The sequence below is a fragment of the Panulirus ornatus genome, chromosome 34 (genome assembly GCF_036320965.1).
Source record: "Panulirus ornatus isolate Po-2019 chromosome 34, ASM3632096v1, whole genome shotgun sequence".
Classification (NCBI taxonomy): domain Eukaryota; kingdom Metazoa; phylum Arthropoda; class Malacostraca; order Decapoda; family Palinuridae; genus Panulirus; species Panulirus ornatus.
The window spans coordinates 7686092-7812454 of NC_092257.1; the positions used below are offsets into that span (position 1 = coordinate 7686092).

General features: G+C 43.8%; 4 protein-coding genes and 1 long non-coding RNA gene across 8 annotated transcripts; 2 read left to right on the forward strand and 3 right to left on the reverse strand.

Moving 5' to 3' along the window:
- Positions 1 to 24693: 24693 nt before the first annotated feature.
- LOC139760021 (glutamate receptor-like) lies at positions 24694 to 43478 on the forward strand. Its single transcript, XM_071682759.1, has 6 exons — positions 24694 to 24799; positions 29013 to 29133; positions 37729 to 37825; positions 39403 to 39514; positions 40911 to 41076; positions 42298 to 43478. The coding sequence occupies exons 2-6, from the start codon at positions 29054 to 29056 to the stop codon at positions 42524 to 42526; spliced, it is 684 nt and encodes a 227-aa protein (XP_071538860.1). The 5' UTR covers positions 24694 to 24799; positions 29013 to 29053; the 3' UTR covers positions 42527 to 43478.
- A 10608-nt stretch (positions 43479 to 54086) lies between these two features.
- On the reverse strand, positions 54087 to 75634 carry LOC139760022 (glutamate receptor-like). The gene is made up of 8 exons (XM_071682760.1): positions 75421 to 75634; positions 74203 to 74361; positions 73525 to 73669; positions 68788 to 68908; positions 65384 to 65480; positions 58389 to 58500; positions 56759 to 56924; positions 54087 to 54989 (listed from the first exon to the last, which is right to left on the reverse strand). The coding sequence occupies exons 1-8, from the start codon at positions 75529 to 75531 to the stop codon at positions 54761 to 54763; spliced, it is 1140 nt and encodes a 379-aa protein (XP_071538861.1). The 5' UTR covers positions 75532 to 75634; the 3' UTR covers positions 54087 to 54760.
- Positions 75635 to 79389: 3755 nt separating this feature from the next.
- LOC139760023 (uncharacterized) lies at positions 79390 to 88923 on the reverse strand. The gene is made up of 3 exons (XR_011715211.1): positions 88876 to 88923; positions 87982 to 88096; positions 79390 to 79549 (listed from the first exon to the last, which is right to left on the reverse strand). It is a non-coding gene; the product is annotated as an uncharacterized lncRNA (long non-coding RNA).
- A 14540-nt stretch (positions 88924 to 103463) lies between these two features.
- On the forward strand, positions 103464 to 118434 carry LOC139759809 (uncharacterized). 4 transcript variants are annotated; one of them, XM_071682289.1, is made up of 10 exons: positions 103464 to 103482; positions 105482 to 105593; positions 106608 to 106821; positions 110977 to 111176; positions 113507 to 113651; positions 113796 to 113950; positions 114152 to 114326; positions 114624 to 114793; positions 117285 to 117437; positions 117655 to 118434. In XM_071682289.1, the coding sequence occupies exons 2-10, from the start codon at positions 105519 to 105521 to the stop codon at positions 117934 to 117936; spliced, it is 1569 nt and encodes a 522-aa protein (XP_071538390.1). In that variant the 5' UTR covers positions 103464 to 103482; positions 105482 to 105518; the 3' UTR covers positions 117937 to 118434. The 4 variants fall into 4 exon arrangements, with proteins under 4 accessions (XP_071538390.1, XP_071538388.1, XP_071538389.1 ...); XM_071682287.1 differs by lacking the exon at positions 103464 to 103482 and adding an exon at positions 104010 to 104051; XM_071682288.1 differs by lacking the exon at positions 103464 to 103482 and adding an exon at positions 105022 to 105041.
- Positions 118435 to 121463: 3029 nt separating this feature from the next.
- LOC139759810 (uncharacterized) lies at positions 121464 to 126338 on the reverse strand. The gene is made up of 2 exons (XM_071682290.1): positions 125435 to 126338; positions 121464 to 125217 (listed from the first exon to the last, which is right to left on the reverse strand). Exons 1-2 carry the CDS (start codon positions 125612 to 125614, stop codon positions 124936 to 124938), a joined length of 462 nt encoding a protein of 153 aa, XP_071538391.1. The 5' UTR covers positions 125615 to 126338; the 3' UTR covers positions 121464 to 124935.
- Positions 126339 to 126363: the final 25 nt, after the last annotated feature.

Genomic DNA, 126363 nt, shown 5'->3' on the forward strand with positions numbered 1-126363 from the left:
AAAAATGTGTATATATCTTAATACATCTTTGGTTTCCTTGCGAAATTATCTTGAAATGAATCCATGACTCTTCTATTGACTTGAGTATGTATTATGAGTGTCTTCTCCTCATCATCTCTTTTCATAACCGAACCTCAACTTCAGAGATGAACATCAGTAGTTACCCATTAAACTCCTAAAAGAGAAAACGGGATTAATGCCGACGGATCATTACAAGCCGACCCATTACACCCAAACTCTATTTGCAATCAGAGTAATTTGTGGAATGACTCTGGATTAGCGTTATGATTCAACCCCAAAAAAATAAAGACGAAAGAAAATAAGAATAAGATTTAAAGTATCGATTCGCGCTACAGTTATTTTTGTTCGCTGTAGCACAGCAGGTGAGCAAGTACAATTTGACAGTTCGGTCGCTGAGACAGGTATCACCAGTAAGTAGTATGATATACAAACACATACATTCTTATTACGATTATTATACTTGATCGCCATTTTCGGCCCATCCATTCATCTTGCTTTTGTTCTCATTTACTCTCGACTTTCTCCATTTACACACTTTTCCAAACTGTCACCAACTTGTGCAGTTTCTCACTGGAATCCGTCGTCAGTGCTGTATCATCGGTGAACAACTGACTCACTTCCCAGGCCCTCTCATTCACAACATACTGCATACTTGCCCCTCTCTCCAAAACTCTTGCATTTACCTCCCTCACCACCCCATCCATAAAAAAATTAAACACTCATGGAGACATTACACACCCCTGCCGCTGACCTACCTTCACTGGGAACCAATCACTCGCCTCTCTTCCTACTCGTACACATGCCTTACATCCTTGATGAAAATATCTCACTGCTACTAGCGGCTTACCTCCCACACCATATATTCTTAACACCTTCCACAGAGCATCTCTGTCAATCCTATCATATGCCTTCTCCAGATCCATAAATGCTACATACAAATCAATTTTAGTTTTCCCCTAAATCTTTCTCACTCACCTTCTTTAAAGCAAATATCTGATCTACTTGTGCATATGGAGTTTGAACACTCACCTTTATCCCCCTTGTCTTTATACAGTGGCATTACACATGCATTCTGCTAATCCTCAGTCAGAAATATATATATATATATATATATATATATATATATATATATATATATATATATATATATATATAAGTGCATATAAACGCGCACTTTCATAGAACATACAAACCTTCAACAGCCAGGATCGAACCCGGGACCCTTGTGCAACAGGCGGGAGCGCTACCGCTAGGCTACGATCGCCCCTAATAGGGAAATAACAATTCGAATATTATGTACTCGAATACCCTTCGTCTCACGTTGGTGAGCAACGGGGTCTACCCGGTCATTACCCATCTGGCCCACACAGCCAACAGATAGCATTTTTCCGAACATAGCGGTAGCCTAGCGGTAGCGCTCCCGCCTGTTGCACAGGTTTCCCGGATTCGATCCTGGCTGTTGGAGGTTTGTATGTTCTATGAAGGTGCGCGTTCATATGCACTTTGTTCGTATTCATATACCTTCTCGTTGTAGTTTTCAGAAAAGAAGAGAAAATGTTAGGGTGAAGAGAGTGGTGAGAGTAAGTGAGCTTGGGGAGGAGACTTGTGTGAGGAAGTACAAGGAGAGACTGAGTACAGAATGGAAAAATGTGAGTACAAAGGACGTAAGGGGAGTGGGGGAGGAATGGGATGAATCTAAGGAAGCAGTGATGGCGTGCGCAAAAGATGCATGTGGCATGAGAGGCGTGGGAGGTGGCCAGATTAGAAAGGGTAGTGAGTGGTGGGATGAAGAAGCAAGATTATTAGTGAAAGAGAAGAGAGAGGCACTTGGACGATTTTTGCAGGGAAATAATGCAAATGAGTGGGAGATGTATAAAAGAAAGAGGCAGGAGGTCAAGAGAAAAGTGAAAGAGGTGAAAAAGAGGGCAAATGAGAGTTGGGGTGAGAGAGTATCATTAGATTTTGGGGAGAATAAAAAGATGTTTTGGAAGGAGGTAAATAAAGTGCGTAAGACAATGGAACAAATGGGAACATCAGCGAAGGGGGCTAATGGGGAGGTGATAACAAGTAGTGGTGATGTGAGAAGATGGAGTGAGTATTTTGAAGGTTTGTTGAATGTGTTTGATGATAGAGTGGCAGATATAGGGTGTTTTGGTCGAGATGGTGTGCAAAGTGAGAGGGTTAGGGAGAATGATTTGGTACACAGAGAAGAGGTAGTAAAAGCTTTAAGGAAGATGAAAGCCGGCAAGGCAACGAGTTTGGATGGTATTGCTGCGGATTTTATCAAAAAAGGGGGTGACTGTGTTGTTGACTGGTTGGTAGGGTTATTTAATGTATGTATGACTTATGGTGAAGTGCCTGAGGATTGGCGGAATGCTTGCATAGTGCCATTGTACAAAGGCAAAGGGGATAAAGGTGAGTGCTCAAATTACAAAGGTATAAGTTTGTTGAGTGTTCCTGGGAAATTATATGGGAGGGTATTGATTGAGAGGGTGAAGGCATGGACAGAGCATCAGATTGGGGAAGAGCAGTGTGGTTTCAGAAGTAGTAGAGGATGTGTGGATCAGGTGTTTGCTTTGAAGAATGTATGTGAGAAATACTTAGAAAAGCAAATGGATTTGTAAGTAGCATATGAAGGCATATGATAGAGTTGATAGAGATGCTCTTTGGAAGGTATTAAGAATATTTGGTTTGGGAGGCAAGTTGTTAGAAGCAGTGAAAAGTTATTATCGAGGATGTAAGGCTTTTGTATGAGTAGGAAGAGAGGAAAGTGATTGGTTCTCAGTGAATGTCGGTTTACGGCAGGTGTGCGTGATGTCTCCATGGTGGTTTAATTTATTCATGGTTGGGGTTTTAGGGAAGTGAATGCAAGAGTTTTGGAAAGAGGGGCAAGTATGCAGTCTGTAGTGGATGAGAGAACTTGGGAAGTGAGTCAATTGTTGTTTGCTGATGATACAGCGCAGGTGGCTGATTCGGGTGAGAAACTGCAGAAGCTGGTGACTGAGTTTAGTAAAGTGTTTGAAAGAAGAAAGCTGAGAGTAAATGTGAATAACAGCAAGGTTATTAGGTACAGTAGGGTTGAGGGACACGTCAATTGGGAGGTAAGTTTGAACGGAGAAAAACTGGAGGAAGTGACGTGTTTTAGATATCTGGCAGCGGATGGAACCATGGAAGCGGAAGTGAGTCATTGGGTGGGGGAGGTGGCGAAAGTTCTGGGAGCGTTGAAAAATGTGTGGAAGGCGAAAACGTTATCTCGGAAAGCAAAAATGGGTATGTTTGAAGGAAAAGTGGTTCCGACAATGTTATATGGTTACGAGGCGTGGGCTATAGATAGAGTTGTGCGGAGGAGGGTGGATGTGCTAGAAATGAGATGTTTGAGGACAATATGTGGTGTGAGTTGGTTTGATAGGGTAAGTAATGAAAGGGTAAGAGAGATGTGTGGTAGTAAGAAGAGTGTGGTTGAGAGAGCAGAAGAGGGTGTTTTAAAATGGTTTGGTCACAAGGAGGGAATGAGTGAGGAAAGATTGACAAAGAGGATATATATATAAAAGGTGGAGGGAACGAGAAGTGGGAGACCAAATTGGAGGTGGAAAGATGGAGGGAAAAAGATTTTGAGCGATCGGGGCCTGAACATGCAGGATTGTGAAAGGCATGCAAGGAACAGAATGAATTGGAACGATGTGGTATACCGGGGTCGACGTGCTTACAATGGATTGAAGCAGGGCATGTGAAGCGTCTGGGGTAAACCATGGGAAGTTTTGTGAGGCCTAGATGTGGAAAGGGAGCTGTGGTTTCGGTGCATTATACATGACAGCTAGAGACTGAGTGTGAACGAATGTGGCCATTCTTGTCTTTTCCTAGCGCTACCTCGCGCACTTGCGGGGGGAGGGGGTTGTCATTTTCATGTGTGGCGGGGTGGCGACAGGAATGAATAAGGGCAGACAGTGTGAATTATGTACATGTGTATATATGTATATGTCTGTGTGTGTATATATATGTATGCGTCGAGATGAATAGGTATGTATATGTGCGTGTGTGGACGTGTATGTATATGCATGTGTATGTAGATGGGTTGGGCCATTCTTTCGTCTGTTTCCTTGCGCTACCTCGCTAACGCGGGAGACAGCGACAAAGTATAATGATAATAATGTTAATGATGATAATAATGATAATAATAGTAATAATAATAATGATAATAATGATAATAATAATAATAATAATAATAATAATAATAATAATAATAATAATAATAGTAATAATAATAATAATAATGATAATAACAATAATAATAATAATAATAATAATAATAATAATGATAATAATAATAATAATAATACTAATAATAATGATAATAATAATAGTATTCGAATAGTCATTTTCCTATTAGGGGCGATCATAGCCTAGTGGTAGCGCTCCCGCCTGTTGCACAGGTTTCCCGGGTTCGATCCTGGCTGTTGGAGGTTTTTATGATATATGTATATATTCGTAATTTATTCATTTTTATCATACTTAGTCGCTGTCTCCCGCGTTAGCGAGGTTGCGGAAGGAAACAGACGAAAGAAGTGACCCAACCCACCCACATACACATGCATATACATAAACGCCGTCACACGCACATATACATACCTATACATTTCAACGTATACATACACAGAAATGTACATATATACACATGTACATACTCATACTTGCTGCCTTCATCCATTCCCATCGCCATCCCGCCACACATGAAACAGCACTCCCTCCCTCCGCGCGCGCACGTGGTAGCGCTAGGAAACGACAGATAAAGGCCACATTCGTTCACACTCAGTCTCTAGCTGTCACGTGTAATGCACGGAAACCACAGCTCCCTTTCCCCATCCAGGCTCCACAAAACCTTCCATGATTTACCCCGGACGCTTCACATGCCCTGGTTTAATCCATTGATAGCACGTCGACCCCGGTATACCACATCGTTCCAATTCACTCTATTTCTTGCGCGCCTTTCACCCTCCTGTATGCTTAGGCCCCGAACGCTCAAGATCTTTTTCACTCCATCTTTCCACCTCCAATTTGGTCTCCCACTTCTCGTTCCCTCCACCTCTGACACATATATCCTCTTTGTCAATCTTTCCTCACTCACTTTCTCCATGTGACCAAACCATTTCAATGCATCCTTTTCTGCTCTCTCAGCCACACTCTTTATATTACCACACATCTCTCTCATCCTTTCATTACTTGATCAAATCACCTTACACCACATATTGTCCTTAAACATTTATTTTCCAACACATCCACCTTCCTCCGCACAACCCTTTCTATAGCCCATGCCTCGCAACCACATAACATTGTTGGAACCACTATTCCTTTAAACATACCCATTTTTGCACTCCGAGATAATGTTCTCGCCTTCCGCACATTCTTCAACGTTCCTAGAACCTTCGCCCCCTGTAATTCACTTCTGCTTCCATGGTTCCATCTGCAGCTAAATCCACTCCCAGATATCTAAAACACTTCACTTCCTCCAGTTTCTCTCCATTCAAACTTACCTCCCCATTAACTTGTCTCTCCACCCTACTGAACCTAATAACCTTGCTCTTACTCACATTTACTCTCAACTTCCTTATTTCACACACTTTACCAAACTCAGTCACCAACTTCTGCAGTTTCTCACCCGAATCAGACACCAGCGATGTATCATCAGCAAACAACAACTGATTCACTTCCCGGGGCCTCTCATCCAGAACAGACTGCATACTAGCCCCTCTCTCCAAAACACTTGCATTCACCTCCCTAATAACCCATCCATAAACAAATTAAACAACCATCAAGACATCACACACCCCTACCGCAAACCGACATTCACTAGGAACCAATCACTTTCCTCATCTTACTCGTACACATGCCTTAAATCCTTGATAAAAAAGACTTTTCACTGCCTCTAGGAACTTACCTCCCACACCATATACTCTTAATACCTTCCACAAAGCATGTCTATCATATATATATGTATATACATATATACATATATATATATATATATATATATATATATATATATATATATATATATATATATATATATATATATATACGGTTTGGTCACATGGGGAGAATGAGTGAGGAAAGATTGATAAAGAGGATATATATGTGTCAGAGGTGGAGGGAATGAGAAGTGGGAGACCAGATGGAGTTGGAAAGATGGAATGAAAAAGATTTTGAGCGATCGGGGCCTGAACATGCAGGAGGGTGAAAGGCGTGCAAGGAATAGAGTGAATTGGAACGATGTGATATACAGGAGTCGACGTGCTGTCAATGAATTGAAACAGGGCATGTGAAGCGTCTGCGAGAAACAATGGAAAGTTTTGTCGAGCCTGGATGTGGAAAAGGAGCTGTGGTTTCGGTGCATTATAGATTACAGCTAGAGAGTGAGTGTGAACGAATGTGGACTTTGTTATCGGGGGGAGGGGGTTGTCATTTCATGTGTGGCGGGATGGCGACGGAAATGAGTGAATGCAGCAAGTATGAATTATGTACATGTGTATGTATGTATGTCTATGTATGTATATATATGTATACGTTGAAATGTATTGGTATGTATATGTGCGTGTGTGGACGTGTATGTATATACATGTGTATGTGGGTGGGTTGTGCCATTACTTCGTCTGTTTCCTTGCGCTACCTCACTAACGCGGGAGACAGCGACAAAGTGTAATGAATACTAATAAAAAAAATATATATATATATATATATATATATATATATATATATATATATATATATATATATATTTATTATTATTATTATTATACTTTGTCGCTGTCTCCCGCGTTTGCGAGGTAGCGCAAGGAAACAGACGAAAGAAATGGCTCAACCCCCCCCCCCCCCCCATACACATGTATATACATACGTCCACACACGCAAATATACATACCTACACAGCTTTCCATGGTATACCCCAGACGCTTCACATGCCTTGATTCAATCCACTGACAGCACGTCAACCCCGGTATACCACATCGCTCCAATTCACTCTATTCCTTGCCCTCCTTTCACCCTCCTGCATGTTCAGGCCCCGATCACACAAAATCTTTTTCACTCCATCTTTCCACCTCCAATTTGGTCTCCCTCTTCTCCTCGTTCCCTCCACCTCCGACACATATATCCTCTTGGTCAATCTTTCCTCACTCATTCTCTCCATGTGCCCAAACCACTTCAAAACACCCTCTTCTGCTCTCTCAACCACGCTCTTTTTATTTCCACACATCTCTCTTACCCTTACGTTACTCACTCGATCAAACCACCTCACACCACACATTGTCCTCAAACATCTCATTTCCAGCACATCCATCCTCCTGCGCACAACTCTATCCATAGCCCACGCCTCGCAACCATACAACATTGTTGGAACCACTATTCCTTCAAACATACCCATTTTTGCTTTCCGAGATAATGTTCTCGACTTCCACACATTCTTCAAGGCCCCCAGAATTTTCGCCCCCTCCCCCACCCTATGATCCACTTCCGCTTCCATGGTTCCATCCGCTGCCAGATCCACTCCCAGATATCTAAAACACTTCACTTCCTCCAGTTTTTCTCCATTCAAACTCACCTCCCAATTGACTTGACCCTCAACCCTACTGTACCTAATAACCTTGCTCTTATTCACATTTACTCTTAACTTTCTTCTTCCACACACTTTACCAAACTGGGATATATATATATATATATATATATATATATATATATATATATATATATATATATATATATATATATATATATATATATATATATATATATACATATATATATATATATATATATATATATATATATATATATATATATATATATATATATATATATATATATATATACATATATATATCCCAGCACCCTGTCATCTTAGCTGGGTTGTCCCAGTGCCCTGTGACTGCATATTGACTTCGCCGTATCTGACGGAGCTCCGGATGACTGGATGATCTTAATGGCGTAATGACACACACAATCAAGTGTGATTGTGGGTGTTCTTGGCTGAGTGCCGCTCTCTCTCTCTCTCTCTCTCTCTCTCTCTCTCTCTCTCTCTCTCTCTCTCTCTCTCTCTCTCTCTCTCTCTCTCACTTCTTAGCAGCTTCGGCTAAGACAGCTATTCCTTTGAGCAACAAAGGGCATCATTATCTGTTAGAAAAAAAGAAAAGAAAAGAAAAGAGAAAGACATAAGATATTGAGTTTCTTATTCTTCGTGTGATTCAGACGATCTCCAGGTGGTGCATTGTGATTGGGGGGGTCGAGTTAATGGGATATTGGAGTTCGTGGGGTGAGGTAGCTGCTGGCCTGATATATTGGAGGTCGTGGGGTGAGGTAGCTGGTGGCCTGATATATTGGAGGTCGTGGGGTGAGGTAGCTGCTGGCCTGATATATTGGAGTTCGTGGGGTGAGGTAGCTGCTGGCCTGATATATTGGAGGTCGTGGGGTGAGGTAGCTGGTGGCCTGATATATTGGAGGTCGTGGGGTGAGGTAGCTGGTGGCCTGATATATTGGAGGTCGTGGGGTGAGGTAGCTGGTGGCCTGATATATTGGAGGTCGTGGGGTGAGGTAGCTGCTGGCCTGATATATTGGAGGTCGTGGGGTGAGGTAGCTGCTGGCCTGATATATTGGAGGTCGTGGGGTGAGGTAGCTGCTGGCCTGATATATTGGAGGTCGTGGGGTGAGGTAGCTGCTGGCCTGATATATTGGAGGTCGTGGGGTGAGGTAGCTGCTGGCCTGATATATTGGAGGTCGTGGGGTGAGGTAGCTGGTGGCCTGATATATTGGAGGTCGTGGGGTGAGGTAGCTGGTGGCCTGATATATTGGAGGTCGTGGGGTGAGGTAGCTGGTGGCCTGATATATTGGAGGTCGTGGGGTGAGGTAGCTGCTGACCTGATATATTGGAGGTCGTGGGGTGAGGTAGCTGGTGGCCTGATATATTGGAGGTCGTGGGGTGAGGTAGCTGCTGACCTGATATATTGGAGGTCGTGGGGTGAGGTAGCTGGTGGCCTGATATATTGGAGGTCGTGGGGTGAGGTAGCTGCTGGCCTGATATATTCATCTCACTGCCCCACCATCCCAGCCTGGTTTTCTCCGGCAGTCCACACACCAAAATATCTTTCCAAGTCTTTGTTAGTTGAGCCTTTCCGCACGACGCTACGACCCTTGACCACAACGGAACGACCCTTGACCACACCGGAACGACCCTTGACCACAACGGAACGACCCTTGACCACACCGGAACGACCCTTGACCACACCGGAACGACTCTTGACCACACTGGAACGACCCTTGAACACACTGGAACGACCCTTGACCACAACGGAACGACCCTTGACTACACCAGAACGAGAGAGAGAGAGAGAGAGAGAGAGAGAGAGAGAGAGAGAGAGAGAGAGAGAGAGAGAGAGAGAGAGAGAGAGAGAGAGAGAGAGAGAGAGAGAGAGAGAGAGAGAAATATGAAATATGGTTACCAGGGTCGTCGTGCGTGACGAGAGAAGGTCATGTTGGAGAATCGGGGATCTCTCAGCCAGCCACCGTCCCTCTGGTCCAGTCTGTGCCGGGAGGCCGCCCTGGGAGGTCAGGAAGCTCGGAGCTCCTCTGGAGAGGTGAGGGGGGAGGAGCTGGTTGAGGCCGAGGTCCTCCTGGGGGAAGTAAAGGAAAATAAAGATTGGCGAGGAGTTGCAGAGCGGGAAGGGGGGTCACCCATTGAGGTAACAGAAGCGGGGAAGTCGTTCGTGTGGGTTAGGGGAGGCGGGGAGCCGAGGAGTCGGCAGTGGTGTGAGGGGAGGCGTGGAGTCGGCCAGAGGTGTGAGGGGAGGCGTGGAGTCGGCCAGAGATGTGAGGGGAGGCGTGGAGTCGGCCAGAGGTGTGAGGGGAGGCGTGGAATCGGCCAGAGGTGTGAGTGGAGGCGTGGAGTCGGCCAGAGGTGTGAGGGGAGGCGTGGAGTCGGCCAGAGGTGTGAGGGGAGGCGTGGAGTCGGCCAGAGGTGTGAGGGGAGCTGAGAAGTCGGCAGTGGTGTGAGGGGAGGCGTGGAGTCGGCAGTGGTGTGAGGGGAGGCGTGGAGTCGGCCATGAGGTCCTAGAAACTGGGAGTCGTACAGGCAGGGAAAGGCAGAGCTGAAGACCATTCAGGGAGACATTTGGAACCTGGTCGATTTGCAGAGACCAAATGGTTCGTCCAGGGTGTGAGAGGGTGGGATGAAGTCCCTCCTGGAAGAGCAGAACAGAACCCAGTGGCTCGTCCAGGGTGAGTGAGGCCACTCCTATAGGTACAGGACATAAGTGTTGCTGGCAAGTTTGAACATTTTAGTTATAAGGGAAAGCCAGCGACCCAGTCCACTGGTGGTAAGGATTTACTCGGGTAATTGGGGATCACACAGTCTACTGGTGAGGATGTATTGCAGTCAGTGACTGTACACACACACACACACACACACACACACACACACACACACACCTCCTGACGCGGATTGAAAGGAAGTTCTCCCACAGGTATCAGGCCACAGGAGGTGTCTCCTGTAGGAGTCAAGATAGAAGTAGGAGAGTTCCAGGACCTGACCCAGCACCAGGATGTTACCGTCTACAGCCTTGATCTTCACCCTGCTAGGTACCGCCACTTATTGTATGGTACTAGCATTATATGATGATGTATCACACCCTTATTGTATGGTACTAGCATTATATAATGATGTACCGCACCCTATTGTATGGTACTAGCATTATATAATGAGGTACCGCCCCTTATTGTATGGTACTAGCATTATATAATGAGGTACCGCCCCTTATTGTATGGTACTAGCATTATATAATGAGGTACCACACCTTATTGTATGGTACTAGCATTATATAATGATGTACCGCACCCTATTGTATGGTACTAGCATTATATAATGATGTACCACACCCTTATTGTATGGTACTAGCATTATATAATGATGTACCACACCCTTATTTTATCGTACTAGCATTATATAATGATGTACCACACCTTATTGTATGGTACTAGCATTATATAATGAGGTACCACACCTTATTGTATGGTACTAGCATTATATAATGAGGTACCACACCTTATTGTATGGTACTAGCATTATATAATGATGTACCGCACCCTATTGTATGGTACTAGCATTATATAATCAGGTACCGCACCCTTATTGTATGGTACTAGCATTATATAATGATGTACCGCACCCTTATTGTATGGTACTAGCATTATATAATGATGTACCGCACCCTTATTGTATGGTACTAGCATTATATAATGATGTACCACACCCTTATTGTATGGTACTAGCATTATATAATGATGTACCACACCCTTATTTTATCGTACTAGCATTATATAATGATGTACCGCACCCTATTGTATGGTACTAGCACTGTATAATAGTCAGGTAGCACCCCCCTATTGTATGTCACTAGCATTGTATAGTCAGGTAATGCCACCTATTGTATGTTACAATCATTGTATAGTCAGGTACTGCCACCTATTGTATGTTACTAGCATTGTATAGTCAGGTAACACCCCCTGTTGTATGTTACTAGCATTGTATACTCAGGTTTCGCCCCCTACTGCATGTTACTAGCACTCTATAGTCAGATACCGTCCATATTGTATGTTACTAGCACAGTATTGTCAGGTGTCACCCCCTACTGTAGCTGTTACTAGTACTGTATAGTCATGTATCACCCCTACTGTAGCTGTTACTAGTACTGTATAGTCAGGTGTCACCCTTACTGTATCTGTTACTAGTACTGTATAGTCAGGTACCACCCCTTATTGTAGCTGTCACTCATACTGTATAGTCAGGTGTCACCCTCTACTGTAGCTGTTACTAGTACTGTATAGTCAGATACCACCCCTTATTGTAGCTGTTACTAGTACTGTATAGTCAGGTACCACCCCTTATTGTAGCTGTCACTAATACTGTATAGTCAGGTGTCACCCTCTACTGTAGCTGTTACTAGTATCATATAGTCAGATACCACCCCTTATGTAGCTGTCACTCATACTGTATAGTCATGTGTCACCCTCTATTGTAGTTGTTACTGGTACTGTATGTGCCTCCCTCACCCTACTGTAACGATTACGAAGAACATGACGTAGACAGGTTACATCAGCACCTTTGCAGCATCGGTGCTGTCCGTTGCTGCAGGTGTCTGTGCAGCAGAGAGTGCTGTCCGTTGCTGCAGGTGTCTGTGCAACAGAGAGTGCTGTCCGTTGCTGCAGGTGTCTGTGCAACAGAGAGTGCTGTCCGTTGCTGCAGGTGTCTGGGCACAGCAGCGCAGACAGTTCTTTGTGCCATTATTCACAGTGCTATCCAGGCTTGTACGATCCTGAACACAACGGTACGATCCTTGAGCACGACGTTACGATCCTTGAGCACGACGGTACGATCCTTGAGCACGACGTTACGATCCTTGAGCACGACGGTACGATCCTGAACACAACGGTACGATCCTTGAGCACGACGGTACGATCCTTGAGCACGACGGTACGATCCTTGAGCACGACGGCACGATCCTTGAGCACGACGGCACGATCCTTGAGCACGACGGTACAACCCTTGAGCACGACGGTACGATCCTTGAGCACGATGGTGCGATCCTTGAGCACGACGGTACGACCCTTGAGCACGGCGGTACGATCCTTGAGCACGACGGCACGATCCTTGAGCACGACGGCACGATCCTTGAGCACGACGGCACGATCCTTGAGCACGACGGTACGATCCTTGAGCACGACGGTACGATCCTTGAGCACGATGGTACGATCCTTGAGCACGACGGTACGACCCTTGAGCACGACGGTACGATCCTTGAGCACGACGGTACGATCCTTGAGCACGATTGTACGATCCTGAACACGGCGGTGCGATCCTTGAGCACGATGGTACGATCCTTGAGCACAACGGTACGATCCTTGAGCACGACGGCACGATCCTTGAGCACGACGGCACGATCCTTGAGCACGACGGTACGATCCTTGAGCACGACGGTACGACCCTTGAGCACGGCGGTACGATCCTTGAGCACGACGGTACGATCCTGAACACGGCGGTGCGATCCTTGAGCACGACGGTACGATCCTTGAGCACGACGGTACGATCCTTGAGCACGACGGCACGATCCTTGAGCACGACGGCACGATCCTTGAGCACGACGGTACGATCCTTGAGCACGACGGTACGATCCTTGAGCACGATGGTACGATCCTTGAGCACGACGGTACGACCCTTGAGCACGACGGTACGATCCTTGAGCACGACGGTACGATCCTTGAGCACGATTGTACGATCCTGAACACGGCGGCGCGATCCTTGAGCACGATGGTACGATCCTTGAGCACAACGGTACGATCCTTGAGCACGACGGCACGATCCTTGAGCACGACGGCACGATCCTTGAGCACGACGGCACGATCCTTGAGCACGACGGTACGATCCTTGAGCACGACGGTACGACCCTTGAGCACGGCGGTACGATCCTTGAGCACGACGGTACGATCCTGAACACGGCGGCGCGATCCTTGAGCACGATGGTGCGATCCTTGAGCACGATGGTACGATCCTTGAGCACAACGGTACGATCCTTGAGCACGACGGCACGATCCTTGAGCACGACGGCACGATCCTTGAGCACGACGGCACGATCCTTGAGCACGACGGCACGATCCTTGAGCACGACGGGACGATCCTTGAGCACGATAGTACGATCCTTGAGCACGACGGTACGATCCTTGAGCACGACGGTACGATTCTTGAGCACAACGGTACGATCCTTGAGCACGACGGTACGATCCTTGAGCACGACGGTACGATCCTTGAGCACGACGGTACGATCCTTGAGCACGACGGTACGTTCCCCACAGCAAGATAGCACGATGCTTTACCACCATTATACGACCAATGAGCACCAGGGTATGATCTTTGAGCACCAGGGTATGATCTTTGAGCACCAGGGTATGATCTTTGAGCACCAGGGTATGATCTTTGAGCACCAGGGTATGACCCTTGAGCACCAGGGTATGACCCTTGAGCACCAGGGTATGATCTTTGAGCACCAGGGTATGATCTTTGAGCACCAGGGTATGATCTTTGAGCACCAAGGTATGATCTTTGAGCACCAGGGTATGAACCTTGAGCACCAGGGTATGACCCTTGAGCACCAGGGTATGACCATTGAGCACCAGGGTATGACCCTTGAGCACCAGGATATGATCTTTGAGCACCAGGGTATGACCCTTGAGCACCAGGATATGACCCTTGAGCACCAGGGTATGACCCTTGAGCACCAGAGTATAACCCTTTAGCACCAGGGTATGACCATTGAGAACCAGTGTATGAACCAATGAGCACCAGGGTATGACCTTTGAGCACCAGGGTATGACCCTTGAGCACCAGTGTATGACCCTTGAGCACCAGGGTATGATCTTTGAGCACCAGTTTATGACCCTTGAGCACCAGGGTATGATCTTTAAGCACCAGTGTATGACCTTTGAGCACCAGGGTATGACCCTTGAGCACCAGGATATGATCTTTGAGCACCAGGGTATGACCCTTGAGCACCAGGATATGACCCTTGAGCACCAGGGTATGACCCTTGAGCACCAGAGTATAACCCTTTAGCACCAGGGTATGACCATTGAGAACCAGTGTATGAACCAATGAGCACCAGGGTATGATCTTTGAGCACCAGTGTATGACCCTTGAGCACCAGGGTATGACCATTGAGCACCAGGGTATAACCCTTTATCACCAGGGTATGACCCTTGAGCACCAGGGTATGACCCTTCAGCACCACGGTATGACCCTTGCGCACCAGGGTATGACCCTTCAGCACCAGGGTATGACCCTTGGGCACAACAAGGCGAGCCTTAAGCACGACGGTAGGACCCTAGGTTACGATGACCTGGCCTTTAATTCTAGCCCTTAAGGGTCATGTCAAGGGCATGACCATCATACCCAGGTATAGTACTAACGTGTTTAAGGAACTCATATACCTTGAGATGCCAATACTAGGCATGGTCACCGATTCATATATATATATATATATATATATATATATATATATATATACATATATATATATATATATATATATATATATATATATATATATATATATATATATATATATATATATATATATATATATATATATATATATTGGAAGGAAGTAAATAAAGTGCGTAAGACAAGGGAGCAAATGGGAGCTTCAGTGAAGGGGCTAATGGGGAGATGATAACAAGTAGTGGTGATGTGAGAAGGAGATGGAGTGAGTATTTTGAAGGTTTGTTGAATGTGTTTGATGATACAGTGGCAGATATAGGGTGTTTTGGTCGAGGTGGTGTGCAAAGTGAGAGGGTTAGGGAAAATGATTTGGTAAATAGAGAAGAGGTAGTAAAAGCTTTACGGAAGATGAAAGCCGGCAAGTCAGCAGGTTTGGATGGTATTGCAGTGGAATTTATTAAAAAAGGGGGTGACTGTATTGTTGACTGGTTGGTAAGGTTATCTAATGTATGCATGATTCATGGTGAGGAGCCTGAGGATTGGCGGAATGCTTGCATAGTGTCATTGTACAAAGGCAAAGGGGATAAGAGTGAGTGCTCAAATTACAGAGGTATAAGTTTGTTGTGAGTATTCCTGGTAAATTATATGGAAGGGTATTGATTGAGAGGGTGAAGGCATGTACAGAGCATCAGACTGGGAAAGAGCAATGTGGTTTCAGAAGTGGTAGAGGATGTGTGGATCAGGTGTTTGCTTTGAAGAATGTATGTGAGAAATACTTAGAAAAACAAATGGATTTGTATGTAGCACTTATGGATCTGGAGAAGGCATATGATAGAGTTGATAGAGATGCTCTGTGGAAGGTTTTAAGAATATATGGTGTGGGAGGCAAGTTGTTAGAAGCAGTGAAAAGTTTTTATCGAGGATGTAAGGCATGTGTACGTGTAGGAAGAGAGGAAAGTGATTGGTTCTCACTTAATGTAGGTTTGCGGCAGGGGTGTGTGATGTCTCCATGGTTGTTTAATTTGTTTATGGATGGGGTTGTTAGGGAGGTAAATGCAAGAGTTTTGGAAAGAGGGGCAAGTATGCAGTCTGTTGTGGATGAGAGAGCTTGGGAAGTGAGTCAGTTGTTGTTCGCTGATGATACAGCGCTGGTGGCTGATTCATGTAAGAAACTGCAGAAGCTGGTGACTGAGTTTGGTAAAGTGTGTGAAAGAGGAAAGTTAAGAGTAAATGTGAATAAGAGCAAGGTTATTAGGTACAGTAGGGTTGAGGGTCAAGTCTATTGGGAGGTAAGTTTGAATGGAGAAAAACTGGAGGAAGTAAAGTGTTTTAGATATCTGGGAGTGGATCTGGCAGCGGATGGAACCATGGAAGCGGAAGTGAATCATAGGGTGGGGGAGGGGGCGAAAATTCTGGGAGCCTTGAAGAATGTGTGGAAGTCGAGAACATTATCTCGGAAAGCAAAAATGGGTATGTTTGAAGGAATAGTGGTTCCAACAATGTTATATGGTTGCGAGGCGTGGGCTATGGATAGAGTTGTGCGCAGGAGGGTGGATGTGCTGGAAATGAGATGTTTGAGGACTATATGTGGTGTGAGGTGGTTTGATCGAGTAAGTAATGTAAGGGTAAGAGAGATGTGTGGAAATAAAAAGAGTGTGGTTGAGAGAGCAGAAGAGGGTGTTTTGAAATGGTTTGGTCACATGGAGAGAATGAGTGAGGAAAGATTGACCAAGAGGATATATGTGTCGGAGGTGGAGGGAACGAGGAGAAGTGGGAGACCAAATTGGAGGTGGAAAGATGGAGTGAAAATGATTTTGAGTGATCTGGGCCTGAACATGCAGGAGGGTGACAGGCGTGCAAGGAATAGAGTGAATTGGAACGATGAGGTATACCGGGGTCGACGTGCTGTCAATGGATTGAACCAGGGCATGTGAAGCGTCTGGGGTAAACCATGGAAAGTTGTGTGGGGCCTGGATGTGAAAAGGGAGCTGTGGTTTCGGTGCATTATTACATGACAGCTAAGCTAGAGACTGAGTGTGAACGAATGGGGCCTTTGGTGTCTTTTCCTAGCGCTACCTCGCACACTTGAGGGGGGAGGGGGTTGTTATTCCATGTGTGGCGAGGTGGCGATGGGAACAAATAAAGGCAGACAGTATGAATTATGTACATGTGTATATATGTATATGTCTGTGTGTGTATATATATATGTGTACATTGAGATGTATAGGTATGTATATTTGCGTGTGTGGACGTGTATGTATATACATGTGTATGTGGGCGGGTTGGGCCATTTCTTTCGTCTGTTTCCTTGCGCTACCTCGCAAACGCGGGAGACAGCGACAAAGCAAAATGGTAAAAAATAAATATATGTACATAATATAACCAGGAACTTCGTCATGATATTTCAGACAAGTAAACATCAGTTTCATGCCATTACCTTCTTCAGGGTTCCTGCCATGCCAGGTTCATACCAGTCAGCTACCGACGGAGGGCAGGTATTATCCGCAGGACCACACCACTGGTGGGCTACGTGGGGTATTGGCGTCGCCCACTGGAGATAACATAGAAAATGGAAGGCCAGGCATCTCTGGAGACACTCCAGGTGCCACCAGTCTTACGGGGTCTTGGTTAAGTGATAAGATCACATCCTTGACCAACGACGAAGTTATCATCAACCGAACTTACAACGCAGAGCTGGAGGATTGTCCCGTCTCCCTGGAGATGTTGGAGACGATCCCAGAGGAGCTGGGTGCTCGCGCTGGCCAGCTCCTAGCTCACCTGGGAGTCCCTTCCTTTGCCCTACTCACCCACTGTGATGCAGGTGAACTTCCAGGTCATCTTATGGTGCTCTTCATCTCGTCCCAGTAATATAAAGTTGGTCATCACTGGTGATCAGTCAGTCTCACCTTCAGATATGGTGTAAACAAAATAACAATAGTCACGTCTAACTGTTTACAGTACATTGTACGTTGTCTCTTGAGCGAGTATCATGATAATTATTACCATCTTGGCTTAACAAATGTCTATCATATTTCTCAGTGTAGGCGACCAGTGTTAAGTTGGAGGTGACCCTTGTTGCAGGGTTTGTGTCCCGGGCTACGGCTGCCGCCACGCAGGCCCCTGCTGGTGCGTGGAGCCTCACCGTGTGTCTGTTCACCTCGCTCTCCGCCCTCAGCCAGGCCGTCATGCGACACCCAAACCACGCCCACTGCTTCCTCCGCCGCAGGTGGACGGTGGCTCTGCTGGGCACCCAGACCTGGGCCGCCGGCGTCATCCACTCTGCCAAGAGAAGTGGATTGTACGACGAGGTCAGTTGTCCTGTACGATGAGGTCAGTTGTCCTGTAGGACGAGGTACCTCACACTGGTGCTGTAGGGTGGAGGTACCTCACACTGGTACTGAAAGGTGGAAGTACCTCACACTGGTACTTTAGGGAGGAGGTACCTCACACTGGTACTGTAGGGTGGAGGTATCTCACACTGGTACTGTAGGGTGGAGGTACCTCACATTGGTACTGTAGGATGAAGGTACCTCACACTGGTACTCTAGGGTTGAGGTACCTCACTCTAGTACCGTAGGGTGGAGGTACCTCACACTGGTACTGTAGGGAGGAGATACCTCACACTGGTACTGTAGGGAGGAGGTACCTCACATTGGTACTGTAGGATGGAGGTACCTCACACTGGTACTTTAGGGTTGAGGTACCTCACATTGGTACTGTAGGGAGAAGGTACCTCACATTGGTACTGTAGGGAGTAGGTACCTCACACTGGTACTGTAGGGAGAAGGTACCTCACACTGGTACTGTAGGGTGGAGGTACCTCACACTGGTACTGTAGGGTGGAGGTACCTCACACTGGTACTGTAGGGAGAAGGTACCTCACACTGGTACTGTAGGGAGGAGGTGCCTCACACTGGTACTGTAGGGTGGAGGTACCTCACACTGGTACTGTAGGGAGAAGGTACCTCACACTGGTACTGTAGGGTGGAGGTACCTCACACTGGTACTGTATGGTGGAGATACCTCACACTGGTACTGTAGGGAGAAGGTACCTCACACTGGTATTGTAGGGTCGAGGTACCTCACACTGGTACTGTAGGGAGAAGGTACCTCACACTGGTACTGTAGGGAGTAGGTAACTCACATTGGTACTGTAGGATGGAGGTACCTCACACTGGTACTTTAGGGTTGAGGTACCTCACTCTAGTACCGTAGGGTGGAGGTACCTCACACTGGTACTGTAGGGAGGAGATACCTCACACTGGTACTGTAGGGAGGAGGTACCTCACACTGGTACTGTAGGGTGGAGGTACCTCGCACTGGTACTTTAGGGTTGAGGTACCTCACTCTAGTACAGTAGGGTGGAGGTACCTCACACTGGTACTGTAGGGAGGAGATACCTCACACTGGTACTGTAGGGTGGAGGTACCTCACACTGGTACTGTAGGGAGAAGGTACCTCACACTGGTACTTTAGGGTTGAGGTACCTCACTCTAGTACCGTAGGGTGGAGGTACCTCACACTGGTACTGTAGGGAGAAGGTACCTCACACTGGTACTGTAGGGTGGAGGTACCTCACACTGGTACTGTAGGGAGAAGGTACCTCACACTGGTACTTTAGGGTTGAGGTACCTCACTCTAGTACCGTAGGGTGGAGGTACCTCACACTGGTACTGTAGGGTGGAGGTACCTCACACTGGTACTGTAGGGTGGAGGTACCTCACACTGGTACTGTAGGGTGGAGGTACCTCACACTGGTACTGTAGGGTGGAGGTACCTCACATTGGTACTGTAGGGAGAAGGTACCTCACACTGGTACTGTAGGGTGGAGGTACCTCACACTGGTACGGTAAGGTTGGATGGGGATTTCTAACACTGGCACTACTAGTACTACCAATACGAGGTCGTCACTCCTCTCCTGCTCCTCCCCTGCGTTACTAGTGCCTGATGATGTCCTTGTTATCGTTATCATATCCACTTAGAAATGGTTATCGTCCGTCCAGTTCCCATGACATCCCGTCCTTCCCCGTCGTTCGTCCAGTACCCTTGACATCCTCGTCGTCCGTTCAGTACCCCTGACATCCCCGTCCTTCCCCGTCATCCGTCCAGTTCCCCTGACATCCCCGTCATCCGTCCAGCACTTCTGACATCCCCGTCATCCGTCCATTACCTCTGACATCCGCGTCATCCGTACAGCACCCCTGACATCCCTGTCATCCTTCCAACACCTCTGACATCCATGTCATTCGTCCAGTAAGCCTGACATCCCCGTCATCCGTCCCGTACCCCTGACATCCCTGTCATCCGTCCAACACCTCTGACATCCATGTCATCCATCCAGCACTCCTGACATCCCCATCAACCGTCCAGTAACCCTGACATCCCCGTCCTTTCCGTCGTTCTTCCAGCACCCCTGACATCCCCGTCATCCGTCCAGTAACCCTGACATCCCCGTCATCCGTCTAGTAACCCTGACATCCCCGTCATCCGTCCAGTAATCCTGACATCCCTAAGTAGACGTCTGAGCCTCCTGCTGTGGTCATGACGTGTGACGTCCCTCCTGTCCACAGCGTATACACTGGCTGGTTCTGGTGACGGGGTCGGCCTGGCCCGTCACACCCACCCTCCCGTTGTACCGACTCACACACCGCGTCACCTGGCTCCGCTGGACCTCAAGGATACAAGGTGAGTTGCTGGCGGCCTTCCTCTGCATTATAGATCATAACTTTCATATCAATAACTAAAGTTACTTTAATACGTCTTAACTTGTTCATCTGAACGGTGTAACTTGAGTATGATGGCCTGGTCAGGTCAGAGGTCAGGCTCTCACATCCTGGGAGGTCTTCACCTAGGCTGGAGGTTTTCACCTGGGGTGGAAATCCTCACCTGGAGTGGAGATCTTCACCTGGGCTGGAGGTCCTCACCTGGAGTGGAGATCCTCACCTGGGGTGGAGATCCTCACCTGGGCTGGAGGTCCCCACCTGGGGTGGAAATCCTCACCTGGGGTAGAGGTCTTCACCTGGGCTGGAGGTCCTCACCTGGGGTGGGGGTCCTCACCTGGGGTGATCTTCACCTGGGGTGGAGGTCCCCACCTGTGGTGGAGGTCCTCACCTGGGGTGGAGGTCCTCATCTGGGCTGGAGGTCACCTGGGGTGGAGGTCCTTACCTGGGGTGGAGATCCTCTCCCGAGGTGGAGGTCCTCACCTGGGTTGGAGGTCCTCACCTGGGGTGTAGATCCTCACCTGGGCTAGAGGTCCTCATCTGGGCTGGAGGTCCTCACCTGGGGTGGAGGTCCTCACCTGGGCTGGAGGTCCTCACCTGGGGTGGAGGTCCTCTTCTGGGGTGGAAGACCTCCCCAGGGTAGATCATGTTCCTATCCTGGTCGGGTCAGACGGTGTGGCTCTCCACCGTTGGAAGATGACCAGTTCCTCCGCCTTCCTGCATGATTCTGCACGATAACAACGCACTTCACTTGTTTCTAATGGAGTAATCTCTTAAAATGTTGACGCCTACTGTAAGATATGCTGGGTTGGTGTGTTCTCTTGCAGGCTGGGTGGTGCTGGTGTCTGAGGCCACCCCTGTGGGCGTGATAACCAGGGAGGCGGGTCGCTGGGCGGGTCCAGGAAGATCCCGCCACGCCCACCTGCGAGTCTCCAGGCCCCTCACACCTTCCCTCCTCACCAACTTCTTCCAGGTTCCTCTGAGGGTCATCAGCCGCTACCCGACCTCCCCAGGTAAGTCCTGCCACCCTCCACGTGACCCTCGCCTCACCTGATATGGAGCCCTACCCCTCCACCCGCTGTGGGACCTTCTAGAAGTGAAAGCATTTGGGAGTCAAAATCATGACAGCCAGTAAAGCACTTGTGTTAGTCGAGACCTTCGTCCCCCCTCTCCTGAAATTTCTTAAGACACCTAACACTTTCTCTGACTTCCAGAGACACAGGGAACACTTGCCATATCTTACTGAGCCATTCAACACTTTCTCTAACGTTCGGTGTCACTAGAAAGAGATACAGTGGCTTACTGAGACACTAACACTTTGCTCTGTCTGTCTACTGACGGTGGCGGCGCGCGCGTGCAGAGTTAGTGCCCAACAAAGTCGGTCGGTGCTACTACTACCACAAGGGCGGCAGCGACAGTGGTCGTGACGGAGGAGGAGGTGTGGACGGAGGAAGGCGCAGCACCCGTTGCACGGGTTACGTGGGTGTTATGCTCACCATGGTGGCCAGCAACCTCAACCTCACCATCGTCAACAAGAGTGTCAGATCCTGCGGCATTGCCAATGCCAACGGCACCAGAGTGACTGTCATCGCTAATGACGTAAGCCTCTCTCTCTCTCTCTCTCTCTCTCTCTCTCTCTCTCTCATAGGACACATAATACCCTCCAACAGCAAGGACACGAACCCCGTACCATTAGTGAGGTCGTCGGGTACGCTAGCCGCTCGGCTATGCTGCCCATAATTGGGATATGAAGGGATTTGAACTATCGAGACCCCATTGCTCCTCGATGAGACACAAAAGGGTATTCGATTACTAGCAACTGCTAGTAACCGAAGTCATAGCCCTATTGTGTGCAGCATAGCCGAATGGTTAGCGTACCGAGCTACCACATAAAGGTACGGGGTTTATATCATTGCTGTTAAACGAGGTAGGAATAAAGAAAGTCCATCACTAAATATACTAACTAGGTCCAAGCAAGACGGTTATTTCCCGGGTTGTGGAGCTGAGGTCAGGTTGGGCTCGTCTGAATCTCTCTGACTTTCGTAATTCAGGACAGCGGTTGTATAAACCACTAAAATCTGGCATTTAGAAAACCGATTCCACCACAAAACCAACTTTTTTGGATGGAGCATTACTTTCAAAATAAAGAAAAATTCAGCTATCTCACCCTAAAATCGGATTTCTGAATGTATACAGTTTTCGGCACGACCAAATTTGATTGCTAGGGGCTCCTGTCCTCAACAACGCTTTCAGTCTACTTTTTACCTCTGGTTTATTTCGGGTATTCTCAGTTATGTTTAGCATTATTTTCCACTTAGGGGTTCTTTATAATTCATGCACAGTGGGTTTGGCCCATCACAGGGGGGCCATCTCAAAGATAAAATATGGTTTGGTAGATGGGGCTTAACTTTGCATGGCCGGCGCTGGTTCCAAAACTATATACATAACATGTAGACAGTAGATGTTTACAGCTGAAGCCACAGTTCTTTTTTTCCCGACGCCACCTCATCAATATTGTAAACACAGTTTGGTATAAAGACAATGTAGTATAATGTGAGGCGTGGAGGATCCAGGTTATATAATGGTGCTGGTGTTGGGTCAGGAGGCAGACATCGCCCTGGGCACCTGCAGCATCACCTCCAACAGACTCCAGGTTGTGGACTTCACTGAGTTCTTCGCCGTCTCCCGCTCATCCATCGTCACCAGGGAACCCAGCCTGATGCTCTCACCCTTACTGATATTTGATGTTCTCTCCTGGCAGGTGAGTTCTCTCTCTCTCTCTCTCTCTCTCTCTCTCTCTCTCTCTCTCTCTCTCTCTCTCTCTCTCTCTCTCTCTCTCTCTTGGGTTAAAATTGCAAATTTCACAAAAGACGAGAAATCGACAGTTGTCAACACAGCAGCAAATCCGTCCTCACCAACTGACTGGAAATTATCCATTGTATACATGACAACTGGGATACTGAATATATGACAACTGGGATACTGAATATATGACAACTGGGATACTGAGTATATGACAACTGGGATACTGAATATATGACAACTGGGATACTGAATATATGACAACTGGGATACTGAATATATGACAACTGGGATACTGAATATATGACAACTGGGATACTGCATATATGACGACTGGGATACTGAATATATGACAACTGGGATACTGCATATATGACGACTGGGATACTGAATATATGACAACTGGGATACTGAATGTATGACAACTGGGATACTGAATATATGACAACTGGGATACTGAATATATGACAACTGGGATACTGAATATATGACAACTGGGATACTGAATATATGACAACTGGGATACTGAATATATGACAACTGGGATACTGAATTATGACAACTGGGATACTGAATATATGACAACTGGGATACTGAATATATGACAACTGGGATACTGAATATATGACAACTGGGATACTGCATATATGACGACTGGGATACTGAATATATGACAACTGGGATACTGAATGTATGACAACTGGGATACTGAATATATGACAACTGGGATACTGAATATATGACAACTGGGATACTGAATATATAACAACTGAGTAACTGAATAACAACCATTGTTATAATCACAACATCCAAGAGGCCTTAAGTAGTGTTACACAGTTGTGTAGTTCGGGTTGACTTTGTAGAAAACGAAGATCAGGATTCCTTCAGTTTAGAGATGAATAATGTTTGTGTAAACTTGGGAAGGATAATACTGTACGTAGAGGGAGGACTGCTATGATGATTGGTGGCGTCAGAGAAAGATGAGATAATGTATAGCTTAAGATAGAGATACGAAAAATGATAATAATAGATAAGAAATAAGACTCATGTAACTCTGGCGCCTCCCTGTTGGTGTTGGTGTGGCAGACGTGGTTGGTGGTGGGCTTGTATGTTGTTGTGGTGACTGTGGTGGTGGGTGGCGTGGCGCGGGTCCTGGGCCGGGTATACCATCCCTATAGCGACTCCCTCACCAACGCCTTCGCCATCGTCACCAAGGCCTTCCTCTTCCAAGGTAAGACCGGTGGCTCGTCCTGCTCCAGGTGCTGCTCTCTTGCCTGGCCACACACAACAGAGCCAAGACCCGCCCACGTCTCCCCCTTCAGGTCTTACACAGGGTCACGTGAGAGATGAATCTCAGCCATCACAAAGATTCATTAGATGAATCTTAGGTCTGACAAAGATTCATTAGATGAATCTCAGTCTTCACAAAGTTTCATTAGATGAATCTCAGTCTTCACAAAGTTTCATTAGATGAATCTCAGTCTTCACAAATATTCATTAGATGAATCTGTCTTCACAAAGATTCATTAGATGAATCTTAGGTCTTAAAATGATTCATTAATTGAATCTTAGGTCTCGCAAAGATTCATTAGACGAATCTTATTTCTTACAACGATTCATTAATTGAATCTTAGGTCTTACAAAGATTCGTTAGATGAAGCTTAGGTCATGCAAAAATTCATTACACGAATCTCATTTCTTACAATGATTCATTAGATGAATCTTAGGTCTTACAAAGATTCATTAGATTGATCTTGTCTTACAAAGATTCACTACATGAATCTTAGGTCTTACAAAGATTCATTAGATGAATCCTATGTCTTACAGTGATTCATTAGATGAATCTTAGGTCTTACAAAGATTCATTAGATGAATGTTGGGTTTTACAAAGATTCATTAGATGAACCTTAGGTCTTACAAAGATATATTAGATAAATCTCATTAGGTGAATCTTGTCTTACAAAGATTCATTACATGAATCTTAGTTCTTACAAAGATTGATTAGACAAATCTTATGTCTTTTTTTTTATTTTATTTTGCTTTGTCGCTGTCTCCCGCATTTGCGAGGTAGCGCAAGGAAACAGACGAAAGAAATGGCCCAACCCACTCCCATACACATGTATATACATACACGTCCACACACGCAAATATACATACCTATACATCTCAATGTACACATATACACACACACAGACACATACATATATACCCATGCACACAATTCACACTGTCTGCCTTTATTCATTCCCATCGCCACCACGCCACACATGGAATACCATCCCCCTCCCCCCTCATGTGTGCGAGGTAGCACTAGGAAAGGACAACAAAGGCCCCATTCGTTCACACTCAGTCTCTAGCTGTCATGCAATAATGCCCGAAACCACAGCTCCCTTTCCACATCCAGGCCCCACACAACTTTCCATGGTTTACCCCAGACGCTTCACATGCCCTGTTTCAATCCACTACAGCACGTCAACCCCGGTATACCACATCGATCCAATTCACTCTATTCCTTGCCCGCCTTTCACCCTCCTGCATGTTCAGGCCCCGATCACTCAAAATCTTTTTCGCTCCATCTTTCCACCTCCAATTTGGTCTCCCACTTCTCCTCGTTCCCTCCACCTCCGACACATATATCCTCTTGGTCAATATTTCCTCACTCATTCTCTCCATGTGCCCAAACCATTTCAAAACACCCGCTTCTGCTCTCTCAACCACGCTCTTTTTATTTCCACACATCTCTCTTACCCTTACATTACTTACTCGATCAAACCACCTCACACCACACATTGTCCTCAAACATCTCATTTCCAGCACACCCACCCTCCTGCGCATAACTCTATCCATAGCCCACGCCTCGCAACCATACAACATTGTTGGAACCACTATTCCTTCAAACTTACCCATTTTTGCTTTCCGAGATAATATTCTCGACTTCCACACATTCTTCAAGGCTCCCAGGATTTTCGCCCCCTCCCCCACCCTATGATTCACCTCCGCTTCCATGGTTCCATCCGCTGCCAGATCCACTCCCAGATATCTAAAACACTTTACTTCCTCCAGTTTTTCTCCATTCAAACTTACCTCCCAATTGACTTGACCCTCAACCCTACTGTACCTAATAACCTTGCTCTTATTCACATTTACTCTTAACTTTCTTCTTTCACACACTTTACCAAACCCAGTCACCAGCTTCTGCAGTTTCTCACATGAATCAGCCACCAGCGCTGTATCATCAGCGAACAACAACTGACTCACTTCCCAAGCTCTCTCATCCACAACAGACTTCATACTTGCCCCTCTTTCCAAAACTCTTGCATTCACCTCCCTAACAACCCCATCCATAAACAAATTAAACAACCATGGAGACATCACACACCCTTGCCGCAAGCCTACATTCACTGAGAACCAATTGCTTTCCTCTCTTCCTACACGTACACATGTCTTACATCCTCGATAAAAACTTTTCACTGCTTCTAACAACTTGCCTCCCACACCATATATTCTTAATACCTTCCACAGAGCATCTCTATCAACTCTATCATATGCCTTCTCCAGATCCATAAATGCTACATACAAATCCATTTGCTTTTCTAAGTATCTCTCACATACATTCTTCAAAGCAAACACCTGATCCACACATCCTTTACCACTTCTGAAACCACACTGCTCTTCCCCAATCTGATGTTCTGTACATGCCTTCACCCTCTCAATCAATACCCTCCCATATAATTTACCAGGAATACTCAACAAACTTATACCTCTGTAATTTGAGCACTCACTCTTATCCCCTTTGCCTTTGTACAATGGCACTATGCAAGCATTCCGCCAATCCTCAGGCACCTCACCATGAGTCATACATACATTAAATAACCTTATCAACCAGTCAACAATACAGTCACCCCCTTTTTTAATAGATTCCACTGCAATACCATCCAAACCTGCTGCCTTGCCGGCTTTCATCTTCCGCAAAGCTTTTACTACCTCTTCTCTGTTTACCAAATCATTTTCCCTAACCCTCTCACTTTGCACACCACCTCGACCAAAACACCCTATATCTGCCACTCTATCACCAAACACATTCAACAATGATTTACAATGATTTATCAATTGAATCTTAGGTCTTACAAAGATTCTTTAGATGAATCTTAGGTCTTACAACGATTCATTAGATGAAACTTAGGTCTTACAAAGATTCATGGTATGAATCTTAGGTCTTACAAAGATTCATGATATGAAGCTTAGGTCTTACAAAGATTCATTAGATGAAGCTTAGATCATGCAAAGATTCATTAGACGAATCTTAGGTCTTACAATGTTTCATTAGATGAATCTTAGGTCTTACAAAGATTCATTAATCTTGTCTTCCAAAGATTCACTACATGAATCTTAGGTCTTACAAAGATTCATTAGATGAATCTTGGGTCTTACAAAGATTCGTTAGATGAACCTTAGGTCTTACAAAGATTTATTAGATGATTCTCTTCAGATGAATCTTATGTCTTACAAAGATTCATTACATGTCTTACAAAGATTCGTTAGATGAATCTTATGTCTTACAATGATTCATTAGGTGGATCTTAGGCCTTACAAAGATTCATTAGATGAATCTCAGGTCTTACAAAGATTCACAAGATAGGTGAACGTCGGGTCTCACAAAGATTCATTCGATTTATCTCGGGACTGACTAAAGTTTACAAGACAGATGAATCTCAGGTCTCACGAAGATTCATATGATGAATCTAAATGTTCACAAAGGTTTGCAAAATAAATGAATCTTAGGTCTCACAAAAATACATGAAGTAGTAGAATTTCAGGTCTTACAAAGATTCATAAGATAGATGAATCTTATATCATACAAAGGTGAATCTCAGGTCTTACAATGATTCATAGGATAGATGAATCTCAGGTCTCATAAAGATTCATAAGACAGATGAATCTCATGTCTTACAAAGATTCATCAGATAGATGAATCTCAGGTATCACAGAGATTCATAAGATAGATAAAGCTCATTCTCACAAAGATTCATAAAACATATGAATATTAAGTCTTACAGAGATTCGTAAGATAGATTAATCTCAGGTCTCACAAAGATTCATAAGATAGATTAATCTCAGGTCTCACAAAGATTGATGAATCATATGAATTTCGGGTCTTACAAAGATTCATAAGATAGATGGATCTCAGGTCTCTAAAGATTCATAAATCATATGAATCTCAAGTCTCACAGAGATTCATAAGATAGATCAATCTCAGATCTTACATACATAGGTTCATAGTAAGATAGTGTCGTCCACGGTCCTCTCTACCTCTGGCACCACAACAAACCACTGACTGACCTGTCATAATTTCGTGTTATAATATTAAGAATCATGAGTCCCTGTGTGGTCCATGAGTAGGGCTGAGCTAACTGAGCGGCCCGCCCGCCCGCCCGCGCCCCCAGCCCACAGCCCTCAGCCCAGAAGTGCCAGCGGCCGAGCCCTCATGGCCATGAGTTGGGTCGTCATCATCACTGTGGCCGGCATCTACTCCGGTAACCTCACAGCCTGGTTCTCCATCCCCAGGTGAGTCGTGAGGAACCCAGGTGAGTCATGAGTAACCAAGGTGAGTCATGAGTAACCAAGGTGAGTCATTTGTCTTTCAGGTGAGTCATGAGTATCCCAGGTAAATCATGAGTACCCGAGGTGAATTAGAAGTAACCCAAATGAGTCATGAGTATCTTAGGTGAGTCATGAGTAACCAAGGTGAGTCATTTGTCTTTCAGGTGAGTCATGAGTATCCCAGGTAAATCATGAGTACCCGAGGTGAATTAGAAGTAACCCAAATGAGTCATGAGTATCTTAGGTGAGTCATGAGTACCTAAGGCGAATTATGAGTTACCCAAACGAGTCATGGGTACCCCAGGTGAGTCTTGAATACTCCAGATGAGTCATGAGTACCTTACGTGAGTCATTAGTGCTCCAAGTGACTCATGAGTACTTTAGGTGATTCATTAGTCCTTCAGGTGAATCATTGGTATCCCAGTTGAGTCATGAGTACCACAGTTGAGTCATGAGTACCACAGGTGAATCATGAGTACTCCAGATAAGCCATGAACTCCCAGATGAGTCATTAATATGATGGATGAGTTATGAGTACCATGGGCAAGTCATGACTACAAAATGAGCCATGAGCCCCATAGGTGAGTCGTAAGTACCCCAGGTGAACTAAGAGAAATCCAGATGAGTTATTAGCATTCCAGATGAGTCATGCTTACCCAGATGAGTCATGAGTACCCCATCGGAGTCATGAGTATCCTAGGTGAGTCATTAGTGCCCTTGGAGAGTCATCAGCACTCTATACGATTCATTAGACCTTCAGATGAGTCATGAGACCCTTCATGAGTCATGAGTCCTCCAGGTAAATCATGAGTACCCAAGTAAGTCATGATTCCTCCAAGAGAGTCATGAATACCCCGGGTGACATGAACGAGGGTGTCCTAACATGGAGATCATGGGTGTCCTAACATGGTGATTATGGGTGTCCTAACAAGATCATGGATGTCCTAACAAGATCATAGGTGTCCCTAACATGGAGGTCATGGATGTCCTAAAATGGATATCATGAATGTCCTAAGGTGATCATAGGGGGTCTTAACATGGTGATCATGGATGTCCTATGTATTAACATGGAAGTCATGGATGTCCTGATATGATCATGGGTGTCCTAACATAATGATTATGGGTGTCTTAAAATGGAGGTCAAGGATGTCCAACCAAGGTGATCATGGCTGTCCTAACATGAGGATCATAGATGTCCCAGCATGGAGTTCATGGATGTTCTAACAAAGAGATAATGGGTGTCCTAACATGGAGATCATGGAGATCATGGAGATCCAAACATGGAGATCATTAGAGTCCTAACATGAAGATCATATGTGTACTAAAATGCAGATAATTGGTGTCCAAACATGAACATAATGGATATCCTAAAATTAAAATTATGGGTGTCCTAATATGGAGATCATGGGTGTCCTAACATGGAGATCATGGGTGTCCTAACATGAATATTATGGGTGTCCTAACATGGAGGTCATAGGTGTCCTTACTGGGCGGTCATGGATGTATCAACATGGAGATCATAGGTTTCGTTACAAGGTTATCATGGGTGTCCCAACATGGAGATCAAGGGTGTCTTTACGGTGTGACCATAGATTTCCTAATATGGAGATCATGGGTTTCCTAACAAGGTTATCATGGGTGTTTGATGATGGAGATCATGGGTGGCGTCACGAGATCATTGGTGTCCTAACATGGAGATCATGGGGTTCCTAACGTATGTTATTATGGGTGTATTAGAATGGAAATCATAAATTCTTAACGAAGTTATCATGGATGTCGTAACATGGAGATCATAGGTTCCTAACGAGGTTATCATGGGTATCCTGCCATGGAGATTATGGGTTTCCTAACGAGGTTATCATGGGTATCCTGCCATGGAGATTATGGGTTTCCTAACGAGGTTATCATGGGTATCCTGCCATGGAGATTATGGGTTTCCAAACGAGGTTATCATGGGTATCCTGCCATGGAGATCATGGGTTTCCAAACAAGATTATCATGAGTTTACTAACGAGGTTATCATGGTTGTTCTAACATGGGGATCATTGGTTTCCATACAAGGTTATCATGGGAATCCAAACATAATGATCATGGGTTTCCTAACCAGGTTATCATGGGTGTCATAACATGGAGATCATGGGTTTCGTAACGAGGTTATTATCTATGTCCTAATATGGAGATAATGAATTCCTAAAAAGGTTATCAAGGGCATCCTAACATGGAGATCATGGGTTCCAAACAAGGTGACGATAGGAGGCCTATCATGGAGATCATGGGTTTCCTCACGAGGTTATCATGATATCCAAACATGGAGATCATGGGTTCCAAACAAGGTGACGATAGGAGGCCTATCATGGAGATCATGGGTTCCCTCACGAGGTTATCATGATATCCAAACATGGAGATCATGGGTTCCAAACAAGGTTACGATAGGAGGCCTATCATGGAGATCATGGGTTCCCTCACGAGGTTATCATGATATCCAAACATGGAGATCATGGGTTCCAAACAAGGTGACGATAGGAGGCCTATCATGGAGATCATGGGTTTCCTCACGAGGTTATCATGATATCCAAACATGGAGATCATGGGTTCCCTCACGAGGTTATCATGATATCCTAACATGGAGATCATGGGTTCCCTCACGAGGTTATCATGATATCCTAACATGGAGATCATGGGTTCCAAACAAAGTGACGATAGGAGGCCTATCATGGAGATCATGGGTTTCCTCACGAGGTTATCATGATATCCAAACATGGAGATCATGGGTTTCCTCACGAGGTTATCATGATATCCAAACATGGAGATCATGGGTTCCAAACAAGGTGACGATAGGAGGCCTATCATGGAGATCATGGGTTTCCTCACGAGGTTATCATGATATCCAAACATGGAGATCATGGGTTTTCTAACGGTTATTACGAGGGTCTTAACATGGAAATCATAGGTTTCCTAACGATTTCATCAAGAGTGTCCTATCATGGAGGTGATGTGTTTCCTAACGAGTTTATCATGGGTGTCCTAACATGGAGATCATGGGTTTCCTAACGAGTTCATCTTGGGTGTCCTAACATGGAGATCATTGATTTCCTAACAAGGATATAATGGGTTTCTCATCAAGGAGATCATGAGTTCCTAACGAGGCTATCATGGGTGTCATAACATAAATATCATGGGTGTCCTGAGTGATCATGGGTGTCCTAACATGGAGATCATGGCTTTCTAACAAGGTTATCATTGGTGTCTTAAAGTGTAGATAATGGGCTTCCTAACGAGGTTATCTTGGGTGTCCTAACATGGAGATCATGGCTTTCTAACAAGGTTATCATTGGTGTCTTAAAGTGTAGATAATGGGCTTCCTAACGAGGTTATCTTGGATGTCCTAACATGGATATCATGGGTTTCATTACGAGTTTATCATGGGTGTTCTTCCATGGAGATCATGGGCTCCTAACGGTTATCATGGTGTCTTGACATGGCTATCACTGGTTTCCTAACCAGGCTATCATGAGTCTCCTAACATGGAGATCATGGGTTTCTTAACGATGTTATCTTTAGTGTCCTAACATGGAGATCATGGGTTTCTTAACGAGGTTATCTTGAGTGTCCTAACATGGAGATCATGGGTTTCTTAACGATGTTATCTTTAGTGTCCTAACATGGAGATAATGGGTTTCTTAACGATGTTATCTTTAGTGTCCTAACATGGAGATCATGGGTTTCTTAACGAGGTTATCTTGAGTGTCCTAACATGGAGATCATGGGTTTCCTGACGTTAATCATAGGTGTCCTATCATGGAGGTCATGGGTTTTATAACAGGATAATCATGGGTGTCCTAACATGGAGATTCCTGGGCTTCCTAAGGAGGTGATCATGGGTGTCCAAACATGGAGAATTTGAGATTTCTAACGAGGTTATCATGAGTGCCTTAACATGGAGATCAAGGGTTTCCTAACGAGGTTATCATGAGTGTCCTAACATGGAGATCATGGGTTTCCTTACGAGGTTATCATGGGTATCCAAACAAATAGGCCATGGGTTCTGTAACTTATCATTTTTGTCCTAATATAGATATCATGAGTTCCTAACGAGGTTATCATAGGTGTCCTATAATGATCATGGGTTCCTAACGAAGTAATCATGGGTATCCTCTCATGGAGATCATGAGGTTCCTAATGTTATCATGGGTGTCCTAACATTGAAATCATGAGTGCCTAACGAGGTTATCAGGCGTGTCCTGTTATGAAAATCATGGGTACCTAACGCGGTTATCATGGGAGTTCTATCACGTATATCATCGGTTTCCTAACAAGGTTATCATGGGTATCCAAACATGGAGTTCATGGGTTTTCTAATGAGGTTATCATGAGTGTCCTAACATCGACATCATGGGTTTCTTAATGAGGTTATTATGGGTGTCCTAACATGATCATAAATTCCTAACGAGATTATCATGGATGTCCTAACATTCAGATCATGGGTTCCTAACGAGATTATCATGGGTGTCCTAACATTCAGATCATGGGTTCCTAACGAGATTATCATGGGTGTCCTAACATTCAGATCATGGGTTCTTAACGAGGTTATCATGGGTGTCCTAACATTCAGATCATGGGTTTCCTAACGAGATTATCATAGGTGTCCTAACATTCAGATCATGGGTTCCTAACGAGGTTATCATGGGAGTCCTAACATTCAGATCATGGGTTCCTAACGAGATTATCATAGGTGTCCTAACATTCAGATCATGGGTTTCCTAACGAGGTTATCATGGGTGTCCTAACATTCAGATCATGGGTTCCTAACGAGGTTATCATGGGTGTCCTAACATTCAGATCATGGGTTCCTAACGAGATTATCATGGGTGTCCTAACATTCAGATCATGGGTTCTTAACGAGGTTATCATGGGTGTCCTAACATTCAGATCATGGGTTCCTAACGAGGTTATCATGGGTGTCCTAACATTCAGATCATGGGTTCCTAACGAGATTATCATAGGTGTCCTAACATTCAGATCATGGGTTCCTAACGAGGTTATCATGGGAGTCCTATCATGGAGATCATGGGTTTCCTAACGAGATTATCATGGGTGTCCTAACATTCAGATCATGGGTTCTTAACGAGGTTATCATGGGAGTCCTATCATGGAGATCATGGGTTTCCTAACGAGGTTATCATGGTTATCCAAACATGGAGATCTTGGCTTTTGTAACGAGGCTATCGTGAGTGTCCTAACATAGAGATCATGGTTTTCCTAACGAATTTCTCATGCACATCTTATCATGGAGGTCATGTGTTTCCTAAAAAGGTTATCATGATTATCTTAAGATGGAGAGTATGGGTTTCCTTACATGGATCTCATGGGTTTCCAATCGAGCTTGTCATGGGTGTCCTAACAAGGTGATCATAGATTTCCTAACCTGGACATCATAGGTCTCCTAACAAGGTTATCATGGGTGTCTGAGCATGGAGATCATGGGTGTCCTTCCATGAAGTTCATGGGTTTCCTAACGAGGTTATCTTGAGTGTTCTAACATGGAGATCAAGGATACTAACGAGGTTATCATGGATGCAAGAACATGGAGACTATGGTTTCCTAATGTGGTTATCATGGGTGTCCTAACAGGGCGATCATGGATTTCATAACAAGGATATTATGGCTGTCCTAACGCAGAGATCATGGGTTCCTAACGAGATTATAATGGGTGCCCTAACATGGAGATCATGGGTTTCCTAACGATATCCTGGTTGTCCTAAAATGGAGATCAAAAGTTACTAAGGAAGTTATGGGTGTCCTAACACGGAGATCATGGGTCTCCTAACGAGGTTATCATGGGTGTCCAAACATGGAGAACATGGGTTCTTTACAAGATTATCATGGGTGTCCTAACATGGAGATCATGGGTTTCCTAACTAGGTTACCATGGGTATCCTAACCTGGAGATCATGGGTTTCCTAACGATCTCATCACGAGTTCCTTACATGGAGTTTATCATGGGTTTTCTATCATGGAGGTCATTGGTTTCTTAACGCAATTATCATGCGCGTCCTAACAATGAGGTCATGAGTTCTCTAACGAAGTTATCATGAGTGTCCTATCACGGAGATCATGGTCTTACTAACATTATCATGGGTTTCCTAACAAGGTTATCATGGGTGTTCTAACATGGAAATCATGGGTTTCCTAAGGTTACCATGGGTGTCATAACATGAAGATAATGGGTTTTCTAAGGTTATCATGGGTATCCAAACATAAAGATCATGGGTTTCCTTACATCTTATCATGAGTGTCCTCACATGGGGATCATGGGTTTCCTAAAGAGGTTATTATGGGTGTCCTAACATGGACATCATGAGCTCCTATCGAGGTTATCATAGATGTCCTAAAATGGAGATCATGAGTTTCCTACGAGTTTATCATGGGTGTCATAACATGATCATGGGTTCTTGAGGAGGTTATGATGGCGTCCTCACATGGAGATTATGGGTTTCCTAACGAGTTTATCATGGGTGTCTTATAATGGAGGTCATTGGCTTCTTACCGCAGTTATCATGCGCGTCCTAACATGGAGGTCATGAGTTCTCTAACGAAGTTATCATGAGTGTCCTATCACGGAGATCATGGTCTTACTAACATTATCATGGCTTTCCTAACATTATCATGGGTCTCCTAACGAGGTTATCATGGATGTTCTAACATGGAGATCATGGGTTTCCTAAAGTAACCATGGGTGTCATAACATGAAGATGATGGGTTTCCTAACGGATATCATGGGTCTCCTAACAAGGTTACCATGGATGTTCTAACATGGAGATCATGGGTTTCCTAAAGTTACCATGGGTGTCATAACATGAAGATGATGGGTTTCCTAACATTATCATGGGTCTCCTAACGAGGTTATCATGGATGTTCTAACATGGAGATCATGGGTTTCCTAAAGTTACCATGGGTGTCATAACATGGAGATCATGGGTTTCCTAACGGATATCATGGGTCTCCTAACAAGGTTACCATGGATGTTCTAACATGGAGATCATGGGTTTCCTAAAGTAACCATGGGTGTCATAACATGGAGATCATGGGTTTCCTAACGGATATCATGGGTCTCCTAACAAGGTTACCATGGGTGTTCTAACATGGAGATCATGGGTTTCCTAACGGATATCATGGGTCTCCTAACAAGGTTACCATGGGTGTTCTAACATGGAGATCATGGGTTTCCTAAAGTAACCATGGGTGTCATAACATGGAGATCATGGGTTTCCTAACGGATATCATGGGTCTCCTAACAAGGTTACCATGGGTGTTCTAACATGGAGATCATGGGTTTCCTAACGGATATCATGGGTCTCCTAACAAGGTTACCATGGGTGTTCTAACATGGAGATCATGGGTTTCCTAAAGTAACCATGGGTGTCATAACATGGAGATCATGGGTTTCCTAACGGATATCATGGGTATCCAAACACGGAGATCATGAGTTACCTAACAAAATTATCGTGAGTGTCCTCACGTGGGAATCATGGATTTCCTAACGAAGTTATTATGGGTGTCCTAACATGGACATCATGCGTTCTTATCAAGGCTGAAATAGGTGTCCTAAAATGGAGATCATGGGTTTCCCACGAGTTTACCATGGGTGTCATTACATGATGATAATGGGTTCCTAAAGAGGTTATGATGGCGTCCTTACATGGAGAAAATGGGTTTCCTAACGAGTTTATCATGGTTGTCCTATCATGGAGGTCATGGGTTTCCTAACGAGATTATCATGTGTCCTCACTGATCCAACCATGACCTGCTTCTGGCTCTCCCTGACCCACCCATGACCTGTTTCTGGTCCTCCCTGACCCAGCCATGACCTGCTTCTGGTCCTCCCTGACCCAGCCATGACCTGCTTCTGGTCCTCCCTGACCCAGCCATGACCTGCTTCTGGTCCTCCCTGACCCAGCCATGACCTGCTTCTGGTCCTCTCTGACCCAGCCATGACCTGCTTCTGGTCCTCCCTGACCCAGCAATGACCTGCTTCTGATCTTCCCTGACCCAGCCATGACCTGCTTCTGGTCCTCTCTGACCCAGCCATGACCTGCTTCTGGTCCTCCCTGACCCAGCCATGACCTGCTTCTGGTCCTCCCTGACCCAGCCATGACCTGCTTCTGGTCCTCCCTGACCCAGCCATGACCTGCTTCTGGTCCTCCCTGACCCAGCCATGACCTGCTTCTGGTCCTCTCTGACCCAGCCATGACCTGCTTCTGGTCCTCCCTGACCCAGCAATGACCTGCTTCTGATCTTCCCTGACCCAGCCATGACCTGCTTCTGGTCCTCTCTGACCCAGCCATGACCTGCTTCTGGTCCTCCCTGGCCCAGCCATGACCTGCTTCTGGTCCTCCCTGACCCAGCCATGACCTGCTTCTGGTCCTCCCTGACCCAGCCATGCCCTACTTCTGGTCCTTCTTGACCCAGCCATGACCTGCTTCTGGTCCTCCCTGACCCAGCCATGCCCTGCTTCTGGTCCTTCTTGACCCAGCCATGACCTGCTTCTGGTCTTGACAGGTACGAGAAGCCGGTGGATTCCCTGGCTGACCTGGCAAACCGACCTGAATTCGTGGCAGTGGTCAGGAAGAACGACCCCAATTACATGATGTTCCTGGTAAGTTGAACTCTTGAATGGTAATGTCACTGTGTCCCAGAGTGACTGGTGTCCAAGAGTAACTGAGAGTGACTGGTGTCCAAGAGTGACTGAGAGTGACTGGTGTCCAAGAACGACTGGAGGTGACTAGTGTCCAAGAGTGACTGAGACTGACTGATGTCCAAGAGCAAATGGGGTGACTGGTGTCCAAGCGTGACTTGGGTGACTGGTGGCCAAGAGTAACTGAGGGTTTCTGGTGTCCCAAAGCGACTGAAGGAGACTGGTGTCCAAGAGCAAAAGAGGTTGATTGGTACACAAGAGCGACTGAAGATGGGTGGTACTCAAAAGTGACTGAGGAGACTGGTACACAAGAGCGACTCGGTGTTACTGGTGCCTAAGAGTGACTGGGGTGACTGGTGCCTAATAGCCTCATTCTGATGCGTGGAGATTGCTCATTCATACTGTACGAGGAAGAAGTTTGACACTCTCAGGGCCCCAAGTCATGAACATCCTCTTCTATTATACAACATATTAAACTTATGTTTGCTGTTTATATTAACAATGTCCTCAGTCATTCTACTCCATTCATTGACAACTTTTATGCTATGAAAGTTCTTCTTTGCATCTTTTCTATAAGTTTCTGGCTTAATTTCATCTTCTGTCCTCTGGTTGCTCTTTCCCTACAACTTTCAAAGACCTGTTCACTACTTAGAATACTTAAAAGGTTGTGGTCAGGTGACCCCTCTGTCTTCTCTATCGCGAAGAGGGAAAATTCAAAGCCTTTAGCCATTCCCTGTAATCCAGTTCCCTAGATTCTGGTACCATCTTCCTTGCTATCTTCTATAAACTCTGTCCTTTTTTAGGTGCAGTGACCAGACAGAAGCATAATCTAGTTTTAGCCTTATGTAGGATAAGAAGAGTTTGCCCAGCATTTCCTTGTCCACAAACATGAGAAGCTGTTCTGATATTTTGCCTGCAGACAGTTGGTCTCCTTAATTATGCTCCTAATGTTGAACTCCGGCGACAAGTTAAGGACGGTGTCTGCTCCCAAGTCCTTCTCATACACATCCTCATTACTTTACATTTGAGCTGAATTTCATCATCCAAATATTTGACCAACTTTAGTCTGTCAAGGTTCCCTTAAAAGTTGATGCAATCCTCGCTTCCCCCATGACCATTAGAAGACTAATGGTTCCAGGACAGATCCCAGTGGCACTCCGCTTGTCACCTCCGACCGAATTGGAGAAGGCTCCTCTGACATGTGTGTGTGTGTGTGTGTGTGTGTGTGTGTGTGTGTGTGTGTGTGGTGTGTGTGTCTGTTGTGTGTGTGTGTGTGTGTGTGTATGTGTGTGTGTGTGTGTGTGTGTATGTGTGTGTGTGTGTGTGTGTGTGTGTGTGTGTGTGTGTGTGTGTGTGTGTGTGTGAATGTTCAGAATCAGTCCTCTGACTATGTCGTTCATTGTCAACCACATTCTTAATCTTGTGCGTTGGTAAGATCCAATTGAGGATGTTCATATGTGTATGACATGGGACTCCCCTTCCCCCATTATGCATATCTTGTAGACTCTCAGGGATCCTCAACACTCGCCCCTGTACAGAACAAGACTGAGGGCAGCGTGGGAGCTGTCTCTAAACGTCTCACATTACGAGGCTCAGATACTGACGAAGAACTCATCCGCAAGGTTGTCTATGGAAAAGCTGCTTATATGAGTAAGTAGGTCAGTCCAACTGTTACAGGGGTAAGTAGGTCATTCCAACTGTTATATGAGTAAGTAGGTCATTCCAATTGTTATTAATCAAACATGTTGACAAACTTGAAACAATCTAGTGAGTGTGTGTGTCCAAGTTTTCCTTCATCACGATGGGTAAGCGGGTCGAGGATGTTTGAGTGACTGTTCTGTACAGATATGATATAAACAATTAACCTGGGAGTAGTGTAATGACGGTATGTAAACAGAGTGATGAACATAAGACCGTCCAATCACATGGCTTCTCTCTGCGTGGGTTCATCTCTGTCGAGATCTGTGTGTGTGTGTGGGAATGGAGGCTCGTGTGACTTTGCAGTGTCCTCCTAGCCTTACAACCCTTCGTTCAGCTGTGTAACTACCTATTTGTACTGGACGAGGGAAGGGGTTTTTATACTCATGGGCCCAATCGACTTAACATTCTCTCCTATCATGCAACTTCATCCATCTAGGTATGCTGTCTGCATCAACACCATGGGTTCAGTCATTCTACTCTATTCATCCACCACTCTTATATACTACAAGAAATGCAATTTCAATCCTCTTTTAACAAGTTTGAAATGCAATTTCAATCCTCTTTTAACAAGTTTCGTGTTTGATTTCATATTATGACTCTTGCTTGTTCGGTCCTTACATCTCTCGAAGAACTGTTCACTGTCTACGTCACGTCAACGACCTAAGAACTTAATTTTGTTCCTTCCTCCCCTCCCTCCCGTCGCCCGACCTCTGGTGCCACACAGTCGAGTCTGTTCGCGGGTCGTTTTCCCCGAGCCACAACGCCCTCTCCTAGCGCACAGCTCGCACTGTCTGGGAAAATTCTCTATAATCATAACACCTCCTATATCCATGTGTTTGTGTGTGTGTGTGTGTGTGTGTGTGTGTGTGTGTGTGTCTGTGTGTGTGTGACAAAAAACAAGAGAGTTAAATTGTTTTGAAACATTTAGATTCCTTTTCAGGAGAGGCAATTGTAAGAATTCTTGTTATTTACATTTTCAAAGATCCTCTGTTCCTCCAATCTTTCAAAGATCCTCTGTTCCTCCAATCTTTCCAAAGATCCTCTGTTCCTCCAATCTTTCAAAGATCCTCTGTTCCTCCAATCTTTCAAAGATCCTCTGTTCCTCCAATCTTTTCAAAGATCCTCTGTTCCTCCAATCTTTCAAAGATCCTCTGTTCCTCCAATCTTTCAAAGATCCTCTGTTCCTCCAATCTTTCCAAACATCCTCTGTTCCTCCAATCTTTCCAAAGATCCTCTGTTCCTCTAATCTTTCAAAGATCATCTGTTCCTCCAATCTTTCAAAGATCCTCTGTTCCTCTACTCGTTTCTCGCTTATATACGAGTGTCTGTGTTGTGGTCCCGCCAGACAGTGACCGCTCCCACCTGAGCAAGGCCTCCAAGCTGAACAAGTTAGAAGGCCGCCTTGGCTTCGTGCCCTGCAGGATCCACTTGGCTGCTGAGGACATCCGCCAGGACTACCTGGGCCTCATGACCAACAAGAACAGCTGGATCACCGACCAGATAAACCAGCGGTCAGTCGGTGGTCGCCTTTATGTACGAGAATGATACATGATGATGACCCGAGATAACGTTACCCCTGCTCCACTCTGGACACTTCCCTTACCTCCACTCCACTCTGGACACTTCCCTTACCTCCGCTCCACTCTGGACACTTCCCTTACCTCCGCTCCACTCTGGACACTTCCCTTATCTCCGCTTCAATCTGGACACTTCCATTACTTCCGCTCCAGTCTGGAACACTTCCTTTACTCCCGTTTCAGTCTGGACACTTCCCTTATCTCCGCTTCAGTTGCAACACCATTTTTTGTAAAACGTGGGCTGGTTACGTCTACATAATTCTTCCAGGTACTTTATATCTTTATAACCAGGTTGTGAAATCTGTATGACTTGCAGTTGTTAAATAGGTGTTAAGTCTGTAGAAGTTTTAGAAAACAATGTTAGGGAATCCACAGCTTTTGTTGCAAAACGTAAGTTGTGAGGCCTTACACATCTGTGTGTGAAACATGTTGCATGTCCATATTGTTACAACCTTGGGTTGTATATCTGAACACTGGGAAACAAAGGTTACATTTTCGTACATTTTCTTTTATGAAAGGTTGTTTGTAAGTCCTTAAGTACTGGTCGTCCACTGTGGGTTATAAGTCAGTATAGAAGTTTTCAATGTAATTCATAAATATTTCGATGTAAAGTGTAGGTTGTAAGCCCTTAGATGTATGGGGGTAGGTCACCCTCCTATTTTTGCTCACCATGTGTTGTAACCCTGTACAACTGTTGTGAAATACAGACTGTAAGTCTAAATTACATTTTGTTTGTGGAGTGTAAGTTTGTGTAGACTTACGTCCCTTCTAACCTAAACTATATTTGACAAGATTTTCTGTCACTTGCAGAATTGTCATTGTTCTGTAAGAACACAGTTCCTGCAACCTTACTTTGAAATTTCATTAAATATTGTTGATCTTATTTGTAATTCATATCAAAATCTGTAATAATTTCATCCTTCGACATTCATGTATGTTCCTTAACTGTAGCCTTCACCTCTGATGTAGTCTGAGGTCTCCTTAACTCTCCTCACTTATCACTTTATTCTCTTAGATTTAATGACAGTAAAGTGACGAGTAGTGATCATTAAACCTGGTATCATAACAGTGAACTTAAACCCACATAACCACAGAAGGAATATTGGGTTTCTCCATCATAGTCTCAGGGTAATATATGGTCTCTTGTTGCTGCAGGATCCGTTGGTTGCGGTCGTACGGCGTGGTCCAGTACCTGTACCAGCAGTTCAACCCCCCCGGCTGCCGCGTCAGGACAGCTGGGGAACGTAAGGGTGGTTCCCAGAGCCTGACGCTGCGTCAGCTGCAGGGGATCTTCTGGGTCTGGCTGGGAGGGCTGCTCGCCGCTACCCTCCTCCTCCTGACGGAGATGCTTCTTGTCCGAGGTGTTCATGACGGCCACAAGTGACGGCGGGCGTGTTCATGGCTGCCATCATTGTTGTCCTGGGTCGATCATGTCCGCCAATAATAATACCACGGTGGTCATGGCCGCTCGACGTTGATGACGGTATATTCACATCTGCCACCAGTGATGTTGGGTCGTCACGTCTACCACTGTTCATGATGGCTGGTCTCGTCTGGCCTTATTAACAAGGAGGTAGTTCATGTCTGCCACCACTCATGATGTACTATGGTCCCCTTCATTGTACTTACACACTAATGACCTTCGTCTGTGTTACGTAATATTAATTGTACAACTGTAATTATGGTCAAGTGTTCTGTGATAATGTTGTGTTCATAAATATGTCTGTGTGTCAGTTATTGCCTCTACAGTGTGTGGCTGGCTCACTGCAACAGTAACACTGGTGGACCAAGTATGAAGTAGTTATGTCATGTTAATTGTTTTAGTATAGAAAAGCAAATGACAGAAGTATTGTACTGCCATTATAGAGACAAAGGATTGGTATAACAGGCTGGAATATATGATTCCCTGTCCATCATTACTGTATGTCATGCAACAAATTCTTCAACCAGTGTTTTGTGTTGGAGTTAGTAAAATTTTAGTAAAGTTTATGAATAAGTTTTTATCGAATATCTGGTAAATGTATAATTCTGGGCCAACGTCTTACTGAGTGGAGGTAATTGGTTATCTTTGGTTACCGAGTTTTAGAATAATATTTACAGTCGACAGTAAATCATAGGTAGAACTGCTGTATGGTTTGTATATATCCTTCACTCCCGTGGAAATGAAGAGAAATATTTGAGTTAGTTGTGGCAATTTGTACTTAAAGTCATTGGTTTGGTCACTACAGAAGAAAGGGTTTCAGAAACATTGAAAATCAAAGTATAGCTGGGAAGAAAGATTAGCATGATATGAAGTGTTCACTGAAACGTTAAAATGTTCAGCAAATGTTGTAAGAGATCAGCCATAGTGAAGTACATTGAAAGTGCTAAGTAAAAAGCGGGGAAGGGGGCAACCATTGAGAAAGGCTGACTTGAAGGTGAACAACCTCCCCTTATTATTTCTCCCCCATTCCATTGGATTACGACCATTTCCTTGTGCGCATCTTACGATCCCCTTTCCCTCCTTCCAACAAAAACAACATTGACCAAACAAATACATACAGAAATAACTTAAGAAACACTGAACAACTGCACTCCCAACTCGGTCTTAAAACACTACCCTACCAGACATACACCCATCTGAAACTACACTCCCCAGACACACACAAGTCATGCTCTACCTTCAACGTTCGGCACATCACCCATCCCTATACCACTACTACGACACTTCCCTACCCTTCATGCCCACGATGCTACAACCAAAACGAAGAGTTCACATACTTGCTGCTCAAATGTCCTGTAACTCACAACACTCTATGTCCTGATATATATATATATATATATATATATATATATATATATATATATATATATATATATATATATATATATATATATATATGGGATGTATTTAGGGAATCAGTGATGGATTGCGCAAAAGATGCTTGTGGCATGAGAAGAGTGGGAGGTGGGTTGATTCGAAAGGGTAGTGAGTGGTGGGATGAAGAAGTAAGAGTATTAGTGAAAGAGAAGAGAGAGGCATTTGGACGATTTTTGCAGGGAAAAAATGAAATTGAGTGGGAGACGTATAAAAGAAAGAGACAGGAGGTCAAGAGAAAGGTGCAAGAGGTGAAAAAAGGGCAAATGAGAGTTGGGGTGAGAGAGTATCATTAAATTTTAGGGAGAATAAAAAGATGTTCTGGAAGGAGGTAAATAAAGTGCGTAAGACAAGGGAGCAAATGGGAACTTCAGTGAAGGGCGCAAATGGGGAGGTGATAACAAGTAGTGGTGATGTGAGAAGGAGATGGAGTGAGTATTTTGAAGGTTTGTTGAATGTGTTTGATGATAGAGTGGCAGATATAGGGTGTTTTGGTCGAGGTGGTGTGCAAAGTGCGAGGGTTAGGGAAAATGATTTGGTAAACAGAGAAGAGGTAGTAAAAGCTTTGCGGAAGATGAAAGCCGGCAAGGCAGCAGGTTTGGATGGTATTGCAGTGGAATTTATTAAAAGAGGGGGTGACTCTATTGTTGACTGGTTGGTAAGGTTATTTAATGTATGTATGACTCATGGTGAGGTGCCTGAGGATTGGCGGAATGCGTGCATAGTGCCATTGTACAAAGGCAAAGGGGATAAGAGTGAGTGCTCAAATTACAGAGGCATAAGTTTGTTGAGTATTCCTGGCAAATTATATGGGAGGGTATTGATTGAGAGGGTGAAGGCATGTACAGAGCATCAGATTGGGGAAGAGCAGTGTGGTTTCAGAAGTGGTAGAGGATGTGTGGATCAGGTGTTTGCTTTGAAGAATGTATGTGAGAAATACTTAGAAAAGCAAATGGATTTGTATGTAGCATTTATGGATCTGGAGAAGGCATATGATAGAGTTGATAGAGATGCTCTGTGGAAGGTATTAAGAATATATGGTGTGGGAGGCAAGTTGTTAGAAGCAGTGAAAAGTTTTTATCGAGGATGTAAGGCATGTGTACGTGTAGGAAGAGAGGAAAGTGATTGGTTCTCAGTGAATGTAGGTTTTCGGCAGGGGTGTGTGATGTCTCCATGGTTGTTTAATTTGTTTATGGATGGGGTTGTTAGGGAGGTGAATACAAGAGTTTTGGAAAGAGGGGCAAGTATTCAGTCTGTTGTGGATGAGAGAGCTTGGGAAGTGAGTCAGTTGTTGTTCGCTGATGATACAGCGCTGGTGGCTGATTCATGTGAGAAAGTGCAGAAGCTGGTGACTGAGTTTGGTAAAGTGTGTGAAAGAAGAAAGTTAAGAGTAAATGTGAATAAGAGCAAGGTTATTAGGTACAGTAGGGTTCAGGGTCAAGTCAATTGGGAGGTGAGTTTGAATGGAGAAAAACTGGAGGAAGTGAAGTGTTTTAGATATCTGGGAGTGGATCTGGCAGCGGATGGAAACATGGAAGCGGAAGTGGATCATAGGGTGGGGAAGGGGGCGAAAATTCTGGGAGCCTTGAAGAATGTGTGGAAGTCGAGAACATTATCTCGGAAAGCAAAAATGGGTATGTTTGAAGGAATAGTGGTTCCAACAATGTTGTATGGTTGCGAGGCGTGGACTATGGATAGAGCTGTGCGCAGGAGGATGGATGTGCTGGAAATGAGATGTTTGAGGACAATGTGTGGTGTGAGGTGGTTTGATCGAGTAAGTAACGTAAGGGTAAGAGAGATGTGTGGAAATAAAAAGAGCGTGGTTGAGAGAGCAGAAGAGGGTGTTTTGAAATGGTTTGGTCACATGGAGAGAATGAGTGAGGAAAGATTGTCCAAGAGGATATATGTCGGAGGTGGAGGGAACGAGGAGAAGAGGGAGACCAAATTGGAAGTGGAAAGATGGAGTGAAAAAGATTTTGTGTGATGGGGACCTGAACATGCAGGAGGGTGAAAGGAGGGCAAGGAATAAAGTGAATTGGAGCGATGTGGTATACCGGGGTTGACGTGCTGTCAGTGGATTGAATCAAGGCATGTGAAGCGTCTGGGGTAAACCATGGAAAGCTGTGTAGGTATGTATATTTGCGTGTGTGGACGTATGCATACACATGTGTATGGGGGTGGGTTGGGCCATTTCTTTCGTCTGTTTCCTTGCGCTACCTCGCAAACGCGGGAGACAGCGACAAAAAAAAAAAAATTTTTTTTTTTTTTCATACTGTTCGCCATTTCCCGCGTTTGCGAGGTAGCGCTAAGAACAGAGGACTGGGCCTTAGAGGGAAAATCCTCACCTGGCCCCCTTCTCTGTTCCTTCTTTTGGAAAAAAAAAAAAAAAAAAAAACGAGAGGGGAGGATTTCCAGCCACCCGCTCCCTCCCCTTTTAGTCGCCTTCTACGACACGCAGGGAATACGTGGGAAGTATTCTTTCTCCCCTATCCCCAGGGATAATATATATATATACATATATATATATATATATATATATATATATATATATATATATATATATACATATATATATATTTACCAAATGGCGTCCTAGCTACGTCTCTTCGTTGTATATCAACTGACTGTTATATTTCTTTCTTGCGTTCTCCCCTGATGATGTGATTATTACACGAAAGTGCACTTGGGAACTTATCGTGTTTCATTTTCCCCGTGGACTCTTAGGAGTATACTTGATCGCAGGCAAAATTGTGATCCTTTCCGATATATATATATATATATATATATATATATATATATATATATATATATATATCTTATTCATTTATTTATTATACTTTGTCGCTGTCTCCCGCGTTTGTGAGGTAGTGCAAGGAAACAGACGAAAAAATGGCCCAACCCACGCACATACACATGCATATACATACATGTCCACACACGCACATATACATACCTATACATTTCAACGTATACACACACACACACACACACACACACACACACACACACACACACACACACATATATATATATATATATATATATATATATATATATATATATATATATATATATATATATACAGACATATGCATATGTACACATGTACGTAATTCATACTTGCTGCCTTTATTCATTCTCGTCGCCACCACACCACACATGAAATGACACCCCCACCCTCCTCCCCTGCACGCGCGCGAGGTAGCGCTAGGAAAAGACAACAAAGGCCACATTCGTTCACACTCAGTCTCTAGCTGTTATGTATAATGCACCGAAACCACAGCTCCCTTTCCACATCCAGGCCCAACAAAACTTTCCATGGTTTACCCCAGACGCTTAACATGCCCTGGTTCAATCCATTGACAACATGTACCCCGGTATACCACATCGTTCCAATTCACTCTGTTCCTTGCACGCCTTTCACCCTCCTGCGTGTTCAGTCCCCGATCGCTCAAAATCTTTTTCACTCCAGCCTTCCTCCTCCGATTTGGTTTTCCACTTCTCCTCGTTCCCTCCACCTTTGACACATATATACTCTTTGTCAATCTTTCCTCACTCATTCTCTCTATGCAACCAAACCATGTCAATACACCCTCTTCTGCTCTCTCAACCACATACTTTTAATTACCAAACATCTCTCTTACCCTTTCATTACTTACTCGATCAAACCACCTCACACAACATATTGTCCTCAAACATCTCATTTCCAACACATCCACCCTTCTCTGCACAACCCTATCTATAGCCCACGCCTCGCAACCATATAACATTGTTGGAACCACTATTCCTTCAAACATACCCATTTTTGCTTTCCTAGATAATGTTCTCGCCTTCCATACATTCTTCAAGGCTCCCAGAACCTTCACCCCTCCCACGCCCTGTGACTCACTTCCGCTTCCATGGTTCCATCCGCTGCCAAATCCACTCCCTGATATCTAAAACACTTCACTTCCTCCAGTTTTTCTCCATTCAAACTTACCTCCCAGTTGACTTGTCCCTCAACCCTACTGTACCTAATAACCTAACTCTTATTCACATTTACTCTCAACTTTCTTCTTTCACACACTTTACCAAACTTAGTCACCAGCTTCTGTAGTTTCTCACCCGAATCAGCCATCAGCATTTTATCATCAGTGAACAACAACTGACTCACTTCCCAAGCCTTCTCATCCATAACAGACTGCATACTTGCTCCTCTCTCCAAAACTATTGCATTCACCTCCCTAACAACCCCATCCATAAGCAAATTAAACAACTATGGAGACATCATGCATCCCAGCCGTAAACCGACATTCACTGGGAACCAATCACTTTCCTCTCTTCCTACTCGTACTCATGCCTTACATCCCCGACAAAAACTTTTCACTGCTTCTAGCAACTTGCCTCCCAAACCATATACCCTTAATACCTTCCACAGAGCATCTCTCTCTCTCTCTCTCTCTCTCTCTCTCTCTCTCTCTCTCTCTCTCTCTCTCTCCCTATATATATACACACACACACACACACACACACACACATATATATATATATATATATATATATATATATATATATATATATATATATATATATATATATATATATATATGTATATATCACCGCGGAGGTATATGAATACGAATAAAGTGCATATGAACGCGCACCTTCATAGAACATACAAACCTCCAACAGCCAGGATCAAACCTGGGACCCCTGTGCAAGAGGCAGGCATGCTAACCGCTAGGCTATGGGACTGTATAATAGGAAACAACTATTCGAAATACTGAGTGCTCGAATACCCTTCGTCTCACAATGGTGAGCAACGGGGTCTATACTTGGTTGTTTCCGAATAGACGCACATAGCCAGCTGATAGCGTTTTACCGAACCTAACTGTACAACGCGGAGGTATGTGAATGCGAATAAAGTGAATATGAACGCGCACCTTCATAGAACATACAAACCTCCAACAGCCAGGATCGAACCTGGGACCCCTGTGTAAGAGGCAGGGATGCTAACCGCTAGGCTATGGGACTGTATAATAGGAAACAACTATTCGAAATACTGATTACTCGAATACCCTTCGTCTTACTATGTGCGTCTGGCTAAGTGCGTCTGTTTTTTTTTTTTTTTGCCGCTGTCTCCCGCGTTTGCGAGGTAGCGCAAGGAAACAGACGAAAGAAATGGCCCAACCCACCCCCATACACATGTATATACATACGTCCACACACGCGAATATACATACCTACACAGCTTTCCATGGTTTACCCCAGACGCTTCACATGCCCTGATTCAATCCACTGACAGCACGTCAACCCCGGTATACCACATCGATCCAATTTACTCTATTCCTTGCCCTCCTTTCACCCTCCTGCATGTTCAGGCCCCGATCACACAAAATCTTTTTCACTCCATCTTTCCACCTCCAATTTGGTCTCCCACTTCTCGTTCCCTCCACCTCCGACACATATATCCTCTTGGTCAATCTTTCCTCACTCATTCTCTCCATGTGACCAAACCATTTCAAAACACCCTCTTCTGCTCTCTCAACCACGCTCTTTATTTCCACACATCTCTCTTACCCTTACGTTACTTACTCGATCAAACCACCTCACACCACACATTGTCCTCAAACATCTCATTTCCAGCACATCCATCCTCCTGCGCACAACTCTATCTATAGCCCACGCCTCGCAACCATACAACATTGTTGGAACCACTATTCCTTCAAACATACCCATTTTTGCTTTCCGAGATAATGTTCTCGACTTCCACACATTCTTCAAGGCTCCCAGGATTTTCGCCCCCTCCCCCACCCTATGATCCACTTCCGCTTCCATGGTTCCATCCGCTGCCAGATCCACTCCCAGATATCTAAAACACTTTACTTCCTCCAGTTTTTCTCCATTCAAACTTACCTCCCAATTGACTTGACCCTCAACCCTACTGTACCTAATAACCTTGTTCTTATTCACATTTACTCTTAACTTTCTTCTTTCACACACTTTACCAAACTCAGTCACCAGCTTCTGCAGTTTCTAACATGAATCAGTCACCAGCGCTGTATCATCAGCGAACAACATCTGACTCACTTCCCAAGCTCTCTCATCCCCAACAGACTTCATACTTGCCCCTCTTTCCAAAACTCTTGCATTTACCTCCCTAACAACCCCATCCATAGACAAATTAAACAACCATGGAGACATCACACACCCCTGCCGCAAACCTACATATATATATATATATATATATATATATATATATATATATATATATATATATATCCTAGCCTGAGCCAGATACCCATTTTATCGACCAACCCCTAGTGGATGGATGAACAGCTGGGTTAACTGGACCGACTGCCGCAACTAGGATTCGAACCCATGCATACGACGCTGGGCGGCCCGTGAATGTGTCACGGTCCCGAACGCTAACCACTATCCTACGGGTTATCTTCCGGCCTTCAGAGCTAGTACGTAGGCTTCTTAGAACATGGAATTAGTTCACTGATTCTCATCACCTCCTCAGCTCTTACTGATATAAGTGTTTAATCACTATAAGAAGGGGATGCAATGCAAATATTACCCCTCTGTAGATTGAACACTGAGGCCTTACACAATGTGGAAGAGGATTGTCTTGGCTTCCACTAGTGAACTGTTTACTCGATGTAAACTTAAGTCACACTATGGCATGAACATCAATATATGACAGAGTACAGTGGTCAGTGGGTTTCGCTAACGATCTTTTAGGTCAATGTTAGCAGAGTAATTTCTTAAATCATAAACATATTCTTTATTTATTTATTATTTATTTTGCTTTGTCGCTGTCTCCCGCGTTTGCGAGGTAGCGCAAGGAAACAGACGAAAGAAATGGCCCAACCCACACCCATACACAATGTACACACACACATACGCCCACACACGCAAATATACATACATATACATACCTACATACATATTCTTATCATGATATTATTACGAACCTCCGTGGTCGAACGTTCATGTATGAAAATGAAGAGTATGGCTTGGCTATGATATTACTCTTCTTACCATAATCACCAAAAATGATATCTATAATTCGGAATCATCTCTAATATCTATCGAATTCTAAGTTCATTATCAGTCGGACATTCGCTTCCCTTAAAACTTCCATGGGACACGAAAACATTTGGCTCATAAGCAGGATCGTCCGCCGCCGATGTCGGTCGGGTCGTCTGGTCACTTACTAAACCCAGATAAAACCCGAACAACAAACGAATTGTCGAATAAATAATATGTCACTTACCCTCCGGCTGGAGTAACGTTGTGACAGCCATCAGTCACGCGTAACCAAACCTTCCTCTAATTATTCACTCAGACAAATTTTTCCAAGAATTAACGAATTTTCAAGTACTGTAGTAATTTTCAAAGGCTGTATCCCACATACGCCAGTTACCATCACTCTACGTACCAATATTTTTAATCCTAGATTTTTTCATCCTAGTATTCACAACCACAATAACAAACACAATACACTGCGGGTATTTCAATCTTTTCTTAATCAGTTTATAGTCTTGAAAACCTTCATATAGTTATTCTCACTTTACGCATTATTTTCCCCCCCCATTTTAAATCATGAATCCTCACTCAATGTTTAACAGATAAGTAAAAGTTTAGGTAACAGTAGTCACGCAGGAACACTTAATATACCATGATACAGGTAACACAAGACTGAAGGTTACACCAGTTTTTGCACCGCACTTTCTGAGCGTCACAATATACACAACTTAATCCCTGAATTCTTTCACATATATCATTTCATATTAATAGAAATGTAATGATATTTATATTATTCTTTACAAACTTCATTTGATATATCTTGCACTAAAAATCTCTCATTATTTGCCGGCAGTCTTCACTCTCACGGTGGAAGGCAAATATATCATTTTACGACTTAATACCGTGAACACGGTACCATTACTTTATAATGAACGTCCACAAGAAATACATCAGACACCAGCTCTTCTGCACTGTATGCGTCTCACGTCTGGTTCACACGGAGTTTAAGGAAAGACTGACTGTTGACGTGGTCGAATGTACACTCAGCTGCTGGGCGGGGACCAGTAGCAAATGGTCATATGAAGTAGTTTGACCATCGAGCTTGGCCGATATAAACCAGTAAAAATTTCATGCAGGTTGTCTCAATTTTTCCGTTCTAGGTAAGGAACAGGATTTGAAGCTTGAAATGTAGTCATCCTCTTTTTTTTTTTGTTTTCAACTGGCGAGTTGAGGTAGACCACGCAACACTCGGCAAGCTCCTGCGTCACATTATTATAGTGTGGTCATCAGCAACTCAAGCGTTGGCCGTTTTGATAACTGTTTCTTTCCGTACACATCGAAGCTTTGGAATCATCTATCTTCTCATGTCTTTCCCAATAACTATGACCTGGCATATTTCGAAAGACATGCCTTTCACTTTCTCAGAAATTCGTTAATACTTTCCCTTGTCTTTTCTTTTCCCGTTTCATAATTCTCTCTTTATTTCAATTTGGGACTGGCTTTGATGTGGAGTTATGTCCGTGACTGGAGCCTTCAACATGAAGAAACTGAGGACCTGCACCACTGGCGAACGAGTGGGCGGGGCAAAGGTCATCGTCCAATCAACTACATCTCGGCCAGTGTACTGTATGACCTCTACTCGCTGGGTTGCATGAGGTCATGTTGCCAATACTGCTTTGGTCTCCTGACTATTATCTATCAATTTCAAAGACTAGATTTGCTGTAGTAAAATGCGGGATATCTCTCTAAAATACACAGAGTTTATCTAAAAAAACCAGGCGATCAAACAGCATACCCAAAAAATGAATGCTAAATTTCCATTTTACTCTTCATACACCCAGATTGCTTCCTGTCGCTCCTTTTATGTACCACATGTCCGCACTCAATGTTCTCTTCCCCCAAGAATTTTGTAGTCAGGGCGGAATGTGTCAAGACTGAGAGAAGTGACTTCTTTTCTTGACACCACACTCAGTGCTGAGGGCTGACATGCCACTGTCATTATAACTCAACACAGAACCACGAGTGCTACTCCTACATACGTAATTATTTGAAGTGGGGGAAATTTTTTTCTCTATTTTCGACTACAATAATCCTTCTTCCTAGGGTAAATAATTTTCATTAAATGACTTGAAAGACGTAATAGTTTATACTCAGTTATAATTTACGACAGAAGACTATAAAATGTCAAAATCAATTTAGAAACTCTCTCGAAATGAATCAGTCCAGTTTCCCTGCTATGTCATTAAGTATGGCAGTTCCACGGCCAATGAGAAGGGGGGGGGGGGGGGGGTTACATCGTTCGGGCCCGGGGGTCCAAAAGAGGGCCCCGGGAATCTTCTGGCATCCCAGAAAACGTTTGCATAATATTGAAGACTAGCATTCCACCCGTCTCTCATCTTCCATACCCTTTTTGGTTTTACGGCTCATGGCATAAATCCGAAGTGTACTAAAAACGGGATGACTAATGGAGAAGGGAAGGGGGACCGTAAGAAACCTTGTACGCCGTGATAAAATTCCTCTAAAATTATGTATCTTAACTCCAGCCTATATGTAAATTTATATATATACTCATTGGCTAACGTTTTTTCTTTACTGAATCAGTATCAAATACACTTCTGCACTTAAAGATACAATAATACTGTGTGAGGAACTGTACGAGAGTAGTGTTATCGACGTGTTACTTAAAGATACAATAATACTGTGTGAGGAACTGTACGAGAGTAGTGTTATCGACGTGTTACTTAAAGATACAATAATACTGTGTGAGGAACTGTACGAGAGTAGTGTTATCGACGTGTTACTTGCACTTCTCGAGGTAATCAACAGTTGTCTATAGTTCATAATCATATCAGCCCTTTCTTCCCACCTAGTTTGTTATTGATTGCTCCTGAAAACTCTACTCTCTAGAGAAAGTCGATCAAGTTGATAATAGATTAGTGCAAGTACACTGAATATTTACCTCTATATCTTCATGGGAAATTATGATTTATACAAACCATAAAGTAGTTCTATCAATGATTTATTATCGAGTGTAAGTATTGTTCTAAAACTAGGTCATCCAAACTGACGTGTTTCCTACAATAAGACACTGACCAAAATCTCAACACATACATTATCTAAACTTTTACCAGACAGTCGATATAAACACGTTGACAAACTTTACCAACTACTACACAAAACAGTGGTTGAAGAATTTGTTGCATGACATACAGTAATGATGGACAGGGAATCATATATTCCAGCCTGTTATACCAATCCTTTGTCTCTATAATGGCAGTACAATATTTCTGTCATTAGCTTTTCTATACTAAAACAATTAATATGACATAACTACTTCATACTTGGTCCACCAGTGTTACCGTTGCAGTGAGCCAGCCACACACTGTAGAGGCAATAACTGACACACAGACATATTTATGGACACAACATTATCACAGAACACTTGACCATAATTACAGTTGTACAGTTTATATTACGTAACACAGACGAAGGTCATTAGTGTGTAAGTACAATGAAGGGGACCATAGTACATCATGAGTGATGGCAGACATGAACTACCTCCTTGTTAACAAGGCCAGACGAGACCAGACATCATGAACGGTGGTAGACGTGACGACCCAACATCACTGGTGGCAGATGTGAATATACCGTCATCAACGTCGAGCGGCCATGACCACCGTGGTATTATTATTGGCGGACATGATCGACCCAGGACAACAATGATGGCAGCCATGAACACGCCCGCCGTCACTTGTGGCCGTCATGAACACCTCGGACAAGAAGCATCTCCGTCAGGAGGAGGAGGGTCGCGGCGAGCAGCCCTCCCAGCCAGACCCAGAAGATCCCCTGCAGCTGACGCAGCGTCAGGCTCTGGGAACCACCCTTACGTTCCCCAGCTGTCCTGACGCGGCAGCCGGGGGGGTTGAACTGCTGGTACAGGTACTGGACCACGCCGTACGACCGCAACCAACGGATCCTGCAGCAACAAGAGACCATATATTACCCTGAGACTATGATGGAGAAACCCAATATTCCTTCTGTGGTTATGTGGGTTTAAGTTCACTGTTATGATACCAGGTGTAATGATCACTACTCGTCACTTTACTGTCATTAAATCTAACAGAATAAAGTGATAAGTGAGGAGAGTTAAGGACACCTCAGACTACATCAAAGGTGAAGGCTGCAGTTAAGGAACATGCATGAATGTCGAAGGATGAAATTATTACAGATTTTTATATGAATTACAAATAAGATCAACAATATTTAATGAAATTTCAAAGTAAGGTTGCAGGAACTGTGTTCTCACAGATCAATGACAATTCTGCAATTGACAGAAAATCTTGTCAAAAAGAGTTTAGGTTAGAAAGGACGTAAGTCTACACAAACTTACACTCCACAAACAAAATGTAATTTAGACTTACAGTCTGTATTTCACAACAGTTGTACAGGGTTACAACACATGGTGAGCAAAAATAGGAGGGTGACCTACCCCCATACATCTATGGGCTTACAACCTACACTTTACATCGAAATATTTATGAATTACATTGAAAACTTCTATACTGACTTATAACCCACAGTGGACGACCAGTACTTAAGGACTTACAAACAACCTTTCATAAAAGAAATGTACGAAAATGTAACCTTTGTTTCCCAGTGTTCAGATATACAACCCAAGGTTGTAACAATATGGACATGCAACATGTTTCACACACAGATGTGTAAGGCCTCACAACTTACGTTTTGCAACAAAAGCTGTGGATTCCCCAACATTGTTTTCTAAAAATTCTACAGACTTAAGACTTATTTAACAACTGCAAGTCATACAGATTTCACAACCCGGTTATAAAGATATAAAGTACCTCGAAGAATTATATAGACGTAACCAGCTCACGTTTTACAAAAAATGGTGTTGCAACTGAAGCGGAGATAAGGGAAGTGTCCAGACTGAAACGGGGGTAAAGGAAGTGTTTTAGACTGGAGCGGATGTAAGGGAAGTGTCCAGACTGGAGCGGAGGTAAGGGAAGTGTCCAGAGTGGAGCGGAGGTAAGGGAAGTGTCCAGACTGGAGCGGAGGTAAGGGGAGTGTCCAGAGTGGAGCGGGGGTAAGGGAAGTGTCCAGAGTGGAGCGGGGGTAAGGGAAGTGTCCAGACTGGAGCGGAGGTAAGGGAAGTGTCCAGAGTGGAGCGGGGGTAAGGGAAGTGTCCAGACTGGAGCGGAGGTAAGGGAAGTGTCCAGAGTGGAGCGGAGGTAAGGGAAGTGTCCAGAGTGGAGCGGAGGTAAGGAAGTGTCCAGAATGGAGCGGAGGTAAGGGAAGTGTCCAGAGTGGAGCGGAGGTAAGGGAAGTGTCCAGAGTGGAGCGGAGGTAAGGGAAGTGTCCAGAGTGGAGCGGAGGTAAGGGAAGTGTCCAGAGTGGAGCGGAGGTAAGGGAAGTGTCCAGAGTGGAGCGGAGCTAAGGGAAGTGTCCAGAGTGTAGCGGAGGTAAGGGAAGTGTCCAGAGTGGAGCGGGGGTAAGGGAAGTGTCCAGACTGGAGCGGAGGTAAGGGAAGTGTTCAGAGTGGAGTGGAGGTAAGGGAAGTGTCCAGAGTGGAGTGGGGGTAAGGGAAGTGTCCAGACTGGAGCGGAGGTAAGGGAAGTGTCCAGAGTGGAGTGGAGGTAAGGGAAGTGTCCAGAGTGAGCGGGGGTAACGTTATCTCGGGTCATCATCATGTATCATTCTCGTACATAAAGGTGACCACCGACTGACCGCTGGTTTATCTGGTCGGTGATCCAGCTGTTCTTGTTGGTCATGAGGCCCAGGTAGTCCTGGCGGATGTCCTCAGCAGCCAAGTGGATCCTGCAGGGCACGAAGCCAAGGCGGCCTTCTAACTTGTTCAGCTTGGAGGCCTTGCTCAGGTGGGAGCGGTCACTGTCTGGCGGGACCACAACACAGACACTCGTATATAAGCGAGAAACCAGTAGAGGAACAGAGGATCTTTGAAAGATTGGAGGAACAGAGGATCTTTGGAAAGATTGGAGGAACAGAGGATCTTTGGAAAGATTGGAAGAACAGAGGATCTTTGAAAGATTGGAGGAACAGAGGATCTTTGAAAGATTGGAGGAACAGAGGATCTTTGAAAGATTGGAGGAACAGAGGATCTTTGGAAAGATTGGAGGAACAGAGGATCTTTGGAAAGATTGGAGGAACAGAGGATCTTTGGAAAGATTGGAGGAACAGAGGATCCTTGAAAGATTGGAGGAACAGAGGATCTTTGAAAGATTGGAGAAACAGAGGATCTTTGAAAGATTGGAGAAACAGAGGATCTTTATAAAGAATATTGTGGACAAGACCAGGTATCATCCAAAGCAATCCCATAAATACGTCAGGATTAAACTGTCAGTTAAGGAACAGCTAACCAGGTCGAGGGACTGAGATGGAAAATATCATTAAGCGCGACGTAAGAATATATGAGAAACTGAATGACATGTTCAAATATGTTTCTATAGTGGAAGACAGTATAGCCCCAGTGGGGGTAGTGATGGAAAAGACGGAGTTATCTACATAAGACATAATAAAGTTGTTAGAAATGTCTTAACTAATTATACGAATCAAAACCCTGATTGAAATGGCTAGTGCTGACATTCTCTCTCTCTCTCTCTCTCTCTCTCTCTCTCTCTCTCTCTCTCTCTCTCTCTCTCTCTCTCTCTCTCTCTCTCTCTCTCTCTCTCTCTCAACATAACACCATTACACCATGCCCAGTTACACCGTGTAGACCAGTCAGAACTTGGAAACACATCCTCGACCCACCCACTACCCACTGTGATGAAGTAAACTTGTACACTCACACTCATGAAAGTACTTCAAGTTTGTCAACATATATGATTGATGACATCTGGAATTACCTACTTACCCCTATAACAGTTAGAATAACTTACTTACTCATATAACAGTTGGAATGACCTACTTACTCATATAAGAGTTAGTTAACAGTTGGACTGACCTACTTGCCCACATAACTGTTGGAATGACCTACTTACTCATATAACAGTTAGTTAACAGTTGGACTGACCTACTTACTCATATAACAGTTGGAATGACCTACTTACTCATATAACAGTTGGACTGACCTACTTACTCATATAACTGTTGGACTGACCTACTTACTCATATAACAGTTGGAATGACCTACTTACTCATATAATAGTTGGACTGACCTACTTACTCATATAACTGTTGGACTGACCTTCTTACTCATATAACAGTTGGAATGACCTACTTACTCATATAACAGTTGGACTGACCTACTTACTCATATAACTGTTGGACTGACCTACTTACTCATATAACAGTTGGAATGACCTACTTACTCATATAACAGTTGGACTGACCTACTTACTCATATAAGCAGCTTTTCCATAGACAACCTTGCGGATGAGTTCTTCGTCAGTATCTGAGCCTCGTAATGTGAGACGTTTAGAGACAGCTCCTACGCTGCCCTCAGTCTTGTTCTGTACAAGGGCGAGTGTTGAGGATCCCTGAGAGTCTACAAGATGCGTATATGAGGGAAGGACAGCCTTATTCCGTAAATTAATGAACTCAATTGGATCCTACATACTTACACTCCTGATTAAAAATGTAACTTATACCATATTGCATACACGAGGACCGTTTTTGTAACGCACACACAGTGTGTACGTGTGTGTGTGTGTGTGTGTGTGTGTGTGTGTGTGTGTTTGTGTGTGTGTGTGTGTGTGTGTGTGTGTGTGTGTGTGTAGAGACATACATAGGAATAAAGACAGTACATGTATACAAGGTTTAAGAGACAGGGCAACGCAAGTGTTAGACCCTCTCCCAGTAACACACCAGCAATAATTAGAGATCACACACACACACACACTCACACACACACACACAAACACACACACACACACACACACACACACGCGCACACACACACACACACACACACACACACACACACACACTACATTCTCCAGGTACTACGCACGCGGCCCAGTTTATCTGCGCGCTCTGACCACGTGTCGACGATCGAAGAATTCTGGGCTCGAAGATCCAGGAAGACAGAGAAGAAAGAAGAAAAAGAAGAGAAAAGTAGCCTCACCTCGCGCGTTGGTCCTTCCTGCAGAAGACAACTTACACAAGACTTCAGAGACAAGACTCCAAGCCAGTGAGACGGACAGTGTTACCACCACCTCCTTCGCCGTGCCCTCCATCCCTACGTCACCTCCAGTCAATTTCATTCATCCATTTACGATCCATCTCATCGTCTGCGATCGTACGTACGGCGTGAACAAGTCTACCCTCGCTTCCCCAGTCCATACCGGAAATAAATTTCCTGTGGAGCGAAGGCTTGGTGTGGACCTGCTCTCGCTTAACGTGGTTAAGAGCCATTTATTCTTACCTACCACTCCCTGCCTTCCTTCGTCTTGTGACGCCACCTGCCCAGGGCTCAGCCCTGTGTGTTCGTTGCTGATCAGACACACTGTTTTTGTACCACCGAGCCTCCAGGGTCCTCTGTGATAGTGCAGGGGGCTTCCCTGGAGTGGGGTCGTAATCCCTCATACATATTTCGTAAACGTAAGGCTCCCGACATACGAATAAGATTGAATAAATCTGATACTCCTCCACCCTCCCCTTACCTTTCCTCCATTGATTCATTAACAATAGTGTATCGGACAACTGAGGTTCGTCCCAGTAGGGCAGTACAAAACCCTACCAATAAACAACAATTTAGGATCTGCCTGAGCAAGGATAATGATCTAAACAAGATGTTATCTAAACCATTGATTGATGAACGCACCAAGAAACACTTCCGAATTATCCATGACCACCTCCACTCCCTCCTGCAAGCTGGATGCACCATAATTGCTAACAATATCGCTGAATCTACCATGTCCCTTAACCCTGGCGAGATTGTTGAAGCTATTCACCAGGAGAAGAACCACATCAGTGTAACTAATGTATATAAACTAAACACATCTCGCTCACTAGAAGTCCAATGTACCAACCCAACAGAGGCAGATCGCCTGCTACACCGTGAAATTTTGTTTCCCATGATCGCGGTGCCCGCCAAGTACTTAAAGCCAGATTAATATTTAGAGGTTAAGCAATGCTTTGAATGTTTACATTACGGTCACAATGCCAAGAACTACAAATCACAACAACAGACGTGCAGTCACCGTGCTGAGGTTAGACACAGCTTTCGTGAATGCAAGACCCAGACACCAGTGTGTGTACACTGCAGAGGGCAACACATTGCTATGTCTGGGCAACGCCCGCGTAAAAGGGATCAACTTCGCACACCACGATAGACCCTCAAATTCTCTAGCTCCTCCCAAACCACAGGCCAACCTCACCTCTACGCAGCAGTTGCTGCCAAACAAACCACTACCACCCTGACTTCTCCCAACCCAATTACAAACTCCTCCGACCTCCTCACCCTCCAAAGGAAAATGCATGCGTGCTATCTAAAAACACTATTCCTGGGCAAGGATGACAAGGTCTGAATTCAACAGAATATTCGACTTGTTGCTGACCCACCACAACCTTCCTGCTGTACAAACCCCATCCGATCTCCTTACTTGCCTCGCCAACAGCCATCCTTCCAAGAATCCTGACACACCGGCCTCCCTGACCCTTAACGCAAATGCAACATCCCAGGCGACCTCAAGCAACACTTCAAACCCTCCCCCAGCAACACGACCTCTAGTCCTCCCAACTTCCAATACCAACTCCGCATCCTCGAACACAACTCCCTCCACCACCCACCCAGTCCAACACTACCAACCCATCCATATCTCCACTTACCAATTCCACTTCCACGTTCACTTACACAACTTCCACTTCCAACCACCCCCTCCTCCTCCCTGACCGTCCCCTCCAACCCCTACAAAGCTCCACTTCCCAATGCCTTCCCTTCCCTCCCTCCTCCCCCTCTCTCCTCTTCCCGAACCTAAACCTCCCAGAGGAGCTCCAGAACCAGGCACTGCTGACTCACCAGACGACTTACCCCTAAGCACAACTGCTTACAACGTTGACATTCAACTCATTGACGATAACTAGCCCTCCCTCCCACCATCCCTAACCCCTCTCCAAAAAGTTGTCGACCCAAGACCAGACAGAACTCCTCCAAAATTGCACTCAAAAACGTGAACGGTATGCAAACAGCCTACATTGACCCCTAAAATTAAAAGAAGTGTAAACTTTTAGAAATCATAAAATGCTTAAAATCTTGCAATTTGATGTGCTCAGCTACTTTGATAACGGTCACCTGATTGCTACACTCCTTGAAGAGACACGACCCGATGTTGTGATAGTTAACAGCACATGTATCACTAACGGGCATAAGATCATAAGACACTACGGTTACACATCCCGACAGTCTCCAGACGATAGACACGAGGGAGTCGCCATTCTGACACGCAACACAATCGAACATGAATACCTCACTACTTCATGGTACTTCCAACACTTTCTAGCAGTGAAGATAAACATAATACACGGCTTCATTATCTTCTGCACTACATACGCTCGACCTAACACTAGCATCCCACTCCACGATCTTTATACACAGTATTCAACCACACTCATATCCCAGTGTACCTTCTAGCTGACCCCAACGCTCAACACAGAGCATTCCACCAAACCAGAAACAATACTTACGGTGATGACCTATTCGCTTTATACTCCTTCAAATGTCTCAACTTCCCAGGGCCTCACTTCTACACCTTCTTCTCTGGCCTAGGAGGAAAAGGCAGACCCGACGTTGTCTTCTCCAACAGAGCCAGTAATGATCTTTATCACTTTTCGTCTCCAGGACCTCAGTATGGGTCCTACCACATCCCTCTTTTCTTAACCCCTCATCTAACCCTATCCTCATCCCATCACCCCCACACTATCACTGCAACAAAGCAGACTGGGACAACTTGGAGAACACTTTCTAATTGCACTTACGCCACCAACTACGAAAATCACTCAATAACGTTAATAGATACATAAACAGAACGTATACATCAAACAATCACCCTACGCAGCTGACGCATCCAACCCAAAATCCTCATTTACCACAAGATACACCTTCTTCCCATCTGCCACCACCACAACAAGACTCCTCTCGTGCTACCGTCGACGGTTCATCATAACATACATCGGTTAGGCCTAGTACGGTGGGACCTCACCTCCCTAGGCAACCACACACTCAATAGCCTCAAAGAAGACCACAATAGATATTGGAAGTCACTAATCACCACAGCAGAACAACAACGAATGAGATCCCCTCAGGATTTTTTGGGATCGAATCCGAAAACTCAAAGGGATACCCAGAACAGACTTCAATGGACTAAATGACACTACTCTACATCAAAACCCACAAGGTATCGCAAACATCTTCAGAGACATTGGGAGGGTATCTTTCACCCACATCCCCGCCCATCCTCTGGCGTACGAAAACAATCAAATTGTCACACAGCACATACAAAACTGACCCAGTCACTTTTATCCAGAGCAAATCACACGCCTGCAATCCCTTTCAGACGACCACTTACTCACAACTCCCGTAAGGATGAACGAGGTCAAATTCCTCCTTCTAAAATCCCCCAAAGTAGCCCCAGATAACTCAGGCATTTTATTACCAGCTACTGACTCACCTCTCTGATAACAATAAATAACAAATTGGAGGTGGAAAGATGGAGTGAAAAAGATTTTGAGTGATCGGAGCCTGAACATGCAGGAGGGTGAAAGGCGTGCAAGGAATAGAGTAAATTGGAACGATGTGGTATACCGGGGTCGACGTGCTGTCAATGGATTGAACCAGGGCATGTGAAGCGTCCCATTACCGCCCTCTTCACTGCGGTACTAGCCAACCTCAGGCTATTTTTCGGCCAATTTCAAAACGAACGACCACGATGATCCTCAGACCCAATAAATCAAGCCGAGACCCAGTTAACTACAGACCCATTATCCTACTCGAGTCCATCGGGAAGACATTTGAAAGAATCATACACAACACACGTAGACAACACATGACGAACGACAACTTACTCTCACACAAACAGTTTGGCTTTCGACAACATCACTCCACAAAAGATGAGCTCAACATAATCACCAGCTGCCACAAAACAACACCCGGACATACAAAATGACTACACTCATCCTAAAAAAAAGACGGAGAGAAAGCCTTTGACACTATCTGCCACGTAGGTTTGAGGTACACATTAAGCATCCAGTTCCATCTCCCACGACCCACCATCAAACTTCTATCCAATTACCTCAGTAAACGAAGGATGCGAATAAGATACAAAAATTCGTACTCAAATTACTTCCCCCTCAACGCCGGTGTACCTCAAGGCTCCGCACTGGCTCCCACTCTTTACATACTGAACACAAATGATCTTCCCGAACCTTTACAAGAGGACTGTATAACACTACAATACGCGGATGACGTCATCCAACTGATAAAAGCTAAGACCAACACTTACTTAACTAGAAGAGCTCGGGAAAAATTAGCCACGTTTCGCTTTGGGAGTTGAAGTGGAGAATCTAATCAAATCCTGCAAAAGCCAGCATATGATACCTCAACGTACGTCAAAGACACAACATAACCAATGTTTACTTACACTCCTGTATTCACTGTCATTTACTCATACCCGTCTCAGGCACCAACACTGTACGAGGCCTAAATTACGACGTTCAGCTGAGAATGAACCATCACATCCAACCAAGGGTGGCTACTGCGAGAGCAGAGCTCATGAAATTGTACAAATCCAGAGAGACTAAGTTTAAAACAAAAGTACATCTCTATAAAGCACTGATACGTCCATTGATCACTTACACCCCATCAGTACCTGAGCTCACAGCTAAAACCAACATCTGCTCACTCCAAATAATACAAGACAAGACTTTGCAGTGGATTTTTGACACCAAACGTCACGAGTTCACCAGGAACACAGAACTCCACGACTGTCGCCACTAAAAACATCTTCTGGAGAAAACTTTGCGAAGAACAAGTGGGGCGTTTCGATCTCCACCATAACTCCTGGATAGTATTCTTCGACAGTCTCTTAGGAATAGATAATCTCAACAATCTATTCAACATTCCACCTGGACACTATTCAAATCCCATCTACCAAAACCTTAAAAAGAAAACTGAAACTCTTATAGACCTTACAGCCCAATCCGCGTAGAAAACATTATGGCATAAACAGTGTCTAGCGTCAGAGGTACAACCCTTCTCCTCCTATACCCATCCTATACAAGAGCCTATCCTTTCCTTGCTCCCTCCACTCCCCAGCTCTGTCCTAGCTAACCTAACCAACCCAGTGTACGATGGGTCGAGCCGAGCCTCTTTACCTTATACTAAATCTCACTTCCTCGAAGCTAGCTCTTGAACTTCCCTCCCCCCCTCCAACCCTCATCCCCTCCTTGGAAGGGTCTTTCCTATTCATTCATTCATTCAAAGATGATAATGACACAAATAATAAGGTTATTTACTGAATTGAGGGAGTTTTCTTTCGAGGGAGAGATAATATAAACAATATCTAACATTGATTATTACACGATATCTTAAGTGTTACGTATGTGTCCAGTATTCCTGAATCTAAAACCAGTCCTGAAGTGATGACTGGAACCATCTTACGCCCTCCACATCAGTTGGATGTCGACGTTAGCTGTTCCAAGGAAGCGCTACCTTCCTGGCCTGGGATTGTGGGTTGTGATGGCTGGACAATCTTGCACCTTCAGTGTCAGTAGGAGACAACAGCTGCCTAGGAAAATTCTACCCTCCTGGCCAGTCATCCCCAGTCACTCTTGGGCACCAGTAAACCCCAGTCACTCTTGGGCACCAGTAAACCCCACTCTCTCTTAGGAACCAGTCACCCCAGTCACTCTTGGGAACCAGTCACTCCAGTCACTCTTGGGCACCAATCACCCTATTAGCTCTTGGACACCAGTCACCCCAGTCACTCTTGGGCACCAGTCAACCCCAGTCACTTTTGGGGACCAGTCACCACAGTCACTCTTGGGCATCTGTCACCCCAGTTACTTTTGGACACCAGTCACCCCAGTCACCCTTGGGCACCAGTCACCCCAGTTACTCTTGGACACCAGTAAACCCCAGTCACTCTTGAGAACCAGTCACAACAGTCACTCTTGGACACCAGTAAACCCCAGTCACTCTTGGGCACCAGTCACAACAGTCGCTCTTGGACACCAGCCACAACAGTCGCTCTTGGACACCAGCCACAACAGTCGCTCTTGGACACCAGCCACAACAGTCGCTCTTGGACACCAGCCACAACAGTCGCTCTTGGGCACCAGCCACAACAGTCACTCTTGGACACCAGTCACCACACCTGCTCTTGGACACCAACTTACCAGGAACATCATGTAGTTTGGGTCGTTCTTGGTGACAATTGGCACAAGGTCAGGTCGGCCGGCCAGGTCAGCCAGAGAATCCACCGGCTTCTCGTACCTGTCAAGACCAGAAACAGGTCATGGCTGGGTCAGGGAGGACCAGAGGTAGACCATGGCTGGGTCAGAGAGGACCAGAAGCAGGTCTTGGCTAGGTTATGAAGGATCAGAACCAGGTCATAGGGTCATAACTAGGTCAGGGAGGACCAGAGGCAGGTCATGGCTGGGTCAGGGAGGACCAGAAGCAGGTCATGGCTGGGTCAGAGAAGACTACAGACGGGTCATGGTTGGGTCAGGAAGGGTCACACAGATCACATCTGAAAGAAGCTAACCTAACCTGACCTGGTCCTGGTGCACAAATGGTACGGCTCCTGGGTATAATGGCCTAACCTTTGACCTTTCCATTGAGGGTCAGATCGGACAATCATAGTCAAGGTTCATACAGTCAGATAAAAAGGTCATGTCCATTAAGGTAGTATTAATGACCATTAGCCTCATCATTACCCACTAGTTAGTGACGTCATACGTAGCAAATCAAGACTGTTTGGATATCCATAATCTCCATGTGAGGACACCCATGATTTCTATATTATGATTGCTATATTTCTATATTTCTATATTATGATTTCTATATTATGATTGCTATATTTCTATATTTCTATATTATGATTTCTATATTATGATTGCTATATTTCTATATTTCTATATCATGATTTCTATATTATGATTGCTATATTTCTATATTTCTATATTATGATTTCTATATTATGATTGCTATATTTCTATATTTCTATATTATGATTTCTATATTATGATTGCTATATTTCTATATTTCTATATCATGATTTCTATATTATGATTTCTATATTTCTATATTTCTATATTATGATTTCTATATTATGATAGCTATATTTCTATATTTCTATATCATGATTTCTATATTATGATTGCTATATTTCTATATTTCTATATCATGATTTCTATATTATGATTTCTATATTTCTATATTTCTATATCATGATTTCTATATTATGATTGCTATATTTCTATATTTCTATATCATGATTTCTATATTATGATTGCTATATTTCTATATTTCTATATCATGATTTCTATATTATGATTTCTATATTTCTATATTTCTATATCATGATTTCTATATTATGATTTCTATATTTCTATATTTGTATATCATGATTTCTATATTATGATTTCTATATTTCTATATTTCTATATCATGATTTCTATATTATGATTGCTATATTTCTATATTTGTATATCATGATTTCTATATTATGATTTCTATATTTCTATATTTCTATATCATGATTTCTATATTATGATTGCTATATTTCTATATTTCTATATCATGATTTCTATATTATGATTTCTATATTTCTATATTTCTATATCATGATTTCTATATTATGATTGCTATATTTCTATATTTCTATATCATGATTTCTATATTATGATTTCTATATTTCTATATTTCTATATCATGATTTCTATATTATGATTGCTATATTTCTATATTTCTATATCATGATTTCTATATTATGATTTCTATAATGATTCACATATTAGGACACCCATGATATTCATTTTAAGACACGCATAATCTCCCTGTTAGGACATCCAGGATCACCATGTTAGGATGCCCATGATCTCCATGTTAGGCCACCCATGATGACCATGTTAGGAAGCTCATGTCCTCTATGTTAGGACATCCATAATCACCCGTTAGAATATCCATGATCTCCATGTTCATACGCCTATGATCTCCTTGTTAGGACATCTATGGTTTTATGTTAGGACATCCGTGATCATGTTAGGACACCCATGATCACCATATTAGGGAGCCCATGATCTCCGTGTTAGGGGACCCATGATAACCTCGTTAGGAAATTCATGACCCCATATTAGGACACCTGTGATAACCTCGTTAGGAAATTGACGATCAACATATGAAAAACATGATTTGCATGTTAGGACATCCATGATAACCTCGTTAGAAACCCATGATCTCCATGTTAGGACACCTATGAATACCTCGGTAGGAAACCCAAGGTTTCCAAGTTAGGAAACCCATAATCTCCATATTAGGACACCCATGATAACCTTGTCAGAAAACCCATGACCTCCATGTTAGGACACCTATGATAACCTCGGTAGTAAACCAATGATCTCCATATTTGGACATCCATAATCACCCCTGTAGAAAATCCTTGATCTCCATGTTAATGCGCCATTGGTCTCCATGTTCAGATACCTCTGATCACTATGTTAGGACACCGATGATCTTCACGTTAAGACACCCATGATCTACATGTTAAGACATCTATGATCATCATGTTATGATATCTATGATACCCATGTTAAGACACCCATGATCTACATGTTAAGACATCTATGATCATCATGTTATGATATCTATGATACCCATGTTAAGACACCCATTCCATGTTGGGACTTCTATGATCACCCGTGATCACCTTGTTGAAACCTACATGATCTTCATATAAGAAAACCCATGATCTTCATGTTAGGACACCCATGATCATAATGTTAGGACACTCATTATCATGTTAGGACACCCATGATCTCCATGTTAGGAGACCCATGATCACCATGTTTGGACAACCTGACCACCATGTTAGGACACCCATGATCTCCATGTTAGGAGACCAATGATCTTCATGTTAGGAGACCTATGATCACCATATCAGGACACCCTGGATCACCATGTTAGGACATCCATGATCACCATGTTAAGACCCCATGATCTCCATGTTAGGACACCCATGATCTCCATGTTAGGAGACCCTGGATCACCATGTTAGGACACCCTGGATCACCATGTTAGGACATCCATGATCACCATGTTAAGACCTCATGATCTCAATGTTAGGAGACCTATATTCATGTCCTGGCAACGATAATGTAAATGTTAGGACACCCATGATCTTGTTAGGAGACCTATAATTCGTGTAGGACACTTACGACTCCCCTGGCGGTCTCATGTATTATGTGGGGTACTAATGAATCACATGGGTTACTCATGACTCACCAGAGGTACCCTTGAGTCACCTGTGGTTCTTGACTATCCTGGGGTACTCATTACTCACCTTGGGTACCCATGACTCATCTAGACTACTCATAAATCACATGGGATACTCATGAATTACATGAGGCTCCCATGACTCACCTGGGTTCCTCATGACTCACCTAAGATACTCATGACTCATTTGGGTTACTTCTAATTCACTTCGGGTACTCATGATTTACCTGGGATACTCATGACTCACCTGAAAGACAAATGACTCACCTTGGTTACTCATGACTCACCTGGGTTACTCACGACTCACCTGGGGATGGAGAACCAGGCTGTGAGGTTACCGGAGTAGATGCCGGCCACAGTGATGATGACGACCCAACTCATGGCCATGAGGGCTCGGCCGCTGGCACTTCTGGGCTGAGGGCTGTGGGCTGGGGGCGCGGGCGGGCGGGCCGCTCAGTTAGCTCAGCCCTACTCATGGACCACACAGGGACTCATGATTCTTAATATTATAACACGAAATTATGACAGGTCAGTCAGTGGTTTGTTGTGGTGCCAGAGGTAGAGAGGACCGTGGACGACACTATCTTACTATGAACCTATGTAAGATCTGAGATTCATCTATCTTATGAATCTCTGTGAGACTTGAGATTCATATGATTTATGAATCTTTAGAGACCTGAGATTCATCTATCTTATGAATCTATGTAAGACCCGATATTCATATGATTCATGAATATTTGTGAGACCTGAGATTAATCTATCTTATGAATCTCTATAAGACTAAATATTCACATGTTTTATGAATCTTTGTGAGAATGAGCTTTATCTATCTTATGAATCTTTGTGAGACCTGAGATTCATCTATCTTATGAATCTTTATGAGACCTGAGATTCATCTATCTTATGAATCTATGTAAGACCCGAAATTCATATGATTCATTAATCTTTGTGAGACCTGAGATTAATCTATCTTATGAATCTCTGTGATACCTGAGATTCATCTATCTTATGAATCTTTATGAGACCTGAGATTCATCTATCCTATGAATCATTGTAAGACCTGAGATTCACCTTTGTATGATATAAGATTCATCTATCTTATGAATCTTTGTAAGACCTAAGATTCATATGTATCTTTAATATTTATAAGACCTGAGATTAATCTATATTATGAATCTCTGTAAAACTTGAGATTCATATGATTTATGAATCTTTGTGAGACCTGAGATTCATCTATCTTGTGAACAATTGTATGATATAAGATTCATCTATCTTATGAATCTTTGTAAGACCTATGATTCATATGTTTCTATGAATCTTTATGATACCTGATAGTAATCTGTCTTATGAATCTTTGTAAGACCCGAGATTCATATGCTATGTGAATCTAATTTGTGAACCACTAAAAGACCTGAAATTCATCTACTTTTTGAATCTCTGCGAGATCTAAAATTGATTTGTCTTGTAAACCTTGAAAGACATATGATTCATCTAAGGATCTTTGTAAGAACCTGAGATTCATCTATCTTACAAATATTAGTAAGTCCCGCGATCCATCGAATGAATCTTTGCGAGACGCGACATTTATCTATGTTGTGAATCTTTGTAAGCCCTGAGATTCACCTAATGAATCTTTGTCAGACCTAAGATTCATCTAATGAGTTATTGTCAGACTTACATTTAAGCTAATAAATCTTTGTAAGACCTATGATTCATCTATTTGATCTTTGTAAGACCTAAGATTCATCTAATGAATCTTTGTAAAACAAAAGATTCATCCAATGAATCTTTGTAAGGCAAAAGATTCATTTAATGAATCTTTATAAGACCAAAGATTCGTCTAGTGAATCTTTGTAAGACCAAAGATTCGTCTAATGAATATTTGTAAGACCAAAGACTCATCTGATTAATCTTTGTAAGACATAAGATTCATCTAATGAATCTTTGTGAGATCTGAGATTCATATGTCTTTAACACCTTAGCAAGTCCCGTGATCCATCGAATGAATCATTGTGAGACCCGAATTTGATCTATCTTGTGAATTTTTGTAAGGCCTAAAATCCATCTTATTAAACTTTGTAACACTTAAGGCAAATGTAACACTTAGGGCAAATGAGAGTTGGGGTGAGAGAGTATCATTAAATTTTAGGGAGAATAAAAAGATGTTCTGGAAGGAGGTAAATAAAGTGCGTAAGACAAGGGAGCAAATGGGAACTTCAGTGAAGGGCACAAATGGGGAGGTGATAACAAGTAGTGGTGATGTGAGAAGGAGATGGAGTGAGTATTTTGAAGGTTTGTTGAATGTGTTTGATGATACAGTGGCAGATATAGGGTGTTTTGGTCGAGGTGGTGTGCAAAGTGAGAGGGTTAGGGAAAATGATTTGGTAAACAGAGAAGAGGTAGTAAAGCTTTGCGGAAGATGAAAGCCGGCAAGGCAGCAGGTTTGGATGGTATTGCAGTGGAATTTATTAAAAAAGGGGGTGACTGTATTGTTGACTGGTTGGTAAGGTTATTTAATGTATGTATGACTCATGGTGAGGTGCCTGAGGATTGGCGGAATGCGTGCATAGTGCCATTGTACAAAGGCAAAGGGGATAAGAGTGAGTGCTCAAATTACAGAGGTATAAGTTTGTTGAGTATTCCTGGTAACTTATATGGGAGGGTATTGATTGAGAGGGTGAAGGCATGTACAGAGCATCAGATTGGGGAAGAGCAGTGTGGTTTCAGAAGTGGTAGAGGATGTGTGGATCAGGTGTTTGCTTTGAAGAATGTATGTGAGAAATACTTAGAAAAGCAAATGGATTTGTATGTAGCATTTATGGATCTGGAGAAGGCATATGATAGAGTTGATAGAGATGCTCTGTGGAAGGTATTAAGAATATATGGTGCGGGAGGCAAGTTGTTAGAAGCAGTGAAAAGTTTTTATCGAGGATGTAAGGCATGTGTACGTGTAGGAAGAGAGGAAAGTGATTGGTTCTCAGTGAATGTAGGTTTGCGGCAGGGGTGTGTGATGTCTCCATGGTTGTTTAATTTGTTTATGGATGGGGTTGTTAGGGAGGTGAATGCAAGAGTTTTGGAAAGAGGGGCAAGTATGAAGTCTGTTGGGGATGAGAGAGCTTGGGAAGTGAGTCAGGTGTTGTTCGCTGATGATACAGCGCTGGTGGCTGATTCATGTGAGAAACTGCAGAAGCTGGTGACTGAGTTTGGTAAAGTGTGTGGAAGAAGAAAGTTAAGAGTAAATGTGAATAAGAGCAAGGTTATTAGGTACAGTAGGGTTGAGGGTCAAGTCAATTGGGAGGTGAGTTTGAATGGAGAAAAACTGGAGGAAGTGAAGTGTTTTAGATATCTGGGAGTGGATCTGGCAGCGGATGGAACCATGGAAGCGGAAGTGGATCATAGGGTGGGGGAGGGGGCGAAAATTCTGGGAGCCTTGAAGAATGTGTGTAAGTCGAGAACATTATCTCGGAAAGCAAAAATGGGTATGTTTGAAGGAATAGTGGTTCCAACAATGTTGTATGGTTGCGAGGCGTGGGCTATGGATAGAGTTGTGCGCAGGAGGATGGATGTGCTGGAAATGAGATGTTTGAGGACAATGTGTGGTGTGAGGTGGTTTGATCGAGTAAGTAACGTAAGGGTAAGAGAGATGTGTGGAAATAAAAAGAGCGTGGTTGAGAGAGCAGAAGAGGGTGTTTTGAAATGGTTTGGGCACATGGAAAGAATGAGTGAGGAAAGATTGACCAAGAGGATATATGTGTCGGAGGTGGAGGGAGCAAGGAGAAGAGGGAGACCAAATTGGAGGTTGAAAGATGGAGTGAAAAAGATTTTGTGTGATTGGGGCCTGAACATGCAGGAGGGTGAAAGGAGGGCAAGGAATAGAGTGAATTGGAGCGATGTGGTATACCGGGGTTGACGTGCTGTCAGTGGATTGAATCAAGGCATGTGAAGCGTCTGGGGTAAACCATGGAAAGCTGTGTAGGTATGTATATTTGCGTGTGTGGACGTATGTATATACATGTGTATGGGGGTGGGTTGGGCCATTTCTTTCGTCTGTTTCCTTGCGCTACCTCGCAAACGCGGGAGACAGCGAGAAAACAAAAAAAAACAAAAAAAAAAACACTTAAGATTAATCTAATGAACATTTGCAAGACTTATGATTCATCTAATGAATCTTTGAAACACCAAAGATTCATCTTATGAATCTTTGTAAGACCTAAGACTCATCTGATGAATCTTTGGAAGACGTACAATTAATCCAGTAAATTTTGTGAAGGCTGAGATTCATCTGATGAATCTTTGTAAGACCTAAGATTCATCTGATAAATCTTTGTGAGACCTAAGATTCATCTAATAAATCATTGTGGGACATAAGATTCGCCTAATTAATCTTTGTAAGACCTAAGATTCATCTAATGAATCATTGTAAGACATACGATTCGTCTAATGAATATTTGTAAGACCTAAGATTCATCTAATGAATCTTTGTGAAGACTGATATTAATCTAAAGAATCTTTGTAAGACCTAAGATTCATCTAATGAATCTTTGTGAAGACTGAGATTCATCTAATGAGCTTTTGTGAGACCTAAGATTCAATCAATGAATCATTCTAAGACCTAAGATTCATCTATTGAATCCTTGCAAGACCTAAGATTCAATTAATGAATCCTTGCAAGACATAGGATTCGTCTAATGAATCTTTGTATGACCTAAGATTCATCTAATGAATCTTTGTGAAGACTGAGATTCATCTAATGAATCTTTGTCAGACCTAAGATTCATCTAATGAATCTTTGTGAAGACTAAGATTCATCTAATGAATCTTTGTGAAGACTGAGATTCATCTAATGAAACTTTGTGAAGATTGAGATTCATCTAATGAATCTTTGTCAGACCTAAGATTCATCTAATGAATCTTTGTGATGGCTGAGATTCATCTCTCACGTGACCTTGTGTAAGACCTGAAGGGGGAGACGTGGGCGGGTCTTGGCTCTGTTGTGGCCAGGCAAGAGAGCAGCACCTGGAGCAGGACGAGCCACCGGTCTTACCTTGGAAGAGGAAGGCCTTGGTGACGATGGCGAAGGCGTTGGTGAGGGAGTCGCTATAGGGATGGTATACCCGGCCCAGGACCCGCGCCACGCCACCCACCACCACAGTCACCACAACAACATACAAGCCCACCACCAACCACGTCTGCCACACCAACACCAACAGGGAGGCGCCAGAGTTACATGAGTCTTATTTCTTATCTATCATTATCATTTTTCGTATCTCTATCTTAAGCTATACATTATCTCATCTTTCTCTGACGCCACCAATCATCATAGCAGTCCTCCCTCTGCGTACAGTATTATCCTTCCCAAGTTTACACAAACATTATTCATCTCTAAACTGAAGGAATCCTGATCTTCGTTTTCTACAAAGTCAACCCAAACTACACAACTGTGTAACACTACTTAAGGCCTCTTGGATGTTGTGATTATAACAATGGTTGTTATTCAGTTACTCAGTTGTTATATATTCAGTATCCCAGTTGTCATATATTCAGTATCCCAGTTGTCATATATTCAGTATCCCAGTTGTCATATATTCAGTATCCCAGTTGTCATATATACAATGGATAATTTCCAGAGAGAGAGAGAGAGAGAGAGAGAGAGAGAGAGAGAGAGAGAGAGAGAGAGAGAGAGAGAGAGAGAGAGAGAGAGAGAGAGAGAGAGAGAACTCACCTGCCAGGAGAGAACATCAAATATCAGTAAGGGTGAGAGCATCAGGCTGGGTTCCCTGGTGACGATGGATGAGCGGGAGACGGCGAAGAACTCAGTGAAGTCCACAACCTGGAGTCTGTTGGAGGTGATGCTGCAGGTGCCCAGGGCGATGTCTGCCTCCTGACCCAACACCAGCACCATTATATAACCTGGATCCTCCACGCCTCACATTATACTACATTGTCTTTATACCAAACTGTGTTTACAATATTGATGAGGTGGCGTCGGGAAAAACAGAACTGTGGCTTCAGCTGTAAACATCTACTGTCTACATGTTATGTATATAGTTTTGGAACCAGCGCCGGCCATGCAAAGTTAAGCCCCATCTACCAAACCATATTTTATCTTTGAGATGGCCCCCCTGTGATGGGCCAAACCCACTGTGCATGAATTATAAAGAACCCCTAAGTGGAAAATAATGCTAAACATAACTGAGAATACCCGAAATAAACCAGAGGTAAAAAGTAGACTGAAAGCGTTGTTGAGGACAGGTGCCCCTAGCAATCAAATTTGGTCGTGCTGAAAACTGTATACATTCAGAAATCCGATTATAGGGTGAGATAGCTGAATTTTTCTTTATATTGAAAGTAATGCTCCCTCCAAAAAGTTGGTTTTGTGGTGGAATCGGTTTTCTAAATGCCGGATTTTAGAGGTTTATACAGCCGCTGTCCTGGGTTACGAAAGTCAGAGAGATTCAGACGAGCCCAACCTGACCTCAGCTCCACAACCCGGAAAATAACGGTCTTGCTTGGACCTAGTTAGTATATTCAGTGATGGACTTTCTTTATTCCTACCTCGTTTAACAGCAATGATACAAATCCCGTACCTTTATGTGGTAGCTCGGTACGCTAACCATTCGGCTATGCTGCCCATAATAGGGATATGACTTCGATTACTAGTAGTTGCTGGTAATCGAATACCCTTTTGTGTCTCATCGATGAGCAACTGGGTCTCGAACAGTTCAAATCCCTTCATATCCCAATTATGGACAGCATAGCCGAGCGGCTAGCGTACCCGACGACCTCACTAATGGTACGGGGTTCGTGTCCTTGCTGTTGGAGGGCATTATGTGTCCTATGAGAGAGAGAGAGAGAGAGAGAGAGAGAGAGAGAGAGAGAGAGAGAGAGAGAGAGAGAGAGAGAGAGAGAGAGAGAGAGAGAGAGAGAGAGAGAGGCTTACGTCATTAGCGATGACAGTCACTCTGGTGCCGTTGGCATTGGCAATGCCGCAGGATCTGACACTCTTGTTGACGATGGTGAGGTTGAGGTTGCTGGCCACCATGGTGAGCATAACACCCACGTAACCCGTGCAACGGGTGCTGCGCCTTCCTCCGTCCACACCTCCTCCTCCGTCACGACCACTGTCGCTGCCGCCCTTGTAGTAGTAGTAGCACCGACCGACTTTGTTGGGCACTAACTCTGCACGCGCGCGCCCGCCACCGTCAGTAGTCAGACAGAGCAAAGTGTTAGTGTCTCAGTAAGCCACTGTATCTCTTTCTAGTGACACCGAACGTTAGAGAAAGTGTTGAATGGCTCAGTAAGATATGGCAAGTGTTCCCTGTGTCTCTAGAAGTCATAGAAAGTGTTAGGTGTCTTAAAGAAATTTCAGGAGAGGGGGGACGAAGGTCTCGACTAACACAAGTGCTTTACTGGCTGTCATGATTTTAACTCCCAAATGCTTTCACTTCTAGAAGGTCCCACAGCGGGTGGAGGGGTAGGGCTCCATATCAGGTGAGGCGAGGGTCACGTGGAGGGTGGCAGGACTTACCTGGGGAGGTCGGGTAGCGGCTGATGACCCTCAGAGGAACCTGGAAGAAGTTGGTGAGGAGGGAAGGTGTGAGGGGCCTGGAGACTCGCAGGTGGGCGTGGCGGGATCTTCCTGGACCCGCCCAGCGACCCGCCTCCCTGGTTATCACGCCCACAGGGGTGGCCTCAGACACCAGCACCACCCAGCCTGCAAGAGAACACACCAACCCAGCATATCTTACAGTAGGCGTCAACATTTTAAGAGATTACTCCATTAGAAACAAGTGAAGTGCGTTGTTATCGTGCAGAATCATGCAGGAAGGCGGAGGAACTGGTCATCTTCCAACGGTGGAGAGCCACACCGTCTGACCCGACCAGGATAGGAACATGATCTACCCTGGGGAGGTCTTCCACCCCAGAAGAGGACCTCCACTCCAGGTGAGGACCTCCAGCCCAGGTGAGGACCTCCAGCCCAGATGAGGACCTCTAGCCCAGGGGAGGATCTACACCCCAGGTGAGGACCTCCAGCCCAGGTGAGGACCTCCACCACAGGTGGGGACCTCCACCCCAGGTGAAGATCACCCCAGGTGAGGACCCCCACCCCAGGTGAGGACCTCCACCCCAGGTGAGGATCTCCACTCCAGGTGAGGACCTCTACCCCAGGTGAGGACTTCTACCTAAGGTGAGGTTCTCCAACCTAGGTGAAAATCTCCATCCCAGGTGGGGACCTCCACCCCAGGTAAAGATCTCCAACCCAGGTGAGGACCTCCACCCCAGGTGAGGACCTCTACCCCAGGTGAGGATCTCCACCCCAGGTGAGGACCTCCAACCCAGGTGAGGACCTCCACCCCAGGTGAGGATCTCCACCCCAGGTGAGGACCTCCAGCCCAGGTGAAGACCTCCACCCCAGGTGAGGATCTCCACCCCAGGTGAGGACCTCCAGCCCAGGTGAGGATCTCCACCCTAGGTGAGGATTTCCACCCCAGGTGAGGACCTCCAGCCTAGGTGAAAACCTCCCAGGATGTGAGAGCCTGACCTCTGACCTGACCAGGCCATCATACTCAAGTTACACCGTTCAGATGAACAAGTTAAGACGTATTAAAGTAACTTTAGTTATTCATATGAGAGTTACGATCTATAATGTAGAGGAAGGCCGCCAGCAACTCACCTTGTATCCTGGAGGTCCAGCGGAGCCAGGTGACGCGGTGTGTGAGGCGGTACAACGGGAGGGTGGGTGTGACGGGCCAGGCCGACCCCGTCACCAGAACCAGCCAGTGTATACGCTGTGGACAGGAGGGACGTCACACGTCATGACCACAGCAGGAGGCTCAGACGTCTACTTAGGGATGTCAGGATTACTAGACGGATGACGGGGATGTCAGGGGTGCTGGACGGATGACGGGGATGTCAGGCTTACTGGACGAATGACATGGATGTCAGAGGTGTTGGACGGATGACAGGGATGTCAGGGGTGCTGTATGGATGACGCGGATGTCAGAGGTGTTGGACGGATGACGGGGATGTCAGAAGTGCTGGACGGATGACGGGGATGTCAGGGGAACTGGACGATGACGGGGAAGGACGGGGATGTCAGGGGTACTGAACGGACGACGAGGATGTCAAGGGTACTGGACGAACGACGGGGAAGGACGGGATGTCATGGGAACTGGACGGACGATAACCATTTCTAAGTGGACATGATAACGATAACAAGGACATCATCAGGCACTAGTAACGCAGGGGAGGAGCAGGGGAGGAGTGACGACCTCGTATTGGTAGTACTAGTAGTGCCAGTGTTAGAAATCCCCACCCAACCTTACAGTACCAGTGTGAGGTACCTCCACCCTACAGTACCAGTGTGAGGCACCTCCACCCTACAGTACCAGTGTGAGGTACCTCCACCCTACAGTACCAGTGTGAGGTACCTCCACCCTACAGTACCAGTGTGAGGTACCTCCACCCTACAGTACCAGTGTGAGGTACCTCCACCCTACAGTACCAGTGTGAGGTACCTTCTCCCTACAGTACCAGTGTGAGGTACCTCCACCCTACAGTACCAGTGTGAGGTACCTCCACCCTACTGTACCAGTGTGAGGTACCTCCACCCTACAGTACCAGTGTGAGGTACCTTCTCCATACAGTACCAATGTGAGGTACCTCCACCCTACAGTACCAGTGTGAGGTACCTTCTCCCTACAGTACCAGTGTGAGGTACCTTCTCCCTACAGTACCAGTGTGAGGTACCTTCTCCCTACAGTACCAGTGTGAGGTACCTCCACCCTACAATACCAATGTGATGTACCTCCTCCCTACAGTACCAGTGTGAGGTACCTCCACCCTACGGTACTAGAGTGAGGTACCTCCACCCTACAGTACCAGTGTGAGGTACCTCCATCCTACAGTACCAATGTGAGTTACCTCCTCCCTACAGTACCAGTGTGGGGAACCTCCACCCTACTGTACCAGTGTGAGGAACCTCCACTCTACAGTATCAGTCTGAGGTACCTCCACTCTACAGTACCAGTGTGAGGTGCCTCCTTCCTACAGTGCCAAAGTGAGGTACCTCCACCCTACAGTACCAGTGTGAGGTACCTCGTCCTACAGGACAACTGACCTCAACGTACAGGACAACTGATCTCATTGTACAGGACAACTGACATCGTACAAGACAGATGACTTCATCGTACAGGACAACTGACCTCGTCGTACAATCCACTTCTCTTGGCAGAGTGGATGACGCCGGCGGCCCAGGTCTGGGTGCCCAGCAGAGCCACCGTCCACCTGCGGCGGAGGAAGCAGTGGGCGTGGTTTGGGTGTCGCATGACGGCCTGGCTGAGGGCGGAGAGCGAGGTGAACAGACACACGGTGAGGCTCCACGCACCAGCAGGGGCCTGCGTGGCGGCAGCCGTAGCCCGGGACACAAACCCTGCAACAAGGGTCACCTCCAACTTAACACTGGTCGCCTACACTGAGAAATATGATAGACATTTGTTAAGCCAAGATGGTAATGATTATCATGTTACTCGCTCAAGAGACAACGTACAATGTACTGTAAACAGTTAGATGTGACTATTGTTATTTTGTTTACACCATATCTGAAGGTGTGAGTCTGACTGATCACCAGTGATGACCAACTTTATATTACTGGGACGAGATGAAGAGCACCATAAGATGACCTGAAAGTTCACCTGCATCACAGTGGGTGAGTAGGGCAAAGGAAGGGACTCCCAGGTGAGCTAGGAGCTGGCCAGCGCGAGCACCCAGCTCCTCTGGGATCGTCTCCAACATCTCCAGGGAGACGGGACAATCCTCCAGCTCTGCGTTGTAAGTTCGGTTGATGGTAACTTCGTCGTTGGTCAAGGATGTGATCTTATCACTTAACCAAGACCCCATAAGACTGGTGGCACCTGGAGTGTCTCCAGAGATGCCTGGCCTTCCATTTTCTATGTTATCTCCAGTGGGCGACGCCAATACCCCACGTAGCCCATCAGTGGTGTGGTCCTGCGGATAATACCTGCCCTCCGTCGGTAGCTGACTGGTATGAACCTGGCATGGCAGGAACCCTGAAGAAGGTAATGGTATGAAACTCATGTTTACTTGTCTGAAATATATCAGGATCTCTCTCTCTCTCTCTCTCTCTCTCTCTCTCTCTCTCTCTCTCTCTCTCTCTCTATATATATATATATATATATATATACTTTGTCGTTGTCTCCAATGTTAGCGAGGTAGCGCAAGGAAACAAACGAAAGAATGGGCCAACCCACCCACATACACATGTATATACATACACGTCCACACATGCAAATATACACACCTATACATTTCAACGTATACATATATATGTTGGAAAGGATCACAATTTTGCGCGTGATCAAGATATTCCTATGAGTCCACGGGGAAAATGATACACGAAAAGTTCCCAAGTGCACTTTCGTGTAATAATCACATCATCAGGGGAGACACAAGAGAGAAATATAACAGTCAGTTGATATACATCGAAGAGACGAAGCTAGGACGCCATTTGGTAAACATGTGATGTTTACCAAATGGCGTCCTAGCTTCGTCTCTTCGATGTATATCAACTGACTGTTATATTTCTCTCTTGTGTCTCCGCTGATGATGTGATTATTACACGAAAGTGCACTTGGGAACTTTTCGTGTTTCATTTTCCCCGTGGACTCATAGGAATACATATATATATATATATATATATATATATATATATATATATATATATATATATATATATATATATATATATATATATATATATATATACATACACGGACATATTCATATATACACATGTACATAATTCATACTTGCTGCCTTTATTCATTCCCGTCGCCAACCCGCCACACATGAAATGACAACCCCCTCCCATTGCCATGTATAATGCACCGAAACCACAGCTACCTTTCCACATCCAGGCCCCACAAAACTTTTCATGTTTTACCTAAGACGCTTCACATTCCCTGGTTCAATCCACTGACAGCACGTCGAACCCGGTATACTACATCGTTCCAATTCACTCTATTCCTTGCGCGCCTTTCACCCTCCTGCATGTTCAGGCTCCGATCGCTCAAAATCTTTTTCACTCCATCCTTCCACCTCAAATTTGGTCTTCCACTTCTTGTTCCCTCCACCTCTGATACATATATCCTCTTTGTCAATCTTTCCTCACTCATTCTCTCCATGTGACCAACCCATTTCAATACATCCCCTTCTGTTCTCTCAACCACACTCATTTTATTACCACACATCTCTCTTAACCTTTCATTACTTACTCGATGAAACCACTTCACACCACATATTGTCCTCAAACATCTCATTTCCAACACATCCACCCTCCTCCGCTCAACCCTACCTATAGCCCAGGCCTCGCAAGCATATAACGTTGTTGGAACCACTATTCCTTCAAACATACCCATTTTTGCTCTCCGAGATAATGTTCTCTTCCACACATTTTTCAACGCCTCCAGAACCTTCGGCCCCTCCCCCACCCTGTGACTCACTTCCGCTTCCATGGTTCCATTCTCTGCCAAATCCACTCCCAGATATCTAAAACACTTCACTTCCTCCAGTTTTTCTCCATTTAAACTTACCTCCCAGTTGACTTGTTCCTCAACCCTACTGTACCTAATAACCTTGATCTTATTAACATTTACTCTCAGCTTTCTTCTTTCACACACTTTACCAAACTCAGTCACCAACTTCTGCAGTTTCTCACCCGAATCAGCCACAAGCGCTGTATCATCAGCGAACAACTGACTCACATCCCAAGCCCTCTCATCTACAACAGACTGCATACTTGCCCCTCTCTCCAAAACTCTTGTATTCACCTCCCTAACAACCCCATCCATAAACAAATTAAACAACCATGGAGACATCACGTACCCCTGCCGCAAACCTACATTCACTGAGAACCAATCACTTTCCTCTCCTAGTCGTATACATGCCTTACATCCTCGATAAAAACTTTTCACTGCTTCTAACAACTTGCCTCCCGCACCATATACTCTTAATACATTCCTCAGAGTATCTCTATCAACTCTATCATATGCCTTCTCCAGATCCATAAATGCTACATAAAAATCCATTTGTTTTTTCTAGGTATTTCTCACATACAGTTCTGCCCATACCAATCTAGAGTTTACTCTCTCTCTCTCTCTCTCTCTCTCTCTCTCTCTCTCTCTCTCTCTCTCTCTCTCTCTCTCTCTCTCTCTATATATATATATATATATATATATATGATTAACGTCTTCTGCGATAGCAGGGTAGCGGCAGGAACAAACGAAGAAACGCTAGATCCGCTTACATCCATTCTCGAGATGCCATGTGTAATGCACCAAAACCACATTTCCCTTTCCACACGAGGATCCTAAAGACCATTCCATAGTTTATCCAGGATGTTCCGCATACCCTGCTTCAGTCCCATGACAGCACGTCGACCCCAGTATACCAGATTGTTCCAAATCACTCCATCCCGTGCTCGCCTTTTACCTTCCTGCTTGTTCAAGGCCCGATTACTCAAAATCTTTTTCACTCCATCCTTCCATCTGAATTTGGTCTTCCTATTCTCCTTGTTCCCTCCACCACTAACACATCTACCCTCTCCTCACTCATTCTTTCCATATGTCCAGACTTTTCCAGCCCACCATTTTCAGCTCTCTCAACCACACTCTTTTTATTACCAAATCTCTCTTACTTTTTCATTAGTCACTGCACCAAACCACTTACACCACATATTGTCCTTAAACAATTGCATTTCTAGCGCGTCCACCTTCCTCCGCACAACCCTATATATATATATATATATATATATATATATATATATATATATATAGTCCATGTCTCGCAACCATAACCATATGATATTTTTGAAAATACTGTTCCTTCAAACATACCCATTTTTGCGCTCCTAGATGACGATTTTTCTTTCCACACATTCCTCAGCGCTCTCAGAACCTTTGCTCCCTCCCACCAATAACACTTCCGTTTCCATGGCTCCATTCGCTGCCACGCTCACTCCCAGATATCTAAGACACATCACTTTCACCATGTTTTCTGCATTCAAACTCACACCTCAACTAACTTGTTCCTCAATTCTGCTAAACCTAATATCCTTGCTTTTAATCACGTTTTCTCTAACCTTCTTCCTTTCACACATCCCTCCAAATTCAGTCGCGAACTTCTGCAGTTCCACACTCTAATCTGCCACCAACAGCAAACAACTGACTCATATCTCAGGCCCTCTCATCCCCTACAGACTACATACTCGCCCCTCTTTCCAAGACTTGCATTCATCTCCCTAACCACCTCACCCATAACGTGAACAACCATGGGGACATCACATACCCGTACTGCAGATCAGCTTTCACTTGGAACCATTCACTCTCCTCCTACTCGTACACATGCTTTACACCTTGATAAAAACTTCTCATTGCATCCAGCAGATTTTCTCCCACGCCATATATTCTGAAGACCTTCAGCAAGGCATCTCTATCAACCCTATCACATGCTTTCGTCCAGATGCATAAATGCTACGTAGAAATCGATATGTTTCTCTAAGTATATTTGTCACACACGTTCTTCAGATCCACACATGTTCTGCTATTTCTGAGACCACACTGTTCCTCCCCAGTCTGATGCCCTGTGCAGGGCCCTCACTCGTTCAATACAACTTACCAGGTACACTCAATCCACTCATACCTCCGGTTTGAACACTCCTTTATCCCTCTCGTTTTTATGCAGTGGTGCTATACGTGCATTCTGTCAATCCTCAGGCACCTCACCATGGTCCTGCATACATGGAAATCATAAATAACCAGTCATAAACGCAGTAACACCTTTGTTAACAAATTCGACGGCACTACCATCCACTCCAGCAGCCTTGCTATATTTCGTCCCTCACAAAGCTTTCACTATCTTGCCTCTCTTCACTAAATCACTCTCAATGACTTTCATATCACATGCCACCTCAACCGAACACCTTACATTCCCTACAGTACTGGTAACCGATATAATATGTGCTGTAGCTGACTATACATTGCTAGTAACATACAATAAGGTGAAGTATCAGACTATACAGTGCCATTAGGATACAGTAGGGGACGGTACCTGACTATACCCTAGGGGAGTAATACCTGACTATGCAATTATATACGAACTTTGAGATGTCATGCACGTACATATCATGTATTCATAACGTAATGGTTCACCACAATACCATGCTGCCAGTGAAGCGTTGCAAACATGAGACGGTCTCCATCTAGTTATGGAATATGAATACTGATAAATGTCACCTTGAAAGGACTAAAACAGTCATAATGTTAATGGAAACGATAAGCCCCATCACAGTCGATATCACAGTGGGTAAACAGTGTATGTTGTAGTAGCATGAATACTATCAGTAATAATGTGAGTACTTTTAGCCAGTATCAATTTATGTAGAATTAGTGATGTCATTAATATTAATACCTTTTTACATGATCCCCTCACCTCGCCCTTACAGTATCACAGTATTTTGTTAAATGCTCTTTCAAACACTCGGAAAATAGTAGAGTAAACGCTTAATGATCTGTATTTTGAATTACATTTCCCCAGTACAAATAGTTTCACTAATACTTTGTCCAGTCACCCTGGGCCTCTGCCTGCAGCAGTCGGGCCGGAACAGAATGCACCAGTTTTGTGCAAACGTCAGGACGACTTTGTCTGTTCTCCCACACTTCCCTTCCTCCCTCCCTCCTTCGCCTTCCTCTCCACAGCCTTCCTGGTCTTCTCTGACACACTCCACGACCGAATCATACTTCGATGTGGGTAGAGTCTCAACCTCTTCGCAAGTCAGCCAATAACCTGAAACTTTGGGTGACGACTGAACCACTGAGTCCCCAGGTCCACATCCATCCATGCAGTGATACAGTCCCCTTACCACTTCTTGCCCTCTCTTGAATATTCATGGGTTCATACTGAGTATCTAAAGGTCTCCAGCAGTGTCTCCCAGTAGCTAACACAGATAAAAAAAAAAGGTCTTTTCCTCCGCAAAAAATCACTTTCTGCCAAAACTTTAAACACAACGGATGAGCTGCTCAGCAAATCACAGTCGTCCCGTCTTGGGGACCTGTGTTAACTCTTCCTCCACAGCTGGAACACAGCACGTCAGCCTTGCCCCACGTATCCCACGTCTTGTGGTACCTGGATGACACCGAAGTCTAAAATCCCTGATCCAGGTCGTTTTGGGGGCTTGCCTGACAGCATGGAGGAGCCTTGCGTCGTCAGCAGGTGATGTAACACGAAGGCGACCGGATCTTGGTTTCGGGTCTCGACATGTCCTTCACCCTCAAGCTGCTGTATCCATCGCCTCACAGTAATTGCCTTACTGATCCAGTGATGCGACTGATTTCCCCAATCGATGTTCCAGCTTGATAGTGGCCTGCTATCAGAGCTCTCTTGGTTATCGATTGGCTCAAGTGTTAAGTGAACGAGGCCCACGTCCTCCAACCGGATTACCCATACCTGTTGAGGAATAAGTTACAACACACACACACACACACACACACACACACACACACACACACACATACACACACACTATGATCACACAGCACAGGTTCTCCCAGGACACATCTGACAGCTTTCACAAGGTTTATGTTTCGGTAATTCTAAGTAAACAACGTTACATCAACATATGTCCAGTTCCCAGTAGTTACGGAGATGCCTAACCCTCCTAAAGTGTGGCAATGACTTCCCGGGGCGTCCTGTATATACTGGTCATTTCCCGTGGCATCCTATACTGTATATACAGGTCATCTCCCAGGGCTTCCTGTATATTGTTACGAACCTGTGTGTGCGTCTGCCCACATGTTTGTGTATATATAACGTGTGTGTGCCTTTGTGTAGGGCGTTGTTGCTCTCGGCTCAGACCTCACTTCCCTGACCGAGTTATTTGTCTTAATAATTTCATTTTCAAGCCAGATGGCGACCTGTCCTTGAGCACCCGGACCCTTATCAGAGGCGTGACATTAAGTTGTCAGTCAGCTACGGGGTATGTCACCAGCTTACGGGACATGTCATCGCTGCAGTCGTAAACAAGAGGACCAAGGGAAGGTGAACTACGTAGAATGTGCTACGGACATTAGGATACTCCAACCAATCACAAGTGCTCTTAGTCCCATAGCCAATCGAGGGTAGCGTTGTATCAGCAGGGCGGACGCTCGTCTTTACGTGTAATAGATACCCCTGACACCCGCTGAGATGCGATTTCTCTCTCTCTAGCCCAGCGAGGTAAATGGTGTCCCCCCTGCTGTTAGCCCATTACCCGAGTGCAGTGCGACACAGACGCTACATTGTTTTGTCTGTCATAATTGAGTACCATAGAGATGAACTTGTCATAGAAGGGTCTAACTAAGTGTAATGTTATTTGTCATAAAGGAAGGAGATCTGGTTTGAAATCTTACCTGGAATGTAAACTCATGTTCAATGTTAGATTCATGTTCAATGTTAAACTCACGTTCAGTATTAACGTAAATGAGTTGTGCCTTTCGTGTGTTTATCTTTGTACACTTCAATTCCTTTCATTGTAAGTAGTTGTAATGCTGGTCTTTGATTCAGTCCCATAACGTTCAGATAGTGTTATCCTGTGTTGTGAAACATAACAAATCTAACGTCCTTGCAAGACAAGGATCAGTATAGTAATTGTAACATATATATGTTACTGGCGACCTTGCCCGAATAAGAACTGAGTTCGTAACAATATACAGGTCATTTTCCGGGACATCCTGTATATACTGATCATTCCCGGGACATCCTGTATATACAGGTCATTTTCCGGGACATCCTGTATATACTGATCATTTCCCGGGACATCCTGTATATACTGATTATTTCCCGGGACATCCTGTATATACTGGTCATTTCCCGGGGCGTCCTGTACATACAGGTCATTTCCCGGGACATCCTGTACGTACAGGTCATTTCGGCAAAACATACAAAAACATGTGAATAACATTTTGATAAGGGTGACCTGTGCCATGCCCTTCATATTTGTAGATATTCTACTGTAAAGTGAACAAAATATAGTAAATATTACCGTCCTATGGCAATGTGCTGTGATGAGTGAGAGTGTCGTGGTGGTGGAATGTGAGACTGACCATCGTGTTGCCTCGTTACCAAACAACTACAACTAGTCTGCGTCCGATCACCCACCCTTACCTCAACCCTGGCTTCGGCCAATACCCGGCCAGGGGGAGGGTGATCAAACTTTGGGTTGTGGCTGTACCTGACCATACACCACAAGTGACAGATGCAATAGGGGGCTGTACCTGACTATACACCACAAGTGACATACAATAGGGGCGTACCTGACTATACACCACAAGTGACAGATACAACAGGGGGCGGTACCAGACTATACACCACAAGTGACAGATACAGTAGGGGTCGGTACCTGACTATACACCACAAGTGACAGATACAATACGGGGCTGTACCTGACTATACACCACAAGTGACATACAATAGGGGCGTACCTGACTATACACCACAAGTGACAGATGCAATAGGGAGCGGTACCTGACTATACACCACAAGTGACATACAATAGGGAGCGGTACCTGACTATACACCACAAGTGACAGATGCAATAGGGGTCGGTACCTGACTATACACCACAAGTGACATACAGCAGGGGGCGGTACCTGACTATACACCACAAGTGACAGATGCAATAGGGGTCGGTACCTGACTATACACCACAAGTGACAGATACAGCAGGGGGCGGTACCTGACTATACACCACAAGTGACAGATGCAATAGGGGTCGGTACCTGACTATACACCACAAGTGACAGATACAATAGGGGTCGGTACCTGACTATACACCACAAGTGACAGATGCAATAGGGAGCGGTACCTGACTATACACCACAAGTGACAGATGCAATAGGGAGCGGTACCTGACTATACACCACAAGTGACAGATGCAATAGGGGTCGGTACCTGACTATACACCACAAGTGACAGATACAATAGGGGGCGGTACCTGACTATACACCACAAGTGACAGATACAGTAGGGGGCGTACCTGACTATACACCACAATTGACAGATACAGTAGGGGGCGGTACCTGACTATACACCACAAGTGACAGATACAGTAGGGGGCGTACCTGACTATACAGCACAAGTGACAGATACAATAGGGGGCTGTACCTGACTATACAGCACTACTACCATATATTCGGTGGCGACATCTGTCTATGCAGTACAAATGACATGCAATAGGGGGCGTTACCTGTCTATACAGTGCTAGTAACTTACAACAAGGGGCGTTACCTGTCTATACAGTGCTAGTAACTTGCAACAGGGGGCGTTACCTGTCTATACACTGTTAATAACATACAATAGGTGGTGGTACCTAACTATACAATGACAGTAACGTACAATAGGAGTGGCACCTGATTACATAGTGTTAGTAACGTAAAATAGGGGGCGGTACCTAGCAGGGTGAAGATCAAGGCTGTAGACGGTAACATCCTGGTGTTGGGTCAGGTCCTGGAACTCTCCTACTTCTATCTTGACTCCTACAGGAGACACCTCCTGTGGCCTGATACCTGTGGGAGAACTTCCTTTAAATCCGCGTCAGGAGATGTGTGTGTGTGTGTGTGTGTGTGTGTGTGTGTGTGTATAGTCACTGACTGCAATACATCCTCACCAGTAGACTGTGTGATCCCCAATCACCCGAGTAAATCCTTACCACCAGTGGACTGGGTCGCTGGCTTTCCCTTATAACTAAAATGTTCAAACTTGCCAGCAACACTTATGTCCTGTACCTATAGGAGTGGCCTCACTCACCCTGGACGAGCCACTGGGTTCTGTTCTGCTCTTCCAGGAGGGTCTTCATCCCACCCTCTCACACCCTGGACGAACCATTTGGTCTCTGCAAATCGACCAGGTTCCAAATGTCTCCCTGAATGGTCTTCAGCTCTGCCTTTCCCTGCCTGCACGACTCCCAGTTTCTAGGACCTCATGGCCGACTCCACGCCTCCACTCACACCACTGCCGACTTCTCGGCTTCCCTCACACCTCTGGCCGACTCCACGCCTCCCCTCACACCTCTGGCCGACTCCACGCCTCCTCTCACACCTCTGGCCGACTCCTCGGCTCCCCTCACACCTCTGCCGACTCCACGCCTCCTCTCACACCTCTGGCCGACTCCACGCCTCCCCGCCTCCCCTAACTCACACGAACGACTTCCCCGCTTCTGTTACCTTAATGAGTGACCCCCTTCCCGCTCTGCAACTCTTCGCCAATCTCTATTTTCCTTAATGATCTCCCGCTTCACCTGGCTCCCCCAGGAGGACCTCGGCCTCAACCAGCTCCTCCCCCTCACCTCTCCAGAGGAGCTCCGAGCTTCCTGACCTCCCAGGGCGGCCTCCCGGCACAGACTGGACCAGAGGGACGGTGGCTGGCTGAGAGATCTCCCGATTCTCCAACATGACCTTCTCTCGTCACAGACGAATTTCTGGTAAAAGTATCTCGAATCTTCTGAAAAGAACGTGAGTTCTTTCCTTCAGCAGGTGTCGTCCCTTCATCTCTAGAGTAAGGCCATACGTAATACTGTTGTTGGCTCGTCACAACAGGGTCAAGAAGACCTTGGGCTAAAATCCATCAGTCAGTTCTACGCATGAAAAGGGTATTTACGACAGAAAGACAGATATCAGACACTGTATCGTGTCTCTATTTCCTCTCATAAGAGAGAGCATTCTGGTACACTGGGATGTATATGAGAGGAATAGAGACAAGAGACAGTGTGTGAGATCTGTCCCTGACTCTCCTTACACACAAGAACATAATTTCAGAGTTAGTCTGATATGTGGTTGATGAAATGCAACCCGAGTAAATGGAAGGTAGTGAGACTGGGGCATCGTGAAACAGGGCATCATTATGATTATTATCTATTAAGGAAATAAGTTGCAGGATTATGTGTGTGTGTGTGTGTGTGTGTGTGTGTGTGTGTGTGTGTGTGTGTGTGTGTGTGTGTGTGAGAAGCACTTGGGAGTTGAATCGTCCCTAACCTGGCGCCAGAATCCCAATATTTTAAGAAAAGAACAGAAGACAAAGTGTCCGATGGCAAGTTTTAGAATAACCAAGTTTATAGTTAAGGAAATATTTAGAAAGATATTTATATACTGAATAAGGTGAAAACTATAGTATGCTCCTCATGTTTGGTCACTCCTACTAAAGCACTCCTACTAAAGTAAAGATAGAGCAACCAGAGAACATAATATGAAACTAAGAAAGAAACTTGTTAAGCATTGTGTAAAGAAGTACTTATATTGTATAAGAGTGTTTGAGGAATGGAATGACTGAGGACATGGTTAATGCAGACACCATACAGAAGTTCTAGAGGCTGTAGAAGTGTAGAACTGTACTTTACCTAAAGCTAACTACACACACACACACACACACACACACACACACACACACACACACACACACACACACACATGCTTCGTAGAAGTACGCATGTTGAAGACTGTACCAATGACGACAGTTGACATCAGCTCTCGCGACTATACAACACTCCACACTTGTATTGCTAGACCCCATCCCTTCCCAGGCTGCTCTGCCCCACCGACCTCACAATGTCAACCTGAACGAGAAACTCAGCTGGAAGGAGCACGTCAGTTTCCATCACCAATCATCATATTTCCTTCTTGTTTCATCTGCACCTCAGACGTCCCACCTCAGACGTCCCACCTCAGACGTCCCACCTCAGACGTCCCACCTCAGACGTCCCACCTCAGACGTCCCACCTCAGACGTCTCACCTCAGACGTCCCACCTCAGACGTCCCACCTCAGACGTCCCACCTCAGACGTCCCACCTCAGACGTCTCACCTCAGACGTCCCACCTCAGACGTCCCACCTCAGACGTCTCACCTCAGACGTCCCACCTCAGACGTCCCACCTCAGACGTCTCACCTCAGACGTCCCACCTCAGACGTCTCACCTCAGACGTCCCACCTCAGACGTCTCACCTCAGACGTCCCACCTCAGACGTCCCACCTCAGACGTCTCACCTCAGACGTCTCACCTCAGACGTCCCACCTCAGACGTCCCACCTCAGACGTCTCACCTCAGACGTCCCACCTCAGACGTCCCACCTCAGACGTCCCACCTCAGACGTCTCACCTCAGACGTCCCACCTCAGACGTCTCACCTCAGACGTCTCACCTCAGACGTCCCACCTCAGACGTCCCACCTCAGACCTCCCACCTCAGACGTCTCACCTCAGACGTCCCACCTCAGACGTCTCACCTCAGACCTCCCACCTCCTCCTAGAGTAACTCCATGACCTAACCGACTCACGAGATGGGAAGGTCGGCTTCTTTACAGTGGAAACTGGTTGAGACAGAGGATCAACATCCCTCTTAACCTTTCCCTGCCCTTCTCCTTGTTGGTAACCTTAAACCATAAGGTCTTTGAGACCCATAAAGATGAGACCCATATCCTCTCTCGTTGTCTACCATTCTCTGATCCATGGCGGGACTTTTCTGTTCTTTGAAGACGTATAGATTTCCCCCCAAAGACTGATAGATTAATGGACTAGTCCTGGTTTCTATCAACGTAAAGAATGATAACAAGTATAAGGTGGACCAGAGAGGGAACGATGGATGAATCGCGCTCTATCTGGTGAGGGACAAAAATGCACGTTAAGGAAAAATGATCTACAGACTTTTTCTATTTGAAAAAGATGCCTCATATGGGCCTCACCGACCTTCTGTTTTCAGTCTAAATCAATACCCACTGTGTCCTCCACTATCTATAGGTGTATGTGTGTGTGTGTGTGTGTGTGTGTGTGTGTGTGTGTGTGTGTGTGTGTGTACATACATATACATACACAGACATATACATATATACATATGTACATATTCATACTTGCTGCCTTCATCCATTCCAATCGCCACCCCGCCACACATGAAATGGCACCCCCTCCCCACGCGCACGGGCGTGGTACCGCTGGGAAGAGACAACAAAGGCCACATTCGTTCACACTCAGTCTCTAGCTGGCATATGTAATGCACCGAAACCACAGCCCCCTTTCCACATCCAGGCCCCACAAAACTTCATATGGTTTACCGCAGACGCTTCACATGCCCAGATTCAATCTATTGACAGCACGTCAATACCACATAGTTCCAATTCACTCTATTCCTTGCACGACTTTCACCCTTCTGTATGTTCAGGCCCCGATCCCTCAAAATCTTTTTCACTCCATCCGTTCACCTCCAATTTGGTCTCCCACTTTTCCTCGTTCCCTCCACCTCTGACACATATATCCTCTTTGTCAATCTTTCTTCACTCATTCTCTCCATGTGATCAAACCACTTCCTTACACGCTCTTCCGCTCTCTCAACCACACTCTTTTTATTACCACACATCTCTCTTACCCTTACATTACTTACTCGATCAAACCACCTCACACCAAATATTGTCCTTAACATCTCATTTCCAACATATCTACCCTCCTCCACTCAACCCTATCTATAGCCCACGCCTCTCACCCATAAAACATTATTGGAACCACTATTCCTTCAAACATACTCATTTTTGCTCTCCGACATAACGTTCTCGCCTTCCACACATTCTTCAACGCTCCCAGAACCTTCCCTCCCTCCCTCACTCTGTGACTCACTTCCGCTTCCATGGTTTTATCCGCTGCTAAATCCACTCCCAGATATCTAAAACACTTCATTTCCTCCAGCTTTTCACCATTCAAACTTACCTCCTAGTTGACTTGTCCCTCAACCTTACTGAAACAAATATCCTTGCTCTTATTAACATTCAGCTTTCTTCTTTCATACGCTTTACCAAACTCAATCACCAGCTTCTGCAGTTTCTCATCCGAATCATCCACCAGCGCTGTATCATCAGTGAACAACAATTGACCTACTTCCTAAGCCCTCTCATCCACAACAGACCGCATACTTGCCCCTCTCTTCAAAGCTCTTGCATTCACCACCATAACAACACCATCTATGAACAAATTAAACAACCATGGAGACATCACGCACAGTTGCCGCAAACCGACGTTCACTGAGAACCAATCACTTTCCTCTCTTCCCACTTTTTCACTGCTTCTAACAACTTACCTCCCACACCATATACTCATAATACCTGATCCACACATTCTCTGCCACTTCTAAAACCACACTGCTCTTCCCTAATCTGATGCTGTGTACATGCTTTCACCCTCTCAATCAATATCCTTCCATATGATTTCTCAGGCATACTCAACAAACTTTTACCTCTGTAATTCTAGCACCCACCTTTATCCCCTTTGCCTGTGTACAATGGTACTATGCACGCAATCCGCCAAAACTCAGGTACTTCACCATGAATCATACATACACTGAATACCTTTACTAACCAGTCAACAACACAGTCACCCCCCCCCTTTTTTTTTTAATAAATTCCACTACAATACCATCTAAACCGGTCGCCTTGCCGGCTTTCATTTTCCGCAAAGCTTTCACTACCTCTTCTCTATTTACCAAACCATTCTCCCTGACCCTCACACTTTGCACACCACCTCGACCAAAACACCCTATATCTGCCACTCTATCATCAAATACATTCAACAAACCTTCAAAATACTCACTCCATCTCTTTCTCACTTCACCACTACTTGCTATTACCTCCCCATTAACCCCCTCACCGATGTTCTCATTTGTTCTCTTGTCTTACGCAGTTTATTTACCTCCTTCCAAAATATCTTTATATTCTCCAAAAAATGTAACGATTCTCTCTCACACCAACTTTCATTAGCCCTTTTTACATTACTTGCACCTTTCTTTTGACCTCCTGTTTCTATCTTTTATAAATTTGCCAGTCATTTAACTATTTCCCTGCAAAAATCGTCCAAACGCCTCTTCCTTCTCTTTCACTAACAATCTTACTTCTTCATCCCACCACTCACTACCTTTTCTAATCCGTCCACCTCTCACCTTTCTCATGCCACAAGCATCTTTTGTGCAAACCATCACTGCTTCCCTAAATACATCCCATTCCTCCCCCACTCCTCTTACGTCACTTGCTCTCACCTTTTTCCATTCTGCACTTAATCTCTCCTGGTACTTCCTCACACAAGTCTCCTTCCCAATCTCACTTACTCTCACCACTCTCTTCACCCCAACATTCTCTCTTCTTTTCTGAAAACCTCTACAAATCTTCACTTTCGCCTCCACAAGATAATGATCAGACATCCCTCCAGTTGCCCCTCTCAGCACATTAACATACAAAAGTCTCTCTTTCACGCGACTATCAGTTAACACGCAATCCAATAATGCTCTCTGGCCATCTATACCTGCCACTCTATCATCTAACACATTCAACAAACCTTCAAAATACTCACTCCATCTCCTTCTCACATCGTCACTACTTGTTATTACCTCCCCATTAGCCCCGTTCACTGATGTTCCTATCTGTTCTCTTGTCTTACGCACTTTATTTACCTCCTTCCAAAACATCTTTTTATTCTCCCTAAAATTTAATGATACTCTCTCACCCCAACTCTCATTTGCCCTCTTTTTCATCTCTTGCACGTTTCTCTTGACCTCCTGCCTCTTTCTTTTATATATCTCCCAGTCATTTGCACTATTTCCTTGCAAAAATCGTCCAAATGCCTCTCTCTTCTCTTTCACTAACAATCTTATTACTTCATTCCACCACTCACTACCCTTTCCAATCTGCCCACCTCCCACGCTTCTCATGCCACAAGCATCTTTTGTGCAAGCCATCACTGCTTCCCAAAATACATTCCATTCCTCCCCAACTCCCCGTACGTCCTTTGCTCTTACCTTTCTCTATTCTGCACTCAGTCTCTCCTGGTACTTCCTCACACAAGTCTCCTTCCCAAGCTCACTTACTCTCACCACTCTCTTCACCCCAACATTCTCTCTGCTTTTCTGAAAACCTCTACAAGTCTTCACCTTCCCTTTCACAAGGTAATGATCAGACATCACTCCAGTAACATTTCTCAGCACATTAACATCCAAAATTCTCTCTTTCGCGCCACTATCAATTAGCTCGTAATCCAATAACGCTCTCTGGCCATTTCTCCTAATTACATACGTATACTTATGTATATCTCTCTTTTTAAACCAGGTATTCCCAATCACCAGTCCTTTTTCAGCACACAAATCTACAAGCTCTTCACCATTTCCATTTACAACACTGAACACTCCATGTACACCAATTATTCCCTCAACTGCCACATTACTCACCTTTGCATTTAAGTCACTCATCACTATGACTCGGTCTCGTGCATCAAAAGTATTAACACACTCACTCAGCAGCTCCCAAAACACTTGCCTCTCATGATCTTTCTTCTTATACCCAGGTGCATATGCACCAATAATCACCCTCTTTTGAGTGATCGGGGCCTGAACATGCAGGGGGTGAAAGGCGTGCAAGGAATAGAGTTAATTGGAACGATGTGGTATACTGGGGTCGACGTGCTGCCAATGGATTGAACCAAGGCATGTGAAGCGTATGGGATAAGCAATAGAAAGTTCTGTGGGGCCTGGATGTGGAAAGGGAGCTGTGGTTTCGGTGAATTATACATGAAAGCTAGAGACTGAGTGTGAACGAATGTGGCCTTTGTTGTCTTTTCCTAGCGCTACCTCGCACACATGCGGGGGGAGGGGGTTGTTATTTCATGTGTGGCGGGGTGGCGATGGGAATGAATAAAAGCAGGCAGTATGAATTATGTACAATTTATATATGTATATGTCTGTGTGTGTATATATGTATACGTTGAGATGTATAGGTATCTATATTTGCGTGTGTGGACGTGTATGTATATACATTTGTATGTGGATGGGTTGGGCCATTCTTTCGTGTGTTTCCCTGCGCTACCTTGTTAACGCGGAAGACAGTGACAAAGGAAAATAAATATATAGATAAATAAATAGATAAATGAATATATATATATATATATATATATATATATATATATATATATATATATATATATATATATATATATATATATATATATATATATATATATATATATTCCCCTCTTGTTTTTTTTTTAATTTTCCAAAAGAAGGAATAGAGAAGGGGGCCCGGTGAGGATATTCCCTCAAAGGCCCAGTCCTCTGTTCTTAACGCTACGTCGCTAACACGGGAAATGGCAAATAGTTTGAAATATATATATTTTTTTTTTTTTTTTTTTTTTTGCTTTGTCGCTGTCTCCCGCGTTTGCGAGGTAGCGCAAGGAAACAGACGAAAGAAATGGCCCAACCCACCCCCATACACATGTATATACATACGTCCACACACGCAAATATACATACCTACACAGCTTTCCATGGTTTACCCCAGACGCTTCACATGCCCTGATTCAATCCACTGACAGCACGTCAACCCCGGTATACCACATCGATCCAATTCACTCTATTCCTTGCCCTCCTTTCACCCTCCTGCATGTTCAGGCCCCGATCACACAAAATCTTTTTCACTCCATCTTTCCACCTCCAATTTGGTCTCCCTCTTCTCCTCGTTCCCTCCACCTCCGACACATATATCCTCTTGGTCAATCTTTCCTCACTCATTCTCTCCATGTGCCCAAACCATTTCAAAACACCCTCTTCTGCTCTCTCAACCACGCTCTTTTTATTTCCACACATCTCTCTTACCCTTACGTTACTTACTCGATCAAACCACCTCACACCACACATTGTCCTCAAACATCTCATTTCCAGCACATCCATCCTCCTGCGCACAACTCTATCCATAGCCCACGCCTCGCAACCATACAACATTGTTGGAACCACTATTCCTTCAAACATACCCATTTTTGCTTTCCGAGATAATGTTCTCGACTTCCACACATTCTTCAAGGCTCCCAGAATTTTCGCCCCCTCCCCCACCCTATGATCCACTTCCGCTTCCATGGTTCCATCCGCTGCCGGATCCACTCCCAGATATCTAAAACACTTTACTTCCTCCAGTTTTTCTCCATTCAAACTCACCTCCCAATTGACTTGACCCTCAACCCTACTGTACCTAATAACCTTGCTCTTATTCACATTTACTCTTAACTTTCTTCTTTCACACACTTTACCAAACTCAGTCACCAGCTTCTGCAGTTTCTCACATGAATCAGCCACCAGCGCTGTATCATCAGCGAACAACAACTGACTCACTTCCCAAGCTCTCTCATCCCCAACAGACTTCATACTTGCCCCTCTTTCCAAAACTCTTGCATTCACCTCCCTAACAACCCCATCCATAAACAAATTAAACAACCATGGAGACATCACACACCCCTGCCGCAAACCTACATTCACTGAGAACCAATCACTTTCCTCTCTTCCTACACGTACACATGCCCTACATCCTCGATAAAAACTTTTCACTGCTTCTAACAACTTGCCTCCCACACCATATATTCTTAATACCTTCCACAGAGCATCTCTATCAACTCTATCATATGCCTTCTCCAGATCCATAAATGCTACATACAAATCCATTTGCTTTTCTAAGTATTTCTCACATACATTCTTCAAAGTAAACACCTGATCCACACATCCTCTACCACTTCTGAAACCACACTGTTCTTCCCCAATCTGATGCTCTGTACATGCCTTCACCCTCTCAATCAATACCCTCCCATATAATTTACCAGGAATACTCAACAAACTTATACCTCTGTAATTTGAGCACTCACTCTTATCCCCTTTGCCTTTGTACAATGGCACTATGCACGCATTCCGCCAATCCTCAGGCACCTCACCATGAGTCATACATACATTAAATAACCTTACCAACCAGTCAACAATACAGTCACCCCCTTTTTAAATAAATTCCACTGCAATACCATCCAAACCTGCTGCCTTGCCGGCTTTCATCTTCCGCAAAGCTTTTACTACCTCTTCTCTGTTTACCAAATCATTTTCCCTAACCCTCTCACTTTGCACACCACCTCTACCAAAACACCCTATATCTGCCACTCTGTCATCAAACACATTCAACAAACCTTCAAAATACTCACTCCATCTCCTTCTCACATCACCACTACATGTTATCACCTCCCCACTTGCGCCCTTCGCTGAAGTTCCCATTTGCTCCCTTGTCTTACGCACTTTATTTACCTCCTTCCAGAACATCTTTTTATTCTCCCTAAAATTTAATGATACTCTCTCACCCCCTATATATATATATATATATATATATATATATATATATATATATATATATATATATATATATATATATATATATATATATATATATAGATAGATAGGTTGAAAGGTTAGGGGTGAGTTTATGTGTGTGTGTGTGTGTGTGTGTGTGTGTGTGTGTGTGTGTGTGTGTGTGTTCTCTGAAAAACAGCAAAACGTAATGAGAAAACAAGAGAACAGGAGATAACCATTATTGTTATAGCTGCCTCACCCTATAAGATACTTTGCTATGATGGACATGCAGTACCTAGGAAGTAATCATGTGCAACATCACCCGGGTCGTTATGGTAAGATAGGTGGACAGATGTAGAGAAAGCAGCTGTGGTACGTTGGGTCCGTGGGTTGTAGATCAACGGTGGGAGGTTTGTGCCACCCCTTCTTCCACCCTCCCTCTCTCCACTCCCCCTTCTTCTTACTACCGCCTCTTCCGTGTGAATGCTCAGCACTCTCCTAAAACCACTTTTTTACGCAATATGTAAAACATGAGATTGTAAGAATAATATAAGATTTCTGTATAGGTTTTATCATGAGTATAGCTGTAAAGTTCATTGTAGAGGCTCCATCGTCAAGGCCATAAGTCCTCTACACCAGGTCCCATATAGGATTAAGTAAGACGTAGAATGTGATAGTCATTGTATGGTATCTGAAATGTATGGTGACGTAGTGACAATGAATGACACATCGGAAATGTAAAGAAACTGAAATACTGAATGTGTGAATCAGTAGAGGGGTTTATTAAGGAGGGTGAAATAACACTAATGGGCATCAACGCTCAGACTAGAGACGAACACTTACGTAAGGTGGTGTCTACCCCTCCACCGGGAGGACCTAAGAGTACTCACTCGACCCCGGGGAGCGGAGCGTAGCGGACGCACCATCATAACACCCACGGTGAGTCATACCTTACACTGTCACATGAGTTTAGTGTGACAGGTTCATTCTCTGCATGGGTAACGAGCCGATGATATGTCCCTAGGGACACTCACTGTCCGTATTTTATCCCGGGTCCCAGCATGGGGAGAGATCTTTAACCATATGGGGGAACGTCCTTGATCCAGATGGCCCCGTACGCCGCAGTGGACAGCGTGACGTGACTTGGTGAAGGACACGCATGTGCACAGAGACACGGAAACGATTAAGATCATATCTTAAGTTTAATGTACGTAGCTGATACACCATGAAGTGACCCGTCATACCAGAGATCTGAGGCGGATCGTTATGTCAGTATTATGTTGTGTGGCGGGATCTATTGTTTGTTTTATACATCTATTGTTTGTGTTATATGATTTTTTTTCTTTACGTTGGAGGCTTCAGTCAGGGACAAAAGTCCACATCAAGGCCGGGCCTTAATGGAAATCTAGGGAGGTTAATGAAAAAGAAAAAAAGAAAACAAGGGAAAGTATCTATGAATTTTGAAGGAAGTGAAAAGCTTGTCTTTTCAAATGTGCCGGATCATATATGGTTATTGGGAAAGACGTGAAAGGTTAGAGAGTTCCAAAGCTTCGAGATGTAGGGAAAGAAGCAATTATCAAAGTGGTCCTCCCTTGAGTTGCAAACAGCCAACGATAAGCATGTGACGCATCAGCTTACCGGGCATTGCGTGGTCTAGCTAATGGTGGGGTACGCATGGAGCCAGCTTTCGAGAGCAAAAACTTGGGGTAATACCAGGGAAAGTGAACCAACATCACGGCGTAAGGCAAGCGGGTCAAACTTAGTCTGGGACAGTTTATAAGTTGGAGCGCTTTTGACTAAACTTCTATCAAGTAAGGATACAGAGCTGGAACCACCCCAGATGTGAGAGCAGTACTCCATACATGGATGGATCAATCCTTTGTGTAAACGAAGCAACTTTTCTGAAGAAAAGAAATTTCGACATGTAAACATAGACATGTCCGTGATGTAGGCTTTCCAAGATAGAGTGGGTGTGACTCATGCCAAGTAGATCTAGAAAGTCGAGTGTTGGAATTACAAGGTGATAGGAAAGTTGTGAGGAAGTTTCGTTAGATGGGTAGAAGCTGGGTCTTGAAGGGATTAAACTTAACCAGATTTCGTCTACCCCACTGGGATATCCTGTCCAAGTTTATGTGATTATGATAAGTGCATATCCCATAATTCTTCCTTAGCCCATCAGTTCTATATTGTGGTAGAATAGTAGTTTCTTTACTACTCTGCTCATCACAAAGTGAATCGTTCTGTGTTCTCATCAATGTTTCTTCAAGCATCTTGCGTATACAGTCCAGGATTCATTGATGATGAACTCTGCAAAATCAATGACATTTATTATGAATTACATTATCCCAAATATTTCATTGATTCACCTCATAAAATTGATAGAATGTCTCTTTACAATGTTCAACTTAAAGAAAAACTTGTAAGCTTAATGTTCCGGTCTCCATAAAATCTTTTAACTTAAGTGTAGTCTTCATCAATAATTGTGCATTTAGATAAGGTTTAATCAGAAATTCTACAACTTCTCAAAGGGTTGTGTGTACAATATCTCCTGTAATGAGTGTGATATCTTTTACATTAGTCAAATGGCAAGGCTCTTAATGTTAGGGTTAAAAAACATGAAAATAATGTTAGGTATGGTCAACAAACTGATGCAATATTTGTCCATGTTAAATATTTTGGTCATCAAATTGACTAGAGCAGCGTTAACAGTATCACTTATACAATAACTCAATAATGGAGAGAAATATTTTTGAATAGTCTCTTAGCAGAGATATCAATATGAATATAAAGATTGGTTTATATGTAGAATAGATACCTTTATGAGTGAAAAAAGAATAAATGTTACGTAAAACATAGGTTAACCTGAGCTTGTGACTTGAGAGGTGTGAGGTCATCGAAGGTTACCTATGTCCGATATTCCTACACTTCATAATTAATTCTCTGTCAGCCGCGCCCAGTGGTGGCACGTATATCATATTCTGGTTCTCTCTATTTGTATACTCAGTCCTGACGATGTGATTATACGAAAACATTTGACACTTCTTGTCCCTGTTTGTTGGTAGTTTTACCTGCATGTGATTGTCCATGTGGTTGGAATATCACATGTTTACCATATGGCGTCCTAGCTTCGTCTCTTCGATGTATATCAACTGACTTATAATTCTCTCTTGTGTCTCCCCTGATGATGTGATTATTACACGAAAGTGCACTTGGGAACTTACCGTGTTTCATTTTCCCCGTGGACTCATAGGAATATCTTGATCACGCGCAAAATTGTGATCCTTTCCAATATATATATATATATATATATATATATATATATATATATATATATATATATATATATATATATATATATATATATATTATTATTTATTTTGCTTTGTCGCTGTCTCCCGCGTTAGCGAGGTAGCGCAAGGAAACAGACGAAAGAATGGCCCAACCCACCTACATACACTTGTATATACATACACCTCCACACACGCAAATATACATACTTATACAACTCAACGTATACATACATATATACACACACAGACATATACATATATACACATGTACATAATTCATACTGTCTGCCTTTATTCATTCCCATCGCCACCCCGCCACACATGAAATAACAACCCCCTCCCCCTAAATGTGCGCGAGGTAGCGCTAGGAAAAGACAACAAAGGCCACTTTCGTTCACACTCACTCTCTAGCTGTCATGTAATAATGCACCGAAACCACATCTCCCTTTCCACATCCAGGCCCCACAGAACTTTCCATGGTTTACGCTAGACGCTTCACATGCCCTGCTTCAATCCATTGACAGCACGTCGGCCCGGTATACCACGTCGTTCCAATTCACTCTATTCCTTGCACGCCTTTCACCTTCCTGTATGTTCAGGCCCCGATCACTCAAAATGTTTTTCATTCCATCTTTCCACCTCCAATTTGGTCTCCCACTTCTCCTCCTTCCCTCCATCTCTGACACATATATCCTCTTGGTCAATCTTTCCTCACTCATTCTCTCCATGTGACCAAACCATTTCAAAACAACCTCTTCTGCTCTCTCAACCACACGCTTTTTATTACCACACATCTTTCTTACCCTATTATTACTTACTCGATCAAACGACCTCACACCACATATTGTCCTCAAACATCTCATTTCCAGCACATCCACCCTCCTGCGCACAACTCTATCCATAGCCCACGCCTCGCAACCAAAATAACATTGTTGGAACCACTATTCCTTCAAACATACCCATTTTTGCTTTCCGAGATAATGTTCTCGAATTCCAACAAATTCTTCAATGCTCCCAGAACTTTCGCCCCCTCCCCCACCCTCTGATTCACTTCCGCTTCCATGGTTCCATCCGCTGCCAAATCCACTCCCAAATATCTAAAGCACTTCACTTCTACCAGTTTTTCTCCATTCAAACTTACTTCCCAATTGACTTGTCCCTCAACCCTACTGTATCTAATAACTTTGCTCTTATTCCATTTACTCTCAGCTTTCTTCTTTCACACACTTTACCAAACTCCGTCACCAGCTTGTGCAGTTTCTCACCCGAATCAGCCACCAGCGCTGTATCATCAGCGAACAACTGACTCACTTCCCAAGCTCTCTCATCCACAAGAGACTGCATACTTGCCCCTCTTTCCAAAACTGTTGCATTCACCTCCCTAACAACCCCATCCATAAACAAATTAAACAACCATGGAGACATATATATATATATATATATATATATATATATATATATATATATATATATATATATATATATATATATATATATTTACACATATACGACCATACACGCACATATACATATATATACATACACAGACATATACATATATACTTGCTTTCTTCATCCATTCCTGCCGCCACCGCGCCACACATGAAATGACACCCTCTTTCCCCCCGTGTGCGCGTGAGGTAGCGCTAGGAAACGACATCAAAGGCCACATTCGTTCACACTCAGTCCCTAGCTGTCATGTGTATTGCACCGAGACCACAGCTCCCTTTCCACATGCAGGAGGATGAGAGGCGTGCAAGGAATAGTGTGAACTGGAATGATGTGGTATACCGGGGTGTACGTGCAATGGACTGAACTAGGGCATGTGAAACGTCTGATGTACACCATGGAAAGGTCTGTGGTACCTGGATGTGGATATTGAGCAGTGGTTTCGGTGCATTACACTTGACAGCTAGAGACTGAGTGAGAACGAGTGTGGCATTATTTGTCTGTTTTCCTGGCGCTACCTCGCTGACGCAGGGGGGTAGCGATGCTGTTTTCTGTAGTCTTTAAACTCTTGCCAATATTCAGTTGCTCCTGGCTCCACAACATGATACTAGTACTATACCCTGTTAAATCACTTCACTTACCCTCGCCTTACCTCCACATTCTTCTGGCCTCGACGTCTTTCAAAGGTTGAATCTTGAATAAACAGACAGATCTCTCTCCCTCTCACGACATGGATTCCACTCCAAATTCTGCAATCGAGTGAAAGAAAACTCTCTTGTGTTTCTAGACGTTATAGTCAGTGAGGCAGCAAATAGCTGTCTTGTTAGCAGACCGTGTTGGTTCTACTTGCAACTCATGACTATATAACAGACAGTGTAGTTCATACAGACAGCAAATAGCTGTCTTTTAAACATACTTTGTGGTTACTACAGGCAGCTAATAACTTATCTTGTGTATGTAGACAATGTCGTTAGTGAAGCAACTAAATATGTTTTGTGTTTGCAGACAATTTACTAGACAGAAGAGACCAAGAATGTTGACGATCAACAAGGTAGGTCGAGCGGTGAAGAACGCCCACCTGCACATCTTGAGATGCTGCACGCCTACAGTGGCGGCCAGCACCTACGGCACCACGCCCCAAGGTAAAGAACCTACACCCACAGTGGGAGCGTACACCCACTGATACACGCCCTCAGAGTCTAGTACCTACACCCACAGTGGTAGCCAGAACCCAAGTATAGAACCTACATCCACTGCGGCAGCTAACATTCAAGGCTACAATACACTAAAGTACAGTACCCACGCCCACAGTAGCAGCTAACATATAAGGCTACACGACTCTAAGGTATAGTATCCACGCCCACATTGGCAGCTAACATTCAAGGCTACGCGACTCCAAAGTATAGTATCCACGCCCACATTGTCAACTAACACCCAAGGCTACACGACTCCAAGGTATAGCATCTAAGCCCACATTGTCAGCTAACACCCAAGGTTACACGATTCCAAGGTATAGCATCCACGCCCACAGTGGCAGCTAACACCCAAGGTTACACGATTCCAAGGTATAGCATCCACGCCCACAGTGGCAGCTAACACCCAAGGCTACACGACTCCAAGGTATAGTATCCACACCCACAGTAGCAGCTAATATTCAAGGCTACACTACTCCAAGGTATAGTATCCACGCCCACAGTAGCAGCTAACATTCAAGGCTACACTACTCCAAGGTGTAGTATCCACGCCCACAGTGGCAGCTAACATTCAAGGCTACACGACTCTAAGGTATAGTATCCACGCCCACAGTAGCAGCTAATATTCAAGGCTACACTACTCCAAGGTGTAGTATCCACGCCCACAGTGGCAGCTAACATTCAAGGCTACACGACTCTAAGGTATAGTATCCACGCCCACAGTGGCAGCTAACAATCAAGGTTACACTACTCCAAGGTGTAGTATCCACGCCCACAGTGGCAGCTAACATTCAAGGCTACACGACTCAAAGGTATAGTATCCACACCCACAGTAGCAGTTAATATTCAAGGCTACACGACTCTAAGGTATAGTATCCACGCCCACAGTAGCAGCTAATATTCAAGGCTACACTACTCCAAGGTATAGTATCCACGCCCACAGTGGCAGCTAACACCCAAGGTTACACGATTCCAAGGTATAGTATCCACGCCCACAGTGGCAGCTAACAATCAAGGTTACACGACTCTAAGGTATAGTATCCACGCCCACAGTGGCAGCTAACAATCAAGGTTACACTACTCCAAGGTATAGTATCCACGCCCACAGTGGCAGCTAACACCCAAGGTTACACGATTCCAAGGTATAGTATCCACGCCCACAGTGGCAGCTAACACCCAAGGTTACACGACTCTAAGGTATAGTATCCACGCCCACAGTGGCAGCTAACACCCAAGGCTACACGACTCTAAGGTATAGTATCCACGCCCACAGTAGCAGCTAATATTCAAGGCTACACTACTCCAAGGTGTAGTATCCACGCCCACAGTGGCAGCTAACATTCAAGGCTACACGACTCTAAGGTATAGTATCCACGCCCACAGTAGCAGCTAATATTCAAGGCTACACGACTCCAAGGTGTAGTATCCACGCCCACATGCCTCAAGGGTATTGTAATCATTCCCAATTCGTAGTTCTCGGCAACACTATCACAATACCCACCAGTTACCAGGGCCATTGTGGTCCAACATCCCATCCCCTTCATTCGTGCATTAAACGACTATTTCTGAGTATATTTCCTTTCTATAATTCCCATCCTTTCAGAATTTATAAAACTTGATCAACGTTATCATCATGAGACATGGGCAGCTATAGGCTGATTGCTCTACTTATTTCCTTAAGGTGAGAATTAAGAACGTATAAAGATGAAAAAATAAAATCATTTGAGAGAGAGAGAGAGAGAGAGAGAGAGAGAGAGAGAGAGAGAGAGAGAGAGAGAGAGAGAGAGAGAGAGAGAGAGAGAGAGAGAGAGAGAGAGAGAGAGAGAGAGAGAGAGACTAATACCTAACATCTTCCAGGGTGGAGAAGAATGTGGTATATAGCTCTGTGCCCCAGATGGAACTGCCCCAGGAGGACGTGCCCAGCCTCATCTTCAGCAGGGCCACGAGATGGAGCCACAAGGACGCCATAGTCAGTATTAAGCCTTCACTACCATCTTACCACTATAAGTACTTAACCATTGGAATATGACAACTTAACCTTCTTGGGCACCAATTGTCCTTCAGTGCTTCGCCAGGGACGCTGGTGACCGTCGCCTTTGGCAAAACAGGAGTCTGTGAAACTAGACTCATTCTGGTACCGGAATTCTAGTTCGACATTTTCTATTTGTGTACATTGTGGAGTGAAGTAACAAATGTCTTAATGTTCACTGGTGGTAGAATAGCATGCCACAGCGTAACAGGGCCGCATTAACCATAACATTCATAACATTTAGCATTAAAACCTTGTATTTTTTAAGGTCTTTGAGTTAAGGTCGTAATTCTTTTCTGTGACAAACCCTTAATGTATGTCACAAGGTTGGTCGAGTGATGAACTTAACTGAGTGTGGTGAGAAAAGTTTGAGGATTATTTTCACCATATATGAATGTGTTTTGTTGTCTATATGTATGATTTTTCTTCCTTTTCGTACAACAACAATATATACGATATGTTTACTTCCTTCCCTCTGATTAACCTGAAGTCCCTCACTGCCTCGATCCGACCCAGAGAACAATATGTTTAGCGAAATGTAGTTTTCTTATGTCAAGGACATCTTGGCTTTATGTTCCTTTAAATCATATATACATTTTCTTTTCACATCATTGTCGTTTGAGATACGAGAAGAACATGATTAACAATTTAAGTATTAAGGAGTAAATTGACAGCAATATGGAAACGACCAACAAAATGTTGTCCGACTAAACTCGTAATAGGAATTATTCTTCACTCTCAAAATGTTGGAAAATGTCGTAAACTTCAGACAACTCGTGGATCTTTGTTGTGTCACACGTACAAGTTGGTTCACACGTACAAGTTGGTCAATAGAGCTAGTATGTGAACGTGTTGGGGGTGACTGGGTATGGACTTGCTGGATGGGCAGTTATTCAGATAACACACACGTTAAATAGATGTTATAGTTGGTTTTTCATCTTTTCCTGAGCCCAGGAATGCGGCGTGACTGGACGTAAGTACAGCTACGGTGGGATGCTGGACCGTGCGCTACGCTGGGGCGCGGTAGTATCTCAACTCCTGGCCTCGCCGTCCTCCACCAAGAACCTCGCCATATTCTGCACCAACGCACCGGAGTTCCCTATCCTCCTGCTCGGGACACTGGCCGTCGGCGCCAGCGTCATCACCGTCAGCAACAGCTATACTGCAGGTGAGAGATGCGACCCACAGAAACGCGCACTTTCATGGAACATACAAACCTCCAACAGCCAGGATCGAACTCGGGACCCCTGTGCAAGAGGCAGGCATGCTAACCGCTGGGCTATGGGCCAGGCCCATAACCTAGAGATTAGCATTCCCGCCTCTTGCACAAGGGTCCCGGGCTCGATCCTGGCTGTTGAAGGTTTGTATGATATATGTATATATATATATATATGCTTGTGGCATGAGAAGCGTGGGAGGTGGGCAGATTAGAAATGGTAGTGAGTGGTGGGATGAAGTAAGATTATTAGTGAAAGAGAAGAGAGAGGCATTTGGACGATTTTTGCAGGAAAATAATGTAAATGACTGGGAGATGCATAAAAGAAAGAGGCAGGAGGTCAAGTGAAAGGTGCAAGAGGTGAAAAAGAGGGTAAATGATAGCTGGGGTGAGAGAGTATCATTAAATTTTAGTGAGAATAAAAAGATGTTTTGGAAGGAGGTAAATAAAGTGCATAAGACAAGGGAACAAATGGGAACATCAGTGAAGGGGGCTAATGGAGAGGTGATAACAAGTAGTGGTGATGTGAGAAGATGGAGTGAGTAATTTGAAGGTTTGTTGAATGTGTTTGATGATAGTGGGAGATATAGTGTGTGTGCAAAGTGAGTGGGTTGGGGAGCATGATTTGATAAAAATAGAAGAGGTAGTAAAAGCTTTGAGGAAGATGAAAACCGGCAAGGCAGCGGGTTTGGATGGTACTGCAGTAGGAATTTACTAAAAAAGGGGGTGACTGTATTGTTGACTGGTTGGTAAGGTTATCTGATATATGTATGACTCATGGTGAGGTGCCTGAGGACTGTCGGAATGCTTGCATAGTGTCATTGTACAAAGGCAAAGGGGAAAAGAGTGAGCGCTCAAATTAAAGAGGTATAAGTATGTCGAGTATTCCTGGGAAATTACGTGAGAGGGTATTGATTGAGTGGGTGAAGGCATGCACAGAGCATCAGATTGGGGAAGAGCAGTGTTGTTTCAGAAGTGGTAGAGGATGTGTGGACCAGGTGTTTGCTTTGAAGAATGTATGTGAGAAATACTTAGAAAAGCCAATGGATTTGTATGTAGTATTTATGGATCTGGAGAAGGCATATAATAGAGTTGATAGAGATACTCTGTGGAAGATATTAAGAATATATGGTGTGGGAGGTAAGTTGTTAGAAGCAGTGAAAAGTTTTTATAGAGGATGTAAGGCATGTGTACGTGTAGGAAGAGAGGAAAGTGATTGGTTCTCAGTGAATGTAGGTTTGCGGCAGAGGTGCGTGATGTCTCCATGGTTGTTTAATTTGTTTATGGATGGGGTTGTTAGGGAGGTGAATACAAGAGTTTTGGAAAGAGGGGCAAGTGTGCAGTCTGTTGTGGATGAGAGAGCTTGGGAAGTGAGTCAGTTGTTGTTCGCTGACGATACAGCGCTGGTGGCTGATTCGTGTGAGAAACTGTAGAAGCTGGTGACTGAGTTTGGTAAAGAGTGTGAAAGAGGAAATCTGAGAGTAAATGTGAATAAGAGCAAGGTTATTAGGTACAGTAGGTTGAGGGACAAGTCAATTGGGAGGTAAGTTTGAATGGAGAAAAACTGGAGGAAGTAAAGTGTTTTAGATATTTGGGAGCGGATTTGGCAGCAGACGGAACCATGGAAGCGGAAGTGAATCATAGGGTTGGGGAGGGGGTGAAAGATTTAGGAGCGTTGAAAAATTTGTGGAAGTCGAGAACATTATATTGGAAAGCAAAAATGGGTATGTTTGAAGGAATAGGGGTTCCAACAATGTTATATGGTTGCGAGGCGTGGGCTCTGGATAGAGTTGTGCGCAGGAGGGTGGATGTGCTGGAAATGAGATGTTTGAGGACAATGTGTAGTGTGAGGTGGTTTGATCGAGTAAGTAATGTAAGGGTAAGAGAGATGTGTGGAAATAAAAAGAGCGTGGTTGAGATAGCGGAAGAGGGTGTTTTGAAATGGTTTGGTCACATGGAGAGAATGAGTGAGGAAAGATTGACCAAGAGGATATATGTGTCGGAGGTGGAGGGAACGAGAAGTGGGAGACCAAATTGGAGGTGGAAAGATGGAGTGAAAAAGATTTTGCGTGATCGGGGCCTGAACATGCAGGAGGGTGAAAGGCGGGCAAGGAATAGAGTGAATTGGATCGATATGGTATACCGAGGTTGACGTGCTGTCAGTGGATTGAATCAGGGCATGTGAAGCGTCTGGGGTAAACCATGGAAAGTTCTGTGGGGCCTGGATGTGGAAAGGGAGCTGTGGTTGCGGGCATTATTGCATGACAGCTAGAGACTGAGTGTGAATGAATGTGGCCTTTGTTGTCTTTTCCTAGCGCTACCTCGCACACATGAGGGGGGAGGGGGATGTTATTCCATGTGTGGCGAGGTGGCGATGGGAATGAATAAAGGCAGACAGTGTGAATTGTGTGCATGGGTATATATGTATGTGTCTGTGTGTGGGGAGGGGAGGAGGGGAGTGTAGATGGTACACTGAGTTCTGAGCTGTGTGGGGAGGAGAGTGTAGATGGTACATTAGTCCTGAGCTATGTTCACAATCAGTTTCTAGCTGTCATATGTAATGTACCGAAAGAACAGCTCCATTTCTACATGTAGGCCCCACAAACCTACAGACGCTTCACATGCATTGGTTCAGTCCATTGACAGCACGTTGACCACGATATACCACATCGTTTCAATTTACTTCTATTCCTTGCACGCCTTTCACCGATCGCTCGAAATCTTTTTCGGTCCATTCTTCCACCTCCAATTTGGTCTTTCGTTTCTCCTTGTTCCCTCCACCTCTGACACGTATATCTTCTTTGTCGATCTTTATTCATTCATTCTCTCCATATGTCCATGCCACTTCAACACACCCTCTTCTGCTCTCTCAAACACACCCTTTTTATTTCCACACATCTGTCTTTCCCTTTCATTACTTACTCGATTAAACCATCTCACATCACATATTGTTCTCAAACATTTCATTTCAGCACATCCACCCTCCTCCGCACAACCCTATGTATAGCACATGTCTCGCAACCATTTAATATTGTTGGAGCTAAAGCCTATAAATTGCATGCATGTGTAAGAATAACGTGGATATAGAGGTATGTGATTGACTTTGACAGAAAGCTCACAAGCAATCAGTTATATTTAGTAATTCCTATCATAAATCTGAGAAAGCACTCAAGTACCTCCCATTTGTAGATGATAATGACTCTTAAAACATAGTCATTTTTGTATAGTTTTTCATCACTAACAAAAGATTCGCAAGTTAAACATTAAATCTTTATGGAGAGTATTGCAGTTTCAACAAATTTCGAATATGCAATTGTGACACCGGTTTATCTTTAGATATTTTTGACTTTAGCCTCAAATAGGGAAGATACGTTGGTATTCATTGTTCCATTAGACCTTTCCATGTTTCACCCTGAACGTTTCACATGCCCTGGTTGAGTACATCGATAGCACGTTGATCCCAGTATACCACACTGTTCCAATTCTCTTTATTCCATGCACGCCTTTCACCTTCCTGCATGTTCAGATCCCGATCGCTCAAAGTCTGTTTCACTCCATCCTTACACCTCCATTCAGGTCTCCCGCTTCTTTTCTTCTATCCACCTCTGACATATGTATCCTCTTTGTCAATCTCTCCTCACTCATTCTCTCCATATGTCCAATCCATTTCAACACACCCTCTTCTGCTCTCTCAACCACACTCATTTTATATCCACTCATCTCTCTTACTCTTTCATTTCTTGCTCAATCAAACCACCTCGCACCACAAATTGTCCTCAAACATTTAATTTCCAGCACAATCACCCTCCACTGCACAAACCTATATATAGCCCATGCCTCAAAACCATATAATGTGGGAACCACTATTCCTTCAAACATACACATTTTCACTCTTCAAGATAACGTTCTCTTTCCACATATTCTTCATCACCCCCCTCCCCCAACCCTATGACTCACTTTCGCCTCCATGGTACCATTTGCTGCTAAGTCCACTCTCAGATATCTAAAGCACTTCACTTCCTCAAGTTTTTCTCTATTCAAACTTACATCCCAACTAACTTGTCCCTCAACTCTGCTGAACCTAATAACTTTGCTTTTATTAAACAGAGGAAGTAGCACGACAGCTGGAGGACAGTCGGGCAGAGGTCATAGTAACAGATTCCCACCTGGAGCCGGTGTTGACAGAGGCCCTTGCCAAACTCAACAAGACCGTCCCCATCTTCGTCAACGGCGCCTCCTCCTACGGACACCCCAACCTGAGGCACATCATCGAGGACACGACCAAGCCCTTCGCTGAGCCTGTGAAGGTGAGAGAATTAAGACAAAATTTTGCTATGTACCAAAGCCAGCACGTAGTGCTCACCACAGGAAAATATAAACTTAATAAGAATGTGTATTGGTTAGTTAACTGCTGTCAAGTGTTGTTAGATAAAAAGATTGAATGTTTGTGGACGAAATCCCAGAAGATCATATTTGTCGTAAGGCAGATGGAAAGATAACAGCCTGGACAAAAGTGAAACTCAACAGCCACAAAATTGATGGATCAATAAACACCTGTCATTAACCTTCCCAATACCCAGGAAGGCAGTACAGGTAATACACCTCCCTAGTTTGTGGTGGTTGTCTGTTACCAGAGAGAGAGAGAGAGAGAGAGAGAGAGAGAGAGAGAGAGAGAGAGAGAGAGAGAGAGAGAGAGAGACTGCACACCTGTGCCCTAAACATTTCATTTGTGGACCTGCAAGAAGAATAATGTTTAAGGAATAGTTTGTACCACTTGTATGTAGTGAAGATTACCCGCTGATAAGACTCTCGAGTCTGGACTACATCTTGATAACACTGCGTCGTGAGCAACACTCTCAATGTTGTAGACTTTTTAGTTTGTAGACCTGTCTTGCCTTTGAGGGTAAGCTATGAGGTGGCAACAGTTACTCTTGTATATTCTCCGTTCGTAGAGTGTAAAGTGTCAGTTGATAGGACTGTAATGACAGCTGATAGATACCTGGGTGTAAACTGGTGAATGGTAGAACTACCAATCAATCTGACAGAACTACGAATGGAGATTATGGCAGGAATGTGTTGTTGGTGTACACTGACAAGTTACAACATTATGTTGTAGGTGTACACTGACAAGTTACAACATTATGTTGTAGGTGTACACTGACAAGTTACAACATTATGTTGTAGGTGTACACTTACAAGTTACACCATTATGTTGTAGGTGTACACTGACAAGTTACAACATTATGTTGTAGGTGTACACTGACAAGTTACACCATTATGTTGTTGGTGTACACTGACAAGTTACAACATTATGTTGTAGGTGTACACTGACAAGTTACACCATTATGTTGTTGGTGTACACTGACAAGTTACAACATTATGTTGTAGGTGTACACTGGCAAGTTACACCATTATGTTGTTGGTGTGCACTGACAAGTTACAACATTATGTTGTAGGTGTACACTGACAAGTTACACCATTATGTTGTAGGTGTACACTGGCAAGTTACACCATTATGATGTTGGTGTACACTGAAAACTTACACCATTATGTTGTGGATGTACACAGGCAAGTTACGCCATTGTGTTGTGGATGTACACAGGCAAGTTACACCATTATGTTGTGGATGTACACAGGCAAGTTACGCCAATATGTTGTGGTGTAGACTGACAAGTTACACCATTATGTTGTGGGTGTAGACTGACAACTTACACCAATATTTTGTGGGGTGTACAGTGACAAGCTACGCCATTATTTTGTGGGTGTACACTGATAAGTTACACCATTATGATGTGGGTGTACACTGACAAGTTACACCATTATGTTGTAGGTGTACACTGACAAGTTACACCATTATGTTGTTGGTGTGCACTGACAAGTTACACCATTATGTTGTAGGTGTACACTGACAAGTTACACCATTATGTTGTGGACAAGTTACTGATAAGTTATGCCTTTATGTTGTGGATGTAGACTGACAAGTTACACCAATATTTTGTGGTTGTACAGTGACAAGCTACGCACTTATGTTTTGGGTGTACACTGACAAGTTACAGCAATATGTTGTGAGTGTACACTGACAATTTACGCCTATATTTCGTGGGTGTAGACAGACAAGTTACACTAATGTATTGTTGGTGTTGAGTGTAGAATATCAGGTGGTATCACTGTGTTGAGGTATTAGAATACAGACAATCAACAGGTAGAAAAATATTGGTAGTAGAATGTAGTGTATCAAGTGGCAGCAATATGTTGTGGGTCTAATGTAAACTATCAACTGTAAGTTATCAACTGAAAGCATGATATTGTGGTAGTAGAATGTAGAGTATCAAGTGGCAGCAATATGTTTGGGTACAAAGTGTAGACTATCAGGTGACAGTCTAGTTATGTTTATGCAAATGAAGGTGTTAGCTCCGTCTCATGAATGTAGTAGACTTCTGAGTGGTTTATTTTGGGATCAGTAACGTCAAGTAAATGATAAAAGTAAACAGCAAAGAAGGCAATTTAGTAACATATACACCAAGACTAAACATGATAGTGTTTGAATGTTATATTTGTCTCAAATTAAGTCCATTGCATGAAGCAATATCCTGAAATATGTTGTCACGATAAGATCATATGCCTGTGTTTCTGCCAGTCAGACCCGCGGGCTCCAGCGGTTGTAATGTACTCCAGCGGCACCACAGGCAAACCTAAGGGTGTGGTACAGTCACACGGAGCCATCACTGCCGGTCTGTCCTCCTTCACCCACCCTGACTTCTATCTTCACTTACCGAACACAGGTACGAGACTGAGACAAAGGATGTCCTAATGTTTTGAGAAGCTGAAAGTCTTCATATCACCTGCTCAAAAGAAATATAGTTTGGAAAGATAAATGATAATCATATGTGTGTGTATCCTCTCGAATCTTTCCTCTGTGTCCACAGCTGAGGTTCAGGACACAGTGACAGGAGTGGTGCCATTTTATCACGCATCTGGGTTGGTTGTGATCTCTTTGACTGCTCTCTATCTTGGGAACAAGATCGTCTCTCTCCCATCATTCAACCCTCAGGACTTCATCAGAATCATCAAGGATCACAAGGTGAGACGGAGGGCAACTGCATGAACACATACACACGTCCAGCTCGTTATAACCCAGTCGATGATTTTGTTGATTTAGACCGTATGATATATGTTGCAGTGATGCTTATGATAGAGCCAGCATATAGAAGACTGGAAAACATCAGGTTGGCAGGTACATACATCACCACTGTTCACCAAGGGAAAGTTGTGTGTACCACAGGTAAGGGTCTTGCACCTGGTACCACCTATGATGAAGTTCCTGGTCTCGTCACCCATGGTGACCGCAGACCACTTGGCCAGTGTACGAAGTGTAATATGCGGCGCAGCGCCAGTTCCAACTTCAACAGCCCAAGCCTTTAAGGAAAAGGCCCCCAATCCGGTCATCATTCAAGAAGGTGAGGGTGTCACTGGGTCTGCTCTGCAGCCACAAAGAGTCCTCGTGTTTTTTGTATTGAACGAATACAAGATGATTTAGTAACATCAGTCCATGTTTAGCACTTAAACATAAAGCTGGAAAATTTATTGTCTTTTCGAATCTTTCTTATCATTTGGAAGTACGACGTAAATTTGCTAACTTTTATATATTTCATATTCCCCTTAGCTTGTACCTTTCTGGTAACTTTATAGAGAAATGATTGTGTTCGCCGTCAGTAACTTCCATCTTTAGGTTAACTTTCTGTCGCATTTTCCAGCCTTCGGAATGACAGAATGCTTGGTTGTGTTTACGACTCCCATAAAAGAGGAGAGACTTGGTTGGTGTGGTAAGTGTTTGCCCTGCGTCGAGGCCAAGGTAGTAGATACCACTACGGGCGAGGCGTTGCCGGAGGGTCATAAAGGAGAACTGTGTGCCCGGGGTCCCATGGTATGTATACTTATGTAAGTCATTAATCATTTGGCCTTAACTTACCTCACAAGACGATAAACAATTCTTGAACTTTAGTCCCAACAAGTGGATATATCCAGCCTCCTAAACACTCCATAGAATGAGTCCTGCGGCAGGAAGGTGATTGCAAGGTTTTTTCTTCAAGTTAAAGAAACTTAAGAAACATTTTAGAGTTTGTATGTTTTATGGACGTGCACTTTTCACTGCCTTTACTGCTTGATGCTAGAAATGTCGAATTTCGCCAGTGGATGTGGGATGTCTCTCTCGGGATTATCATGTCATGTTCACTAAGAGGAAGATCCAACGAAAGCAATTTCAACAAATACACATTCATAACCCTGACGATAAACCCAGACTCACTTTACCCTTGTGACTCATCTTGATGCTTCACACTCAGTCATCTCACCCGACACCGTTTTCTTTTGACTTATAAGGGTCAAGTTAAAGGTCATCATCAGTCCACCGTTATCTTCAATTTCTGGACACAACTGAACTTTGACCTGATATTAGGGGGTTCAGGTCATTATCTACACCGTAGCCCTTGACCTGAACTTCGGATATCTTCATTACGACCTCGACACCACTGGTCTTTCAGCAGATAATTATTGTCAGGTCGGTTGCATCTTCACTGCACTGTGACCTTTGACCTAACCCAAATTGATAAGGTTAAATAACAGGATAAGGATGGTGATTCTTTGAACAAAATATGATAAATTGAAAAAGAAGAAACTATGAAAAGAGGGAAGGCATATTTCTGATTTTTGCTTTTCATGAAAAGGAATCCTCAATCATTTTCCCCACAAATCTGCTCCCTCACCTTGACCTTTGACTTAGTCCTGAAGTATCAGGTGGAATATGACGGTGTAGTGAAGATAAGTTTGTCGAGGTTCCTGAGGATGTAGAGTAGTTGGATCTGTCGAGGGTAACAATATGTTTTACCGATGGAGCAGTGAAGGTTCTTTTGACGGTTTCACGATCTGTAATGAGTTGAAGTGACTACGACGAGAGAGACGTACTGTATTCGCTGGCAAATGTTGGCCTTTATACTTTCCAGTTAAGGCATCAGAGAACATAGCTATATTAAGTTTCCAGTTAGATCTTGAAATCAGAATAATAGGCTTCAATTTACTCTTCCTATCTGCTGATACTTCAGCATATAGGTGCTTACTTTACTTATTTACTGATATCTTGAGTACATAGTTATAAAACGCTGCAAAAGGGCGCTTCATAATTCACAGCTACTAACATCATCATCGTAGAATGATGTAACTATATTGATTCATTCTTAATCAAACATCTTCACTATGGAGTTATACAAAGATATATCTGCCAAAACAGGTCAAAGTCCTTGTTCATTATACCCTCGACACCAATGGTCTTTAATTTGACACTTATAGGTCATGCCAGAGTAATATTCAATACACCCTTGACACCGCCAGCATTTGACGTGACCCTAACAGATCTGGTTAAAATAGTTATTCATCACATTCTCATTTTCACTATATCCTCGACAGTAATGGCTGTCAGACCCATTAACGCCATATTGCACCGAAAAGAGCGGCTATATTATTTGATAACGAATGTATTGATTGAGGAAGCGGGAAAAGATTAGGAATGGTTGAATTACAGAAGTTGTTGGAACTTCTTTTGGGTATGGACTATAGAGTTCATTACTTGAAGACAGAGCTATGGATCAGGTACGAGAAAAGGAGAATTAAACTTCATAACTTGCCAGAACTGGATTTAGTTAAGCATCAGTGATATGGCTATGTCAAATGAGGATATTTTCTCTTATAAACGCGTATTAACAAGCTTGTTGACATGTAAATATTTTCACGAAAGCGATATAACCATTTTCGATTGATTCGCACTTATTGATATTTTCACTTTGTTCTTGCCTCTCTTTTTTATGATTCACAGTTACTTGCGTCTTCACCATAACTAACACCACAACAGAATAGTATAACTAAATAACCCTCAAAATCTATTGTTATACATGTTAGCTGGTGATATCTTGACTACTGTACTTATTCCTTATTCCCAGTTACTTGACATCATCGCCATGGAATAATAAAGATGTTTTTGTGCGTGTTGGGCCGGCCATCCCTGTGTTCATCACGTATCTTTTACACGTCTGTCTGGTGTCAAAAATGAAACAAACTTTATGAAAGAAAGCTCCAAAAATGCAAAATTCATCCTTCTTCCTTCCCCTCGGAAACAACTGAAAACTTTCTACAATTGTAGTTTAATCTTAGATATTCAGCTTTTTATATGTAAAGTGGTTAACACTGCCACATTCAATGTCTTTCTTGCTACAACAGTTTACAATTATTGACCTTCCTCCACACAACGAAGGAGACCTTAACGCCACAGCCCAAGACTCTTTGCTATAACAGTTAATTATCAACAACCACAACAACCCGTAACTTTGTAATCACACCTGATGACCCTCCACTCTCTACACTTACAGCTTATGACGCACTACCTCAACAACCCGACTGCCACAGCTGAGACCATTGATGCTGATGGTTGGCTGCACACCGGGGACATTGCCATCCATCAGGATGGTTTTTTCAGCATCGTCGACAGGATGAAAGAGATCATCAAGGTCAAGGGCTTCCAGGTAGGTTGAATGGTTGGGTTGAATGAGTCAAAGAGATCCGTTTTGTTGTCAAATCGTAGACAGGTCAGCCTGTGATATGAGTGTAGGATGAACATCAAAGATATGAGAAGCCATTGTTGGTTAAGGGAGTCTTGCTTTGCAACGTATTGCCAGTTATTTACAGCTTAAACACCAGTTGACGAGAGATGTGCATCTCACATATCATTTCCTCTGGCAGGTCGCTCCGTCAGAACTGGAGGACCTCCTCCTCAAGCACCCGGCAGTGACGGACGCGGGCGTTGTTGGCGTGGAGGACGAAAGGGCAGGAGAGCTCCCACGTGCCTATGTCGTCTGCCAAGAGAATGTGACGGAGGAGGAACTCCACAAGTTCTTAGAGCCCCGAGTGGCAGAGTATAAAAAGCTTAAGGGTGGCATCAGGTTTGTCGACAGCTTACCCAAGAACGCCACGGGCAAGATCCTAAGGAAAGACTTGAAGGCGATGGCAAGCAAGGATGTGTAAACCTAGTGAAGGATTTCTCCTAACCTTCTCAATATTTCACGTATGTGGTTATACCGCACTGAGAGAAGTCTTGCTTAATGTTGGATGCAGCATCAAGCGTCGGGACAAGGATGCAATATAACTACCACCAGTTCCTCTTTGGACAAGAAAGAGAAGAATTTTGGTATTCATCATTTTGCTGCTGTTTTCTCTCTTATCTGAACTTTTATCAGTGAGACATACAATACTGTTTAGATAATGGGGGTTTTGTTCAACACGAAGGACAACGTATAATCAGTTCGTGTCATTTATCTAATTTCAACGTATAATCAATTCGTGTCATCCATTTATTTTCAACCTATAATGAATTCGTGTCATTTATCTATTTTCATATTTTCTCGCTATGTGAAATATTACACTGTACGGTATGATGATTATGCACATATCAAGCCATTGCATCAGATGAAAACTATTTGATAAGCACACAGTTGGTCATGAATAATGCGATATAATTGTCAGGTATGTTTGCTTCTCCTTTCTTTAATTATTTAAGACAGGATGATAAGACCTGCGTGGAAAGAGTATCAACTGCGGTGTTCAGAAAATTGTGTCAACGAGGATGTTTAACACAGAAATTACATGAGAAATTCAGGGTAGAAGAAACATCGTATGTTGATATTTCTTTAATGACAGACAGTGTTTTCGATGATAAGTTTAATGTACCATTAATATTAGGTAATAACTGATCTGACCTACGTAGTACTTAGAGGAAAAAAATGAACTGGAACATACAGAAATAATCACTAACATACAACACCCGCGAGGTCAAATACAAAGAATTTCAATATATTTTTGTAGGCAAGACAGGTAAAAGTGTAACGGAGAGGTGTTATTGGCACCGTCATTCAGTACGTAGAGATGTCCACAAAAAGGCGATCGCTAAACATTGTCATGAAAATGATCACCCCATACATCTTGAAAAGCCTGTTCTTCCATACCCCTTTGCTGATTATGCCACACGGAACGTCACTGTATCTTTCTTGATTGCTTAACCTAAGCCTCTTTCATTTGTCCCCAGGCAATTTCAAAACCCATCCTAGCATTAACCAAATCATTATGAGAGAACTGACAAAACAAGAAAACATTAAAAAATAGTTGTTCAAGACATACCCAGCTACCCAGGTGAGCCCCTGCCATTCAATTAAACAAGAACACCGTCCTGTACAGTGAAACAAGAGCACCATCCCGTAACAAACAAACAAGACCACCGTGCCACACAATTTAACAAGAGCTCAGTCCCATACAATTAAACAAGAGCCCCGTCCCATACTATAAATCAATGGCGCCGTCCCATGCAATTAAAAAAGAGCACCGTCCCGTACAATTAAACAAGAATTCCTTCCCATACAATTAAACAAGAGCACCGTCACATACAATTAAACAAGAGCACCGTCACATACAATTAAACAAGAGCACCGTCACATACAATTAAACAAGAGCACCGTCACATACAATTAAACAGGAGCACCGTCACATACAATTAAACAAGAGCGCTGTTCCATACCGTCAAACAAGAGCGCCATTTAGGGATGATGACTTCAGGCACCTATCAAATAGGGTTGCAGGCCTAATGACCTGCCTCATAGGCCTATGGCCGTAAAACACAGCAATAAAACAACAGAAACTCTGGAGTTCCACCCACATCTCTCTGATCGTGACCATTTCCCTCCACTTGGTTATTTCCCAGTAGGAGAGTTAAAGAGGTTGGGAGGAGAGAGGTTAAAAAACATATGATGAGACGATTAATGATGACGGGCAACAACGTTAAGGACTGCACAAGGTTCATCCACAGATTAGATGGGTATACGTGTATGTGTGTGTGTGTGTGTGCGATCACTAGTCACTTCTGTTTGTGTGTTACGGGGAGAGTCTTACGCTCGTGTTGCCCCGTCTCTTAACCTTGTGTATGTCATGTCTTTACACCCACACACACACACACACACACACACAACCTAAGCCAGGTGCTTATTGAAAGTCTAGCCTCAGTAAACAGGTGGATTGGCTGTAGGTACAATACCACGCCCAGGACTCGAATCAGGGTGGACCCGTACACGAATCCTAGCGACACAAAACCACTACACCAAGTGAGCCGGTGTCTGTGTGCAGGATGACCGAATTTCACAGTCGTGGGGCCCCGGTCCTTAGATTATCCACACAATCATCTTTCTTTATAAATTCCATTAAGCTGTCTGCAGTTACCATGTCCTCATGCAGTTTATTCCTTTCGTCCACACATACAAAACAAATCAATATCCAAGTTCCTTGCCAAATTTCATATTAACGACTCTTCGTGTACTATCCCTTACCTTTCAAAGAACTGTCCACTACATCATAATCAAACAGATCTAAATACATAAACATTGTGATCGTTACCTCCCCACCCTTCTCTCTTCCATGTTGGGTATATTCAAGTTTCTATTAATCTTCCCTTGTAACTCAACTCTCTTGATTCTGGTACCATCTTTGTTCCCATCATCTGGATCCTCACTCGTCATTCTTACATCTATAAGTGAGATGACCAAACTTGAGAAACACTTTCTTGTTTTAGCCCATGATGCGAATACTTTGCTGAAAATTTTCTTATCCATATACTTGAATATTTCTCTAACATTTGATAGGAGTTAGTTGCTTTTATTTGCTATTTTCCTTACATTGGTCTGTGGTGACATATGAGGGACGATATCAACTCCAAAGTCCCTCTCACACAGATTCCTTCAGCATATTTCGTGCTGGTTGATATTCATATTAAAGCCATCTTTCACTGTTTTATATTTGTTCTAGATCATTGAAATTCTTTGAGGGATTACATACATTAATATTGTTCACTTTCTTCCGACAGCTCCTTCCCCTTAATGTATCTTCTGAATGAGCAGTCGTCCACTGTTTCATGAAACTTGGGACAATGTCTTATTATGAGCGACTGTTTTCCTCTATCTTCTCCTCTTTCCCTCCCTATCTGGATAAAGATCGTATCAGTTACCACAACTGACAATATCATTCGTTTTTCCTAATACAGCCATAAATTCTAATACAATGTCATTTCGTATTATGACATTTGTATAAATTACATTTAGCTTGACATCGCAGTAAGCGCGGGAGGGTGTTCCGTTCTCTTGTATCATTTGGTCTTCATGTTTTCTTCTTTCATATCATATTTTTTGCCTCATCTACTCTGTTTCCTTTTTTTGATCACGTTTTATGACCACTCATCTCAATTCCACCTTATTTTCAAGTTTTGTAGAGATAACTATTATAATCCTAACTATAACTAGACCCATTCTGTCTATCATAAACACCACTTTTTCTCAGAAATGGAGTCTGACAGTTGAAAACCAAATAATGATATTCTAAAGAACATTCCTTCTTTCTTTTCCTTTAGCATCTTCTTTATTTGGTGTATGATCTTAGTCTAAAATTATTCAGGGATCTACGTCCATCATAAAGAAGACGACGATAAGATATTATACAATGAAATCAAAACTATAATAAACAGTAAAGAGGTTATAATAGTAGCAGACTTCAGCAGTCCAAACATAAAGTGGAACATGTTAACAGTTAACAGAACTGATTGAAGACGCTATTCTAGAGCAGTTAATCATAAAAACAACCAGAGGTAAAAACATTCTTGATCTTGTTCTCAACAGTGACACAAACTTAATCAACTCTTGCGAAGTAGGTGAAAGTTTGTCAAACAGCGATCACAGTCTGATTAGAGAAGAGATAAAGTTAAATTATGAAATAGATGACAACAAACTCTTGATCCCAGATTGCAGTGAGCAAATTTTGAAAACATTAGACGTGAAATTCGCAGTGCCATTTGAACAAAACTTCTTGACGTTTACGCAGTAGAGGAAATGTGGAATAACACTAAAAACACACTACTCAAGATTGAATATAAACATATTCCACGAATTACGAAGAGAGCCTGCAATATGGCAAAACCATCAGGGATGAATAGCAGAATAGAAGGACTAATTCACCAAAAGGAGAAAACATATAAAGGATATTCAAATTAATGGGAACCGATGAAAATCGCCAGGAATCAATCAAAATCCAAAGAGAGTAAACGCGACGAAGAAAAAAGAATATCCTCCAAAGTTAAGTGTAATCCTAAGGAATTCTTCAAATATATGAGAGAAAGGAAGTCAGTAAAAGAAGGAATTGGACCATTACGAAAAGAACACGACACACTTAACTACTGACAAGAAGGGAATGGCTGCCATACTAAACTATTGTTTTAACTCCATATTCACAATTGAAGAAACATCTGGAATACCGCAACCAATGAAAATGTTTCAAGGATCTGATGAAGAAGAGTTCAAGGTTAGAGAAATAAAGAACTCTGAAGTACTTAAATACCTGGACCAATCAAATCCCAACAAATCCAACGGCCAAGATAACTTAGCTCCAAGATTTTTAAAGGTCAGGAGACAGCTGATATACCCCATGACAAAAATATTCAACAAATCTCTATCTGATTGGAAACTGGCAAATGTTGCTCCTATATATCAAAAAGGAGACAAAAATTGTGCCTTGAACTGCCTGACAAATTTACTGGAATTTTTTAATGTTATCTATCAGAATTGGGACGAAAATTACCGTCTGATGTAGTTAGATTTCTAAAAGGCTTTCGATAAAGTACCTCACGAGAGACTTTTACATAAACTCAAAGCATACGGAATCGGTGAAGAACTCTGTACATGGATCAGACTGGCTTACCGGAAGAAAGCAGCGCGTAGTATTAAACGGCGAAGCCTCAGATTAGCTAGACGTAACGAGTGGTGTGCCACAGGGGTCGGTCCTAGGCCTCATTCTTTTCATAATATATATTAATGAGCTAGAACTCGGTCTCATATCTAAAATCACCAAGTTTGTTTGACGATACTAAACTAGGAGGTAGAGTTGTAAGCAGGCGGGACTACGAAATGAATCAAAGAGATCTTAACTTACTAGTAGAGTGGTCAGACAGATGGCGACTGAAGTTTAATGTGGACAAGTCTAAAGTTATGTACTTTGAAGACAAGAATATATGTTACGACTATAAACTATTCGGAAACTTTCCAACTGGAGATGTCATTAGCAAAATTTTGAAATACACTAAACTGTCAAGCAACAAGTAAAAAAGGTAACCAAACGTTAGGTTTCACACTCAGAAACATAGATTATAAAACGTTAGACAATTCGCACACTTTATCACTCTTTAGTTAGACCACACTTGGAATTTTCAGTTCAGTTTTGTTCCCCAAAACTAAAAAAAAAAAAAAGACGAGGAAAAATTAGAACAAGTACAAAGACGCGCGACAAAATTGATCCCATCCTTTAGAAATCTGGCATACGAAGAGAGGCTAAGACGACTGGATCTCTTCTCCCTTAAAAACGTAGATTTCGCGGCGACTTAATCCAAGTGTTCAAAATTCTGAACAAGTTCGATAAAGTAAACCACGAGCATCTTTTCGAAATACAAGAAAATGGGGCTGCTAGGGCAAATAGAATGAAACACAGAGCTAAAAGATGTAGTACGGAAGGGTTTTCGGAAAAAGCCTCTTTTCCTTTAGGTGTGTTGAGTACTGGAACATGTTACCGTCAGACGTAATGAATGCTAAGACTATAAATACCTTCAAAAGTCGTCTAGACAAATATTCTATAATTTTGGTATACTTCGAAAAAAAACGTCAGAAATCAGCGTATAGACAGCGGTAACGGGGACACTAGAAGGCAAATGTGCAGTAGCGGGGGGTCGGTGACAGCTTAAAAAAGTACGAGCGGAATTACATTTTTCTTGTCAAGTTAAATCATTTTCTTTTTCAGGCAACCCAGTCGTGGGCTAATTAGGTCTCCTCTTCTCCGTCTTCCTTACGTAAACCTCCTTGTTTAATGATTTGTAATTTTGGTGCCTCCCACTTTACGGGCAAAACCTTTACTGCCAATTCTTCAACCTGTCAGACTGTCTCTATACCGCTTTCTGCTAACAAGCGCTCTACCTGTATCCTCGCGCACTTTTCTATACTTATCCATCAGGCATAAATGCATGATCATTCTACAGCTTCACCTAATTTGTTGTGTAGCTGTTTCAATGCTTCCAGGTTTCTGTCCCACTGCATTAGTCTTCATGCTAAGAACCTGTTGATCATCTACAGAAACTATTACTGCTCCCCTTCCTGTTCAGTTGTCAGTGGTTTTTGTACTGTATTATGGAGATTTCCATATAAGAGCCTCTCAAAACATCAAGTAAAGACCCCTAGGATCTGTTCAGCTCTTCAAGCATTATACATTTTTTACTCTGGTTTGGTTCCCTTTGAATCTCCTCAACTTGTCTGAATCTGTGCTCACGATAATCGACCATACTTTGCTTCCCAGGGTTCCTCTACCACCCAATAACACAATGTCCTTGCAGTAGATACTCTTTCCACGCTGGATTTAACTTCCTGTCTTAAACATTTAAAGAAAGGAGAACCTGTCACACCTGACAGTATAATCGCATTATTCAGGACCGACACTTAAGACCAACTGTGTGCTTATCAATTAGTTTTCATCTGATGCAAAGTCTTGATATGTGCTTATCTATCACTCCATACAGTGGCGAGAGAATATGATAATATATGAATAATAAAAATCAATTACATGTTGAAAACAGATGAATGATACGAACTGATTATACGTTGAAATTAAATAAATGACACGAACTGATTACACGTTGTCCTTCGTGTTGAACCAAACCCCCATTATCTAAACAGTATTGTATGTCTCACTGATAAAAGTTCAGATAAGAGAGAAAACAGCAGCAAAATGATGACTACCAAAATTCTTCTCTTTCTTGTCCAAAGAGGAACTGGTGGTAGTTATATTGCATCCTTGTCCCGACGCTTGATGCAGCATCCAACATTAAGCAAGACTGCTCTCAGTGCGGTATAACCACATACGTGAAATATTGAGAAGGTTAGGAGAAATCCTTCACTAGGTTTACACATCCTTGCTTGCCATCGCCTTCAAGTCTTTCCTTAGGATCTTGCCCGTGGCGTTCTTGGGTAAGCTGTCGACAAACCTGATGCCACCCTTAAGCTTTTTATACTCTGCCACTCGGGGCTCTAAGAACTTGTGGAGTTCCTCCTCCGTCACATTCTCTTGGCAGACGACATAGGCACGTGGGAGCTCTCCTGCCCTTTCGTCCTCCACGCCAACAACGCCCGCGTCCGTCACTGCCGGGTGCTTGAGGAGGAGGTCCTCCAGTTCTGACGGAGCGACCTGCCAGAGGAAATGATATGTGAGATGCACATCTCTCGTCAACTGGTGTTTAAGCTGTAAATAACTGGCAATACGTTGCAAAGCAAGACTCCCTTAACCAACAAGGGCTTCTCATATCTTTGATGTTCATCCTACACTCATATCACAGGCTGACCTGTCTACGATTTGACAACAAAACGGATCTCTTTGACTCATTCAACCCAACCATTCAACCTACCTGGAAGCCCTTGACCTTGATGATCTCTTTCATCCTGTCGACGATGCTGAAAAAACCATCCTGATGGATGGCAATGTCCCCGGTGTGCAGCCAACCATCAGCATCAATGGTCTCAGCTGTGGCAGTCGGGTTGTTGAGGTAGTGCGTCATAAGCTGTAAGTGTAGAGAGTGGAGGGTCATCAGGTGTGATTACAAAGTTACGGGTTGTTGTGGTTGTTGATAATTAACTGTTATAGCAAAGAGTCTTGGGCTGTGGCGTTAAGGTCTCCTTCGTTGTGTGGAGGAAGGTCAATAATTGTAAACTGTTGTAGCAAGAAAGACATTGAATGTGGCAGTGTTAACCACTTCTACATATAAAAAGCTGAATATCTAAGATTAAACTACAATTGTAGAAAGTTTTCAGTTGTTTCCGAGGGGAAGGAAGAAGGATGAATTTTGCATTTTTGGAGCTTTCTTTCATAAAGTTTGTTTCATTTTTGACACCAGACAGACGTGTAAAAGATACGTGATGAACACAGGGATGGCCGGCCCAACACGCACAAAAACATCTTTATTATTCCATGGCGATGATGTCAAGTAACTGGGAATAAGGAATAAGTACAGTAGTCAAGATATCACCAGCTAACATGTATAACAATAGATTTTGAGGGTTATTTAGTTATACTATTCTGTTGTGGTGTTAGTTATGGTGAAGACGCAAGTAACTGTGAATCATAAAAAAGAGAGGCAAGAACAAAGTGAAAATATCAATAAGTGCGAATCAATCGAAAATGGTTATATCGCTTTCGTGAAAATATTTACATGTCAACAAGCTTGTTAATACGCGTTTATAAGAGAAAATATCCTCATTTGACATAGCCATATCACTGATGCTTAACTAAATCCAGTTCTGGCAAGTTATGAAGTTTAATTCTCCTTTTCTCGTACCT

Bases quoted from the DNA above. Each gene is read 5' to 3' on its own strand.
- LOC139759809 (XM_071682289.1), top strand. From the start codon at position 105,519: ATGGAACTGCCCCAGGAGGACGTGCCCAGCCTCATCTTCAGCAGGGCC. The intron at 113,652-113,795 runs GTACGAGACTGA...CTGTGTCCACAG, and splicing joins TCTTCACTTACCGAACACAG to CTGAGGTTCAGGACACAGTG. The intron at 113,951-114,151 runs GTGAGACGGAGG...TGTGTACCACAG, and splicing joins GAATCATCAAGGATCACAAG to GTAAGGGTCTTGCACCTGGT.
- LOC139759810 (XM_071682290.1), bottom strand. From the start codon at position 125,614: ATGACCCTCCACTCTCTACACTTACAGCTTATGACGCACTACCTCAAC. The intron at 125,218-125,434 runs GTAGGTTGAATG...TTCCTCTGGCAG, and splicing joins TCAAGGTCAAGGGCTTCCAG to GTCGCTCCGTCAGAACTGGA.
- LOC139760022 (XM_071682760.1), bottom strand. From the start codon at position 75,531: ATGCTCACCATGGTGGCCAGCAACCTCAACCTCACCATCGTCAACAAG. The intron at 58,501-65,383 runs GTAAGTTGGTGT...GCCCTTGTACAG, and splicing joins CAAACTACATGATGTTCCTG to AACAAGACTGAGGGCAGCGT. The intron at 54,990-56,758 runs GTCAGTCGGTGG...TTGTTGCTGCAG, and splicing joins ACCGACCAGATAAACCAGCG to GATCCGTTGGTTGCGGTCGT.
- LOC139760021 (XM_071682759.1), top strand. From the start codon at position 29,054: ATGGCCATGAGTTGGGTCGTCATCATCACTGTGGCCGGCATCTACTCC. The intron at 29,134-37,728 runs GTGAGTCGTGAG...TGGTCTTGACAG, and splicing joins GCCTGGTTCTCCATCCCCAG to GTACGAGAAGCCGGTGGATT. The intron at 37,826-39,402 runs GTAAGTTGAACT...GCCCCTGTACAG, and splicing joins CCAATTACATGATGTTCCTG to AACAAGACTGAGGGCAGCGT.